We start from the raw sequence: 116,914 nt of genomic DNA on the forward strand, positions 1-116,914 counted from the left end.
GTTTTATTTTGAGTGTACATGTACCAGGATTTAGCTTTAGTTATTAAGAATTCCATGACAAGAACCCAAAATGCGAACTGTCCTGGTGAATCCCACGACATGTGGCCGAACTGCTGAAAGAAAGGAAATGACGATTCTAGTCTTGTCCCAAAAACTGTCAAAAATTACCAACCACGTGGTTGACATGTGCAAACACGCTTCCAATCCATTTCACGACAAAATCAAGAACCTAAGGACAATTACATTGTAAAATTTAGTTTATGGGACATTATCATTCTCATATTTTATCTTTAGATTTATTTCACTTTTGGATTTGGTGACGAATTAGGTTCAAAATGTTGATTAAGCTCAGCAGATTATTGAGAAACAAAAATTAAATCGTTTTATATAACGAAAATTTTTTATTCGCCTAATTTGTCCTTCCCTAGAACAACACCATGACAAATGTTATATTAGGCCAGACTTATGAGACCCAACAGAAAAACGATGCCTCAAAAAAAAAAAAAATTGTGACATGTCAGCTACTTGTTTTAGCTAAACTTTGTCCTGAATGGCATGCATCACATCTTAACAACTGTCGAAGTTCTTGACAGGCAGAGGTCTGAATGAGATCCATTCAGTTTACCTCTACTCTTTTTTCTTTGTCATTTACTACCTCTTTTCTGTGGCTTATATTAATTTGAGTGTTGCAGAGTGTTCAGCATCTTAATTTCGACTTGTTCTGATTTTTTTTTCTTTACTTTGAAAAATTTGACAAGCTCACCAACTCAACATACAATAAATTTTGCTGTCATCAAACCTAAAATTATATCAACAATCCTCTTCCCATTTAAAATATATCTCTTTCATTCTTTTTTTAGTTTTTATTTTTTAGTTTTATAGTATTGGATGTGTTGATTATATGATTGTAACTTCTTATAAGCAATACATAAAGTTTTGATCCTAATGTAACAAGGATTGCTTACCTTTTTTTAAGTCAAAAAATTTAAAAATAAAACTAAGAATGAGATTCATTTTGATATTACTTTTAAAAATATTCTAAACATTTGATCACATTCTGACTCATTGAATTTTTTTTGTGAACTTTTGTTTACAAATGGAATTTTTTTTAGTACAAGTGGAATTAATTTATGTAATGAATTACATATGGCATATATTTTATTTTACATGAAAAAGAACACTAAACTAACTTACTTGTCTAATTGTCTAAGGATCATAACTTTTCTCCAATTTTGAGCAATGAATTTCTCAAATTAATTGTTCATAAATAAATGTACGTGAAAGAACCAACAACTTTTTCTCCACATCATTTGTACTGCTACTTTTTAGTTTTTAATCTGTTCACAACGTAAATTTTACTGTTACATTTGCTTCGTAAGTAAAAAGTTTACAGTGCCCTTGGAGCATAAAGCATAAGTTTTGCTATCTTTATACTTTAAAAATAGATAAACAAATGATTAATTTGAGACAATTGCTAGTTGATTTAATTGAATATTTACCCTAATTCAAACTCAAAACATTGAAAATCTACTACTACTATACTTTTAATCGTTGTAAAAGGAAGCCTGCTTGCATGCTTCATAATTGTCAAACAAACATTGTACCTGTCATTGGATAGGAAACTGAAAGCTAAAATAAACCTATGAAATGCAGAGCATGAACCTGGTGGGCTGAGGATGAGGGTCGAGGGAGGCTCCCGCTTTCATGTTTTTCAGGTTTTACTCCGACAGGCCCGGTTGTCGTTCTCCCTTTTAAAAATATAAAAAGTATCCTGAACAATTCGAAGTCCATCGGATTTTAGAAACCGACAAAGCCACTAAGGCACTAAAGTACCCCCAAACCAAGGAACCTTGATTCCCATGTTGAACATTTAAAATATATACTCAACACCACCTGTCAGCCTCATCCACGAGGTCTCTTCCTCCTATAAATACTTCGCTGATTGTCCATAGTTTCATCCAGATTTTCACAGAATATTTTTTTCAGGATTTTCGATCAGAGAGTTAGAGATGGCGGATATTGCAATGCTTGTTGCTGAGGAGTATGAAAGGAGGGTCAGGATTTCAAGAAGTAAAGTTGGGGGTGAGAAACAAGAGATTAACTTGGTTTCTTGTGTAGCAGTTTTGGGTCAGAAGGTGAGGAGCAAAATTGGGCAGGAAAGAATTGAGGTTGTCAAGTTGGCTTTAGAACCAAAAAGCGAGATTGGTGTTGCAGCTTTCAATGGAGCCTCCTCTGCTTGAAACTTTTTCTCTTCTTTCTTTCTTTCTTTCCAAAATCCTTGCTCCAATGGAGTTGTAGATTAAAAAAAAAAAACAAAACCCATTTTATTGTGTCATTTTGATTTGTAAATTCTGGTCTTTGTTAAAAAGCAAATTTCTGCTTATGGTGATATGATCCTGGGTTCTAACTTGGATCCCAAATTCCCAATGTTCCTGCCTGTATTAAATGGCTTATCTACACTACCATTGACTAACAACTCTTAAAACCAACTTTTGCCTACAACTCCAACTTGAAAATCCCTGCTACAGCTCATCCGAACTGCCATTAACTAACTAACTAACTTCAAAATCTGGAAACTGGAAAAAAAACTAACACACATCACAGGCAGAAACTTTTCTTCTTCCACCTCCCTTTCCTAACCCTTTCTTTCTTTCACAACCTGAAAATTTCAGATTTTAATCTCTCCAGATTCTATCTTACCCTTTCTCCAATTCCAACCAACTGTACTTTTCTATCTTCTTCCTCTATCTATTTTATCACTCCCCACAAAGCCATCAACAGCGCATTTGGCTCTAAAATATCAGCAAAAAAACTCCAAGTCCCAACCACTTTGACCTGTCAATGTTGAATTTTTTTTTTTTCGGTCTATTATTGTTCTCTCTGTTCTTTCATTTCTTTGCTCTTTATCCCTCTCTCTCACTTTCTCATGACTCGTGTTCAATGGCCATAGCCAAAGTTGCGCTAGACCCACACCCCACGACTCAATAAATTTTGTTGGATTCAAAATGTTCCTTAAATTTTGGGTATGAAAGTTTAAATTTTAAATTGTTGAAATTTGGATTATGAAATTTTAAATTGTTGAAATTTGTGAAAGCTACAAAATTTTGGGCAGTTTGTATCAAAAGCCGAACATCGAAAAGCAGCTTCTAAAAATTTTATCAAACAACTGAAATTTGTTTTTTCTAAACTAATTTTTCATTTAAAATATATTTTTTCGGAAGATCATTCCGGGTTACCAAACGAATTTCATAGAAAAAAAAAAATGATGCTGTGCCATTATCATGAATAAATAGTGGCTAAGCTTGAAATTATGATTTTTGTGTGGCACTTTTTTTTTTAAATTTTACTATAAAAAATTTTTTTGAGTATGGTCAATAATAATAACATCTTTTAAAAAAATAGGAACCCCTTAGTAAAAGATTAAAAAAAACAACAATGAAAACAAAATAAGCATAAATAAGCAATCGAAAACACAAAAAAGCATCAAATGTTTTATCTTAAAAACGTATATCCAATCTAATACATAATAATTAATATAAATATATAAAAGATAAAAGTTTTATCTCTTTTGGAAATCTAAATTGTCTAAATTAGTGCTTTTTATATTTCTTTAACTATTATATTAGCTTTCTTTTTTTAATATTTTTTTGTTGATGATTAGTTTAAAGATAATTGGGAATATATGGGGAAAGTCTTTCACCAGTGGTGTCACTATAATAAAAGTTTATTTCACTTTTGGTTTGTACTATATGTCATGTAAGAAACTATAAGAAATTGATGGAAAATTTCATTATTATTCCTGCTAGGTTAATGCTCCTAATCCAACTCCAAGGTAATTTTTATTTATATTTTTTATATTTGATACATAAAAAATGTATTATTCCATGATGATAATAAAAGTATTTTAAATTATTATATTATATTATAATTGTATAATTTTGTATTTTTTTTAGGTACAAGTTGAATATTGAGTCATATGATAATTCTGAAAAGGACGATATTCGTACAGTTCAATACAAAAGCTAAGAATTTAAGTAATAGAGATATCGATGATCTTTATGAAATATTTGCTAAGATATTGAGTTAAAAATTATTTTAATATTAAAATTAATCGAATGATATATTTATACTTATGACTTAACAAAATGGAGATTATAAAATCCAAGAATGATTATGATTTTAAATTTAAATGTCAAAAGGGATAAGCATAAACTTATTATAATGATTATATTTGTAGCTAAAACGCAACAAAACTTATGGCAAATCTTATTGCATCACATTCAAAGCAGTTTCTTTTCATTTCTTTTTTTTTTTTAGAAATCCTAAATTCAACTTCTTTTTTTTTCTAGCTTTTTTCATTTTTTTTAATTTTCTTATTATTTTTTTATTAACAAATGTAGACCCCCAGATAAATTGGGGTGTCTACAATAATTTGTATTTAATTTCAAATTTTTTATTAATATTTTTATTTTTTTGGTTTTTAATTAAAATTTACCGTTTGTTTTTTTTTCCAAAACTATTTTAAATATTTCAAAATATTCCACTGAAAATTGAATCATATAATTGTTCAATCTATTTTTTTCTTAAATGAAAATGATTAAAATGGGTAACAATTATAAAAACAAATACACACATTAATTACATATGATTAAAGGAAAAAACTAATAATAATTGCTAAAGTTTTAGAAATATTATATAATGCTGACGTAAGCAAATAAAAATATATTAATATCAGGACTCAAATCAAAATATAAGAATTTATTTGGATACAATAAAATAATAAAAGCTTTTTAAGAAATTTATGATATTTCGAAGATAAGAACTAATTTATTCACAATGTTAATTTCCATATATGACTTAATTCACTTTGTAAAATATACTCTATCCAAAATATACTCTAATATGAGCTAATACTTGCATCAAGAATTAATTCTTCAACTATAAAATGAAGAAGTAACAAGAAACTCTAACATAAAAACAGCAAAGAAATCAAAGAAATGGGCCTTTCAAACAAATTCATGGCCATCCTACTTGTAGCAGCCATTGCCTTAAGCCAAATCAGTCTTGCTCATGCCGGAAAGAGATATTATGTTCACATCATCAATGGGTTGAGCAACAACGAATTGACTATACATTGCCAATCCAAAGATGACGATTTAGGTGTGCACCTATTCCAAAGGTCCAAAGAATGGTATTGGACATTTGAGGCTAACTTTGGGGGAACGACACTTTTTTGGTGCAACATGAGTTGGGCAAATCACCATGGACGTTTCGATGTATATTGGGTCAATCGCGAATTGCTTGATAAGTGTGATTTCAAGGAGTGTTTTTGGAAAGCAGAAGATGATGGGTTATATCTAAAGAACAACAAAGACAATTCATGGATTCTGATCTATAATTGGGATTCTTGATTCTGTTTTTCGTTATTTTGTATGATCTTTCTTAACATTCACTTTTATTAATAAAAAAAATGAATGAAGAGAATAAAGCTATTTATTTTATAGTACATGCTCTTTTATTTTCTCTTTAGGTTTCTAATAGGTTTTATTTTTTTTCTTTAAACAAAAAAAAAAGTTTGTGTTCTTCTAACAGCAAGCAAATTCATGAATATTGTATCGGTAATAATATTATCTTTTAAAAAAATAGGAATCCCTTAGTAAAAGATTAAACAAATACAACAATGAAAACAAAATAAGCATAAATAAGCAATCGAATACACAAAAAAGCATCAAATGTTTTATCTTAGAATCGTATATCTAATCTAATACCTAATAATTAATATAAATATATAAAAGATAAAAGTTTTATCTCTTTTTGAGATCTAAATTGTCTAAATTAGTGCTTTTTATCTTTCTTTAACTATTATATTAGCTTTCTTTTTTTAATATTTTTTTGTTGATGATTAGTTTGAAGATAATTGGGAATATATGGGGAAAGTATTTCACCAGTGGTGTCACTATAATAAAAGTTGATTTCACTTTTGGTTGGTACTATATGTCATGTAAGAAACTATATGAAATTGATGGAAAATTTCATTATTATTCCTGCTAGGTTAATGCTCCTAATCCAACTCTAAGGTAATTTGTATTTATATTTTTTATATTTGATACATAAAAAATTTATTATTCAATGATGATAATAAAAGTATTTTAAATTATTATATTATATTATAATTGTATAATTTTGTTTTTTTTTTTAGGTACAAGTTGAATACTGAGGCATATGATAATTCTGAAAAGGGCGATATTCGTACAGTTCAATACAAAAGCTAAGAATTTAAGTAATAGAGATATCATTAATCTTTATAAAATATTTGCTAAGATATTGAGTTAAAAATTATTTTAATATTATTTAATATTAAAATTAATCGAATGATATATTTATACTTATGATTTAGGAAAATAGAGATTATAAAATTCAAGAATGATTATGATTCTAAGTTTAAATGTCAAAAGAGATAAGCATAAACTTATTATAATGATTATATTTGTTATAAAGTTATATAATCTAGATTATAACTCAACTGTTGTCAAATCATAGATTGCTATTTTATCTATCTCTTCGCTTCTATATATGCAATCTATTGGCTAATAAAGTAAAATAACACCTACTTCAAAGATAACAAGAAATACTTGAGAAAGAATTTCACTTCTTTGTAAGTTTCATTATTATCATTTTTTTCAAGTAAATAGAAAAAAAGGCAACCCCTTTTTTTTCCTTTTTTTTTTTCTTAATTTTCCTTTCTTCTATAATTTGGACTGTGAAAATAGAATTTTGTTGGGACTTTGCCCATTTTAAGATGAACTAAGGTAGAAATTTTTTTTGGGTTTTTCAATTTTGTTCTTGATCATCGTTTGATATGTTCTTAACATATTCTTTATTTTCTGTTGAGTTGCCTAGCAAATCTGATAGAATTAAAGTAGGATATCCGCTTTGTATTGCAGCTGGCTTTACCAACATGTTTCCTGCTCGGAGGTGTGGGTCCCTTAACTCCCCATTTAACTCCCCATTACACCCAAAGAAACAATGGAACTAGAGAAGTCGCGGAGTTGCAGTCCTGAAGTCAGTGAACGAAAACAACGCCCTTTACTTCTTTCCATCCTATTCTCATATTGATTTCGCCAACTTCAAGAGGGACATGGAATCCAACTAGATTAAAATACCTTTATTTAAGTATAAAATTTAAATCAGAATAAAGATTTTACACTATTTTAGTTAAAGAATAAACTCCATTAGATTTGGGTTCAAAAATATGGGATTTTTTTCTAAATTAAAGTATTTTTAAATTTTTAATTCCTAAAATAGATTGATTCTAATCTTATTTCTCAAATTAAGGTATTTAAGCTAAGTCAAATTCATGATTGAAACAATCTTAAAAAATTATTTTAAAAATAATATCAAATTAAAAAATAGTTAAAATATCATTATTTTAATATGTTTAAATATATTTTGGATTAAAATTAAATTTAAAAATATTTTTCCTTCTACATATGTTAGAGTTTTTCCCTAAACTAAACTAAGGTACTTTGCAATCTTATTTCTTTAATTGGAATATTATTAAATTTTATTTTAAAAATTAGGTAATATTATCCGATTCTTCCATTTTTCAACTCATTAAAACTTTGATAAATCTATGATTATATATATATACATATATATATATATGTATGTATCTCTTTTTTTTCCAACTAAATGGAAATTACTTAAAAAAAAGAAATTTAATACAACATGATTTCTGAAATAACAATTCCCTCCACTTAAAATTATCTAATTTCTGAAATGATCAACTCACAAATATAGAATCAATGCCTCATGATGCTACCAGCTTTTGAAAATTGACGACCATGATACCAGCTTTTGAAAATTGCTACCATGCTACCAGCTTGTGAAATATTTTACATGATGCCAAAACCTAAGGAGATTCAGAAGTTTCTTCAATCATAAATTGCTAGTCAACGTATCCATCACTGCAGTTTTTTATAATGATTTCAGGGTTTCCAACTCCAAGCAAAATCCAGACTTGTAAAATATGCAATATCCAAGCAACTCTATAGAACAAACTTCAGTCATGAATAGGCTCAATCAACACAATTTAAATTAATAAAACCTGCTTATTCATGGGTAGTCCTTCAAAAAAATTAAAAAGAATCTTCTTGATATTTTGACAGAAATCCAATCTTAAAAAAAAAAGTTGTTCAGTTCTCTCATCTTTAACGAAGCAAGATCATTTACAATATACATGTTGTGATTAACATGTGAACACATGATTGTGAAATATATCAGTTGCGGATCCCTTTTTAGTGGGAGGATGTCCATAGACACTTCATAAAATTGAAAAATAATAAAATTTAAAGAAAAAATTTTCACTGAACACTTCGAAACTTTTCTTTGAATACTTCCAAAGATGGAAAAAAAAGATAGAAAAATTTTTTTTCCTAAAACACCATAAAATTGATAAATTTATTAATAATTATTTTATATATTATAAATAGACACTTTTAGAAAAATTATGGATCCGCCATTAAAACCTACATTCTCACTTTAGAAATTTGTGCCACATAAATTCACATGGCAACATCCTAAGTAGATCTATTTAAGGGTAAAGCTATACGCCCAAATCCAAAAACTCGTTCAATTTTTTAGAGGGTTTGAACAAAAAATAAAAACTCTTTAAACAAGTTTAAATATATGTTTTAAACCCATTGAAATTCTAAATCAAGCCTTAGACAAAAAAATTTTAAGCCCAAGCCCACTCGATCCAACCGTAATTTATATATATATAAATTTTTTATTTTTATATAAATGTGAATTATATATTAATTCACGTATTTATAAATTTTAAAAATAAAAATTATATAAATTTTTTATTAAACTTAATTTTTACTTTTAAATAATTTTTATTTTAATTTATATATAAGAATTAAATATAATCCCATTAAATTTAATTGAATTATATATTTTTAATATTTTATTATATAAATTAAGTTTAATGGGTGTGGTCAAAATTTTTTTTTTTAATTTGAATCAGGCTTGAAAAAATTTTAAAGCCTAAAATTTCAAATTGGGTTGGACTTAAACAAACATATAAGATATTAAAATCAAATATGAACTCAGCCTAAACCCAATCCGACCCAACTCATTAATACCTCTAATCGTAAAAACTAAACCAAAAAAAAAAAAAAAAACTAACTAATGCTGAATAACCCAATTCTACAAAGTTTCATGATTTTAAAGCGGTAAGAGTGAATTAGATTCAAGAATTCAATTTAACTAGCTTGTAACATGCACGATGCACAGTTAATTTTTTATTTTATAAACATACAAATATAAATAAATGATCATTATATAATAATATATAAAATTTTTTATAGGTGTAAAATCAATTGGTTTGATGTAGTTTTATAGCTTTAAGTATGATTAATATTTTAAGAACCCAACCATTGATACTTTTCAAACCAATGTACATGTACTTATCATGCACATAAAGTTTTAAGTCAATCAAATATCTTTATCATACAAATTGAGATATATATTTTTATTACAAAACAAATAGTTAAACATTTTTAATTAACTCAAAATTTCATAATGCATGATTTACATGAATACTTCAATAAAGCATGACATCCAACAATTTGATTAATCAAATATAAATGGTATAAGAAGTATGAAAAAGAGTAAAACTAAATTAATGTTGTGGATCTCTCCCACATATATATATAATAAACTTTTTATTTAAAAAAAACTTTAAATATTCAATTAAAAATGTTTTTAAATAAAATAACAAATTTGTCTAGATAAAATTTTGGATAGACTCAAATTTGTTTCATTTTTAATATGTCTTCATGTTTTGTAAAAATATCAATATAACTTTTCATGTTTATTTTGATCAATTAAAGACAAGTTCATTTTATTTAAATAATCTATAATTTTATATCTTAAAATAATAATTAAAAAAAAACTCCATCCTCATCTATATACTTTTTGGTGAAATTTAAAATATATCTTGTTACATATGATCTACATCAAATGTTAAAGTTTTTACATATGAAAATCTAATCTTATCTTTTGATCTTTTTTTATAAGAAAGAATTTATCAAATAAAATTTATATTTATCATTTTATATACATTTATAACTTGTAATCACATATTAATACGCATATATATATATATATATATATATTGAAGTAAAACAATAGTAAAACCCTATACCATGTGCAAGTTAATTTATATGCCATCTCCTTGTATCCCAATTTTTATTGCATCGTTGACTACTAAAGAATTAAAAGAAAAATCAAGCATATTCAATATAATGTGCTTGTTATTAGGCATGAGTTCATAATCAAATTTTAAAGTGATAACAATAATTAATAATTTAACTCTTTTTTTTTGTTATGATTAATAAATGTATAGTAATATATGTATTGTTATAATATATAAATCTATAGATCTATCATTAGATACAACTTAAGGAGTCACCACTAATCTTTTTCTATTTAAGTGTAATTGACTACCTAACTATATGCTTCAAATGTTCAATAGCTTTTCTAGAAGCCGAATGCTTCAAATGTTCATTATTTGTTGGCCTGAAATCAAACTCTTAGCTATAAGCTTCAAACGCTCAATAGCTATTCTAGAAGCCATTTCATAACCCTCTGCAATCTGGATGGGATGAATCCCACGTTCTAATAGCCACTCTACCTGCTTTAAAAGTATCCAGCCATGACAACAACACCAATCGTCCCATCACCAATTTCATAATCTGGACTTCTAGATAGTTCAACCATCAATTTGGCAATTTGATTGTCAACACCGATTTGCTCCAATATCGTCGCTCCATCATTTGCTGACAACATCCAAAAAACAAGTCAGGAAACTTTGAACACGATCTTCTTCACTTAACTGTATCTCAACGCGCTCAAGATCAGGATGATCTCTTCTTAATTGTGTCTCAACACTCTCGATATCAGGATCAACACTCTCGATATAAGGATTATCTCTCCTTGATTGTACCTGAACAGTCTGGATTGCAAGATCATCTCTTCTCGACTGTGTCTCAGCACTCTTCCCCCACAACATGGCATATGTTCCAATAATAATTAGTAATCCACCTATAACGCTGTTAATTTTGAACAAAAAAACACCCCAAAATTAGTGGAATATATGATAATGTTATTTGATCAAAAAAGTTGAAAGAAAGTTATTAGATACCTCCCTAGGTGAATCTCCTCGTGTAGTAAAGTAGGGCACATGAGTGTTGTAAAGATGAGGGCTAAATGAGAAGTCGCGGAGACAAAAATTGGTCCTTGTTTTCGTGCGCACCATGTTGCAAGCATTACTGACAATCCAGATGCAAGGATGCCCTATCCATTTTATTAAATGAAAGAATAAATTTAGCGGTAAAAAAATATCATTTACTTTTAACTTCTAAAACTTGTTTGTAAACTAAAGCTTAGTATTTCTATCTCTTTTTGTTTTCTCCTCCTAACCCTATCACTGTAGCTAAAAGTTTTTTCTTATTTCAAATATAAGATATAAAAGCATATTAAGAAATGTAATAGATAATTTTATATATCTACAAAATTAAGAAAAAAAAAACAAAATAAAATTAGTAAGTAATTACCGAGTAAGTTAGGGCGCTAGCATCCTGCGCCAAGTACCAAGCAGACCAATCCCTCTGTATAGAGATAGCATATATAGTGGAGACTACAGTGCTACTACTACACATAAACAATAAAGAAGAGAAAACTGGGTAGGAGTATGTCCTGCTCATCATCGTCTAGTTAAAACAAAGGAAAAAAACTAATTGTTAATAATTTATATTTTATTTTAATATAGTTTATATTAAAATTCAAATATATGCATACCAATATGGTAAGAAAGATCGCAAAACAAACACAACTGCTGAAAGCTAACATGATCCCATATACTGGCCTTTGCACTTGGGTTAAAGCTGCTATCCCATGATGCTGTAATAAATCCACAGAAGTGGACCATAGATGGATGTTTGGTCCACTGTAGAAGCTAATAATCATGGCACCTGTGATGCTAATGACGGTGCCAATCAACTTAAACTTACCAGGCCAAGTGGCTAAAGTGAAAGTCTCCATCCTAAGAAAACAAGTAAATATCCTTAGATCCAAACTTTGTTTTTTTTTTTTTTTTTTTCAAAATTTCCAATACCTGAAAACGATTGCCAGCATGTAAGTGACGGCAAGAGATAGATTTGAAATTGCTGCCAAGTATGTCACAGAAGCAAAAGCAAAGCTGGCTGCAAATATATTCTGCCCTAGTGCTCCCCTTGATTCCACGAAACAAAATTTAAATTAATCAATAGATAATTAGGTTTTAAATAGAAAATTAAATTTTAAAAAATAAAGTGCATACCCAAAAACTCCAGCTAAGATGCCTAAACCAGCTATCCTCCATGTCAATGCAGGCCTTGTACTCCTGCAAAAAAAAAACTTTTTTTAAATTTATACGCAAATTATGAATCAATATATTATTTATTTCACATTTAAAAAACATATAAATTTAGTTTTTAAAAACGTACCTGTCAACTATCAATGCAAAGGGGAGTATACATATTGTGGCGACGATGAATTGATATACCACCAAAATTCGTAAACTAAAACCGACGTTATAAGACACTTTGTATAAGATATTAACCCTAGCGCCAATGACTTGTATTAACATCATGCCAAGGATCCAGAAAAACAGCCTTGTGTTCATGGTGCTGGAACTAATCATAACAACGTTAGTCTTAAATTGCAAAAAATAATATATTATATTTTTTAGGATCATGCAGTAGACATTATGCCCGGAAAAGTTATTATATTTTTAGAAAAATATCATCACCTAAACATTATTACAGAATCACTATTTAGATTTCTCTAAAATATCATTATTAAATCCTTATTATATGCATGAACAATATATCTACCATGAATTTAAATATGAGATATTAAATTAAAATAAGAATGAGAATCCAAACAATAAAAGAATTAACAATACATAAAATTAAACTTATAATTGAATTTAAACAATCATAAATAAATTATAAAATATAATTAAAATCAAACACACATAAAAATAAATAAACTTTATTAAAAACATATTTTATATTTTATATTTTAAAAATTTACTTATCACAATATTCTAAATAAAGAAAGTTACTACTTTATTTTTATTATTATATTCATATCAAGATTAAAAGAAATATATGAGATCCATTACTATGGTCCCACTTCATCCCTTTTTACTGCCTAAATGGTGTTAGTATTCCATTTTAAACCAATCCATTAAAAATGCAAAGAAGAAATAAAGAAAGCCACAATGGTCCCCTCGCCATGGCCTTTGTTTCTTCTTCATATGTGGCTTTCTTTTTTTGACACTATTTCTTTATAATGAAAGAACACAAGCAACCTACATGCAGCAAGCAACGCCTCATACAATGACTACAAACCGAGAAGAGAAAACAGTGACACCATCAAGGTCTCCCAAGTACACCCATTACCACCCTACCTTCCTCGAGACACTACCTACATATGACATCTTTTCTATTTCATTTAAAAAAAAAAAACCAATCAATATGAAACAGTGAAGAGACACTCAGCTTTGATAACAAGGACAACAAGAACCGAAACTAGATGGCACAAACTAGTAAAACAAATCAAAATGGCGTAAGCTTTCCTACAAGTAGATGCATGGAAAATAAACCATAAGCAAGGGACATGTTGAAACTTTAAGTCTCTTTAAACACATAAGGCAGCAAACATATGAATGATGGAGCTTTAAGACATGCAGCTTGAAACTTCATGGCTTGTACCAGAACCCACACGTGAAACTAAGAGCTGGAAAAGAAAGAAAAATTCAAAGTTTTAGACATTTCTTCACCCTCTAACAACTTACCTCCTTACTTTAGAAACCATAAAAACATAAAAACATCCAAACCGTGACTGCTTATGGAGGCTAAGCAGCACGGTTTGGCAGCAGCTTTCCAGGTCTCTCTTTTTTCTTTTTTTCTTTTCAACTCATGCTAACTAAAGGATGACCATGAAAGATGGAAGAGAAAAGGATTTGGCAAGACTCTATGGGATGAAGACGATTGCTGCAGCTGCCATTGGAAGAGACAGGGAGCATTCGGCCAAACCAAAAAATCAGAACTTCATCTCTTTTGCAAGAACAAAATAAAACAGAAACATAAATCAAACACAGCTTGAAACTTTATCAACAAATAGCAAACACAAAACATACAAGGAACACATGAAAAAAACTTTGTAGAGCAGATTATGGGGAGTGCAAGATGGCATGAAAATAAAGAATAGAAGTAGCAAATAAGCGCCCTTAAATGGCTGCTCACCTTTGCAACCTTACTATTTTCTCTTGGTTTCTCTCCCTTCTTTTTTTCGCTCCTTTTTTTTTTTTTCAGAAGCTTCCTCCCCCCTTTTTTTTTTTTAGCTCTCTCCTCCTCTCTTGCCCTGCTCCAGCAACTGCCACCTCTCTTTTTGTTCGGCAGACCCAAGGTATGCCAAATTTTCATCTTACTCAATGAGGGCCCTTGGATGAGATTTCATCCAAGGGCCACAATTCCGCCTGTTCTTATTTCCAAGGGGCCACCTTTGGCCCTTGGATTAAAAGCATTAAAGAATCCAACGGCTCAGACTACCCACAGGAAAGGTTGAATCTTTACGCCCCTCCAACCCATAGAAAAGACTATTTTGCCCCTTAATGCAAAATTTTGAAATTTGTGGTTATTTTCTTAGAAATCAAGGTTCCCTGGCCATTGTTGAGATTTTAAAACATAAAAAATCAAAAAATATTACAAGATTATGATCTGAAAAGTTTCGTGAAATTTTGAGCTTGGAAATATGAAATTACGAAGATACCCTTGTAGGGGTATTTTGATAATTTCACACTTCTTTGGGTACTAATATGATTTTAAATACATAAAAAATCATGAAATATTGTAGAACTATGATCTGGAAAGTTTCATGAAATTTTGATCTCAGAAAGACCAAATAATGAAAATACTCTTATAAGGGTATTTTGTTAATTTCACACTTATTGAGGTATTGCTCTGATTTTAAATGCATAAAAAATCATGAAATATTATAGGATTAAGGTCTGGAATGTTTCACGAAAAGTCAAGCTCAGAAAGATCAAATTACGAAAATATCCCTTATAAGGGTATTTTGGTAATTTAACTTTTTCAGGGATACAATAAAAATTTTAATGTTTTGAAAAAAAATTTCAAATTCAATTTAATAACATCCTGATTTCATTGAGATTTTAAAATTTCATAATTAATCTGAACAAAATCCGATGTCTACAAGCGTTAAGCAACTGAGCTTTTAAGCTATTTTGTTGATTAAATTGGTTTTCAATGATCTATTTTCATGCTACAGATGTTAAATGGTTTTTATAGTTGAATCAGCATTTCTCTCAGCATTTTTTTAGTAAGAAGCCCTAGCCAGTTAGTATATAATAGGTTTTCTAAAACTTGATGCTAAGGCTGGCTATTGGTTGTCTCGTATTTTCTTGGCTAGTCAGCGTTATAATATCTCGCTTAGCTCATAAACTGCATGCAGTTATCAGTCTTATTCATGACAGAAACAATCTCTCTTTCTCTGTAGATCAATCGGTTGAAACCTAGTTGAATTACTACAATTATTAAATTATTTTAAGTAGCATTGAATTGGGGTCTTTCTTTTACATGTATATAAGTATTTGTAATAATTTGAAATAAAATGTGGAAGACTATTTTGGAGGTCACTACTGTCAGACAGATGAAAAAACAAAATGAGAACATGAGGGCTTACCATTAACGGGAAGCCGCGTGCGGAAGGAGTTATAGGTCCATTTCAGCCTTCCATGCAGCAAACACTCCATGCATTAATTGGAAACGTCAATTCCTTTACCATTTCTTCCTTAATAGAAATAAGTTCAAAGGACGAATAATTATTACTATTTGCATACCATATAAGATTAAATTGTTATCGTAAAAGAAATAAAATTTTTAAATTGTTAAAAATTAAGTTAAAAATATAATTTTAATCTTGATTTTAAGTTGAATTTTCAACTTTTATCTTTAACAAATGAGGTAGGCTCAAATGCCAATCTCATTTTTATCTTTCATCACAGGTCACAGCTGCTGATAGGATTTGACTCAGCATATATCTTACTTGCTCATCAGTAACTTAGTTTTTGGAGATGCTCTTTGTTTGGAAAAAAATTTTATAAGAAATTTTATAAGTAAAATTTATAAAACTTTTAGTTAAAAATAAGTAAACCAAAATTAAAATAATAAATAATAAATTAAAATATTTCGTCACATAAATCAATAATGTAAAATTTTAAAAAAATTAATAAATTATCTGTATGAACTCTTTAATCCCAATTGTTACCCAAATAATGAATGCATTTACGAAACTAAACAGCAATAACAAATTACAAAAATCATTGTATTATCATTAAACCTAAAGAATTAAACTATAACTGCAATTAATAAGAACAAGCATAGGAAAATTATAAGAATTTTCTTGCGGGAAAACATTCTAAAAATGAAGTTGATTGTTCAAGCACATGGGTATCCCAAAATAGAAAATTTCTTGCCAAATAGAAAGTGCAAGGTTTCAATAATTATAAAATATTCTGCCCATGAAGGATCTACGTTGTAAAGTCTTCATTATATTGTAAGGACATCAACAAAGTCACATCAAGTCCTACATCACAATTTATTTAAAAAAAAAAAACAAAGAAACTAATTGTAGAGAGTCAAATTAGGATGCAGTTCATTATTGGAAATTTCTTTAAAATTTCGAATTAGAGTTCACTTTAATTGGCAAGTATTTTTAGGTCTTTCTTAGGATTACGTTAGTAACAATTACGTTTTCTCTAATTTTGGATATAGTTTTTGACTTAGAATATGGTGCTGGCTGAGGGCACACGCAATGGTGCATTAAGCTAGCTCTTATGATTAAAAAGCCTGAATATCATTAACTGAGCTTAAGGGATGTGATATAAGATTAATTTGCAAATTACCCTTCTTGTCTTGAAAGTTTGAAAAACTAAGTGTAAATTAATAGGCAGTTAAACAAAAAAGACTCCAGCTTCAATCTTATTAATTACAAAAAATTCACCCTTAATTTTAAAAATTCAAGTGATGTTTATAGGTTTAATTAGTGCTTAAATTCAGAATTTAAGATGAAGTTTTTATCATAGGTCGATTAGGATAATTATTTTCTTTATCATTACTATTAATATGCATTAAAATAAAAGATATGCTCTTCTGTAACGTGCCATCAAAGATAGTAGCATTAATATGTATTAAAATATTCTTTTTAAGATTTTTGATCCCAATTAACAAAGATTTTGTAAAATGTAATCTACAAATATTCATAAATAGCAAACAATTAATTGACTACTATTAAAAATATAAATAAATAGCTCAGCTCAAACAGAAAGAAAATAGAGAAAATTAAAAACTAAAGAGGAAGTAGAAATTACTAAAATTACATGCACATTAAAGAAAACCCAATGCATTACCTTAAGTACCTGTGAATAAATGAACACATGAATTTCGCATCACATACTCAACAAAGTAAGTGGCAATGTGGCATGGTTAGGAATTTGTATAAGTGGCATTAATATTAAAATATTATTTTTTTGTTTATATTTTTTATTTGATATAACACTGACAAAATTAAATAGAGAAAAATATCACACAATATAATATAAATTTTAAATAAATATATATTTTCTTACAATTTATCTATAATAAAAATTTATTTCAATGATTTCTGATTCTACATAAAACTTTTTTCTCAACTTTTCTATCGTGCCGATTAAAATGTTAAAAAATAATAGAAGGAGAAGGATAATAAAATATATTTTTTAATTTTTTTATAGTGAGATTAAATTTGTACTATCAAATAATTAATTATCTATTAAATAATTATTATATCAAGTACATCAAACCAATAATCATTTATAAATTATATCAGACTCAGTCATGAGAAAAACCACACTTAATGAGTGTGATGACAACAAAGTGATGAAGAAAGAATTTTAATAAGAAATAAACAAAAAATTAAAATTAAAATAAAACTAAAAATGTTATTAATGAAAAGGTAAATCGAAATACATGTTAAAAATTTTTTCGATCTCAATTGTTAATGTTTTGAAAATTTCTTTCAAAAAATTACTAATTACTGCAACAAAGCAAAGCAACTTGAGTAATATTTCACAAACTCTATTATATTGGACATTGTTGCTTCCCTTAGAAAACTTTGGAATGCTTTTGTTACAGAATTAACCATCAAGTTCCCTCGGTTTGAGAAAAAAAATTATGTAGTTCCCTATGTGTAAATACTAAACTTAGCAATGATAAGGTAAGCTCTATCGATTGAGTTTTTCAACCATCGAAAGAAGTTATATAGGTTGGGTATCTCAACCAATATAGAAAGCTTTATAATTTTGAGTATCTCAATCAAGAAAGCTCTACAGGTTAAGTTTTTCATCAAGGAAAGAAGTTTTATAGGTTAAGTATCAACCAATAAAGAAAGCTTTATAGGTTGGACTAAGTTAAATGTTAAATGTGAAAGTCTAAGCATTTTGAATTAGCAAGATATTGAACTTGAAAATTTTAGCCTTTAAGAAATTTTCAGACTTCGATTAGGTTCTACAAGTTAGTAAGCTTAAAAGGCTTGAACCATATAAAAAGTTTAGCCTTTGGCGAAAGTTGAAAGTGAAAGCAAATAGACATTCTTCCATTTATTAGAAAGCATTTGTCAAGAAAGGCTAAGATATCTACTAGTTTATATAAGTCATGTTGAAAATGAATCTTAACACAATGTTAAAGCATCTGTAGATTGCATTGCTGAGGCACTAGAGTCCCCTTTGTGATGTATATTGCTGAAAACTTTGAGTTCACTGCAGAGAAAATGAAAAAAAAAATTGTAAAAGCATTTAGGAAGTTTATGCAATATCTTTTAGAATTTAGCTCAAAGTGGTGGAAAAGGCCACAGTTAGGTCTTTAGTGATAAAAAAGTAATTTCATATATATAAAAGACTAAAAATTTCATTTATGACCTTACTTTTTGGAAGCTACTATCAGTTATCGTGGTTTGAAGCTTTCTTCACTAAAATTTCTTTTCTGCTCTAAGTTGGTTAAAGAACCAAAGTGAACAAAATTTTATTGCCTGTTGTTTTCATGGTCTTTTACATGACACCTAGTCATTTTCCAAAACGTGTTGTGTATTTCTTTCTTTGAAATTTTTCAAACACTGCTGGGTCAATTTGACTAGATTGCTTGAAGAAAATTTGTATTTATCCGGTTTTCATGCTTTAATAATTTTTACTTGTATGAAATATTCACTATCCCAGCTTGGGTGCTGTCTCTATTGCTGTTAGTTAACAAAATGATTGTTGAATACAGGAGCATTACTTTGTTATGCTTTGCTGGGGCTATCAGGGTTCTTTGTTACATCCTGTGATTGAAGAGTGCGTAATGATTTGGCTCAGCCTTGTCGAGAATTATACCTCTGTTGCTGTCAGCGGGGTATAACTCTACTTGTAAACTTCGATGGATGTTGTTGAATTATACTGTCAGTTTGATATTTTAGCATTCATCATTAGTTTTGCTAAAACTTTGTCAACTTCATGTCGTTGATATACTAAAGGAGAATGCTTAAATCACTTAAACAGGGAAACTGCTGCGATTTATCACCGTCGACCTTATCTTCTCTTTCTCTTCCTTGGACCCCTCTTCTGCCAAATTTTGTCTCATGATTGGTATAGCAGAGTTCATTTCATGTTTATCTCTATGGTTACACCTTATATGTCTATATATGCTTATGTGCAAACCTGCAGCCAACACATGCACAAATACGTGGAAAGGAAGTGGCAATTTGCATCAAATTTTGTTCATGTAATGTTCAAAACCTTGCATGTCTTATACTATGTTTCATCTCTTTAGTCAATTACCCAATAATGTGCAATATGCAATTTACTAATTCAATGTGGAGGAAATGGTGGGTTTCCTTCAATCTGAAAGGAAAATCTACGCTCAAACTGTCAATTGTCATATATTTGGAGGCATCAAATAATTTTTTTAATCCTCCCCTCTTTCCCTCTTTTCTCTTTACTGATATGAAATGTGTCAATTATTTGTCCATTTATTCAACACAAAGAGTAACATTAGCAATCCTTCCTAAGGTAGCAAATTGTTGTTCTTTAACACAAAAAAGAACTCCACTTTAACCCTTTCACTGTTTTTTTTTTTTTTTTTACATTAACATCCTCTACCTATGCTCAAATCAATATTTTATTTATTTATCCTCCTAAGGTTTACTGTGCTGCTGTATACATGTTTTCAAATTGGAGCATTAAAGATAGCTCAAACCGATGATGTCTTTGGATGTTCTGTCACGTAGCTATTACTGTATCTCTGATTAATCGGCACTCACCTTTTCCTTCTTCTCTTTGAGACTTGTCACATTATGCATCTTTGTTTTGCTTTCCTTTTTCCTTTTGGTCTTGTTATTTATTTATCATGTGCCATCTGCACATTTTAGAAGAGTCTACCCTGAGTTGCACTTCAAGTTTGAAAATTATATTGGCTTCATTTTTGCTCATTGTATTATTGACCTAATTCTAAACCTTCCACTTCTCTTCCTCCTTCCCTTTCCAGTTCTCCTTTCATCGGTTAATCCTTGTGTTATTGGGGTGCCATTGTTATCGCTGCTGACACCGGACTGGGTTAATGGGGAAACAGAATATAACTTCAAATTGTCTGAAAAAAGTTTTACTAGGATCTGATTTACTTTAGAGCAGGTTGCATTTGCTTCTTTTTTATTTGAGATACTAGGCTATTGAAGTATGATTATATTTGTTAAATGTCAAAAGTATGATTATGTCATACTTGTGATTTTGATTATGATTATGATTATGATTCTAAGTTTAAATGTCAAAAGAGATAAGCATAAACTTATTATAATGATTATATTTGTTATAAAGTTATGTAGTCTAGATTATAACTCAACTATTATCAAATCATAGATTGCTGTTTTATCTATCTCTTAACCTCTATCTATGAAATCTATTGGCTAATAAAGTAAAATAATTAATAATAAAGTAATAAAGTAATAATTGTTAAAGTTTTAGAAATATTATATAATGCTGACGTAAGCAAATAAAAATATATTAATATAATGACTCAAATCAAAATATAAGAATTTATTTGGATACAATAAAATATTAAAAGTTTTTTAATAAATTTATGATATTTCGAAGATAAGAACTAATTTATTCACAATGTTAATTTCCATATATGACTTAATTCACTTTGCAAAATATACTCTATCCAAAATATACTCTAATATGAGCTAATACTTGCATCAAGAATTAATTCTTCAACTATAAAATGAAGAAGTAACAAGAAACTCTAACATAAAAACAGCAAAGAAATCAGAGAAATGGGCATTTCCAACAAATTCATGGCCATCCTACTTGTAGTAGCCATTGCCTTGAGCCAAATCAGTCTTGCTCATGCCGGAAAGAGATATTATGTTCACATCATCAATGGGTTGAGCGACAACGAATTGACTATACATTGCCAATCCAAAGATGACGATTTAGGTGTGCACCTAATCCAAATGTCCAAAGAATGGTATTGGACATTTGAGGCTAACTTTGGGGGAACGACACTTTTTTGGTGCAACATGAGTTGGGCAAATCACCATGGACGTTTCGATGTATATTGGGTCAATCGCGAATTGCTTGATAAGTGTGATTTCAAGGAGTGTTTTTGGAAAGCAGAAGATGATGGGTTATATCTAAAGAACAACAAAGACAATTCATGGATTCTGATCTATAATTGGGATTCTTGATTCTGTTTTTCGTTATTTTGTATGATCTTTCTTAACATTCACTTTTATTAATAAAAAAAATGAATGAAGAGAATAAAGCTATTTATTTTATAGTACATGCTCTTTTATTTTCTCTTTAGGTTTCTAATAGGTTTTATTTTTTTTCTTTAAACAAAAAAAAAAAGGTTGTGTTCTTCAAACAGCAAGCAAATTCATGCATATTGTATCGGTAATAATATTATCTTTTAAAAAAATAGGAATCCCTTAGTAAAAGATTAAAAAAAACAACAATGAAAACAAAATAGGTATAAATAAGCAATCGAATACACAAAAAAGCATCAAATGTTTTATCTTAAAATCGTATATCCAATCTAATACCTAATAATTAATATAAATATATAAAAGATAAAAGTTTTATCTCTTTTTGAAATCTAAATTGTCTAAATTAGTGCTTTTTATATTTCTTTAACTATTATATTAGCTTTCTTTTTTTAATATTTTTTTGTTGATAATTAGTTTAAAGATAATTGGGAATATATGGGAAAAGTCTTTCACCAGTGGTGTCACTATAATAAAAGTTGATTTCACTTTTGGTTGGTACTATATGTCATGTAAGAAACTATATGAAATTGATGGAAAATTTCATTATTATTCCTGCTAGGTTAATGCTCCTAATCCAACTCCAGGGTAATTTGTATTTATATTTTTTATATTTGATACATAAAAAATTTATTATTCCATAATGATAATAAAAGTATTTTGAATTATTATATTATATTATAATTGTATAATTTTGTATTTTTTTAGGTACAAGTTGAATATTAAGGCATATGATAATTATGAAAAAGGCGATATTCGTACAGTTCAATACAAAAGCTAAGAATTTAATTAATAGAGATATCGATGATCTTTATGAAATATTTGCTAAGATATTGAGTTAAAAAATATTTTAATATTATTTAATATTCAAATTAATCGAATGACATATTTATACTTATGATTTAGGAAAATGGAGATTATAAAATCCAAGAGATATTTGAAGATCTCTAAGATAAAATTTGAGTGTTCAAGACGAGAGCAGCCAAGTATAATCTTGAGACAAGTAGTATCAAACTTATAGTGAATAAGAAGTATGATTATGATTCTAAGTTTAAATGTCAAAAGAGATAAGCATAAACTTATTATACTGATTATATTTGTTATAAAGTTATATAGTCTAGATTATAACTCAACTGTTGTCAAATCATAGATTGCTGTTTTATCTATCTCTTCACCTCTATCTATGAAATCTATTGGCTAATAAAGTAAAATAACACCTACTTCAAATATAACAAGAAATACTTAGAGAAAGAATTTCTGTATCTTTGCTTCAACAATAACTTATGAAAAAATCTCCCATGAAAAAAGTTTGTATTTTAGATTGATTTTAAATATGAAATTTTTAATTTCTTGAAATCGAAAATATTATTGTTTTTGTTTAGAGATTTTTTTGATTTAATAAATTATAGTTTGAGTTTTCTTTAGAACTGATGATAATTGCATAAATATATTCAATATGTAATTAATTTTTTTATTATATTGAAATATATAAATTTGAATAAAAATAATTATAGAAGTTATGAGTTGTTCATAAACTCCATAGCTTATATTATCATTTTAAATAATTTATATTTACATAAGATTTACTGATATGTGAATATATTTTTATGCATCATACGAATTTAAAACTAGTTAAAAATAAGTTTAATGGACTAATAATTATTACAATTTGCATACTACAAAAGATTAAATTGTCATCGTAAAGGCAATAAAATTTTTAAATTGTAAAAAGGAAGTTAAAAGTAGAATTTTAACCTTGATTTTAAGTTGAATTGTCAACTTTTATATTTAACAAAGGAGGTAGGCCGAAATGCCAATCTCATTTCCATCTCTTAACATAGTTGTTGATAGGATTTGACCCAGCACGTATCTTGTCTATTTCAGTGTCAATTTAATTTTTGGAGATGTTCTTCCTTTTGAAAAAAAAATTTATAATAAATTTTATTAGTGAAATATATAAATTTTTTATTAAAAAGCCAAAGATTGCTAAAAAGTTTCATTATTAGCATTGAAAAAGGTCAAGAAAAGGTCAATAGTAAAGAAATTAAAAATCATGAAATTTGCATTTATTGTCTGTGTTTGTGTTGATATGGGCGAAAAGCCATCCCATTTCACTCGTTTTCTTTGCTAGCTTTGTAGTGTAGGTATAGTTTATGGCAAAGTCACCGCAAAGGTTGTTTTCAATGCACATGATTTTGTTTGTTCCGAATATGTTATCCATGTCTTTTTTTTCCATTGACTTCAAATATTTAGCCAGAAATGAATTAATAGACTATCTTCATATTACTTCCCATACACCAAAAAAAAAAAAAGAAAAAGCTTCTAAATTTATAAAAGCATGACAGCGCTTGAAAATGCTACCAAAAAAGTTACCAAATCTTTGTTTTTTTGTAGTGCAATGACCTATCATATTTTATTTTTTTTTATTACATTTATGTTCATATTTGCCCTTCATCAACAATACGAAGAGAAATTCGAGCATTAGGTTTCAGCTTTTATCTTTAATTAAGGTAATTTCGAATTCAATTCTCCAAATATAATATATTTAAATTTTATTTTTAAAAAAAATTACTTTGATCTAATTAAATTTTATATCAGCTTCATATTAATAATGCAAGGAGAAATTCAACCATTAGGTTTTAGTTTTTTTCTTTTATTATGGTAATTTCAAATTCAATTCTCCAAATAAAATATATTTAAAATTTATTTTTAAACAAAATTACTTTGATCTAATTAAATTTTATATCAGCTTCATATCAACATCTTTCGTTAAATGATGTAAAAGTAATTTCCATTCTTTTTCTTTCCTGTAGCTAAAACGCAACAAAACTTATGGCAAATCTTATTGCATCACATTCAAAACAATTTCTTTTGATTTCTTTTTTTTTTTAGCAAAATATATTTTTATTCTCAAAATGTTAAAACATATTTACTTAAATTCATATTCCTTCAAAAATCAAATTTTACACAATAATCAAATTCACTACAGCACATTCAAAGTCGCAGTTCACTTCTTTGTAAGTTTCATTATTATCATTTTTATCAAGTAAATAGAAAAAAAGGCAACCCCTTTTTTTTTCCTTTTTTTTTCTTAATTTTCCTTTCTTCTATAATTTGGACTATGAAAATAGAATTTTGTTGGGACTTTGCCCATTTTAAGATGAACTAAGTTAGAAATTTTTTTTGGGTTTTTCAATTTTGTTCTTGATCATCGTTTGATATGTTCTTAACATATTCTTTATTTTTGCTGTTGAGTTGCCTAGCAAATCTGATAGAATTAAAGTAGGATATCCGCTTTGTATTGCAGCTGGCTTTACCAACATGTTTCCTGCTCGGAGGTGTGGGTCCCTTAACTCCCCATTTAACTCCCCATTACACCCAAAGAAACAATGGAACTAGAGAAGTCGCGGAGTTGCAGTCCTGAAGTCAGTGAACGGAAACAACGCCCTTTTCTTCTTTCCATCCTATTCTCATATTGTTTTCGCCAACTTCGAGAGGGACATGGAATCCAACTAGATTAAAATACCTTTATTTAAGTATAAAATTTAAATCAGAATAAAGATTTTACACTATTTTAGGTAAAGAATAAACTCCAATAGATTTGGGTTCAAAAATATGGGATTTTTTTCTAAATTAAAGTATTTTTAAATTTTTAATTCCTAAAATAGATTGATTCTAATCTTATTTCTCAAATTAAGGTATTTAAGCTAAGTCAAATTCATGATTGAAACAATCTTAAAAAATTATTTTAAAAATAATATCAAATTAAAAAATAGTTAAAATATCATTATTTTAATATGTTTAAATATATTTTGGATTAAAATTAAATTTAAAAATATTTTTCCTTATGCATATGTTAGAGTTTTTCCCTAAACTAAACTAAAGTACTTTGCAATCTTATTTCTTTAATTGGAATATTATTAAATTTTATTTTAAAAATTAGGTAATATTATCCGATTCTTCCATTTTTCAACTCATTAAAACTTTGATAAATCTATGATTATATATATATATATATATATGTATCTCTTTTTTTTTTTTCCAACTAAATGGAAATTACTTAAAAAAAAGAAATTTAATACAACATGATTTCTGAAATAACAATTCCCTTCACTTAAAATTATCTAATTTCTGAAATGATCAACTCACAAATATAGAATCAATGCCTCGTGATGCTACCAGCTTTTGAAAATTGCTACCATGCTACCAGCTTGTGAAATATTTTTCATGATGCCAAAACCTAAGGAGATTCAGAAGTTTCTTCAATCATAAATTGCTAGTCAACGTATCCATCACTGCAGTTTTTTATAATGATTTCAGGGTTTCCAACTCCAAGCAAAATCCAGACTTGTAAAATATGCAATATCCAAGCAACTCTATAGAACAAACTTCAGTCATGAATAGGCTCAATCAACACAATTTAAATTAATAAAACCTAATTATTCATGGGTAGTCCTTCAAAAAAATTAAAAAGAATCTTCTTGATATTTTGACAGAAATCCAATCTTAAAAAAAAAAGTTGTTCAGTTCTCTCATCTTTAACGAAGCAAGATCATTTACAATATACATGTTGTGATTAACATGTGAACACATGATTGTGAAATATATCAGTTGCGGCTCCATTTTTAGTGGAGGATGTCCATAGACACTTCATAAAATTGAAAAATAATAAAATTTAAAGAAAAAATTTTCACTGAACACTTCGAAACTTTTCTTTGAATACTTCCAAAGATGGAAAAAAAAGATAGAAAAATTTTTTTTCCTAAAACACCATAAAATTGATAAATTTATTAATAATTATTTTATATATTATAAATAGACACTTTTAGAAAAATTATGGATCTGCCATTAAAACCTACATTCTCACTTTAGAAATTTGTGCCACATAAATTCACATGGCAACATCCTAAGTAAATCTATTTAAAGGTCAAGCTATACTCCCAAATCCAAAAACTCGTTCAATTTTTTAGAGGGTTTGAACAAAAAATAAAAACTCTTTAAACAAGTTTAAATATAATTTTTAAACCCATTTAAATTCTAAATCAGGTCTTGGACAAAAAAATTTTAAGCCCAAGCCCACTCGATCCAACCGTAATTTACATATATATAAGTTTTTTATTTTTATATAAATGTGAATTATATATTAATTCACGTATTTATAAAATTTAAAAATAAAAATTATATATATTTTTTATTAAACTTAATTTTTACTTTTATATAATATTTATTTTAATTTATATATATGAATTAAATATAATCCCATTAAATTTAATTGAATTATATATTTTTAATATTTTAGTATATAAATTAAGTTTAATGGGTGCGTTCAAAATTTTTTTTTTTAATTTGAATCAAGCTTGAAAAAATTTTAAAGCCTAAAATTTCAAATTGGGTCGAACTTAAACAAACATATAAGATATTAAAATCAGATATGAACTCAGCCTAAACCCAATCCGACCCAACTCATTAATACCTCTAATCGTAAAATTGAACAAAAAAAAAAAAAAAAAAACTAACTAATGCTGAAAAACCCAATTCTACAAAGTTTCATGATTTTGAAGCGGTAAGAGTGAATTAGATTCAAGAATTCAATTTAACTAGCTTTGTAACATGCACGATGCACAGTTAATTTTTTATTTTATAAACATACAAATATAAATAAATGATCATTATATAATAATATATAATATTTTATATGGGTGTAAAATCAATTGGTTTGATGTAGTTTTATAGCTTTAAGTATGATTAATATTTTAACAACCCAACCATTGAAACTTTTCAAACCAATGTACATGTACTTATCATGCACATAAAGTTTTAAGTCAATCAAATATCTTTATCATACAAATTGAGATATATATTTTTATTACAAAACAAATAGTTAAACATTTTTAATTAACTCAAAATTTCATAATGCATGATTTACATGAATACTTTAATAAAGCATGACATCCAACAATTTGATTAATCAAATATAAATGGTATAAGAAGTATGAAAAAGAGTAAAACTAAATTAATGTTGTGGATCTCTCCCACATATATATATATATAATAAACTTTTTATTTAAAAATAAACTTTAAATATTCAATTAAAAATGTTTTTAAATAAAAATAACAAATTTGTCTAGATAAAATTTTGGATAGACTCAAATTTGTTTCATTTTTATTATGTCTTCATGTTTTGTAAAAATATCAATATAACTTTTCATGTTTATTTTGATCAATTAAAGACAAGTTCATTTTATTTAAATAATCTATAATTTTATATCTTAAAATAATAATTAAAGAAAAAACTCCATCCCCATCTATATACCTTTTGGTGAAATTTAAAATATATCTTGTTACATATGATCTACATCAAATGTTAAAGTTTTTACATATGAAAATCTAATCTTATCTTTTGATCTTTTTCTATAAGAAAGAATTTATCAAATAAAATTTATATTTATCATTTTATATACATTTATAACTCGTAATCACATTTTAATACGCATATATATATATATATATTGAAGTAAAACAATAGTAAAACCCTATACCATGTGCAAGTTAATTTATATGCCGTCTCCTTGTATCCCAATTTTTATTGCATCGTTGACTACTAAAGAATTAAAAGAAAAATCAAGCATATTCAATATAATGTGCTTGTTATTAGGCATGAGTTCATAATCAAATTTTAAAGTGATAACAATAATTAATAATTTAACTCTTTTTCTTTGTTATGATTAATAAATGTATAGTAATATATGTATTCTTATAATATATAAATCTATAGATCTATCATTAAATACAACCTAAGGAGTCACCACTAATCTTTTTCTATTTAAGTGTAATTGACTACCTAACTATATGCTTCAAATGTTCAATAGCTATTCTAGAAGCCGAATGCTCCAAATGTTCATTATTTGTTGGCCTGAAATCAAACGTCTTAGCTATAAGCTTTAAATGCTCAATAGCTATTCTAGAAGCCATTTCATAACCCTCTGCAATCTGGATGGGATGAATCCCACGTTCTAATAGCCACTCTGCCTGCTCTAAAAGTATCCAGCCATGACAACAACACCAATCGTCCCATCACCAATTTCATAATCTGGACTTCTAGATAGTTCAACCATCAATTTGGCAATTTGATTGTCAACATCGATTTGCTCCAATATCGTCGCTCCATCATTTGTTGACAACATCCAAAAAACAAGTCAGGAAACTTTGAACACGATCTAGTGTATGATTTCACTAACAAATCGAAGTACAGAAATATAAATTTCAAGATGCTTTTTCCTCAAACATTAAGTCAGCAAAATTTTAACTAAACCAAAGTTTCCAATTGAAGACTATTAAGTTTAATAAAGAAACTATAAATCCTGAAATTACCAATAAAACCTACATTTACCTTCCCAAATAGCTTATTCTAACTAACTTCTTCTTTCGAAGCTCCAAGCCAAATAGAACATTAATCAAAAATAATTTTTTAAAACCTAATCGAGTAACCAAGAACTTAATGATCAAGCAAAAATTAGAAAAAAAAAAACACAAAACAAAAGAGTTGGAAATGAGTTAACTGATGGTGACATCGCCGTCGGAGCTTTGAAAAATTATCTACGCATAATCTTAAGTTGTTAAAAGAATGCAAACCAAAAAGATAATAGAAAATTAGTAGAATATAACCAATGTGTTGTTAAGCTTTGAAAGATTGATACTTCTAACCCTAGATTTTTTAAAATGAGAAAGAGAAAAAGGCATTTAAAGGCGAAATCAAGAATTTTTCTCATTAGAGTAATGGCAATGATGGAATTGATTTGAGTTGCTATGGTGAGTAGCTGATTTAGGCAAACAATCATCGAAACTTTAAAAATTAAAAGAAAAAAAAAAGCAAATAAGCTTCGACAGATTAACCAAACATACCTGAAAAGAAGATTTACGACAAGAAATAATTGAAATCGGAGAGGTCACTGGCACATGAAGCAGATGCAGGAGCTGAATAAAAAGCGATGGTGGCACAAATAGAAGAAACAAAGGCGAAAAATTCTTGGGTGGAGACACCAAATTTGCAAATTGAGTAGTGTTCATTGATTTTTCTTTTTTTTAAACAATTTGTTTTTTGGATTTTTTTTTTTTTTTTTTGCTTTTTAAAAGAATGGCTCCTAGTATTTTTATGGCTTTGCCTTTTTAGTGGAAAAAATAAAGATTATCAACAGTGAGGGTGACAACTATTATTAAATGTTTAGACGATACTTTTCGTTTTTTATTTTTTTTAAGTCAAGATTATTTTTTAATAATAAAATTATTTTTGTTTATTATTCTTATAAAAGGTAAAAAAAATTAATCAAATGAATATCATTTAAGTACAACTAATAAAAATTATTTACTAAATATTATTTTGATTCTTAACTTTTATTAAAATGAAAAATAATTTTTCACTATTTTTTTTTACAAAATAAAAATAAAAGAGTTATAAAATAAACTCTTTTCCTGAAGATGCTCTGCAGTCTAACCGTGGGTTTGAGGCTAATTTCATTTACTTTGCTTAGAAAGTTATGAAAATATTATGTAGATAAATTCACGTTTGTCCGTCATAAACAATACGAGAGTTCACTTAAAAAAAATATGACGAGAAGTTCTAACATTAGGTTTGGGTTCAAAAATAAAGAAAAGATTTTTTTCATGTTTCAAAATTATTGAATTTAAAGTTTATAAATGTATTAAACCTATTTAAGAGTTGGGCTATTCGTCTAAGTCCATAGGTTTATTTCAATTTTGAGAGAGTTTGAATAAAAAATTAAAACTTGTTAAATAGATTTAGGAACAATTTTAAGTCCGTTTAAATTTTAAGCTGAACTTTAGACAAAAAATTTAAAACTTGAACTTAGTTCGACCTAGTCCAAATTTATATATATACATTTTTTATTTTTATGTATATGTGAATTATATATAAATTAATTCATATATATATAAATTAAAATAAGATTTATATATATTTTATTAATTTTAACTTTTATATAATTTTTATTTTTAATTTATATAAATACGTGAATTGAATATAATTCTATTAAACTTAATTTAAGCATATTTTTTTAATTTTTTATTATATAAATTGAGTTTAATGGGATTTATTTTTTTAATTTAGATTAGGCTTGGAAAAATTTTAAAGCCCAAAATTTTGAGCAAAATTGAGCTTGACAAACATATAAACTATATGATTAATATTTGTTTAAATTATTTTTATTTTTAATTTATTTTTATTTATTTTTATAATTTAAAATTATTAAATTTCAATCGAATGTATTGTTTGCCTTTGGATAGAACAATGTCTAATTCAACTTCTACACACACTCATCACTTATTTATAGGCTTGACATCAAGATCTATCTACTTAGCACCCTCAAGATCAAGATCTTCTTCACTTAACTGTATCTCAACGCGCTCAAGATCAGGATGATCTCTTCTTAATTATGTCTCAACACTCTCGATATCAGGATCATCTCTTCTTGATTGTACTTGAACAGTCTGGATTGCAAGATCATCTCTTCTCGATTGTGTCTCAGCACTCTTCCCCCACAACATGGCATATGTTCCAATAATAATTAGTAATCCACCTATAACGCTGTTAATTTTGAACAAAAAAACACCCCAAAATTAGTGGAATATATGATAATGTTATTTGATCACAAAAGTTGAAAGAAAGTTATTAGATACCTCCCTAGGTGAATCTCCTCGTGTAGTAAAGTAGGGCCCATGAGTGCTGTAAAGATGAGGGCTAAAGGAGAAGTCGCGAAGACAAAAACTGGTCCTTGTTGTCGTGCGCACCATGTTGCAAGCATTACTGACAATCCAGATGCAAGGATGCCCTATCCATTTTATTAAATGAAAGAATAAATTTAGCGGTAAAAAAATATCATTTACTTTTAACTTCTAAAACTTGTTTGTAAACTAAAGCTTAGTATTTCTATCTCTTTTTGTTTTCTCCTCCTAACCCTATCACTGTAGTTAAAAGTTTTTTCTTATTTCAAATATAAGATATAAAAGCATATTAAAAAATGTAATAGATAATTTTATATATCTACAAAATTAAGAAAAAAAAAAAACAAAATAAAATTAGTAAGTAATTACCGAGTAAGTTATGGCGCTAGCATCCTGCGCCAAGTACCAAGAAGACCAATCCCTCTGTATAGAGATAGCATATATAGTGGAGAGTACAGTGCTACTACTACACATAAACAATAAAGAAGAGAAAACTGGGTAGGAGTATGTCCTGCTCATCATCGTCTAGTTAAAACAAAGGAAAAAAACTAATTGTTAATAATTTATATTTTATTTTAATATAGTTTATATTAAAATTCAAATATATGCATACCAATATGGTAAGAAAGATCGCAAAACAAACACAACTGCTGAAAGCTAACATGATCCCATATACTGGCCTTTGCACTTGGGTTAAAGCTGCTATCCCATGATGCTGTAATAAATCCACAGAAGTGGACCATAGATGGATGTTTGGTCCACTATAGAAGCTAATAATCATGGCACCTGTGATGCTAATGACGGTGCCAATCAACTTAAACTTACCAGGCCAAGTGGCTAAAGTGAAAGTCTCCATCCTAAGAAAACAAGTAAATATCCTTAGATCCAAACTTTGTTTTTTTTTTTTTTTTTTTCAAAATTTCCAATACCTGAAAACGATTGCCAGCATGTAAGTGACGGCAAGAGATAGATTTGAAATTGCTGCCAAGTATGTCACAGAAGCAAAAGCAAAGCTGGCTGCAAATATATTCTGCCCTAGTGCTCCCCTTGATTCCACGAAACAAAATTTAAATTAATCAATAGATAATTAGGTTTTAAATAGAAAATTAAATTTTAAAAAATAAAGTGCATACCCAAAAACTCCAGCTAAGATGCCTAAACCAGCTATCCTCCATGTCAATGCGGACCTTGTACTCCTGCAAAAAAATTTTTTTTTTTAAATTCATATGCAAATTATGAATCAATATATTATTTATTTCACATTTAAAAAACATATAAATTTAGTTTTTAAAAACGTACCTGTCAACTATCAATGCAAAGGGGAGTATACATATTGTGGCGACGATGAATTGATATACCACCAAAATTCGTAAACTAAAACCGACGTTATAAGACACCTTGTATAAGATATTAACCCCAACGCCAATGACTTGTGTTAACATCATGCCAAGAATCCAAAAAAACAACCTTGTGTAAATGGTGCTGGAACTAATCATAACAACGTTAGTCTTAAATTGCAAAAAATAATATATTATATTTTTTAGAATCATGCAGTAGACATCATGCCCGGGAAAGCTATTATATTTTTAGAAAAATATCATCACCTAAACATTATTACAGAATCACTACTCAGATTTCTCTAAAATATCATTATTAAATCCTTATTATATACATGAATAATATATCAACCATGAATTTAAACATGAGATATGAAATTAAAATAAGAATGAGAATCTAAACAATAAAAGAATTAACAATACATAAAATTAAACTTATAATTGAATTTAAACAATCATAAATAAATTATAAAATATAATTAAAATCAAACACACATAAAAATAAATAAACTTTATTAAAAACATATTTTATATTTTATATTTTAAAAATTTACTTATCACAATATTCTAAATAAAGAAAGTTACTACTTTATTTTTATTATTATATTCATATCAAGATTAAAAGAAATATATGAGATCCATTACTATGGTCCCACGTCATCCCTTTTTACTGCCTAAATGGTGTTAGTATTCCATTTTAATCCAATCCATTAAAAATGCAAAGAAGAAATAAAGAAAGCCACAATGGTCCCCTCGCCATGGCCTTTGTTTCTTCTTCATAGCATTGAATTGGGGTCTTTCTTTTACATGTATATATGTATTTGTAATAATTTGAAATAAAATGTGGAAGACTATTTTGGAGGTCACTACCATCAGACAGATGAAAAAACGAAATGAGAACATGAGGGCTCACCATTAACGGGAAGCCGCGTGCGGAAGGAGTTATAGGCCCATTTCAGCCTTCCATGCAGCATACATTCCATGCATTAATTGGAAACGTCAATTCCTTTACCATTTCTTCCTTAATAGAAATAAGTTCAATGGACAAATAATTATTACTATTTGCATACCATATAAGATTAAATTGTTATCGTAAAAGAAATAAAATTTTTAAATTGTTAAAAAGGAAGTTAAAAATACAATTTTAATCTTGATTTTAGGTTGAATTTTCAACTTTTATCTCTAACAAATGAGGTAGGCTCAAATGCCAATCTCATTTTTATCTTTCATCACAAGTCACAGCTGCTGATAGGATTTAACTTAGCACATATCTAACCTAGCTCATCAGTAACTTAATTTTTGGAGATGCTCTTCGTTTGGAAAAAAATTTTATAAGAAATTTTATAAGTAAAATTTATGAAACTTTTAGTTAAAAATAAGTAAATCAAAATTAAAATAATAAATAATAAATTAAAATATTTCGTCACATAAATCAATAATGTAAAATTTTAAAAAAAAATTAATAAATTATCTGCATGAACTCTTTAATCCCAATTATTACCCAAATAATAAATGCATTTACGAAACTAAACAGCAATAACAAATTACAAAAATCATTGTATTATCATTAAACCTAAAGAATTAAACTATAACTACAATTAATAAGAACAAGCATAGGAAAATTATAAGAATTTTCTTGCGGGAAAATATTCTAAAAATGAAGTTGATTGTTCAAGCACATAGGTATCCCAAAATAGAAAAATTTTGGGCAAATAGAAAGTGCAAGGTTTCAATAATTATAAAATATTCTGCCCATGAAGGATCTACGTCGTAAAGTCTTCATTATATTGTAAGGACATCAACAAAGTCACATCAAGTCCTACATCACAATTTATTTAAAAAAAAAAAATGAAGAAACTAATTGTAGAAAGTCAAATTAGGATGCAGTTCATTATTGGAAATTTCTTTAAAATTTCGAATTAGAGTTCACTTTAATTGGCAAGTATTTTTAGGTCTTTCTTAGGATTACGTTAGTAACAATTACGTTTTCTCTAATTTTGGATATAGCTTTTAACTTATAATATGGTGCTGGCTGAGGGCACACGCAATGGTGCATTAAGCTAGCTCTTATGATTAAAAAGTCTGAATATCATTAACTGAGCTTAAGGGATGTGATATAAGATTAATTTGCAAATTACCCTTCTTGTCTTGAAAGTTTGAAAAACTAAGTGTAAATTAATAGGCAGTTAAACAAAAAAGATTCCAGCTTCAATCTTATTAATTACAAAAAATTCACCCTTAATTTTAAAAATTCAAGTGATGTTTATAGCTTTAATTAGTGCTTAAATTCAGAATTTAAGATGAAGTTTTTATCATAGGTCGATTAGGATAATTATTTTCTTTATCATTACTATTAATATGCATTAAAATAAAAGATATGCTCTTCTGTAACGTGCCATCAAAGATAGTAGCATTAATATGTATTAAAATATTCTTTTGAAGATTTTTGATCCCAATTAACAAAGATTTTGTAAAACGTAATCTACAAATATTCATAAATAGCAAACAATTAATTGACTACTATTAAAAATATAAATAAATAGCTCAGCTCAAACAGAAAGAAAATAGAGAAAATTAAAAACTAAAGAGGAAGTAGAAATTACTAAAATTACATGCACATTAAAGAAAACCCAATGCATTACCTTAAGTACCTGTGAATAAATGAACACGTGAATTTCGCATCACATACTCAACAAAGTAAGTGGCAATGTGGCATGGTCCAGAATTTGTATAAGTGGCATTAATATTAAAATATTATTTTTTTTGTTTATATTTTTTTATTTGATATAACATTGACAAAATTAAATAGAGAAAAATATCACACAATATAATATAAATTTTAAATAAATATATATATTTTCTTACAATTTATCCATAATAAAAATTTATTTCAATGATTTCTTATTTTACATAAAACTTTTTTCTCAACTTTTCTATCGTGCCGATTAAAATGTTAAAAAATAATAGAAGGAGAAGGATAATAAAATATATTTTTTAATTTTTTTATAGTGAGATTAAATTTGTACTATCAAATAAGTAATTATCTATGAAATAATTATTATATCAAGTACATCAAACCAATAATCATTTATAAATTAGATCAGACTCGTCATGAGAAAAATCACACTTAATTAGTGTGATGACAACAAAGTGATGAAGAAAGAATTTTAATAAGAAATATACAAAAAGTTAAAATTAAAATAAAACTAAAAATGTTATTAATGAAAAGGTAAATCGAAATACATGTTAAAAATTTTTTCGAACTCAATTGTTAATGTTTTGAAAATTTCTTTTAAAAAATTATTAATTACTGCAACAAAGCAAAGCAACTTGAGTAATATTTCACAAACTCTATTATATTGGACATTGTTGCTTCCCTTAGAAAACTTTGGAATGCTTTTGTTACGGAATTAACCATCAAGTTCCCTCGGTTTGAGAAAAAAAATTATGTAGTTCCCTATGTGTAAATACTAAACTTAGCAATGATAAGGTAAGCTCTATCGATTGAGTTTTTCAACCATCGAAAGAAGTTATATAGGTTGGGTATCTCAACCAATATAGAAAGCTTTATAATTTTGAGTATCTCAATCAAGAAAGCTCTATAGGTTAAGTTTTTCATCAAGGAAAGAAGTTTTATAGGTTAAGTATCAACCAATAAAGAAAGCTTTATAGGTTGGACTAAGTTAAATGTTAAATGTGAAAGTCTAAGCATTTTGAATTAGCAAGATATTGAACTTGAAAATTTTAGCCTTTAAGAAATTTTCAGACTTCGATTAGGTTCTACAAGTTAGTAAGCTTAAAAGGCTTGAACCATATAAAAAGTTTAGCCTTTGGCGAAAGTTGAAAGTGAAAGCAAATAGACATTCTTCCATTTATTAGAAAGCATTTGTCAAGAAAGGCTAAGATATCTACTAGTTTATATAAGTCATGTTGAAAATGAATCTTAACACAATGTTAAAGCATCTGTAGATTGCATTGCTGAGGCACTAGAGTCCCCTTTGTGATGTATAATGCTGAAAACTTTGAGTTCACTGCAGAGAAAATGAAAAAAAGATTGTAAAAGCATTTAGGAAGTTTATGCAATATCTTTTAGAATTTAGCTCAAAGTGGTGGAAAAGGCCACAGTTAGGTCTTTAGTGATAAAAAAAGTAATTTCATATATATAAAAGACTAAAAATTTCATTTATGACCTTACTTTTTGGAAGCTACTATCAGTGATCGTGGTGTGAAGCTTTCTTCACTAAAATTTCTTTTCTGCTCTAAGTTGGTTAAAGAACCAAAGTGAACAAAATTTTATTGCCTGTTGTTTTCATGGTCTTTTACATGACACCTAGTCATTTTCCAAAACGTGTTGTGTATTTCTTTCTTTGAAATTTTCCAAACACTGCTGGGTCAATTTGACTAGATTGCTTGAAGAAAATTTGTATTTATCCGGTTTTCATGCTTTAATAATTTTTACTTGTATGAAATATTCACTATCCCAGCTTGGGTGCTGTCTCTATTGCTGTTAGTTAACAAAATGATTGTTGAATACAGAAGCATTACTTTGTTATGCTTTGCTGGGGCTATCAGGGTTCTTTGTTACATCCTGTGATTGAAGAGTGCGTAATGATTTGGCTCAGCCTTGTCGAGAATTATACCTCTGTTGCTGTCAGCGGGGTATAACTCTACTTGTAAACTTCGATGGACGTTGTTGAATTATACTGTCAGTTTGATATTTTAGCATTCATCATTAGTTTTGCTAAAACTTTGTCAACTTCATGTCGTTGATATACTAAAGGAGAATGCTTAAATCACTTAAACAGGGAAACTGCTGCGATTTATCACCGTCGACCTTATCTTCTCTTTCTCTTCCTTGGACCCCTCTTCTGCCAAATTTTGTCTCATGATTGGTATAGTAGAGTTCATTTCATGTTTATCTCTATGGTTACACCTTATATGTCTATATATGCTTATGTGCAAACCTGCAGCCAACACATGCACAAATACGTGGAAAGGAAGTGGCAATTTGCATCAAATTTTGTTCATGTAATGTTCAAAACCTTGCATGTCTTATACTATGTTTCATCTCTTTAGTCAATTACCCAATAATGTGCAATATGCAATTTACTAATTCAATGTGGAGGAAATGGTGGGTTTCCTTCAATCTGAAAGGAAAATCTACGCTCAAACTGTCAATTGTCATATATTTGGAGGCATCAAATAATTTTTTTAATCCTCCCCTCTTTCCCTCTTTTCTCTTTACTGATATGAAATGTGTCAATTATTTGTCCATTTATTCAACACAAAGAGTAACATTAGCAATCCTTCCTAAGGTAGCAAATTGTTGTTCTTTAACACAAAAAAGAACTCCACTTTAACCCTTTCACTGTTTTTTTTTTTTTTTTTTTTACATTAACATCCTCTACCTATGCTCAAATCAATATTTTATTTATTTATCCTCCTAAGGTTTACTGTGCTGCTGTATACATGTTTTCAAATTGGAGCATTAAAGATAGCTCAAACCGATGATGTCTTTGGATGTTCTGTCACGTAGCTATTACTGTATCTCTGATTAATCGGCACTCACCTTTTCCTTCTTCTCTTTGAGACTTGTCACATTATGCATCTTTGTTTTGCTTTCCTTTTTCCTTTTGGTCTTGTTATTTATTTATCATGTGCCATCTGCACATTTTAGAAGAGTCTACCCTGAGTTGCACTTCAAGTTTGAAAATTATATTGGCTTCATTTTTGCTCATTGTATTATTGACCTAATTCTAAACCTTCCACTTCTCTTCCTCCTTCCCTTTCCAGTTCTCCTTTCATCGGTTAATCCTTGTGTTATTGGGGTGCCATTGTTATCGCTGCTGACACCGGACTGGGTTAATGGGGAAACAGAATATAACTTCAAATGGTCTGAAAAAAGTTTTACTAGGATCTGATTTACTTTAGAGCAGGTTGCATTTGCTTCTTATTTATTTGAGATACTAGGCTATTGAAGTATGATTATATTTGTTAAATGTCAAAAGTATGATTATGTCATGCTTGTGATTTTGATTATGATTATGATTATGATTCTAAGTTTAAATGTCAAAAGAGATAAGCATAAACTTATTATAATGATTATATTTGTTATAAAGTTATGTAGTCTAGATTATAACTCAACTATTGTCAAATCATAGATTGCTGTTTTATCTATCTCTTAACCTCTATCTATGAAATCTATTGGCTAATAAAGTAAAATAATTAATAATAAAGTAATAAAGTAATAATTGTTAAAGTTTTAGAAATATTATATAATGCTGACGTAAGCAAATAAAAATATATTAATATAATGACTCAAATCAAAATATAAGAATTTATTTGGATACAATAAAATATTAAAAGTTTTTTAATAAATTTATGATATTTCGAAGATAAGAACTAATTTATTCACAATGTTAATTTCCATATATGACTTAATTCACTTTGCAAAATATACTCTATCCAAAATATACTCTAATATGAGCTAATACTTGCATCAAGAATTAATTCTTCAACTATAAAATGAAGAAGTAACAAGAAACTCTAACATAAAAACAGCAAAGAAATCAGAGAAATGGGCATTTCCAACAAATTCATGGCCATCCTACTTGTAGTAGCCATTGCCTTAAGCCAAATCAGTCTTGCTCATGCCGGAAAGAGATATTATGTTCACATCATCAATGGGTTGAGCGACAACGAATTGACTATACATTGCCAATCCAAAGATGACGATTTAGGTGTGCACCTAATCCAAATGTCCAAAGAATGGTATTGGACATTTGAGGCTAACTTTGGGGGAACGACACTTTTTTGGTGCAACATGAGTTGGGCAAATCACCATGGACATTTCGATGTATATTGGGTCAATCGCGAATTGCTTGATAAGTGTGATTTCAAGGAGTGTTTTTGGAAAGCAGAAGATGATGGGTTATATCTAAAGAACAACAAAGACAATTCATGGATTCTGATCTATAATTGGGATTCTTGATTCTGTTTTTCGTTATTTTGTATGATCTTTCTTAACATTCACTTTTATTAATAAAAAAAATGAATGAAGAGAATAAAGCTATTTATTTTATAGTACATGCTATTTTATTTTCTCTTTAGGTTTCTAATAGGTTTTATTTTTTTTCTTTAAACAAAAAAAAAAAAAGGTTGTGTTCTTCTAACAGCAAGCAAATTCATGCATATTGTGTCGGTAATAATATTATCTTTTAAAAAAATAGGAATCCCTTAGTAAAAGATTAAAAAAAACAACAATGAAAACAAAATAAGCATTAATAAGAATCGAATACACAAAAAAGCATCAAATGTTTTATCTTAAAATCGTATATCCAATCTAATACCTAATAATTAATATAAATATATAAAAGATAAAAGTTTTATCTCTTTTTGAAATCTAAATTGTCTAAATTAGTGCTTTTTATATTTCTTTAACTATTATATTAGCTTTCTTTTTTTAATATTTTTTTTGTTGATAATTAGTTTAAAGATAATTGGGAATATATGGGAAAAGTCTTTCACCAGTGGTGTCACTATAATAAAAGTTGATTTCACTTTTGGTTGGTACTATATGTCATGTAAGAAACTATATGAAATTGATGGAAAATTTCATTATTATTCCTGCTAGGTTAATGCTCCTAATCCAACTCCAAGGTAATTTGTATTTATATTTTTTATATTTGATACATAAAAAATTTATTATTCCATAATGATAATAAAAGTATTTTAAATTATTATATTATATTATAATTGTATGATTTTGTATTTTTTTAGGTACAAGTTGAATATTGAGGCATATGATAATTCTAAAAAAGGCGATATTCGTACAGTTCAATACAAAAGCTAAGAATTTAATTAATAGAGATATCGATGATCTTTATGAAATATTTGCTAAGATATTGAGTTAAAAAATATTTTAATATTATTTAATATTCAAATTAATCGAATGACATATTTATACTTATGATTTAGGAAACTGGAGATTATAAAATCCAAGAGATATTTGAAGATCTCTGAGATAAAATTTGAGTGTTCAAGACGAGAGCAACCAAATATAATCTTGAGACAAGTAGTATCAAACTTATAGTGAATAAGAAGTATGATTATGATTCTAAGTTTAAATGTCAAAAGAGATAAGCATAAACTTATTATACTGATTATATTTGTTATAAAGTTATATAGTCTAGATTATAACTCAACTGTTGTCAAATCATAGATTGCTGTTTTATCTATCTCTTCACCTCTATCTATGAAATCTATTGGCTAATAAAGTAAAATAACACCTACTTCAAATATAACAAGAAATACTTAGAGAAAGAATTTCTGTATCTTTGCTTCAACAATAACTTATGAAAAAATCTCCCATGAAAAAAGTTTGTATTTTAGATTGATTTTAAATATGAAATTTTTAATTTCTTGAAATCGAAAATATTATTGTTTTTGTTTAGAGATTTTTTGGATTTAATAAATTATAGTTTGAGTTTTCTTTAGAACTGATGATAATTGCATAAATATATTCAATATGTAATTAATTTTTTTATTATATTGAAATATATAAATTTGAATAAAAATAATTATAGAAGTTATGAGTTGTTCATAAACTCCATAGCTTATATTATCATTTTAAATAATTTATATTTACATAAGATTTACTGATATGTGAATATATTTTTATGCATCATACGAATTTAAAACTAGTTAAAAATAAGTTTAATGGACTAATAATTATTACAATTTGCATACTACAAAAGATTAAATTGTCATCGTAAAGGCAATAAAATTTTTAAATTGTAAAAAGGAAGTTAAAAGTAGAATTTTAACCTTGATTTTAAGTTGAATTGTCAACTTTTATATTTAACAAAGGAGGTAGGCTGAAATGCCAATCTCATTTTCATCTCTTAACATAGTTGTTGATAGGATTTGACCCAGCACGTATCTTGCCTATTTCAGTGTCAATTTAATTTTTGGAGATGTTCTTCCTTTTGAAAAAAAAAATTTATAATAAATTTTATTAGTGAAATATATAAATTTTTTATTAAAAAGCCAAAGATTGCTAAAAAGTTTCATTATTAGCATTGAAAAAGGTCAAGAAAAGGTCAATAGTAAAGAAATTAAAAATCATGAAATTTGCATTTATTGTCTGTGTTTGTGTTGATATGGGCGAAAAGCCATCCCATTTCACTCGTTTTCTTTGCTAGCTTTGTAGTGTAGGTATAGTTTATGGCAAAGTCACCGCAAAGGTTGTTTTCAATGCACATGATTTTGTTTGTTCCGAATATGTTATCCATGTCTTTTTTTTCCATTGACTTCAAATATTTAGCCAGAAATGAATTAATAGACTATCTTCATATTACTTCCCATACACCAAAAAAAAAAAAAGAAAAAGCTTCTAAATTTATAAAAGCATGACAGCGCTTGAAAATGCTACCAAAAAAGTTACCAAATCTTTGTTTTTTTGTAGTGCAATGACCTATCATATTTTATTTTTTTTTATTACATTTATGTTCATATTTGCCCTTCATCAACAATACGAAGAGAAATTCGAGCATTAGGTTTCAGCTTTTATCTTTAATTAAGGTAATTTCGAATTCAATTCTCCAAATATAATATATTTAAATTTTATTTTTAAAAAAAATTACTTTGATCTAATTAAATTTTATATCAGCTTCATATTAATAATGCAAGGAGAAATTCAACCATTAGGTTTTAGTTTTTTTCTTTTATTATGGTAATTTCAAATTCAATTCTCCAAATAAAATATATTTAAAATTTATTTTTAAACAAAATTACTTTGATCTAATTAAATTTTATATCAGCTTCATATCAACATCTTTCGTTAAATGATGTAAAAGTAATTTCCATTTTTTTTCTTTCCTGTAGCTAAAACGCAACAAAACTTATGGCAAATCTTATTGCATCACATTCAAAGCAATTTCTTTTGATTTCTTTTTTTTTTTAGCAAAATATATTTTTATTCTCAAAATGTTAAAACATATTTACTTAAATTCATATTCCTTCAAAAATCAAATTTTACACAATAATCAAATTCACTACAGCACATTCAAAGTCGCAGTTCACTTCTTTGTAAGTTTCATTATTATCATTTTTATCAAGTAAATAGAAAAAAAGGCAACCCCTTTTTTTTTCCTTTTTTTTTTCTTAATTTTCCTTTCTTCTATAATTTGGACTATGAAAATAGAATTTTGTTGGGACTTTGCCCATTTTAAGATGAACTAAGTTAGAAATTTTTTTTGGGTTTTTCAATTTTGTTCTTGATCATCGTTTGATATGTTCTTAACATATTCTTTATTTTTGCTGTTGAGTTGCCTAGCAAATCTGATAGAATTAAAGTAGGATATCCGCTTTGTATTGCAGCTGGCTTTACCAACATGTTTCCTGCTCGGAGGTGTGGGTCCCTTAACTCCCCATTTAACTCCCCATTACACCCAAAGAAACAATGGAACTAGAGAAGTCGCGGAGTTGCAGTCCTGAAGTCAGTGAACGGAAACAACGCCCTTTTCTTCTTTCCATCCTATTCTCATATTGTTTTCGCCAACTTCGAGAGGGACATGGAATCCAACTAGATTAAAATACCTTTATTTAAGTATAAAATTTAAATCAGAATAAAGATTTTACACTATTTTAGTTAAAGAATAAACTCCAATAGATTTGGGTTCAAAAATATGGGATTTTTTTCTAAATTAAAGTATTTTTAAATTTTTAATTCCTAAAATAGATTGATTCTAATCTTATTTCTCAAATTAAGGTATTTAAGCTAAGTCAAATTCATCATTGAAACAATCTTAAAAAATTATTTTAAAAATAATATCAAATTAAAAAATAGTTAAAATATCATTATTTTAATATGTTTAAATATATTTTGGATTAAAATTAAATTTAAAAATATTTTTCCTTCTGCATATGTTAGAGTTTTTCCCTAAACTAAACTAAAGTACTTTGCAATCTTATTTCTTTAATTGGAATATTATTAAATTTTATTTTAAAAATTAGGTAATATTATCCGATTCTTCCATTTTTCAACTCATTAAAACTTTGATAAATCTATGATTATATATATATATATATATGTATCTCTTTTTTTTTTTTTCCAACTAAATGGAAATTACTTAAAAAAAAGAAATTTAATACAACATGATTTCTGAAATAACAATTCCCTCCACTTAAAATTATCTAATTTCTGAAATGATCAACTCACAAATATAGAATCAATGCCTCGTGATGCTACCAGCTTTTGAAAATTGCTACCATGCTACCAGCTTGTGAAATATTTTTCATGATGCCAAAACCTAAGGAGATTCAGAAGTTTCTTCAATCATAAATTGCTAGTCAACGTATCCATCACTGCAGTTTTTTATAATGATTTCAGGGTTTCCAACTCCAAGCAAAATCCAGACTTGTAAAATATGCAATATCCAAGCAACTCTATAGAACAAACTTCAGTCATGAATTGGCTCAATCAACACAATTTAAATTAATAAAACCTGCTTATTCATGGGTAGTCCTTCAAAAAAATTAAAAAGAATCTTCTTGATATTTTGACAGAAATCCAATCTTAAAAAAAAAAGTTGTTCAATTCTGTCATCTTTAACGAAGCAAGATCATTTACAATATACATGTTGTGATTAACATGTGAACACATGATTGTGAAATATATCAGTTGCGGTTCCATTTTTAGTGGGAGGATGTCCATAGACACTTCATAAAATTGAAAAATAATAAAATTTAAAGAAAAAATTTTCACTGAACACTTCGAAACTTTTCTTTGAATACTTCCAAAGATGGAAAAAAAAGATAAAAAAACTTTTTTTTCCTAAAACACCATAAAATTGATAAATTTATTAATAATTATTTTATATATTATAAATAGACACCTTTAGAAAAATTATGGATCCGCCATTAAAACCTACATTCTCACTTTAGAAATTTGTGCCACATAAATTCACATGGCAACATCCTAAGTAAATCTATTTAAAGGTCAAGCTATACGCCTAAATCCAAAAACTCGTTCAATTTTTTAGAGGGTTTGAACAAAAAATAAAAACTCTTTAAACAAGTTTAAATATAATTTTTAAACCCATTTAAATTCTAAATCAGGTCTTGGACAAAAAAATTTTAAGCCCAAGCCCACTCGATCCAACCGTAATTTACATATATATAAGTTTTTTATTTTTATATAAATGTGAATTATATATTAATTCACGTATTTATAAAATTTAAAAATAAAAATTATATATATTTTTTATTAAACTTAATTTTTACTTTTATATAATATTTATTTTAATTTATATATATGAATTAAATATAATCCCATTAAATTTAATTGAATTATATATTTTTAATATTTTAGTATATAAATTAAGTTTAATGGGTGCATTCAAAATTTTTTTTTTTAATTTGAATCAGGCTTGAAAAAATTTTAAAGCCTAAAATTTCAAATTGGGTCGGACTTAAACAAACATATAAGATATTAAAATCAAATATGAACTCGGCCTAAACCCAATCCGACCCAATTCATTAATACCTCTAATCGTAAAATTGAACCAAAAAAAAAAAACTAACTAATGCTGAAAAACCCAATTCTACAAAGTTTCATGATTTTGAAGCGGTAAGAGTGAATTAGATTCAAGAATTCAATTTAACTAGCTTGTAACATGCACGATGCACAGTTAATTTTTTATTTTATAAACATACAAATATAAATAAATGATCATTATATAATAATATATAATATTTTATATAGGTGTAAAATCAATTGGTTTGATGTAGTTTTATAGCTTTAAGTATGATTAATATTTTAACAACCCAACCATTGAAATGCTCAATAGCTATTCTAGAAGCCATTTCATAACCCTCTGCAATCTGGATGGGATGAATCCCACATTCTAATAGCCACTCTGCCTGCTCTAAAAGTATCCAGCCATGACAACAACACCAATCGTCCCATCACCAATTTCATAATCTGGACTTCGGGATAGTTCAACCATCAATTGGGCAATTTGATTGTCAACATCGATTTGCTCCAATATCGTCGCTCCATCATTTGCTGACAACATCCAAAAAACAAGTCAGGAAACTTTGAACACGATCTAGTGTATGATTTCACTAAGAAATCAAAGTACAGAAATATAAATTTCAAGATGCGTTTTCCTCAAACATTAAGTCAGCAAAATTTTAACTAAACCAAAGTTTCCAATTGAAGACTATTAAGTTTAATAAAGAAACTATAAATCCTGAAATTACCAATAAAACCTACATTTATCTTCACAAATAGCTTATTCTAACTAACTTCTTCTTTCGAAGCTCCAAGCCAAATAGAACATTAATCAAAAATAATTTTTTAAAACCTAATCGAGTAACCAGGAACTTAATGATCAAGCAAAAATTAGAAAAAAAAAAAAACACAAAACAAAAGAGTTGGAAATGAGTTAACTGATGGTGACATCGCCGTCGGGGTTTTGGAAAATTATCTACGCATAATCTTAAGTTGTTAAAAGAATACAAACCAAAAAGATAACAGAAAATTAGTAGAATATAACCAATGTGTTGTTAAGTTTTGAAAGATTGATACTTCTAACCCTAGATTTTTTAAAATGAGAAAGAGAAAAAGGCATTTAAAGGCGAAATCAAGAATTTTTCTCATTAGAGTAATGGCAATGATGGAATTGATTTGAGTTGCTATGGTGAGTAGCTGATTTAGGCAAACAATCATCAAAACTTTAAAAATTAAAAGAAAAAAAAAAAGCAAATAAGCTTCGACAGATTAACCAAACATACCTGAAAAGAAGATTTACGACAAGAAATAATGGAAATCGGAGAGGTCGTTGGCACATGAAGCAGATGCAGGTGCTGAATAAAAAGCGATGGTGGCACAAATAGAAGAAACAAAGGCGAAAAATTCTTGGGTGGAGACACCGAATTTGCAAATTGAGTAGTGTTCATTGATTTTTCTTTTTTTTAAACAATTTGTTTTTTGGATTTTTTTTTTTTTTTTTGCTTTTTAAAAGAATGGCTCCTAGTATTTTTATGGCTTTGCCTTTTTAGTGGAAAAAATAAAGATTATCAACAGTGAGGGTGACAGTTATTATTAAATGTTTAGACGATACTTTTCGTTTTTTATTTTTTTTAAGTCAAGATTATTTTTTAATAATAAAATTATTTTTGTTTATTATTCTTATAAAAGGTAAAAAAAATTAATCAAATGAATATCATTTAAGTACAACTAATAAAAATTATTTACTAAATATTATTTTGATTCTTAACTTTTATTAAAATGAAAAATAATTTTTCACTATTTTTTTTTACAAAATAAAAATAAAAGAGTTATAAAATAAACTCTTTTTCTGAAGATGCTCTGCAGTCTAACCGTGGGTTTGAGGCTGATTTCATTTACTTTGCTTAGAAAGTTATGAAAATATTACGTAGATAAATTCACGTTTGTCCGTCATAAACAATACGAGAGTTCACTTAAAAATAATATGACGAGAAGTTCTAACATTAGGTTTGGGTTCAAAAATAAAGAAAAGATTTTTTTCATGTTTCAAAATTATTGAATTTAAAGTTTATAAATGTATTAAATCCATAGGTTTATTTCAATTTTGAGAGAGTTTGAATAAAAAATTAAAACTTGTTAAATAGATTTAGGAACAATTTTAAGTCCGTTTAAATTTTAAGCTGAACTTTAGACAAAAAATTTAAAACTTGAACTTAGTTCGACCTAGTCCAAATTTATATATATACATTTTTTATTTTTTTGTATATGTGAATTATATATAAATTAATTCATATATATATAAATTAAAATAAGATTTATATATATTTTATTAATTTTAACTTTTATATAATTTTTATTTTTAATTTATATAAATACATGAATTGAATATAATTCTATTAAACTTAATTTAAGCATATTTTTTTAATTTTTTATTATATAAATTGAGTTTAATGGGATTTATTTTTTTAATTTAGATTAGGCTTGAAAAAATTTTAAAGCCCAAAATTTTGAGTAAAATTGAGCTTGACAAACATATAAACTATATGATTAATATTTGTTTAAATTATTTTTATTTTTAATTTATTTTTATAATTTAAAATTATTAAATTTCAATCGAATGTATTGTTTGCCTTTGGATAGAACAATGTCTAATTCAACTTGTACACACACTCATCACTTATTTATAGGCTTGACATCAAGATCTATCTACTTAGCACCCTTAAGATCAAGATCTTCTTCACTTAACTGTATCTCAACGCGCTCAAGATCAGGATGATCTCTTCTTAATTGTGTCTCAACACTCTCGATATCAGGATCATCTCTTCTTGATTGTACTTGAACAGTCTGAATTGCAAGATCATCTCTTCTCGACTGTGTCTCAGCACTCTTCCCCCACAACGTGGCATATGTTCCAATAATAATTAGTAATCCACCTATAACGCTGTTAATTTTGAACAAAAAAACACCCCAAAATTAGTGGAATATATGATAATGTTATTTGATCAAAAAAGTTGAAAGAAAGTTATTAGATACCTCCCTAGGTGAATCTCCTCGTGTAGTAAAGTAGGGCCCATGAGTGCTGTAAAGATGAGGGCTAAAGGAGAAGTCGCGAAGACAAAAACTGGTCCTTGTTGTCGTGCGCAGCATGTTGCAAGCATTACTGACAATCCAGATGCAAGGATGCCCTATCCATTTTATTAAATGAAAGAATAAATTTAGCGGTAAAAAAAATCATTTACTTTTAACTTCTAAAACTTGTTTGTAAACTAAAGCTTAGTATTTCTATCTCTTTTTGTTTTCTCCTCCTAACCCTATCACTGTAGTTAAAAGTTTTTTCTTATTTCAAATATAAGATATAAAAGCATATTAAGAAATGTAATAGATAATTTTATATATCTACAAAATTAAGAAAAAAATAACAAAATAAAATTAGTAAGTAATTACCGAGTAAGTTATGGCGCTAGCATCCTGCGCCAAGTACCAAGCAGACCAATCCCTCTCTATAGAGATAGCATATATAGTGGAGAGTACAGTGCTACTACTACACATAAACAATAAAGAAGAGAAAACTGGGTAGGAGTATGTCCTGCTCATCATCGTCTAGTTAAAACAAAGGGAAAAAACTAATTGTTAATAATTTATATTTTATTTTAATATAGTTTATATTAAAATTCAAATATATGCATACCAATATGGTAAGAAAGATCGCAAAACAAACACAACTGCTGAAAGCTAACATGATCCCATATACTGGCCTTTGCACTTGGGTTAAAGCTGCTATCCCATGATGCTGTAATAAATCCACAGAAGTGGACCATAGATGGATGTTTGGTCCACTGTAGAAGCTAATAATCATGGCACCTGTGATGCTAATGACGGTGCCAATCAACTTAAACTTACCAGGCCAAGTGGCTAAAGTGAAAGTCTCCATCCTAAGAAAACAAGTAAATATCCTTAGATCCAAACTTTGCATTTTTTTTTTTTTTTTTTCAAAATTTCCAATACCTGAAAACGATTGCCAGCATGTAAGTGACGGCAAGAGATAGATTTGAAATTGCTGCCAAGTATGTCACAGAAGCAAAAGCAAAGCTGGCTGCAAATATATTCTGCCCTAGTGCTCCCCTTGATTCCACGAAACAAAATTTAAATTAATCAATAGATAATTAGGTTTTAAATAGAAAATTAAATTTTAAAAAATAAAGTGCATACCCAAAAACTCCAGCTAAGATGCCTAAACCAGCTATCCTCCATGTCAATGCGGGCCTTGTACTCCTGCAAAAAATTTTTTTTTTTTAAATTCATACGCAAATTATGAATCAATATATTATTTATTTCACATTTAAAAAACATATAAATTTAGTTTTTAAAAACGTACCTGTCAACTATCAATGCAAAGGGGAGTATACATATTGTGGCGACGATGAATTGATATACCACCAAAATTCGTAAACTAAAACCGACGTTATAAGACACCTTGTATAAGATATTAACCCCAACGCCAATGACTTGTGTTAACATCATGCCAAGAATCCAAAAAAACAACCTTGTGTTCATGGTGCTGGAACTAATCATAACGACGTTAGTCTTAAATTGTAAAAAATAATATATTATATTTTTTAGAATCATGCAGTAGACATCATGCCCGGGAAAGCTATTATATTTTTAGAAAAATATCATCACCTAAATATTATTACAGAATCACTACTCAGATTCTCTAAAATATCATTATTAAATCCTTATTATATACATGAATAATATATCAACCATGAATTTAAACATGAGATATTAAATTAAAATAAGAATGAGAATGTAAACAATAAAAGAATTAACAATACATAAAATTAAACTTGTAATTGAATTTAAACAATCATAAATAAATTATAAAATATAATTAAAATCAAACACACATAAAAATAAATAAACTTTATTAAAAACATATTTTATATTTTATATTTTAAAAATTTACTTATCACAATATTCTAAATAAAGAAAGTTACTACTTTATTTTTATTATTATATTCATATCAAGATTAAAAGAAATATATGAGATCCATTACTATGGTCCCACGTCATCCCTTTTTACTGCCTAAATGGTGTTAGTATTCCATTTTAAACCAATCCATTAAAAATGCAAAGAAGAAATAAAGAAAGCCACAATGGTCCCCTCGCCATGGCCTTTGTTTCTTCTTCATATGTGGCTTTCTTTTTTTGACACTATTTCTTTATAATGAAAGAACACAAGCAACCTACATGCAGCAAGCAACGCCTCATACAATGACTACAAACCAAGAAGAGAAAACAGTGACACCATCAAGGTCTCCCAAGTACACCCATTACCACCCTACCTTCCTTGAGACACTACCTACATATGACATCTTTTCTATTTCATTTAAAAAAAAAAAAAAAAACCAATCGATATGAAACAGTTAAGAGACACTCAGCTTTGATAACAAGGACAACAAGAACCGAAACTAGATGGCACAAACTAGTAAAACAAATCAACATGGCGTAAGCTTTCCTACAAGTAGATGCATGGAAAATAAACCATAAGCAAGGGACATGTTGAAACTTTAAGTCTCTTTAAACACATAAGGCAGCAAACATATGAATGATGGAGCTTTAAGACATGCAGCTTGAAACTTCATGGCTTGTACCAGAACCCACACGTGAAACTAAGAGCTGGAAAAGAAAGAAAAATTCAAAGTTTTAGACATTTCTTCACCCTCTAACAACTTACCTCCTTACTTTAGAAACCACCTTCGGTTAAAGCCTTCTTTCCACGTCAAAATGGGATGGACTGTATACATAAAAACATCCAAACCGTGACTGCTTATGGAAGCTAAGCAGCACGGTTTGGCGGCAGCTTTCCAGGTCTCTCTTTTTTCTTTTTTTCTTTTCAACTCATACTAACCAAAGGATGACCATGAAAGATGGAAGAGAAAAGGATTTGGCAAGACTTTATGGGATGAAGCCGATTGCTGCAGCTGCCATTGGAAGAGACAGGGAGCATTCGGCCAAACCAAAAAATCAGAACTTCATCTCTTTTGCAAGAACAAAATAAAACAGAAACATAAATCAAACACAGCTTGAAACTTTATCAACAAATAGCAAACACAAAACATACAAGGAACACATGAAAAAAACTTTGTAGAGCAGATTATGGGGAGTGCAAGATGGCATGAAAATAAAGAATAGAAGTAGGAAATAAGCGCCCTTAAATGGCTGCTCACCTTTGCAACCTTACTATTTTCTCTTGGTTTCTCTCCCTTCTTTTTTTCGCTCCTTTTTTTTTTTTTCAGAAGCTTCCTCCCCCCTTTTTTTTTTAGCTCTCTCCTCCTCTCTTGCCCTGCTCCAGCAACTTCCACCTCTCTTTTTGTTCGGCAGACCCAAGGAATGCCAAATTTTCATCTTACTCAATGAGGGCCCATTAACGGGAAGCCGCGTGCGGAAGGAGTTATAGGCCCATTTCAGCCTTCCATGCAGCATACACTCCATGCATTAATTGGAAACGTCAATTCCTTTACCATTTCTTCCTTAATAGAAATAAGTTCAATGGACGAATAATTATTACGATTTGCATACCATATAAGATTAAATTGTTATCGTAAAAGAAATAAAATTTTTAAATTGTTAAAAAGGAAGTTAAAAATACAATTTTAATCTTGATTTTAAGTTTATTTTTCAACTTTTATTTTTAACAAATGAGGTAGGCTCAAATGCCAATCTCATTTTTATCTTTCATCACAAGTCACAGCTGCCGATAGGATTTGACTCAGCACATATCTTACCTAGCTCATCAGTAACTTAATTTTTGGAGATGCTCTTGGTTTGGAAAAAAAATTTATAAGAAATTTTATAAGTAAACTTTATAAAACTTTTAGTTAAAAATAAGTAAATCAAAATTAAAATAATAAATAATAAATTAAAATATTTCGTCACATAAATCAATAATGTAAAATTTTAAAAAAAATTAATAAATTATCTGCATGAACTCTTTAATCCCAATTATTACCCAAATAATGAATGCATTTACGAAACTAAACAGCAATAACAAATTACAAAAATCATTGTATTATCATTAAACCTAAAGAATTAAACTATAACTACAATTAATAAGAACAAGCATAGGAAAATTATAAGAATTTTCTTGCGGGAAAACATTCTAAAAATGAAGTTGATTGTTCAAGCAAATGGGTATCCCAAAATAGAAAATTTCTGGCCAAATAGAAAGTGCAAGGTTTCAATAATTATAAAATATTCTGCCCATGAAGGATCTACGTTGTAAAGTCTTCATTATATTGTAAGGACATCAACAAAGTCACATCAAGTCCTACATCACAATTTATTTAAAAAAAAAAAAACAAAGAAACTAATTGTAGAAAGTCAAATTAGGATGGAGTTCATTATTGGAAATTTCTTTAAAATTTCGAATTAGAGTTCACTTTAATTGGCAAGTATTTTTAGGTCTTTCTTAGGATTACGTTAGTAACAATTACGTTTTCTCTAATTTTGGATATAGTTTTTAACTTAGAATATGGTGCTGGCTGAGGGCACACGCAATGGTGCATTAAGCTAGCTCTTATGATTAAAAAGCCTGAATATCATTAACTGAGCTTAAGGGATGTGATATAAAATTAATTTGCAAATTACCCTTCTTGTCTTGAAAGTTTGAAAAATTAAGTGTAAATTAATAGGCAGTTAAACAAAAAAGATTCCAGCTTCAATCTTATTAATTACAAAAAATTCACCCTTAATTTTAAAAATTCAAGTGATGTTTATAGGTTTAATTGGTGCTTAAATTCAGAATTTAAGATGAAGTTATCATAGGTCGATTAGGATAATTATTTTCTTTATCATTACTATTAATATGCATTAAAATAAAAAGATATGCTCTTCTGTAACGTGCCATCAAAGATAGTAGCATTAATATGTATTAAAATATTCTTTTGAAGATTTTTGATCCCAATTAACAAAGATTTTGTAAAACGTAATCTACAAATATTCATAAATAGTAAACAATTAATTGACTACTACTAAAAATATAAATAAATAGCTCAGCTCAAACAGAAAGAAAATAGAGAAAATTAAAAACTAAAGAGGAAGTAGAAATTACTAAAATTACATGCACATTAAAGAAAACCCAATGCATTACCTTAAGTACCTGTGAATAAATGAACACGTGAATTTCGCATCACATACTCAACAAAGTAAGTGGCAATGTGGCATGGTCAGGAATTTGTATAAGTGGCATTAATATTAAAATATTATTTTTTTTGTTTATATTTTTTTATTTGATATAACACTGACAAAATTAAATAGAGAAAAATATCACACAATATAATATAAATTTTAAATGAATATATATATTTTCTTACAATTTATCCATAATAAAAATTTATTTCAATGATTTCTTATTCTACATAAAACTTTTTTCTCAACTTTTCTATCGTGCCGATTAAAATGTTAAAAAATAATAGAAGAAGGATAATAAAATATATTTTTTAATTTTTTTATAGTGAGATTAAATTTGTACTATCAAATAATTAATTATCTATGAAATAATTATTATATCAAGTACATCAAACCAATAATAATTTATAAATTAGATCAGACTCGTCATGAGAAAAATCACACTTAATTAGTGTGATGACAACAAAGTGATGAAGAAAGAATTTTAATAAGAAATAAACAAAAAGTTAAAATTAAAATAAAACTAAAAATGTTATCAATGAAAAGGTAAATCGAAATACATGTTAAAAATTTTTTCGAACTCAATTGTTAATGTTTTGAAAATTTCTTTTAAAAAATTATTAATTACTGCAACAAAGCAAAGCAACTTGAGTAATATTTCACAAACTCTATTATATTGGACATTGTTGCTTCCCTTAGAAAACTTTGGAATGCTTTTGTTACGGAATTAACCATCAAGTTCCCTCGGTTTGAGAAAAAAAATTATGTAGTTCCCCATGTGTAAATACTAAACTTAGCAATGATAAGGTAAGCTCTATCGATTGAGTTTTTCAACCATCGAAAGAAGTTATATAGGTTGGGTATCTCAACCAATATAGAAAGCTTTATAATTTTGAGTATCTCAATCAAGAAAGCTCTGCAGGTTAAGTTTTTCGTCAAGGAAAGAAGTTTTATAGGTTAAGTATCAACCAATAAAGAAAGCTTTATAGGTTGGACTAAGTTAAATGTTAAATGTGAAAGTCTAAGCATTTTGAATTAGCAAGATATTGAACTTGAAAATTTTAGCCTTTAAGAAATTTTCAGACTTCGATTAGGTTCTACAAGTTAGTAAGCTTAAAAGGCTTGAACCATATAAAAAGTTTAGCCTTTGGCGAAAGTTGAAAGTGAAAGCAAATAGACATTCTTCCATTTATTAGAAAGCATTTGTCAAGAAAGGCTAAGATATCTACTAGTTTATATAAGTCATGTTGAAAATGAATCTTAACACAATGTTAAAGCATCTGTAGATTGCATTGCTGAGGCACTAGAGTCCCCTTTGTGATGTATAATGCTGAAAACTTTGAGTTCACTGCAGAGAAAATGAAAAAAAAAATTGTAAAAGCATTTAGGAAGTTTATGCAATATCTTTTAGAATTTAGCTCAAAGTGGTGGAAAAGGCCACAGTTAGGTCTTTAGTGATAAAAAAGTAATTTCATATATATAAAAGACTAAAAATTTCATTTATGACCTTACTTTTTGGAAGCTACTATCAGTGATCGTGGTGTGAAGCTTTCTTCACTAAAATTTCTTTTCTGCTCTAAGTTGGTTAAAGAACCAAAGTGAACAAAATTTTATTGCCTGTTGTTTTCATGGTCTTTTACATGACACCTAGTCATTTTCCAAAACGTGTTGTGTATTTCTTTCTTTGAAATTTTCCAAACACTGCTGGGTCAATTTGACTAGATTGCTTGAAGAAAATTTGTATTTATCCGGTTTTCATGCTTTAATAATTTTTACTTGTATGAAATATTCACTATCCCAGCTTGGGTGCTGTCTCTATTGCTGTTAGTTAACAAAATGATTGTTGAATACAGGAGCATTACTTTGTTATGCTTTGCTGGGGCTATCAGGGTTCTTTGTTACATCCTGTGATTGAAGAGTGCGTAATGATTTGGCTCAGCCTTGTCGAGAATTATACCTCTGTTGCTGTCAGCGGGGTATAACTCTACTTGTAAACTTCGATGGACGTTGTTGAATTATACTGTCAGTTTGATATTTTAGCATTCATCATTAGTTTTGCTAAAACTTTGTCAACTTCATGTCGTTGATATACTAAAGGAGAATGCTTAAATCACTTAAACAGGGAAACTGCTGCGATTTATCACCGTCGACCTTATCTTCTCTTTCTCTTCCTTGGACCCCTCTTCTGCCAAATTTTGTCTCATGATTGGTATAGTAGAGTTCATTTCATGTTTATCTCTATGGTTACACCTTATATGTCTATATATGCTTATGTGCAAACCTGCAGCCAACACATGCACAAATACGTGGAAAGGAAGTGGCAATTTGCATCAAATTTTGTTCATGTAATGTTCAAAACCTTGCATGTCTTATACTATGTTTCATCTCTTTAGTCAATTACCCAATAATGTGCAATATGCAATTTACTAATTCAATGTGGAGGAAATGGTGGGTTTCCTTCAATCTGAAAGGAAAATCTACGCTCAAACTGTCAATTGTCATATATTTGGAGGCATCAAATAATTTTTTTAATCCTCCCCTCTTTCCCTCTTTTCTCTTTACTGATATGAAATGTGTCAATTATTTGTCCATTTATTCAACACAAAGAGTAACATTAGCAATCCTTCCTAAGGTAGCAAATTGTTGTTCTTTAACACAAAAAAGAACTCCACTTTAACCCTTTCACTGTTTTTTTTTTTTTTTTTTTTACATTAACATCCTCTACCTATGCTCAAATCAATATTTTATTTATTTATCCTCCTAAGGTTTACTGTGCTGCTGTATACATGTTTTCAAATTGGAGCATTAAAGATAGCTCAAACCGATGATGTCTTTGGATGTTCTGTCACGTAGCTATTACTGTATCTCTGATTAATCGGCACTCACCTTTTCCTTCTTCTCTTTGAGACTTGTCACATTATGCATCTTTGTTTTGCTTTCCTTTTTCCTTTTGGTCTTGTTATTTATTTATCATGTGCCATCTGCACATTTTAGAAGAGTCTACCCTGAGTTGCACTTCAAGTTTGAAAATTATATTGGCTTCATTTTTGCTCATTGTATTATTGACCTAATTCTAAACCTTCCACTTCTCTTCCTCCTTCCCTTTCCAGTTCTCCTTTCATCGGTTAATCCTTGTGTTATTGGGGTGCCATTGTTATCGCTGCTGACACCGGACTGGGTTAATGGGGAAACAGAATATAACTTCAAATGGTCTGAAAAAAGTTTTACTAGGATCTGATTTACTTTAGAGCAGGTTGCATTTGCTTCTTATTTATTTGAGATACTAGGCTATTGAAGTATGATTATATTTGTTAAATGTCAAAAGTATGATTATGTCATGCTTGTGATTTTGATTATGATTATGATTATGATTCTAAGTTTAAATGTCAAAAGAGATAAGCATAAACTTATTATAATGATTATATTTGTTATAAAGTTATGTAGTCTAGATTATAACTCAACTATTGTCAAATCATAGATTGCTGTTTTATCTATCTCTTAACCTCTATCTATGAAATCTATTGGCTAATAAAGTAAAATAATTAATAATAAAGTAATAAAGTAATAATTGTTAAAGTTTTAGAAATATTATATAATGCTGACGTAAGCAAATAAAAATATATTAATATAATGACTCAAATCAAAATATAAGAATTTATTTGGATACAATAAAATATTAAAAGTTTTTTAATAAATTTATGATATTTCGAAGATAAGAACTAATTTATTCACAATGTTAATTTCCATATATGACTTAATTCACTTTGCAAAATATACTCTATCCAAAATATACTCTAATATGAGCTAATACTTGCATCAAGAATTAATTCTTCAACTATAAAATGAAGAAGTAACAAGAAACTCTAACATAAAAACAGCAAAGAAATCAGAGAAATGGGCATTTCCAACAAATTCATGGCCATCCTACTTGTAGTAGCCATTGCCTTAAGCCAAATCAGTCTTGCTCATGCCGGAAAGAGATATTATGTTCACATCATCAATGGGTTGAGCGACAACGAATTGACTATACATTGCCAATCCAAAGATGACGATTTAGGTGTGCACCTAATCCAAATGTCCAAAGAATGGTATTGGACATTTGAGGCTAACTTTGGGGGAACGACACTTTTTTGGTGCAACATGAGTTGGGCAAATCACCATGGACGTTTCGATGTATATTGGGTCAATCGCGAATTGCTTGATAAGTGTGATTTCAAGGAGTGTTTTTGGAAAGCAGAAGATGATGGGTTATATCTAAAGAACAACAAAGACAATTCATGGATTCTGATCTATAATTGGGATTCTTGATTCTGTTTTTCGTTATTTTGTATGATCTTTCTTAACATTCACTTTTATTAATAAAAAAAATGAATGAAGAGAATAAAGCTATTTATTTTATAGTACATGCTATTTTATTTTCTCTTTAGGTTTCTAATAGGTTTTATTTTTTTTCTTTAAACAAAAAAAAAAAAAGGTTGTGTTCTTCTAACAGCAAGCAAATTCATGCATATTGTGTCGGTAATAATATTATCTTTTAAAAAAATAGGAATCCCTTAGTAAAAGATTAAAAAAAACAACAATGAAAACAAAATAAGCATTAATAAGAATCGAATACACAAAAAAGCATCAAATGTTTTATCTTAAAATCGTATATCCAATCTAATACCTAATAATTAATATAAATATATAAAAGATAAAAGTTTTATCTCTTTTTGAAATCTAAATTGTCTAAATTAGTGCTTTTTATATTTCTTTAACTATTATATTAGCTTTCTTTTTTTAATATTTTTTTTGTTGATAATTAGTTTAAAGATAATTGGGAATATATGGGAAAAGTCTTTCACCAGTGGTGTCACTATAATAAAAGTTGATTTCACTTTTGGTTGGTACTATATGTCATGTAAGAAACTATATGAAATTGATGGAAAATTTCATTATTATTCCTGCTAGGTTAATGCTCCTAATCCAACTCCAAGGTAATTTGTATTTATATTTTTTATATTTGATACATAAAAAATTTATTATTCCATAATGATAATAAAAGTATTTTAAATTATTATATTATATTATAATTGTATGATTTTGTATTTTTTTAGGTACAAGTTGAATATTGAGGCATATGATAATTCTAAAAAAGGCGATATTCGTACAGTTCAATACAAAAGCTAAGAATTTAATTAATAGAGATATCGATGATCTTTATGAAATATTTGCTAAGATATTGAGTTAAAAAATATTTTAATATTATTTAATATTCAAATTAATCGAATGACATATTTATACTTATGATTTAGGAAACTGGAGATTATAAAATCCAAGAGATATTTGAAGATCTCTGAGATAAAATTTGAGTGTTCAAGACGAGAGCAACCAAATATAATCTTGAGACAAGTAGTATCAAACTTATAGTGAATAAGAAGTATGATTATGATTCTAAGTTTAAATGTCAAAAGAGATAAGCATAAACTTATTATACTGATTATATTTGTTATAAAGTTATATAGTCTAGATTATAACTCAACTGTTGTCAAATCATAGATTGCTGTTTTATCTATCTCTTCACCTCTATCTATGAAATCTATTGGCTAATAAAGTAAAATAACACCTACTTCAAATATAACAAGAAATACTTAGAGAAAGAATTTCTGTATCTTTGCTTCAACAATAACTTATGAAAAAATCTCCCATGAAAAAAGTTTGTATTTTAGATTGATTTTAAATATGAAATTTTTAATTTCTTGAAATCGAAAATATTATTGTTTTTGTTTAGAGATTTTTTGGATTTAATAAATTATAGTTTGAGTTTTCTTTAGAACTGATGATAATTGCATAAATATATTCAATATGTAATTAATTTTTTTATTATATTGAAATATATAAATTTGAATAAAAATAATTATAGAAGTTATGAGTTGTTCATAAACTCCATAGCTTATATTATCATTTTAAATAATTTATATTTACATAAGATTTACTGATATGTGAATATATTTTTATGCATCATACGAATTTAAAACTAGTTAAAAATAAGTTTAATGGACTAATAATTATTACAATTTGCATACTACAAAAGATTAAATTGTCATCGTAAAGGCAATAAAATTTTTAAATTGTAAAAAGGAAGTTAAAAGTAGAATTTTAACCTTGATTTTAAGTTGAATTGTCAACTTTTATATTTAACAAAGGAGGTAGGCTGAAATGCCAATCTCATTTTCATCTCTTAACATAGTTGTTGATAGGATTTGACCCAGCACGTATCTTGCCTATTTCAGTGTCAATTTAATTTTTGGAGATGTTCTTCCTTTTGAAAAAAAAAATTTATAATAAATTTTATTAGTGAAATATATAAATTTTTTATTAAAAAGCCAAAGATTGCTAAAAAGTTTCATTATTAGCATTGAAAAAGGTCAAGAAAAGGTCAATAGTAAAGAAATTAAAAATCATGAAATTTGCATTTATTGTCTGTGTTTGTGTTGATATGGGCGAAAAGCCATCCCATTTCACTCGTTTTCTTTGCTAGCTTTGTAGTGTAGGTATAGTTTATGGCAAAGTCACCGCAAAGGTTGTTTTCAATGCACATGATTTTGTTTGTTCCGAATATGTTATCCATGTCTTTTTTTTCCATTGACTTCAAATATTTAGCCAGAAATGAATTAATAGACTATCTTCATATTACTTCCCATACACCAAAAAAAAAAAAAGAAAAAGCTTCTAAATTTATAAAAGCATGACAGCGCTTGAAAATGCTACCAAAAAAGTTACCAAATCTTTGTTTTTTTGTAGTGCAATGACCTATCATATTTTATTTTTTTTTATTACATTTATGTTCATATTTGCCCTTCATCAACAATACGAAGAGAAATTCGAGCATTAGGTTTCAGCTTTTATCTTTAATTAAGGTAATTTCGAATTCAATTCTCCAAATATAATATATTTAAATTTTATTTTAAAAAAAAATTACTTTGATCTAATTAAATTTTATATCAGCTTCATATCAACATCTTTCGTTAAATGATGTAAAAGTAATTTCCATTTTTTTTCTTTCCTGTAGCTAAAACGCAACAAAACTTATGGCAAATCTTATTGCATCACATTCAAAGCAATTTCTTTTGATTTCTTTTTTTTTTTAGCAAAATATATTTTTATTCTCAAAATCTTAAAACATATTTACTTAAATTCATATTCCTTCAAAAATCAAATTTTACACAATAATCAAATTCACTACAGTACATTCAAAGTCGCAGTTCACTTCTTTGTAAGTTTCATTATTATCATTTTTATCAAGTAAATAGAAAAAAAGGCAACCCCTTTTTTTTTCCTTTTTTTTTTCTTAATTTTCCTTTCTTCTATAATTTGGACTATGAAAATAGAATTTTGTTGGGACTTTGCCCATTTTAAGATGAACTAAGTTAGAAATTTTTTTTGGGTTTTTCAATTTTGTTCTTGATCATCGTTTGATGTGTTCTTAACATATTCTTTATTTTCTGTTGAGTTGCCTAGCAAATCTGATAGAATTAAAGTAGGATATCCGCTTTGTATTGCAGCTGGCTTTACCAACATGTTTCCTGCTCGGAGGTGTGGGTCCCTTAACTCCCCATTTAACTCCCCATTACACCCAAAGAAACAATGGAACTAGAGAAGTCGCGGAGTTGCAGTCCTGAAGTCAGTGAACGGAAACAACGCCCTTTTCTTCTTTCCATCCTATTCTCATATTGTTTTCGCCAACTTCGAGAGGGACATGGAATCCAACTAGATTAAAATACCTTTATTTAAGTATAAAATTTAAATCAGAATAAAGATTTTACACTATTTTAGTTAAAGAATAAACTCCAATAGATTTGGGTTCAAAAATATGGGATTTTTTTCTAAATTAAAGTATTTTTAAATTTTTAATTCCTAAAATAGATTGATTCTAATCTTATTTCTCAAATTAAGGTATTTAAGCTAAGTCAAATTCATGATTGAAACAATCTTAAAAAATTATTTTAAAAATAATATCAAATTAAAAAATAGTTAAAATATCATTATTTTAATATGTTTAAATATATTTTGGATTAAAATTAAATTTAAAAATATTTTTCCTTCTGCATATGTTAGAGTTTTTCCCTAAACTAAACTAAAGTACTTTGCAATCTTATTTCTTTAATTGGAATATTATTAAATTTTATTTTAAAAATTAGGTAATATTATCCGATTCTTCCATTTTTCAACTCATTAAAACTTTGATAAATCTATGATTATATATATATATATATGTATCTCTTTTTTTTTTTTTCCAACTAAATGGAAATTACTTAAAAAAAAGAAATTTAATACAACATGATTTCTGAAATAACAATTCCCTCCACTTAAAATTATCTAATTTCTGAAATGATCAACTCACAAATATAGAATCAATGCCTCGTGATGCTACCAGCTTTTGAAAATTGCTACCATGCTACCAGCTTGTGAAATATTTTTCATGATGCCAAAACCTAAGGAGATTCAGAAGTTTCTTCAATCATAAATTGCTAGTCAACGTATCCATCACTGCAGTTTTTTATAATGATTTCAGGGTTTCCAACTCCAAGCAAAATCCAGACTTGTAAAATATGCAATATCCAAGCAACTCTATAGAACAAACTTCAGTCATGAATAGGCTCAATCAACACAATTTAAATTAATAAAACCTGCTTATTCATGGGTAGTCCTTCAAAAAAATTAAAAAGAATCTTCTTGATATTTTGACAGAAATCCAATCTTAAAAAAAAAAGTTGTTCAATTCTGTCATCTTTAACGAAGCAAGATCATTTACAATATACATGTTGTGATTAACATGTGAACACATGATTGTGAAATATATCAGTTGCGGTTCCATTTTTAGTGGGAGGATGTCCATAGACACTTCATAAAATTGAAAAATAATAAAATTTAAAGAAAAAATTTTCACTGAACACTTCGAAACTTTTCTTTGAATACTTCCAAAGATGGAAAAAAAAGATAAAAAAACTTTTTTTTCCTAAAACACCATAAAATTGATAAATTTATTAATAATTATTTTATATATTATAAATAGACACCTTTAGAAAAATTATGGATCCGCCATTAAAACCTACATTCTCACTTTAGAAATTTGTGCCACATAAATTCACATGGCAACATCCTAAGTAAATCTATTTAAAGGTCAAGCTATACGCCTAAATCCAAAAACTCGTTCAATTTTTTAGAGGGTTTGAACAAAAAATAAAAACTCTTTAAACAAGTTTAAATATAATTTTTAAACCCATTTAAATTCTAAATCAGGTCTTGGACAAAAAAATTTTAAGCCCAAGCCCACTCGATCCAACCGTAATTTACATATATATAAGTTTTTTATTTTTATATAAATGTGAATTATATATTAATTCACGTATTTATAAAATTTAAAAATAAAAATTATATATATTTTTTATTAAACTTAATTTTTACTTTTATATAATATTTATTTTAATTTATATATATGAATTAAATATAATCCCATTAAATTTAATTGAATTATATATTTTTAATATTTTAGTATATAAATTAAGTTTAATGGGTGCGTTCAAAATTTTTTTTTTTAATTTGAATCAGGCTTGAAAAAATTTTAAAGCCTAAAATTTCAAATTGGGTCGGACTTAAACAAACATATAAGATATTAAAATCAAATATGAACTCAGCCTAAACCCAATCCGACCCAACTCATTAATACCTCTAATCGTAAAATTCAACCAAAAAAAAAAAACTAACTAATGCTGAAAAACCCAATTCTACAAAGTTTCATGATTTTGAAACGGTAAGAGTGAATTAGATTCAAGAATTCAATTTAACTAGCTTGTAACATGCGCGATGCACAGTTACTTTTTTATTTTATAAACATACAAATATAAATAAATGATCATTATATAATAATATATAATATTTTATATAGGTGTAAAATCAATTGGTTTGATGTAGTTTTATAGCTTTAAGTATGATTAATATTTTAACAACCCAACCATTGAAATGCTCAATAGCTATTCTAGAAGCCATTTCATAACCCTCTGCAATCTGGATGGGATGAATCCCACGTTCTAATAGCCACTCTGCCTGCTCTAAAAGTATCCAGCCATGACAACAACACCAATCGTCCCATCACCAATTTCATAATCTGGACTTCGGGATAGTTCAACCATCAATTTGGCAATTTGATTGTCAACATCGATTTGCTCCAATATCGTCGCTCCATCATTTGCTGACAACATCCAAAAAACAAGTCAGGAAACTTTGAACACGATCTAGTGTATGATTTCACTAAGAAATCAAAGTACAGAAATATAAATTTCAAGATGCGTTTTCCTCAAACATTAAGTCAGCAAAATTTTAACTAAACCAAAGTTTCCAATTGAAGACTATTAAGTTTAATAAAGAAACTATAAATCCTGAAATTACCAATAAAACCTACATTTATCTTCACAAATAGCTTATTCTAACTAACTTCTTCTTTCGAAGCTCCAAGCCAAATAGAACATTAATCAAAAATAATTTTTTAAAACCTAATCGAGTAACCAGGAACTTAATGATCAAGCAAAAATTAGAAAAAAAAAAAAAAAACACAAAACAAAAGAGTTGGAAATGAGTTAACTGATGGTGACATCGCCGTCGGGGTTTTGGAAAATTATCTACGCATAATCTTAAGTTGTTAAAAGAATACAAACCAAAAAGATAACAGAAAATTAGTAGAATATAACCAATGTGTTGTTAAGCTTTGAAAGATTGATACTTCTAACCCTAGATTTTTTAAAATGAGAAAGAGAAAAAGGCATTTAAAGGCGAAATCAAGAATTTTTCTCATTAGAGTAATGGCAATGATGGAATTGATTTGAGTTGCTATGGTGAGTAGCTGATTTAGGCAAACAATCATCAAAACTTTAAAAATTAAAAGAAAAAAAAAGCAAATAAGCTTCGACAGATTAACCAAACATACCTGAAAAGAAGATTTACGACAAGAAATAATGGAAATCGGAGAGGTCACTGGCACATGAAGCAGATGCAGAAGCTGAATAAAAAGCGATGGTGGCACAAATAGAAGAAACAAAGGCGAAAAATTCTTGGGTGGAGACACCAAATTTGCAAATTGAGTAGTGTTCATTGATTTTTCTTTTTTTTAAACAATTTGTTTTTTGGATTTTTTTTTTTTTTTTTGCTTTTTAAAAGAATGGCTCCTAGTATTTTTATGGCTTTGCCTTTTTAGTGGAAAAAATAAAGATTATCAACAGTGAGGGTGACAGTTATTATTAAATGTTTAGACGATACTTTTCGTTTTTTATTTTTTTTAAGTCAAGATTATTTTTTAATAATAAAATTATTTTTGTTTATTATTCTTATAAAAGGTAAAAAAAATTAATCAAATGAATATCATTTAAGTACAACTAATAAAAATTATTTACTAAATATTATTTTGATTCTTAACTTTTATTAAAATGAAAAATAATTTTTCACTATTTTTTTTTACAAAATAAAAAGAAAAGAGTTATAAAATAAACTCTTTTCCTGAAGATGCTCTGCAGTCTAACCGTGGGTTTGAGGCTGATTTCATTTACTTTGCTTAGAAAGTTATGAAAATATTACGTAGATAAATTCACGTTTGTCCGTCATAAACAATACGAGAGTTCACTTAAAAATAATATGACGAGAAGTTCTAACATTAGGTTTGGGTTCAAAAATAAAGAAAAGATTTTTTTCATGTTTCAAAATTATTGAATTTAAAGTTTATAAATGTATTAAATCCATAGGTTTATTTCAATTTTGAGAGAGTTTGAATAAAAAATTAAAACTTGTTAAATAGATTTAGGAACAATTTTAAGTCCGTTTAAATTTTAAGCTGAACTTTAGACAAAAAATTTAAAACTTGAACTTAGTTCGACCTAGTCCAAATTTATATATATACATTTTTTATTTTTATGTATATGTGAATTATATATAAATTAATTCATATATATATAAATTAATATAAGATTTATATATATTTTATTAATTTTAACTTTTATATAATTTTTATTTTTAATTTATATAAATACATGAATTGAATATAATTCTATTAAACTTAATTTAAGCATATTTTTTTAATTTTTTATTATATAAATTGAGTTTAATGGGATTTATTTTTTTAATTTAGATTAGGCTTGAAAAAATTTTAAAGCCCAAAATTTTGAGTAAAATTGAGCTTGACAAACATATAAACTATATGATTAATATTAATTTAAATTATTTTTATTTTTAATTTATTTTTATAATTTAAAATTATTAAATTTCAATCGAATGTATTGTTTGCCTTTGGATAGAAAAATGTCTAATTCAACTTGTACACACACTCATCACTTATTTATAGGCTTGACATCAAGATCTATCTACTTAGCACCCTCAAGATCAAGATCTTCTTCACTTAACTGTATCTCAACGTGCTCAAGATCAGGATGATCTCTTCTTAATTGTGTCTCAACACTCTCGATATCAGGATCATCTCTTCTTGATTGTACTTGAACAGTCTGAATTGCAAGATCATCTCTTCTCGACTGTGTCTCAGCACTCTTCCCCCACAACGTGGCATATGTTCCAATAATAATTAGTAATCCACCTATAACGCTGTTAATTTTGAACAAAAAAACACCCCAAAATTAGTGGAATATATGATAATGTTATTTGATCAAAAAAGTTGAAAGAAAGTTATTAGATACCTCCCTAGGTGAATCTCCTCGTGTAGTAAAGTAGGGCCCATGAGTGCTGTAAAGATGAGGGCTAAAGGAGAAGTCGCGAAGACAAAAACTGGTCCTTGTTGTCGTGCGCAGCATGTTGCAAGCATTACTGACAATCCAGATGCAAGGATGCCCTATCCATTTTATTAAATGAAAGAATAAATTTAGCGGTACAAAAAAATCATTTACTTTTAACTTCTAAAACTTGTTTGTAAACTAAAGCTTAGTATTTCTATCTCTTTTTGTTTTCTCCTCCTAACCCTATCACTGTAGTTAAAAGTTTTTTCTTATTTCAAATATAAGATATAAAAGCATATTAAGAAATGTAATAGATAATTTTATATATCTACAAAATTAAGAAAAAAAAAACAAAATAAAATTAGTAAGTAATTACCGAGTAAGTTATGGCGCTAGCATCCTGCGCCAAGTACCAAGCAGACCAATCCCTCTCTATAGAGATAGCATATATAGTGGAGAGTACAGTGCTACTACTACACATAAACAATAAAGAAGAGAAAACTGGGTAGGAGTATGTCCTGCTCATCATCGTCTAGTTAAAACAAAGGGAAAAAACTAATTGTTAATAATTTATATTTTATTTTAATATAGTTTATATTAAAATTCAAATATATGCATACCAATATGGTAAGAAAGATCGCAAAACAAACACAACTGCTGAAAGCTAACATGATCCCATATACTGGCCTTTGCACTTGGGTTAAAGCTGCTATCCCATGATGCTGTAATAAATCCACAGAAGTGGACCATAGATGGATGTTTGGTCCACTGTAGAAGCTAATAATCATGGCACCTGTGATGCTAATGACGGTGCCAATCAACTTAAACTTACCAGGCCAAGTGGCTAAAGTGAAAGTCTCCATCCTAAGAAAACAAGTAAATATCCTTAGATCCAAACTTTGCTTTTTTTTTTTTTTTTTTTCAAAATTTCCAATACCTGAAAACGATTGCCAGCATGTAAGTGACGGCAAGAGATAGATTTGAAATTGCTGCCAAGTATGTCACAGAAGCAAAAGCAAAGCTGGCTGCAAATATATTCTGCCCTAGTGCTCCCCTTGATTCCACGAAACAAAATTTAAATTAATCAATAGATAATTAGGTTTTAAATAGAAAATTAAATTTTAAAAAATAAAGTGCATACCCAAAAACTCCAGCTAAGATGCCTAAACCAGCTATCCTCCATGTCAATGCGGGCCTTGTACTCCTGCAAAAAAATTTTTTTTTTTAAATTCATACGCAAATTATGAATCAATATATTATTTATTTCACATTTAAAAAACATATAAATTTAGTTTTTAAAAACGTACCTGTCAACTATCAATGCAAAGGGGAGTATACATATTGTGGCGACGATGAATTGATATACCACCAAAATTCGTAAACTAAAACCGACGTTATAAGACACCTTGTATAAGATATTAACCCCAACGCCAATGACTTGTGTTAACATCATGCCAAGAATCCAAAAAAACAACCTTGTGTTCATGGTGCTGGAACTAATCATAACGACGTTAGTCTTAAATTGTAAAAAATAATATATTATATTTTTTAGAATCATGCAGTAGACATCATGCCCGGGAAAGCTATTATATTTTTAGAAAAATATCATCACCTAAATATTATTACAGAATCACTACTCAGATTCTCTAAAATATCATTATTAAATCCTTATTATATACATGAATAATATATCAACCATGAATTTAAACATGAGATATTAAATTAAAATAAGAATGAGAATGTAAACAATAAAAGAATTAACAATACATAAAATTAAACTTGTAATTGAATTTAAACAATCATAAATAAATTATAAAATATAATTAAAATCAAACACACATAAAAATAAATAAACTTTATTAAAAACATATTTTATATTTTATATTTTAAAAATTTACTTATCACAATATTCTAAATAAAGAAAGTTACTACTTTATTTTTATTATTATATTCATATCAAGATTAAAAGAAATATATGAGATCCATTACTATGGTCCCACGTCATCCCTTTTTACTGCCTAAATGGTGTTAGTATTCCATTTTAAACCAATCCATTAAAAATGCAAAGAAGAAATAAAGAAAGCCACAATGGTCCCCTCGCCATGGCCTTTGTTTCTTCTTCATATGTGGCTTTCTTTTTTTGACACTATTTCTTTATAATGAAAGAACACAAGCAACCTACATGCAGCAAGCAACGCCTCATACAATGACTACAAACCAAGAAGAGAAAACAGTGACACCATCAAGGTCTCCCAAGTACACCCATTACCACCCTACCTTCCTTGAGACACTACCTACATATGACATCTTTTCTATTTCATTTAAAAAAAAAAAAAAAAAACCAATCGATATGAAACAGTTAAGAGACACTCAGCTTTGATAACAAGGACAACAAGAACCGAAACTAGATGGCACAAACTAGTAAAACAAATCAACATGGCGTAAGCTTTCCTACAAGTAGATGCATGGAAAATAAACCATAAGCAAGGGACATGTTGAAACTTTAAGTCTCTTTAAACACATAAGGCAGCAAACATATGAATGATGGAGCTTTAAGACATGCAGCTTGAAACTTCATGGCTTGTACCAGAACCCACACGTGAAACTAAGAGCTGGAAAAGAAAGAAAAATTCAAAGTTTTAGACATTTCTTCACCCTCTAACAACTTACCTCCTTACTTTAGAAACCACCTTCGGTTAAAGCCTTCTTTCCACGTCAAAATGGGATGGACTGTATACATAAAAACATCCAAACCGTGACTGCTTATGGAAGCTAAGCAGCACGGTTTGGCGGCAGCTTTCCAGGTCTCTCTTTTTTCTTTTTTTCTTTTCAACTCATACTAACCAAAGGATGACCATGAAAGATGGAAGAGAAAAGGATTTGGCAAGACTTTATGGGATGAAGCCGATTGCTGCAGCTGCCATTGGAAGAGACAGGGAGCATTCGGCCAAACCAAAAAATCAGAACTTCATCTCTTTTGCAAGAACAAAATAAAACAGAAACATAAATCAAACACAGCTTGAAACTTTATCAACAAATAGCAAACACAAAACATACAAGGAACACATGAAAAAAACTTTGTAGAGCAGATTATGGGGAGTGCAAGATGGCATGAAAATAAAGAATAGAAGTAGGAAATAAGCGCCCTTAAATGGCTGCTCACCTTTGCAACCTTACTATTTTCTCTTGGTTTCTCTCCCTTCTTTTTTTCGCTCCTTTTTTTTTTTTTCAGAAGCTTCCTCCCCCCTTTTTTTTTTAGCTCTCTCCTCCTCTCTTGCCCTGCTCCAGCAACTTCCACCTCTCTTTTTGTTCGGCAGACCCAAGGAATGCCAAATTTTCATCTTACTCAATGAGGGCCCATTAACGGGAAGCCGCGTGCGGAAGGAGTTATAGGCCCATTTCAGCCTTCCATGCAGCATACACTCCATGCATTAATTGGAAACGTCAATTCCTTTACCATTTCTTCCTTAATAGAAATAAGTTCAATGGACGAATAATTATTACGATTTGCATACCATATAAGATTAAATTGTTATCGTAAAAGAAATAAAATTTTTAAATTGTTAAAAAGGAAGTTAAAAATACAATTTTAATCTTGATTTTAAGTTTATTTTTCAACTTTTATTTTTAACAAATGAGGTAGGCTCAAATGCCAATCTCATTTTTATCTTTCATCACAAGTCACAGCTGCCGATAGGATTTGACTCAGCACATATCTTACCTAGCTCATCAGTAACTTAATTTTTGGAGATGCTCTTGGTTTGGAAAAAAAATTTATAAGAAATTTTATAAGTAAACTTTATAAAACTTTTAGTTAAAAATAAGTAAATCAAAATTAAAATAATAAATAATAAATTAAAATATTTCGTCACATAAATCAATAATGTAAAATTTTAAAAAAAATTAATAAATTATCTGCATGAACTCTTTAATCCCAATTATTACCCAAATAATGAATGCATTTACGAAACTAAACAGCAATAACAAATTACAAAAATCATTGTATTATCATTAAACCTAAAGAATTAAACTATAACTACAATTAATAAGAACAAGCATAGGAAAATTATAAGAATTTTCTTGCGGGAAAACATTCTAAAAATGAAGTTGATTGTTCAAGCAAATGGGTATCCCAAAATAGAAAATTTCTGGCCAAATAGAAAGTGCAAGGTTTCAATAATTATAAAATATTCTGCCCATGAAGGATCTACGTTGTAAAGTCTTCATTATATTGTAAGGACATCAACAAAGTCACATCAAGTCCTACATCACAATTTATTTAAAAAAAAAAAAACAAAGAAACTAATTGTAGAAAGTCAAATTAGGATGGAGTTCATTATTGGAAATTTCTTTAAAATTTCGAATTAGAGTTCACTTTAATTGGCAAGTATTTTTAGGTCTTTCTTAGGATTACGTTAGTAACAATTACGTTTTCTCTAATTTTGGATATAGTTTTTAACTTAGAATATGGTGCTGGCTGAGGGCACACGCAATGGTGCATTAAGCTAGCTCTTATGATTAAAAAGCCTGAATATCATTAACTGAGCTTAAGGGATGTGATATAAAATTAATTTGCAAATTACCCTTCTTGTCTTGAAAGTTTGAAAAATTAAGTGTAAATTAATAGGCAGTTAAACAAAAAAGATTCCAGCTTCAATCTTATTAATTACAAAAAATTCACCCTTAATTTTAAAAATTCAAGTGATGTTTATAGGTTTAATTGGTGCTTAAATTCAGAATTTAAGATGAAGTTATCATAGGTCGATTAGGATAATTATTTTCTTTATCATTACTATTAATATGCATTAAAATAAAAAGATATGCTCTTCTGTAACGTGCCATCAAAGATAGTAGCATTAATATGTATTAAAATATTCTTTTGAAGATTTTTGATCCCAATTAACAAAGATTTTGTAAAACGTAATCTACAAATATTCATAAATAGTAAACAATTAATTGACTACTACTAAAAATATAAATAAATAGCTCAGCTCAAACAGAAAGAAAATAGAGAAAATTAAAAACTAAAGAGGAAGTAGAAATTACTAAAATTACATGCACATTAAAGAAAACCCAATGCATTACCTTAAGTACCTGTGAATAAATGAACACGTGAATTTCGCATCACATACTCAACAAAGTAAGTGGCAATGTGGCATGGTCAGGAATTTGTATAAGTGGCATTAATATTAAAATATTATTTTTTTTGTTTATATTTTTTTATTTGATATAACACTGACAAAATTAAATAGAGAAAAATATCACACAATATAATATAAATTTTAAATGAATATATATATTTTCTTACAATTTATCCATAATAAAAATTTATTTCAATGATTTCTTATTCTACATAAAACTTTTTTCTCAACTTTTCTATCGTGCCGATTAAAATGTTAAAAAATAATAGAAGAAGGATAATAAAATATATTTTTTAATTTTTTTATAGTGAGATTAAATTTGTACTATCAAATAATTAATTATCTATGAAATAATTATTATATCAAGTACATCAAACCAATAATAATTTATAAATTAGATCAGACTCGTCATGAGAAAAATCACACTTAATTAGTGTGATGACAACAAAGTGATGAAGAAAGAATTTTAATAAGAAATAAACAAAAAGTTAAAATTAAAATAAAACTAAAAATGTTATCAATGAAAAGGTAAATCGAAATACATGTTAAAAATTTTTTCGAACTCAATTGTTAATGTTTTGAAAATTTCTTTTAAAAAATTATTAATTACTGCAACAAAGCAAAGCAACTTGAGTAATATTTCACAAACTCTATTATATTGGACATTGTTGCTTCCCTTAGAAAACTTTGGAATGCTTTTGTTACGGAATTAACCATCAAGTTCCCTCGGTTTGAGAAAAAAAATTATGTAGTTCCCCATGTGTAAATACTAAACTTAGCAATGATAAGGTAAGCTCTATCGATTGAGTTTTTCAACCATCGAAAGAAGTTATATAGGTTGGGTATCTCAACCAATATAGAAAGCTTTATAATTTTGAGTATCTCAATCAAGAAAGCTCTGCAGGTTAAGTTTTTCGTCAAGGAAAGAAGTTTTATAGGTTAAGTATCAACCAATAAAGAAAGCTTTATAGGTTGGACTAAGTTAAATGTTAAATGTGAAAGTCTAAGCATTTTGAATTAGCAAGATATTGAACTTGAAAATTTTAGCCTTTAAGAAATTTTCAGACTTCGATTAGGTTCTACAAGTTAGTAAGCTTAAAAGGCTTGAACCATATAAAAAGTTTAGCCTTTGGCGAAAGTTGAAAGTGAAAGCAAATAGACATTCTTCCATTTATTAGAAAGCATTTGTCAAGAAAGGCTAAGATATCTACTAGTTTATATAAGTCATGTTGAAAATGAATCTTAACACAATGTTAAAGCATCTGTAGATTGCATTGCTGAGGCACTAGAGTCCCCTTTGTGATGTATAATGCTGAAAACTTTGAGTTCACTGCAGAGAAAATGAAAAAAAAAATTGTAAAAGCATTTAGGAAGTTTATGCAATATCTTTTAGAATTTAGCTCAAAGTGGTGGAAAAGGCCACAGTTAGGTCTTTAGTGATAAAAAAGTAATTTCATATATATAAAAGACTAAAAATTTCATTTATGACCTTACTTTTTGGAAGCTACTATCAGTGATCGTGGTGTGAAGCTTTCTTCACTAAAATTTCTTTTCTGCTCTAAGTTGGTTAAAGAACCAAAGTGAACAAAATTTTATTGCCTGTTGTTTTCATGGTCTTTTACATGACACCTAGTCATTTTCCAAAACGTGTTGTGTATTTCTTTCTTTGAAATTTTCCAAACACTGCTGGGTCAATTTGACTAGATTGCTTGAAGAAAATTTGTATTTATCCGGTTTTCATGCTTTAATAATTTTTACTTGTATGAAATATTCACTATCCCAGCTTGGGTGCTGTCTCTATTGCTGTTAGTTAACAAAATGATTGTTGAATACAGGAGCATTACTTTGTTATGCTTTGCTGGGGCTATCAGGGTTCTTTGTTACATCCTGTGATTGAAGAGTGCGTAATGATTTGGCTCAGCCTTGTCGAGAATTATACCTCTGTTGCTGTCAGCGGGGTATAACTCTACTTGTAAACTTCGATGGACGTTGTTGAATTATACTGTCAGTTTGATATTTTAGCATTCATCATTAGTTTTGCTAAAACTTTGTCAACTTCATGTCGTTGATATACTAAAGGAGAATGCTTAAATCACTTAAACAGGGAAACTGCTGCGATTTATCACCGTCGACCTTATCTTCTCTTTCTCTTCCTTCGACCCCTCTTCTGCCAAATTTTGTCTCATGATTGGTATAGTAGAGTTCATTTCATGTTTATCTCTATGGTTACACCTTATATGTCTATATATGCTTATGTGCAAACCTGCAGCCAACACATGCACAAATACGTGGAAAGGAAGTGGCAATTTGCATCAAATTTTGTTCATGTAATGTTCAAAACCTTGCATGTCTTATACTATGTTTCATCTCTTTAGTCAATTACCCAATAATGTGCAATATGCAATTTACTAATTCAATGTGGAGGAAATGGTGGGTTTCCTTCAATCTGAAAGGAAAATCTACGCTCAAACTGTCAATTGTCATATATTTGGAGGCATCAAATAATTTTTTTAATCCTCCCCTCTTTCCCTCTTTTCTCTTTACTGATATGAAATGTGTCAATTATTTGTCCATTTATTCAACACAAAGAGTAACATTAGCAATCCTTCCTAAGGTAGCAAATTGTTGTTCTTTAACACAAAAAAGAACTCCACTTTAACCCTTTCACTGTTTTTTTTTTTTTTTTTTTTACATTAACATCCTCTACCTATGCTCAAATCAATATTTTATTTATTTATCCTCCTAAGGTTTACTGTGCTGCTGTATACATGTTTTCAAATTGGAGCATTAAAGATAGCTCAAACCGATGATGTCTTTGGATGTTCTGTCACGTAGCTATTACTGTATCTCTGATTAATCGGCACTCACCTTTTCCTTCTTCTCTTTGAGACTTGTCACATTATGCATCTTTGTTTTGCTTTCCTTTTTCCTTTTGGTCTTGTTATTTATTTATCATGTGCCATCTGCACATTTTAGAAGAGTCTACCCTGAGTTGCACTTCAAGTTTGAAAATTATATTGGCTTCATTTTTGCTCATTGTATTATTGACCTAATTCTAAACCTTCCACTTCTCTTCCTCCTTCCCTTTCCAGTTCTCCTTTCATCGGTTAATCCTTGTGTTATTGGGGTGCCATTGTTATCGCTGCTGACACCGGACTGGGTTAATGGGGAAACAGAATATAACTTCAAATGGTCTGAAAAAAGTTTTACTAGGATCTGATTTACTTTAGAGCAGGTTGCATTTGCTTCTTATTTATTTGAGATACTAGGCTATTGAAGTATGATTATATTTGTTAAATGTCAAAAGTATGATTATGTCATGCTTGTGATTTTGATTATGATTATGATTATGATTCTAAGTTTAAATGTCAAAAGAGATAAGCATAAACTTATTATAATGATTATATTTGTTATAAAGTTATGTAGTCTAGATTATAACTCAACTATTGTCAAATCATAGATTGCTGTTTTATCTATCTCTTAACCTCTATCTATGAAATCTATTGGCTAATAAAGTAAAATAATTAATAATAAAGTAATAAAGTAATAATTGTTAAAGTTTTAGAAATATTATATAATGCTGACGTAAGCAAATAAAAATATATTAATATAATGACTCAAATCAAAATATAAGAATTTATTTGGATACAATAAAATATTAAAAGTTTTTTAATAAATTTATGATATTTCGAAGATAAGAACTAATTTATTCACAATGTTAATTTCCATATATGACTTAATTCACTTTGCAAAATATACTCTATCCAAAATATACTCTAATATGAGCTAATACTTGCATCAAGAATTAATTCTTCAACTATAAAATGAAGAAGTAACAAGAAACTCTAACATAAAAACAGCAAAGAAATCAGAGAAATGGGCATTTCCAACAAATTCATGGCCATCCTACTTGTAGTAGCCATTGCCTTAAGCCAAATCAGTCTTGCTCATGCCGGAAAGAGATATTATGTTCACATCATCAATGGGTTGAGCGACAACGAATTGACTATACATTGCCAATCCAAAGATGACGATTTAGGTGTGCACCTAATCCAAATGTCCAAAGAATGGTATTGGACATTTGAGGCTAACTTTGGGGGAACGACACTTTTTTGGTGCAACATGAGTTGGGCAAATCACCATGGACGTTTCGATGTATATTGGGTCAATCGCGAATTGCTTGATAAGTGTGATTTCAAGGAGTGTTTTTGGAAAGCAGAAGATGATGGGTTATATCTAAAGAACAACAAAGACAATTCATGGATTCTGATCTATAATTGGGATTCTTGATTCTGTTTTTCGTTATTTTGTATGATCTTTCTTAACATTCACTTTTATTAATAAAAAAAATGAATGAAGAGAATAAAGCTATTTATTTTATAGTACATGCTATTTTATTTTCTCTTTAGGTTTCTAATAGGTTTTATTTTTTTTCTTTAAACAAAAAAAAAAAAAGGTTGTGTTCTTCTAACAGCAAGCAAATTCATGCATATTGTGTCGGTAATAATATTATCTTTTAAAAAAATAGGAATCCCTTAGTAAAAGATTAAAAAAAACAACAATGAAAACAAAATAAGCATTAATAAGAATCGAATACACAAAAAAGCATCAAATGTTTTATCTTAAAATCGTATATCCAATCTAATACCTAATAATTAATATAAATATATAAAAGATAAAAGTTTTATCTCTTTTTGAAATCTAAATTGTCTAAATTAGTGCTTTTTATATTTCTTTAACTATTATATTAGCTTTCTTTTTTTAATATTTTTTTTGTTGATAATTAGTTTAAAGATAATTGGGAATATATGGGAAAAGTCTTTCACCAGTGGTGTCACTATAATAAAAGTTGATTTCACTTTTGGTTGGTACTATATGTCATGTAAGAAACTATATGAAATTGATGAAAAATTTCATTATTATTCCTGCTAGGTTAATGCTCCTAATCCAACTCCAAGGTAATTTGTATTTATATTTTTTATATTTGATACATAAAAAATTTATTATTCCATAATGATAATAAAAGTATTTTAAATTATTATATTATATTATAATTGTATAATTTTGTATTTTTTTAGGTACAAGTTGAATATTGAGGCATATGATAATTCTAAAAAAGGCGATATTCGTACAGTTCAATACAAAAGCTAAGAATTTAATTAATAGAGATATCGATGATCTTTATGAAATATTTGCTAAGATATTGAGTTAAAAAATATTTTAATATTATTTAATATTCAAATTAATCGAATGACATATTTATACTTATGATTTAGGAAACTGGAGATTATAAAATCCAAGAGATATTTGAAGATCTCTGAGATAAAATTTGAGTGTTCAAGACGAGAGCAACCAAATATAATCTTGAGACAAGTAGTATCAAACTTATAGTGAATAAGAAGTATGATTATGATTCTAAGTTTAAATGTCAAAAGAGATAAGCATAAACTTATTATAATGATTATATTTGTTATAAAGTTATATAGTCTAGATTATAACTCAACTGTTGTCAAATCATAGATTGCTGTTTTATCTATCTCTTCACCTCTATCTATGAAATCTATTGGCTAATAAAGTAAAATAACACCTACTTCAAATATAACAAGAAATACTTAGAGAAAGAATTTCTGTATCTTTGCTTCAACAATAACTTATGAAAAAATCTCCCATGAAAAAAGTTTGTATTTTAGATTGATTTTAAATATGAAATTTTTAATTTCTTGAAATCGAAAATATTATTGTTTTTGTTTAGAGATTTTTTGGATTTAATAAATTATAGTTTGAGTTTTCTTTAGAACTGATGATAATTGCATAAATATATTCAATATGTAATTAATTTTTTTATTATATTGAAATATATAAATTTGAATAAAAATAATTATAGAAGTTATGAGTTGTTCATAAACTCCATAGCTTATATTATCATTTTAAATAATTTATATTTACATAAGATTTACTGATATGTGAATATATTTTTATGCATCATACGAATTTAAAACTAGTTAAAAATAAGTTTAATGGACTAATAATTATTACAATTTGCATACTACAAAAGATTAAATTGTCATCGTAAAGGCAATAAAATTTTTAAATTGTAAAAAGGAAGTTAAAAGTAGAATTTTAACCTTGATTTTAAGTTGAATTGTCAACTTTTATATTTAACAAAGGAGGTAGGCTGAAATGCCAATCTCATTTTCATCTCTTAACATAGTTGTTGATAGGATTTGACCCAGCACGTATCTTGCCTATTTCAGTGTCAATTTAATTTTTGGAGATGTTCTTCCTTTTGAAAAAAAAAATTTATAATAAATTTTATTAGTGAAATATATAAATTTTTTATTAAAAAGCCAAAGATTGCTAAAAAGTTTCATTATTAGCATTGAAAAAGGTCAAGAAAAGGTCAATAGTAAAGAAATTAAAAATCATGAAATTTGCATTTATTGTCTGTGTTTGTGTTGATATGGGCGAAAAGCCATCCCATTTCACTCGTTTTCTTTGCTAGCTTTGTAGTGTAGGTATAGTTTATGGCAAAGTCACCGCAAAGGTTGTTTTCAATGCACATGATTTTGTTTGTTCCGAATATGTTATCCATGTCTTTTTTTTCCATTGACTTCAAATATTTAGCCAGAAATGAATTAATAGACTATCTTCATATTACTTCCCATACACCAAAAAAAAAAAAAGAAAAAGCTTCTAAATTTATAAAAGCATGACAGCGCTTGAAAATGCTACCAAAAAAGTTACCAAATCTTTGTTTTTTTGTAGTGCAATGACCTATCATATTTTATTTTTTTTTATTACATTTATGTTCATATTTGCCCTTCATCAACAATACGAAGAGAAATTCGAGCATTAGGTTTCAGCTTTTATCTTTAATTAAGGTAATTTCGAATTCAATTCTCCAAATATAATATATTTAAATTTTATTTTTAAAAAAAATTACTTTGATCTAATTAAATTTTATATCAGCTTCATATTAATAATGCAAGGAGAAATTCAACCATTAGGTTTTAGTTTTTTTCTTTTATTATGGTAATTTCAAATTCAATTCTCCAAATAAAATATATTTAAAATTTATTTTTAAACAAAATTACTTTGATCTAATTAAATTTTATATCAGCTTCATATCAACATCTTTCGTTAAATGATGTAAAAGTAATTTCCATTTTTTTTCTTTCCTGTAGCTAAAACGCAACAAAACTTATGGCAAATCTTATTGCATCACATTCAAAGCAATTTCTTTTGATTTCTTTTTTTTTTTAGCAAAATATATTTTTATTCTCAAAATGTTAAAACATATTTACTTAAATTCATATTCCTTCAAAAATCAAATTTTACACAATAATCAAATTCACTACAGCACATTCAAAGTCGCAGTTCACTTCTTTGTAAGTTTCATTATTATCATTTTTATCAAGTAAATAGAAAAAAAGGCAACCCCTTTTTTTTTCTTAATTTTCCTTTCTTCTATAATTTGGACTATGAAAATAGAATTTTGTTGGGACTTTGCCCATTTTAAGATGAACTAAGTTAGAAATTTTTTTTGGGTTTTTCAATTTTGTTCTTGATCATCGTTTGATATGTTCTTAACATATTCTTTATTTTCTGTTGAGTTGCCTAGCAAATCTGATAGAATTAAAGTAGGATATCCGCTTTGTATTGCAGCTGGCTTTACCAACATGTTTCCTGCTCGGAGGTGTGGGTCCCTTAACTCCCCATTTAACTCCCCATTTAACTCCCCATTACACCCAAAGAAACAATGGAACTAGAGAAGTCGCGGAGTTGCAGTCCTGAAGTCAGTGAACGGAAACAACGCCCTTTTCTTCTTTCCATCCTATTCTCATATTGTTTTCGCCAACTTCGAGAGGGACATGGAATCCAACTAGATTAAAATACCTTTATTTAAGTATAAAATTTAAATCAGAATAAAGATTTTACACTATTTTAGTTAAAGAATAAACTCCAATAGATTTGGGTTCAAAAATATGGGATTTTTTTCTAAATTAAAGTATTTTTAAATTTTTAATTCCTAAAATAGATTGATTCTAATCTTATTTCTCAAATTAAGGTATTTAAGCTAAGTCAAATTCATCATTGAAACAATCTTAAAAAATTATTTTAAAAATAATATCAAATTAAAAAATAGTTAAAATATCATTATTTTAATATGTTTAAATATATTTTGGATTAAAATTAAATTTAAAAATATTTTTCCTTCTGCATATGTTAGAGTTTTTCCCTAAACTAAACTAAAGTACTTTGCAATCTTATTTCTTTAATTGGAATATTATTAAATTTTATTTTAAAAATTAGGTAATATTATCCGATTCTTCCATTTTTCAACTCATTAAAACTTTGATAAATCTATGATTATATATATATATATATGTATCTCTTTTTTTTTTTTTTCCAACTAAATGGAAATTACTTAAAAAAAAGAAATTTAATACAACATGATTTCTGAAATAACAATTCCCTCCACTTAAAATTATCTAATTTCTGAAATGATCAACTCACAAATATAGAATCAATGCCTCGTGATGCTACCAGCTTTTGAAAATTGCTACCATGCTACCAGCTTGTGAAATATTTTTCATGATGCCAAAACCTAAGGAGATTCAGAAGTTTCTTCAATCATAAATTGCTAGTCAACGTATCCATCACTGCAGTTTTTTATAATGATTTCAGGGTTTCCAACTCCAAGCAAAATCCAGACTTGTAAAATATGCAATATCCAAGCAACTCTATAGAACAAACTTCAGTCATGAATAGGCTCAATCAACACAATTTAAATTAATAAAACCTGCTTATTCATGGGTAGTCCTTCAAAAAAATAAAAAAGAATCTTCTTGATATTTTGACAGAAATCCAATCTTAAAAAAAAAAGTTGTTCAGTTCTCTCATCTTTAACGAAGCGAGATCATTTACAATATACATGTTGTGATTAACATGTGAACACATGATTGTGAAATATATCAGTTGCGGTTCCATTTTTAGTGGGAGGATGTCCATAGACACTTCATAAAATTGAAAAATAATAAAATTTAAAGAAAAAATTTTCACTGAACACTTCGAAACTTTTCTTTGAATACTTCCAAAGATGGAAAAAAAAGATAAAAAAACTTTTTTTTCCTAAAACACCATAAAATTGATAAATTTATTAATAATTATTTTATATATTATAAATAGACACCTTTAGAAAAATTATGGATCCGCCATTAAAACCTACATTCTCACTTTAGAAATTTGTGCCACATAAATTCACATGGCAACATCCTAAGTAAATCTATTTAAAGGTCAAGCTATACGCCTAAATCCAAAAACTCGTTCAATTTTTTAGAGGGTTTGAACAAAAAATAAAAACTCTTTAAACAAGTTTAAATATAATTTTTAAACCCATTTAAATTCTAAATCAGGTCTTGGACAAAAAAATTTTAAGCCCAAGCCCACTCGATCCAACCGTAATTTACATATATATAAGTTTTTTATTTTTATATAAATGTGAATTATATATTAATTCACGTATTTATAAAATTTAAAAATAAAAATTATATATATTTTTTATTAAACTTAATTTTTACTTTTATATAATATTTATTTTAATTTATATATATGAATTAAATATAATCCCATTAAATTTAATTGAATTATATATTTTTAATATTTTAGTATATAAATTAAGTTTAATGGGTGCGTTCAAAATTTTTTTTTTTAATTTGAATCAGGCTTGAAAAAATTTTAAAGCCTAAAATTTCAAATTGGGTCGGACTTAAACAAACATATAAGATATTAAAATCAAATATGAACTCAGCCTAAACCCAATCCGACCCAACTCATTAATACCTCTAATCGTAAAATTCAACCAAAAAAAAAAAACTAACTAATGCTGAAAAACCCAATTCTACAAAGTTTCATGATTTTGAAGCGGTAAGAGTGAATTAGATTCAAGAATTCAATTTAACTAGCTTGTAACATGCACGATGCACAGTTACTTTTTTATTTTATAAACATACAAATATAAATAAATGATCATTATATAATAATATATAATATTTTATATAGGTGTAAAATCAATTGGTTTGATGTAGTTTTATAGCTTTAAGTATGATTAATATTTTAACAACCCAACCATTGAAATGCTCAATAGCTATTCTAGAAGCCATTTCATAACCCTCTGCAATCTGGATGGGATGAATCCCACGTTCTAATAGCCACTCTGCCTGCTCTAAAAGTATCCAGCCATGACAACAACACCAATCGTCCCATCACCAATTTCATAATCTGGACTTCGGGATAGTTCAACCATCAATTTGGCAATTTGATTGTCAACATCGATTTGCTCCAATATCGTCGCTCCATCATTTGCTGACAACATCCAAAAAACAAGTCAGGAAACTTTGAATACGATCTAGTGTATGATTTCACTAAGAAATCAAAGTACAGAAATATAAATTTCAAGATGCGTTTTCCTCAAACATTAAGTCAGCAAAATTTTAACTAAACCAAAGTTTCCAATTGAAGACTATTAAGTTTAATAAAGAAACTATAAATCCTGAAATTACCAATAAAACCTACATTTATCTTCACAAATAGCTTATTCTAACTAACTTCTTCTTTCGAAGCTCCAAGCCAAATAGAACATTAATCAAAAATAATTTTTTAAAACCTAATCGAGTAACCAGGAACTTAATGATCAAGCAAAAATTAGAAAAAAAAAAAAAACACAAAACAAAAGAGTTGGAAATGAGTTAACTGATGGTGACATCGCCGTCGGGGTTTTGGAAAATTATCTACGCATAATCTTAAGTTGTTAAAAGAATACAAACCAAAAAGATAACAGAAAATTAGTAGAATATAACCAATGTGTTGTTAAGCTTTGAAAGATTGATACTTCTAACCCTAGATTTTTTAAAATGAGAAAGAGAAAAAGGCATTTAAAGGCGAAATCAAGAATTTTTCTCATTAGAGTAATGGCAATGATGGAATTGATTTGAGTTGCTATGGTGAGTAGCTGATTTAGGCAAACAATCATCAAAACTTTAAAAATTAAAAGAAAAAAAAAGCAAATAAGCTTCGACAGATTAACCAAACATACCTGAAAAGAAGATTTACGACAAGAAATAATGGAAATCGGAGAGGTCACTGGCACATGAAGCAGATGCAGAAGCTGAATAAAAAGCGATGGTGGCACAAATAGAAGAAACAAAGGCGAAAAATTCTTGGGTGGAGACACCAAATTTGCAAATTGAGTAGTGTTCATTGATTTTTCTTTTTTTTAAACAATTTGTTTTTTGGATTTTTTTTTTTTTTTTTTGCTTTTTAAAAGAATGGCTCCTAGTATTTTTATGGCTTTGCCTTTTTAGTGGAAAAAATAAAGATTATCAACAGTGAGGGTGACAGTTATTATTAAATGTTTAGACGATACTTTTCGTTTTTTATTTTTTTTAAGTCAAGATTATTTTTTAATAATAAAATTATTTTTGTTTATTATTCTTATAAAAGGTAAAAAAAATTAATCAAATGAATATCATTTAAGTACAACTAATAAAAATTATTTACTAAATATTATTTTGATTCTTAACTTTTATTAAAATGAAAAATAATTTTTCACTATTTTTTTTTACAAAATAAAAAGAAAAGAGTTATAAAATAAACTCTTTTCCTGAAGATGCTCTGCAGTCTAACCGTGGGTTTGAGGCTGATTTCATTTACTTTGCTTAGAAAGTTATGAAAATATTACGTAGATAAATTCACGTTTGTCCGTCATAAACAATACGAGAGTTCACTTAAAAATAATATGACGAGAAGTTCTAACATTAGGTTTGGGTTCAAAAATAAAGAAAAGATTTTTTTCATGTTTCAAAATTATTGAATTTAAAGTTTATAAATGTATTAAATCCATAGGTTTATTTCAATTTTGAGAGAGTTTGAATAAAAAATTAAAACTTGTTAAATAGATTTAGGAACAATTTTAAGTCCGTTTAAATTTTAAGCTGAACTTTAGACAAAAAATTTAAAACTTGAACTTAGTTCGACCTAGTCCAAATTTATATATATACATTTTTTATTTTTATGTATATGTGAATTATATATAAATTAATTCATATATATATAAATTAATATAAGATTTATATATATTTTATTAATTTTAACTTTTATATAATTTTTATTTTTAATTTATATAAATACATGAATTGAATATAATTCTATTAAACTTAATTTAAGCATATTTTTTTAATTTTTTATTATATAAATTGAGTTTAATGGGATTTATTTTTTTAATTTAGATTAGGCTTGAAAAAATTTTAAAGCCCAAAATTTTGAGTAAAATTGAGCTTGACAAACATATAAACTATATGATTAATATTTGTTTAAATTATTTTTATTTTTAATTTATTTTTATAATTTAAAATTATTAAATTTCAATCGAATGTATTGTTTGCCTTTGGATAGAACAATGTCTAATTCAACTTGTACACACACTCATCACTTATTTATAGGCTTGACATCAAGATCTATCTACTTAGCACCCTCAAGATCAAGATCTTCTTCACTTAACTGTATCTCAACGCGCTCAAGATCAGGATGATCTCTTCTTAATTGTGTCTCAACACTCTCGATATCAGGATCATCTCTTCTTGATTGTACTTGAACAGTCTGAATTGCAAGATCATCTCTTCTCGACTGTGTCTCAGCACTCTTCCCCCACAACGTGGCATATGTTCCAATAATAATTAGTAATCCACCTATAACGCTGTTAATTTTGAACAAAAAAACACCCCAAAATTAGTGGAATATATGATAATGTTATTTGATCAAAAAAGTTGAAAGAAAGTTATTAGATACCTCCCTAGGTGAATCTCCTCGTGTAGTAAAGTAGGGCCCATGAGTGCTGTAAAGATGAGGGCTAAAGGAGAAGTCGCGAAGACAAAAACTGGTCCTTGTTGTCGTGCGCAGCATGTTGCAAGCATTACTGACAATCCAGATGCAAGGATGCCCTATCCATTTTATTAAATGAAAGAATAAATTTAGCGGTAAAAAAAATCATTTACTTTTAACTTCTAAAACTTGTTTGTAAACTAAAGCTTAGTATTTCTATCTCTTTTTGTTTTCTCCTCCTAACCCTATCACTGTAGTTAAAAGTTTTTTCTTATTTCAAATATAAGATATAAAAGCATATTAAGAAATGTAATAGATAATTTTATATATCTACAAAATTAAGAAAAAAAAAACAAAATAAAATTAGTAAGTAATTACCGAGTAAGTTATGGCGCTAGCATCCTGCGCCAAGTACCAAGCAGACCAATCCCTCTCTATAGAGATAGCATATATAGTGGAGAGTACAGTGCTACTACTACACATAAACAATAAAGAAGAGAAAACTGGGTAGGAGTATGTCCTGCTCATCATCGTCTAGTTAAAACAAAGGGAAAAAACTAATTGTTAATAATTTATATTTTATTTTAATATAGTTTATATTAAAATTCAAATATATGCATACCAATATGGTAAGAAAGATCGCAAAACAAACACAACTGCTGAAAGCTAACATGATCCCATATACTGGCCTTTGCACTTGGGTTAAAGCTGCTATCCCATGATGCTGTAATAAATCCACAGAAGTGGACCATAGATGGATGTTTGGTCCACTGTAGAAGCTAATAATCATGGCACCTGTGATGCTAATGACGGTGCCAATCAACTTAAACTTACCAGGCCAAGTGGCTAAAGTGAAAGTCTCCATCCTAAGAAAACAAGTAAATATCCTTAGATCCAAACTTTGCTTTTTTTTTTTTTTTTTTTCAAAATTTCCAATACCTGAAAACGATTGCCAGCATGTAAGTGACGGCAAGAGATAGATTTGAAATTGCTGCCAAGTATGTCACAGAAGCAAAAGCAAAGCTGGCTGCAAATATATTCTGCCCTAGTGCTCCCCTTGATTCCACGAAACAAAATTTAAATTAATCAATAGATAATTAGGTTTTAAATAGAAAATTAAATTTTAAAAAATAAAGTGCATACCCAAAAACTCCAGCTAAGATGCCTAAACCAGCTATCCTCCATGTCAATGCGGGCCTTGTACTCCTGCAAAAAAAATTTTTTTTTTAAATTCATACGCAAATTATGAATCAATATATTATTTATTTCACATTTAAAAAACATATAAATTTAGTTTTTAAAAACGTACCTGTCAACTATCAATGCAAAGGGGAGTATACATATTGTGGCGACGATGAATTGATATACCACCAAAATTCGTAAACTAAAACCGACGTTATAAGACACCTTGTATAAGATATTAACCCCAACGCCAATGACTTGTGTTAACATCATGCCAAGAATCCAAAAAAACAACCTTGTGTTCATGGTGCTGGAACTAATCATAACGACGTTAGTCTTAAATTGTAAAAAATAATATATTATATTTTTTAGAATCATGCAGTAGACATCATGCCCGGGAAAGCTATTATATTTTTAGAAAAATATCATCACCTAAATATTATTACAGAATCACTACTCAGATTCTCTAAAATATCATTATTAAATCCTTATTATATACATGAATAATATATCAACCATGAATTTAAACATGAGATATTAAATTAAAATAAGAATGAGAATGTAAACAATAAAAGAATTAACAATACATAAAATTAAACTTGTAATTGAATTTAAACAATCATAAATAAATTATAAAATATAATTAAAATCAAACACACATAAAAATAAATAAACTTTATTAAAAACATATTTTATATTTTATATTTTAAAAATTTACTTATCACAATATTCTAAATAAAGAAAGTTACTACTTTATTTTTATTATTATATTCATATCAAGATTAAAAGAAATATATGAGATCCATTACTATGGTCCCACGTCATCCCTTTTTACTGCCTAAATGGTGTTAGTATTCCATTTTAAACCAATCCATTAAAAATGCAAAGAAGAAATAAAGAAAGCCACAATGGTCCCCTCGCCATGGCCTTTGTTTCTTCTTCATATGTGGCTTTCTTTTTTTGACACTATTTCTTTATAATGAAAGAACACAAGCAACCTACATGCAGCAAGCAACGCCTCATACAATGACTACAAACCAAGAAGAGAAAACAGTGACACCATCAAGGTCTCCCAAGTACACCCATTACCACCCTACCTTCCTTGAGACACTACCTACATATGACATCTTTTCTATTTCATTTAAAAAAAAAAAAAAAAACCAATCGATATGAAACAGTTAAGAGACACTCAGCTTTGATAACAAGGACAACAAGAACCGAAACTAGATGGCACAAACTAGTAAAACAAATCAACATGGCGTAAGCTTTCCTACAAGTAGATGCATGGAAAATAAACCATAAGCAAGGGACATGTTGAAACTTTAAGTCTCTTTAAACACATAAGGCAGCAAACATATGAATGATGGAGCTTTAAGACATGCAGCTTGAAACTTCATGGCTTGTACCAGAACCCACACGTGAAACTAAGAGCTGGAAAAGAAAGAAAAATTCAAAGTTTTAGACATTTCTTCACCCTCTAACAACTTACCTCCTTACTTTAGAAACCACCTTCGGTTAAAGCCTTCTTTCCACGTCAAAATGGGATGGACTGTATACATAAAAACATCCAAACCGTGACTGCTTATGGAAGCTAAGCAGCACGGTTTGGCGGCAGCTTTCCAGGTCTCTCTTTTTTCTTTTTTTCTTTTCAACTCATACTAACCAAAGGATGACCATGAAAGATGGAAGAGAAAAGGATTTGGCAAGACTTTATGGGATGAAGCCGATTGCTGCAGCTGCCATTGGAAGAGACAGGGAGCATTCGGCCAAACCAAAAAATCAGAACTTCATCTCTTTTGCAAGAACAAAATAAAACAGAAACATAAATCAAACACAGCTTGAAACTTTATCAACAAATAGCAAACACAAAACATACAAGGAACACATGAAAAAAACTTTGTAGAGCAGATTATGGGGAGTGCAAGATGGCATGAAAATAAAGAATAGAAGTAGGAAATAAGCGCCCTTAAATGGCTGCTCACCTTTGCAACCTTACTATTTTCTCTTGGTTTCTCTCCCTTCTTTTTTTCGCTCCTTTTTTTTTTTTTCAGAAGCTTCCTCCCCCCTTTTTTTTTTAGCTCTCTCCTCCTCTCTTGCCCTGCTCCAGCAACTTCCACCTCTCTTTTTGTTCGGCAGACCCAAGGAATGCCAAATTTTCATCTTACTCAATGAGGGCCCATTAACGGGAAGCCGCGTGCGGAAGGAGTTATAGGCCCATTTCAGCCTTCCATGCAGCATACACTCCATGCATTAATTGGAAACGTCAATTCCTTTACCATTTCTTCCTTAATAGAAATAAGTTCAATGGACGAATAATTATTACGATTTGCATACCATATAAGATTAAATTGTTATCGTAAAAGAAATAAAATTTTTAAATTGTTAAAAAGGAAGTTAAAAATACAATTTTAATCTTGATTTTAAGTTTATTTTTCAACTTTTATTTTTAACAAATGAGGTAGGCTCAAATGCCAATCTCATTTTTATCTTTCATCACAAGTCACAGCTGCCGATAGGATTTGACTCAGCACATATCTTACCTAGCTCATCAGTAACTTAATTTTTGGAGATGCTCTTGGTTTGGAAAAAAAATTTATAAGAAATTTTATAAGTAAACTTTATAAAACTTTTAGTTAAAAATAAGTAAATCAAAATTAAAATAATAAATAATAAATTAAAATATTTCGTCACATAAATCAATAATGTAAAATTTTAAAAAAAATTAATAAATTATCTGCATGAACTCTTTAATCCCAATTATTACCCAAATAATGAATGCATTTACGAAACTAAACAGCAATAACAAATTACAAAAATCATTGTATTATCATTAAACCTAAAGAATTAAACTATAACTACAATTAATAAGAACAAGCATGGGAAAATTATAAGAATTTTCTTGCGGGAAAACATTCTAAAAATGAAGTTGATTGTTCAAGCAAATGGGTATCCCAAAATAGAAAATTTCTGGCCAAATAGAAAGTGCAAGGTTTCAATAATTATAAAATATTCTGCCCATGAAGGATCTACGTTGTAAAGTCTTCATTATATTGTAAGGACATCAACAAAGTCACATCAAGTCCTACATCACAATTTATTTAAAAAAAAAAAAACAAAGAAACTAATTGTAGAAAGTCAAATTAGGATGGAGTTCATTATTGGAAATTTCTTTAAAATTTCGAATTAGAGTTCACTTTAATTGGCAAGTATTTTTAGGTCTTTCTTAGGATTACGTTAGTAACAATTACGTTTTCTCTAATTTTGGATATAGTTTTTAACTTAGAATATGGTGCTGGCTGAGGGCACACGCAATGGTGCATTAAGCTAGCTCTTATGATTAAAAAGCCTGAATATCATTAACTGAGCTTAAGGGATGTGATATAAGATTAATTTGCAAATTACCCTTCTTGTCTTGAAAGTTTGAAAAATTAAGTGTAAATTAATAGGCAGTTAAACAAAAAAGATTCCAGCTTCAATCTTATTAATTACAAAAAATTCACCCTTAATTTTAAAAATTCAAGTGATGTTTATAGGTTTAATTGGTGCTTAAATTCAGAATTTAAGATGAAGTTATCATAGGTCGATTAGGATAATTATTTTCTTTATCATTACTATTAATATGCATTAAAATAAAAGATATGCTCTTCCGTAACGTGCCATCAAAGATAGTAGCATTAATATGTATTAAAATATTCTTTTGAAGATTTTTGATCCCAATTAACAAAGATTTTGTAAAACGTAATCTACAAATATTCATAAATAGTAAACAATTAATTGACTACTACTAAAAATATAAATAAATAGCTCAGCTCAAACAGAAAGAAAATAGAGAAAATTAAAAACTAAAGAGGAAGTAGAAATTACTAAAATTACATGCACATTAAAGAAAACCCAATGCATTACCTTAAGTACCTGTGAATAAATGAACACGTGAATTTCGCATCACATACTCAACAAAGTAAGTGGCAATGTGGCATGGTCAGGAATTTGTATAAGTGGCATTAATATTAAAATATTATTTTTTTTTGTTTATATTTTTTTATTTGATATAACACTGACAAAATTAAATAGAGAAAAATATCACACAATATAATATAAATTTTAAATGAATATATATATTTTCTTACAATTTATCCATAATAAAAATTTATTTCAATGATTTCTTATTCTACATAAAACTTTTTTCTCAACTTTTCTATCGTGCCGATTAAAATGTTAAAAAATAATAGAAGAAGGATAATAAAATATATTTTTTAATTTTTTTATAGTGAGATTAAATTTGTACTATCAAATAATTAATTATCTATGAAATAATTATTATATCAAGTACATCAAACCAATAATAATTTATAAATTAGATCAGACTCGTCATGAGAAAAATCACACTTAATTAGTGTGATGACAACAAAGTGATGAAGAAAGAATTTTAATAAGAAATAAACAAAAAGTTAAAATTAAAATAAAACTAAAAATGTTATCAATGAAAAGGTAAATCGAAATACATGTTAAAAATTTTTTCGAACTCAATTGTTAATGTTTTGAAAATTTCTTTTAAAAAATTATTAATTACTGCAACAAAGCAAAGCAACTTGAGTAATATTTCACAAACTCTATTATATTGGACATTGTTGCTTCCCTTAGAAAACTTTGGAATGCTTTTGTTACGGAATTAACCATCAAGTTCCCTCGGTTTGAGAAAAAAAATTATGTAGTTCCCCATGTGTAAATACTAAACTTAGCAATGATAAGGTAAGCTCTATCGACTGAGTTTTTCAACCATCGAAAGAAGTTATATAGGTTGGGTATCTCAACCAATATAGAAAGCTTTATAATTTTGAGTATCTCAATCAAGAAAGCTCTGCAGGTTAAGTTTTTCGTCAAGGAAAGAAGTTTTATAGGTTAAGTATCAGCCAATAAAGAAAGCTTTATAGGTTGGACTAAGTTAAATGTTAAATGTGAAAGTCTAAGCATTTTGAATTAGCAAGATATTGAACTTGAAAATTTTAGCCTTTAAGAAATTTTCAGACTTCGATTAGGTTCTACAAGTTAGTAAGCTTAAAAGGCTTGAACCATATAAAAAGTTTAGCCTTTGGCGAAAGTTGAAAGTGAAAGCAAATAGACATTCTTCCATTTATTAGAAAGCATTTGTCAAGAAAGGCTAAGATATCTACTAGTTTATATAAGTCATGTTGAAAATGAATCTTAACACAATGTTAAAGCATCTGTAGATTGCATTGCTGAGGCACTAGAGTCCCCTTTGTGATGTATAATGCTGAAAACTTTGAGTTCACTGCAGAGAAAATGAAAAAAAAAATTGTAAAAGCATTTAGGAAGTTTATGCAATATCTTTTAGAATTTAGCTCAAAGTGGTGGAAAAGGCCACAGTTAGGTCTTTAGTGATAAAAAAGTAATTTCATATATATAAAAGACTAAAAATTTCATTTATGACCTTACTTTTTGGAAGCTACTATCAGTGATCGTGGTGTGAAGCTTTCTTCACTAAAATTTCTTTTCTGCTCTAAGTTGGTTAAAGAACCAAAGTGAACAAAATTTTATTGCCTGTTGTTTTCATGGTCTTTTACATGACACCTAGTCATTTTCCAAAACGTGTTGTGTATTTCTTTCTTTGAAATTTTCCAAACACTGCTGGGTCAATTTGACTAGATTGCTTGAAGAAAATTTGTATTTATCCGGTTTTCATGCTTTAATAATTTTTACTTGTATGAAATATTCACTATCCCAGCTTGGGTGCTGTCTCTATTGCTGTTAGTTAACAAAATGATTGTTGAATACAGGAGCATTACTTTGTTATGCTTTGCTGGGGCTATCAGGGTTCTTTGTTACATCCTGTGATTGAAGAGTGCGTAATGATTTGGCTCAGCCTTGTCGAGAATTATACCTCTGTTGCTGTCAGCGGGGTATAACTCTACTTGTAAACTTCGATGGACGTTGTTGAATTATACTGTCAGTTTGATATTTTAGCATTCATCATTAGTTTTGCTAAAACTTTGTCAACTTCATGTCGTTGATATACTAAAGGAGAATGCTTAAATCACTTAAACAGGGAAACTGCTGCGATTTATCACCGTCGACCTTATCTTCTCTTTCTCTTCCTTCGACCCCTCTTCTGCCAAATTTTGTCTCATGATTGGTATAGTAGAGTTCATTTCATGTTTATCTCTATGGTTACACCTTATATGTCTATATATGCTTATGTGCAAACCTGCAGCCAACACATGCACAAATACGTGGAAAGGAAGTGGCAATTTGCATCAAATTTTGTTCATGTAATGTTCAAAACCTTGCATGTCTTATACTATGTTTCATCTCTTTAGTCAATTACCCAATAATGTGCAATATGCAATTTACTAATTCAATGTGGAGGAAATGGTGGGTTTCCTTCAATCTGAAAGGAAAATCTACGCTCAAACTGTCAATTGTCATATATTTGGAGGCATCAAATAATTTTTTTAATCCTCCCCTCTTTCCCTCTTTTCTCTTTACTGATATGAAATGTGTCAATTATTTGTCCATTTATTCAACACAAAGAGTAACATTAGCAATCCTTCCTAAGGTAGCAAATTGTTGTTCTTTAACACAAAAAAGAACTCCACTTTAACCCTTTCACTGTTTTTTTTTACATTAACATCCTCTACCTATGCTCAAATCAATATTTTATTTATTTATCCTCCTAAGGTTTACTGTGCTGCTGTATACATGTTTTCAAATTGGAGCATTAAAGATAGCTCAAACCGATGATGTCTTTGGATGTTCTGTCACGTAGCTATTACTGTATCTCTGATTAATCGGCACTCACCTTTTCCTTCTTCTCTTTGAGACTTGTCACATTATGCATCTTTGTTTTGCTTTCCTTTTTCCTTTTGGTCTTGTTATTTATTTATCATGTGCCATCTGCACATTTTAGAAGAGTCTACCCTGAGTTGCACTTCAAGTTTGAAAATTATATTGGCTTCATTTTTGCTCATCGTATTATTGACCTAATTCTAAACCTTCCACTTCTCTTCCTCCTTCCCTTTCCAGTTCTCCTTTCATCGGTTAATCCTTGTGTTATTGGGGTGCCATTGTTATCGCTGCTGACACCGGACTGGGTTAATGGGGAAACAGAATATAACTTCAAATGGTCTGAAAAAAGTTTTACTAGGATCTGATTTACTTTAGAGCAGGTTGCATTTGCTTCTTATTTATTTGAGATACTAGGCTATTGAAGTATGATTATATTTGTTAAATGTCAAAAGTATGATTATGTCATACTTGTGATTTTGATTATGATTATGATTATGATTCTAAGTTTAAATGTCAAAAGAGATAAGCATAAACTTATTATAATGATTATATTTGTTATAAAGTTATGTAGTCTAGATTATAACTCAACTATTGTCAAATCATAGATTGCTGTTTTATCTATCTCTTAACCTCTATCTATGAAATCTATTGGCTAATAAAGTAAAATAATTAATAATAAAGTAATAAAGTAATAATTGTTAAAGTTTTAGAAATATTATATAATGCTGACGTAAGCAAATAAAAATATATTAATATAATGACTCAAATCAAAATATAAGAATTTATTTGGATACAATAAAATATTAAAAGTTTTTTAATAAATTTATGATATTTCGAAGATAAGAACTAATTTATTCACAATGTTAATTTCCATATATGACTTAATTCACTTTGCAAAATATACTCTATCCAAAATATACTCTAATATGAGCTAATACTTGCATCAAGAATTAATTCTTCAACTATAAAATGAAGAAGTAACAAGAAACTCTAACATAAAAACAGCAAAGAAATCAGAGAAATGGGCATTTCCAACAAATTCATGGCCATCCTACTTGTAGTAGCCATTGCCTTAAGCCAAATCAGTCTTGCTCATGCCGGAAAGAGATATTATGTTCACATCATCAATGGGTTGAGCGACAACGAATTGACTATACATTGCCAATCCAAAGATGACGATTTAGGTGTGCACCTAATCCAAATGTCCAAAGAATGGTATTGGACATTTGAGGCTAACTTTGGGGGAACGACACTTTTTTGGTGCAACATGAGTTGGGCAAATCACCATGGACGTTTCGATGTATATTGGGTCAATCGCGAATTGCTTAATAAGTGTGATTTCAAGGAGTGTTTTTGGAAAGCAGAAGATGATGGGTTATATCTAAAGAACAACAAAGACAATTCATGGATTCTGATCTATAATTGGGATTCTTGATTCTGTTTTTCGTTATTTTGTATGATCTTTCTTAACATTCACTTTTATTAATAAAAAAAATGAATGAAGAGAATAAAGCTATTTATTTTATAGTACATGCTATTTTATTTTCTCTTTAGGTTTCTAATAGGTTTTATTTTTTTTCTTTAAACAAAAAAAAAAAAAGGTTGTGTTCTTCTAACAGCAAGCAAATTCATGCATATTGTATCGGTAATAATATTATCTTTTAAAAAAAATAGGAATCCCTTAGTAAAAGATTAAAAAAAACAACAATGAAAACAAAATAAGCATGAATAAGCAATCGAATACACAAAAAAGCATGAAATGTTTTATCTTAAAATCGTATATCCAATCTAATACCTAATAATTAATATAAATTTATAAAAGATAAAAGTTTTATCTCTTTTTGAAATCTAAATTGTCTAAATTAGTGCTTTTTATATTTCTTTAACTATTATATTAGCTTTCTTTTTTTAATATTTTTTTTGTTGATAATTAGTTTAAAGATAATTGGGAATATATGGGAAAAGTCTTTCACCAGTGGTGTCACTATAATAAAAGTTGATTTCACTTTTGGTTGGTACTATATGTCATGTAAGAAACTATATGAAATTGATGGAAAATTTCATTATTATTCCTGCTAGGTTAATGCTCCTAATCCAACTCCAAGGTAATTTGTATTTATATTTTTTATATTTGATACATAAAAAATTTATTATTCCATAATGATAATAAAAGTATTTTAAATTATTATATTATATTATAATTGTATAATTTTGTATTTTTTTAGGTACAAGTTGAATATTGAGGCATATGATAATTCTAAAAAAGGCGATATTCGTACAGTTCAATACAAAAGCTAAGAATTTAATTAATAGAGATATCGATCATCTTTATGAAATATTTGCTAAGATATTGAGTTAAAAAATATTTTAATATTATTTAATATTCAAATTAATCGAATGACATATTTATACTTATGATTTAGGAAACTGGAGATTATAAAATCCAAGAGATATTTGAAGATCTCTGAGATAAAATTTGAGTGTTCAAGACGAGAGCAACCAAATATAATCTTGAGACAAGTAGTATCAAACTTATAGTGAATAAGAAGTATGATTATGATTCTAAGTTTAAATGTCAAAAGAGATAAGCATAAACTTATTATAATGATTATATTTGTTATAAAGTTATATAGTCTAGATTATAACTCAACTGTTGTCAAATCATAGATTGCTGTTTTATCTATCTCTTCACCTCTATCTATGAAATCTATTGGCTAATAAAGTAAAATAACACCTACTTCAAATATAACAAGAAATACTTAGAGAAAGAATTTCTGTATCTTTGCTTCAACAATAACTTATGAAAAAATCTCCCATGAAAAAAGTTTGTATTTTAGATTGATTTTAAATATGAAATTTTTAATTTCTTGAAATCGAAAATATTATTGTTTTTGTTTAGAGATTTTTTGGATTTAATAAATTATAGTTTGAGTTTTCTTTAGAACTGATGATAATTGCATAAATATATTCAATATGTAATTAATTTTTTTATTATATTGAAATATATAAATTTGAATAAAAATAATTATAGAAGTTATGAGTTGTTCATAAACTCCATAGCTTATATTATCATTTTAAATAATTTATATTTACATAAGATTTACTGATATGTGAATATATTTTTATGCATCATACGAATTTAAAACTAGTTAAAAATAAGTTTAATGGACTAATAATTATTACAATTTGCATACTACAAAAGATTAAATTGTCATCGTAAAGGCAATAAAATTTTTAAATTGTAAAAAGGAAGTTAAAAGTAGAATTTTAACCTTGATTTTAAGTTGAATTGTCAACTTTTATATTTAACAAAGGAGGTAGGCTGAAATGCCAATCTCATTTTCATCTCTTAACATAGTTGTTGATAGGATTTGACCCAGCACGTATCTTGCCTATTTCAGTGTCAATTTAATTTTTGGAGATGTTCTTCCTTTTGAAAAAAAAAATTTATAATAAATTTTATTAGTGAAATATATAAATTTTTTATTAAAAAGCCAAAGATTGCTAAAAAGTTTCATTATTAGCATTGAAAAAGGTCAAGAAAAGGTCAATAGTAAAGAAATTAAAAATCATGAAATTTGCATTTATTGTCTGTGTTTGTGTTGATATGGGCGAAAAGCCATCCCATTTCACTCGTTTTCTTTGCTAGCTTTGTAGTGTAGGTATAGTTTATGGCAAAGTCACCGCAAAGGTTGTTTTCAATGCACATGATTTTGTTTGTTCCGAATATGTTATCCATGTCTTTTTTTTCCATTGACTTCAAATATTTAGCCAGAAATGAATTAATAGACTATCTTCATATTACTTCCCATACACCAAAAAAAAAAAAAGAAAAAGCTTCTAAATTTATAAAAGCATGACAGCGCTTGAAAATGCTACCAAAAAAGTTACCAAATCTTTGTTTTTTTGTAGTGCAATGACCTATCATATTTTATTTTTTTTTATTACATTTATGTTCATATTTGCCCTTCATCAACAATACGAAGAGAAATTCGAGCATTAGGTTTCAGCTTTTATCTTTAATTAAGGTAATTTCGAATTCAATTCTCCAAATATAATATATTTAAATTTTATTTTTAAAAAAAATTACTTTGATCTAATTAAATTTTATATCAGCTTCATATTAATAATGCAAGGAGAAATTCAACCATTAGGTTTTAGTTTTTTTCTTTTATTATGGTAATTTCAAATTCAATTCTCCAAATAAAATATATTTAAAATTTATTTTTAAACAAAATTACTTTGATCTAATTAAATTTTATATCAGCTTCATATCAACATCTTTCGTTAAATGATGTAAAAGTAATTTCCATTTTTTTTCTTTCCTGTAGCTAAAACGCAACAAAACTTATGGCAAATCTTATTGCATCACATTCAAAGCAATTTCTTTTGATTTCTTTTTTTTTTTAGCAAAATATATTTTTATTCTCAAAATCTTAAAACATATTTACTTAAATTCATATTCCTTCAAAAATCAAATTTTACACAATAATCAAATTCACTACAGCACATTCAAAGTCGCAGTTCACTTCTTTGTAAGTTTCATTATTATCATTTTTATCAAGTAAATAGAAAAAAAGGCAACCCCTTTTTTTTTCCTTTTTTTTTTCTTAATTTTCCTTTCTTCTATAATTTGGACTATGAAAATAGAATTTTGTTGGGACTTTGCCCATTTTAAGATGAACTAAGTTAGAAATTTTTTTTGGGTTTTTCAATTTTGTTCTTGATCATCGTTTGATGTGTTCTTAACATATTCTTTATTTTCTGTTGAGTTGCCTAGCAAATCTGATAGAATTAAAGTAGGATATCCGCTTTGTATTGCAGCTGGCTTTACCAACATGTTTCCTGCTCGGAGGTGTGGGTCCCTTAACTCCCCATTTAACTCCCCATTACACCCAAAGAAACAATGGAACTAGAGAAGTCGCGGAGTTGCAGTCCTGAAGTCAGTGAACGGAAACAACGCCCTTTTCTTCTTTCCATCCTATTCTCATATTGTTTTCGCCAACTTCGAGAGGGACATGGAATCCAACTAGATTAAAATACCTTTATTTAAGTATAAAATTTAAATCAGAATAAAGATTTTACACTATTTTAGTTAAAGAATAAACTCCAATAGATTTGGGTTCAAAAATATGGGATTTTTTTCTAAATTAAAGTATTTTTAAATTTTTAATTCCTAAAATAGATTGATTCTAATCTTATTTCTCAAATTAAGGTATTTAAGCTAAGTCAAATTCATGATTGAAACAATCTTAAAAAATTATTTTAAAAATAATATCAAATTAAAAAATAGTTAAAATATCATTATTTTAATATGTTTAAATATATTTTGGATTAAAATTAAATTTAAAAATATTTTTCCTTCTGCATATGTTAGAGTTTTTCCCTAAACTAAACTAAAGTACTTTGCAATCTTATTTCTTTAATTGGAATATTATTAAATTTTATTTTAAAAATTAGGTAATATTATCCGATTCTTCCATTTTTCAACTCATTAAAACTTTGATAAATCTATGATTATATATATATATATATATGTATCTCTTTTTTTTTTTTTCCAACTAAATGGAAATTACTTAAAAAAAAGAAATTTAATACAACATGATTTCTGAAATAACAATTCCCTCCACTTAAAATTATCTAATTTCTGAAATGATCAACTCACAAATATAGAATCAATGCCTCGTGATGCTACCAGCTTTTGAAAATTGCTACCATGCTACCAGCTTGTGAAATATTTTTCATGATGCCAAAACCTAAGGAGATTCAGAAGTTTCTTCAATCATAAATTGCTAGTCAACGTATCCATCACTGCAGTTTTTTATAATGATTTCAGGGTTTCCAACTCCAAGCAAAATCCAGACTTGTAAAATATGCAATATCCAAGCAACTCTATAGAACAAACTTCAGTCATGAATAGGCTCAATCAACACAATTTAAATTAATAAAACCTGCTTATTCATGGGTAGTCCTTCAAAAAAATAAAAAAGAATCTTCTTGATATTTTGACAGAAATCCAATCTTAAAAAAAAAAGTTGTTCAGTTCTCTCATCTTTAACGAAGCGAGATCATTTACAATATACATGTTGTGATTAACATGTGAACACATGATTGTGAAATATATCAGTTGCGGTTCCATTTTTAGTGGGAGGATGTCCATAGACACTTCATAAAATTGAAAAATAATAAAATTTAAAGAAAAAATTTTCACTGAACACTTCGAAACTTTTCTTTGAATACTTCCAAAGATGGAAAAAAAAGATAAAAAAACTTTTTTTTCCTAAAACACCATAAAATTGATAAATTTATTAATAATTATTTTATATATTATAAATAGACACCTTTAGAAAAATTATGGATCCGCCATTAAAACCTACATTCTCACTTTAGAAATTTGTGCCACATAAATTCACATGGCAACATCCTAAGTAAATCTATTTAAAGGTCAAGCTATACGCCTAAATCCAAAAACTCGTTCAATTTTTTAGAGGGTTTGAACAAAAAATAAAAACTCTTTAAACAAGTTTAAATATAATTTTTAAACCCATTTAAATTCTAAATCAGGTCTTGGACAAAAAAATTTTAAGCCCAAGCCCACTCGATCCAACCGTAATTTACATATATATAAGTTTTTTATTTTTATATAAATGTGAATTATATATTAATTCACGTATTTATAAAATTTAAAAATAAAAATTATATATATTTTTTATTAAACTTAATTTTTACTTTTATATAATATTTATTTTAATTTATATATATGAATTAAATATAATCCCATTAAATTTAATTGAATTATATATTTTTAATATTTTAGTATATAAATTAAGTTTAATGGGTGCGTTCAAAATTTTTTTTTTTAATTTGAATCAGGCTTGAAAAAATTTTAAAGCCTAAAATTTCAAATTGGGTCGGACTTAAACAAACATATAAGATATTAAAATCAAATATGAACTCAGCCTAAACCCAATCCGACCCAACTCATTAATACCTCTAATCGTAAAATTCAACCAAAAAAAAAAAACTAACTAATGCTGAAAAACCCAATTCTACAAAGTTTCATGATTTTGAAGCGGTAAGAGTGAATTAGATTCAAGAATTCAATTTAACTAGCTTGTAACATGCACGATGCACAGTTACTTTTTTATTTTATAAACATACAAATATAAATAAATGATCATTATATAATAATATATAATATTTTATATAGGTGTAAAATCAATTGGTTTGATGTAGTTTTATAGCTTTAAGTATGATTAATATTTTAACAACCCAACCATTGAAATGCTCAATAGCTATTCTAGAAGCCATTTCATAACCCTCTGCAATCTGGATGGGATGAATCCCACGTTCTAATAGCCACTCTGCCTGCTCTAAAAGTATCCAGCCATGACAACAACACCAATCGTCCCATCACCAATTTCATAATCTGGACTTCGGGATAGTTCAACCATCAATTTGGCAATTTGATTGTCAACATCGATTTGCTCCAATATCGTCGCTCCATCATTTGCTGACAACATCCAAAAAACAAGTCAGGAAACTTTGAACACGATCTAGTGTATGATTTCACTAAGAAATCAAAGTACAGAAATATAAATTTCAAGATGCGTTTTCCTCAAACATTAAGTCAGCAAAATTTTAACTAAACCAAAGTTTCCAATTGAAGACTATTAAGTTTAATAAAGAAACTATAAATCCTGAAATTACCAATAAAACCTACATTTATCTTCACAAATAGCTTATTCTAACTAACTTCTTCTTTCGAAGCTCCAAGCCAAATAGAACATTAATCAAAAATAATTTTTTAAAACCTAATCGAGTAACCAGGAACTTAATGATCAAGCAAAAATTAGAAAAAAAAAAAAAACACAAAACAAAAGAGTTGGAAATGAGTTAACTGATGGTGACATCGCCGTCGGGGTTTTGGAAAATTATCTACGCATAATCTTAAGTTGTTAAAAGAATACAAACCAAAAAGATAACAGAAAATTAGTAGAATATAACCAATGTGTTGTTAAGCTTTGAAAGATTGATACTTCTAACCCTAGATTTTTTAAAATGAGAAAGAGAAAAAGGCATTTAAAGGCGAAATCAAGAATTTTTCTCATTAGAGTAATGGCAATGATGGAATTGATTTGAGTTGCTATGGTGAGTAGCTGATTTAGGCAAACAATCATCAAAACTTTAAAAATTAAAAGAAAAAAAAAGCAAATAAGCTTCGACAGATTAACCAAACATACCTGAAAAGAAGATTTACGACAAGAAATAATGGAAATCGGAGAGGTCACTGGCACATGAAGCAGATGCAGAAGCTGAATAAAAAGCGATGGTGGCACAAATAGAAGAAACAAAGGCGAAAAATTCTTGGGTGGAGACACCAAATTTGCAAATTGAGTAGTGTTCATTGATTTTTCTTTTTTTTAAACAATTTGTTTTTTGGATTTTTTTTTTTTTTTTTTGCTTTTTAAAAGAATGGCTCCTAGTATTTTTATGGCTTTGCCTTTTTAGTGGAAAAAATAAAGATTATCAACAGTGAGGGTGACAGTTATTATTAAATGTTTAGACGATACTTTTCGTTTTTTATTTTTTTTAAGTCAAGATTATTTTTTAATAATAAAATTATTTTTGTTTATTATTCTTATAAAAGGTAAAAAAAATTAATCAAATGAATATCATTTAAGTACAACTAATAAAAATTATTTACTAAATATTATTTTGATTCTTAACTTTTATTAAAATGAAAAATAATTTTTCACTATTTTTTTTTACAAAATAAAAAGAAAAGAGTTATAAAATAAACTCTTTTCCTGAAGATGCTCTGCAGTCTAACCGTGGGTTTGAGGCTGATTTCATTTACTTTGCTTAGAAAGTTATGAAAATATTACGTAGATAAATTCACGTTTGTCCGTCATAAACAATACGAGAGTTCACTTAAAAATAATATGACGAGAAGTTCTAACATTAGGTTTGGGTTCAAAAATAAAGAAAAGATTTTTTTCATGTTTCAAAATTATTGAATTTAAAGTTTATAAATGTATTAAATCCATAGGTTTATTTCAATTTTGAGAGAGTTTGAATAAAAAATTAAAACTTGTTAAATAGATTTAGGAACAATTTTAAGTCCGTTTAAATTTTAAGCTGAACTTTAGACAAAAAATTTAAAACTTGAACTTAGTTCGACCTAGTCCAAATTTATATATATACATTTTTTATTTTTATGTATATGTGAATTATATATAAATTAATTCATATATATATAAATTAATATAAGATTTATATATATTTTATTAATTTTAACTTTTATATAATTTTTATTTTTAATTTATATAAATACATGAATTGAATATAATTCTATTAAACTTAATTTAAGCATATTTTTTTAATTTTTTATTATATAAATTGAGTTTAATGGGATTTATTTTTTTAATTTAGATTAGGCTTGAAAAAATTTTAAAGCCCAAAATTTTGAGTAAAATTGAGCTTGACAAACATATAAACTATATGATTAATATTTGTTTAAATTATTTTTATTTTTAATTTATTTTTATAATTTAAAATTATTAAATTTCAATCGAATGTATTGTTTGCCTTTGGATAGAACAATGTCTAATTCAACTTGTACACACACTCATCACTTATTTATAGGCTTGACATCAAGATCTATCTACTTAGCACCCTCAAGATCAAGATCTTCTTCACTTAACTGTATCTCAACGCGCTCAAGATCAGGATGATCTCTTCTTAATTGTGTCTCAACACTCTCGATATCAGGATCATCTCTTCTTGATTGTACTTGAACAGTCTGAATTGCAAGATCATCTCTTCTCGACTGTGTCTCAGCACTCTTCCCCCACAACGTGGCATATGTTCCAATAATAATTAGTAATCCACCTATAACGCTGTTAATTTTGAACAAAAAAACACCCCAAAATTAGTGGAATATATGATAATGTTATTTGATCAAAAAAGTTGAAAGAAAGTTATTAGATACCTCCCTAGGTGAATCTCCTCGTGTAGTAAAGTAGGGCCCATGAGTGCTGTAAAGATGAGGGCTAAAGGAGAAGTCGCGAAGACAAAAACTGGTCCTTGTTGTCGTGCGCAGCATGTTGCAAGCATTACTGACAATCCAGATGCAAGGATGCCCTATCCATTTTATTAAATGAAAGAATAAATTTAGCGGTAAAAAAAATCATTTACTTTTAACTTCTAAAACTTGTTTGTAAACTAAAGCTTAGTATTTCTATCTCTTTTTGTTTTCTCCTCCTAACCCTATCACTGTAGTTAAAAGTTTTTTCTTATTTCAAATATAAGATATAAAAGCATATTAAGAAATGTAATAGATAATTTTATATATCTACAAAATTAAGAAAAAAAAAACAAAATAAAATTAGTAAGTAATTACCGAGTAAGTTATGGCGCTAGCATCCTGCGCCAAGTACCAAGCAGACCAATCCCTCTCTATAGAGATAGCATATATAGTGGAGAGTACAGTGCTACTACTACACATAAACAATAAAGAAGAGAAAACTGGGTAGGAGTATGTCCTGCTCATCATCGTCTAGTTAAAACAAAGGGAAAAAACTAATTGTTAATAATTTATATTTTATTTTAATATAGTTTATATTAAAATTCAAATATATGCATACCAATATGGTAAGAAAGATCGCAAAACAAACACAACTGCTGAAAGCTAACATGATCCCATATACTGGCCTTTGCACTTGGGTTAAAGCTGCTATCCCATGATGCTGTAATAAATCCACAGAAGTGGACCATAGATGGATGTTTGGTCCACTGTAGAAGCTAATAATCATGGCACCTGTGATGCTAATGACGGTGCCAATCAACTTAAACTTACCAGGCCAAGTGGCTAAAGTGAAAGTCTCCATCCTAAGAAAACAAGTAAATATCCTTAGATCCAAACTTTGCTTTTTTTTTTTTTTTTTTTCAAAATTTCCAATACCTGAAAACGATTGCCAGCATGTAAGTGACGGCAAGAGATAGATTTGAAATTGCTGCCAAGTATGTCACAGAAGCAAAAGCAAAGCTGGCTGCAAATATATTCTGCCCTAGTGCTCCCCTTGATTCCACGAAACAAAATTTAAATTAATCAATAGATAATTAGGTTTTAAATAGAAAATTAAATTTTAAAAAATAAAGTGCATACCCAAAAACTCCAGCTAAGATGCCTAAACCAGCTATCCTCCATGTCAATGCGGGCCTTGTACTCCTGCAAAAAAATTTTTTTTTTTAAATTCATACGCAAATTATGAATCAATATATTATTTATTTCACATTTAAAAAACATATAAATTTAGTTTTTAAAAACGTACCTGTCAACTATCAATGCAAAGGGGAGTATACATATTGTGGCGACGATGAATTGATATACCACCAAAATTCGTAAACTAAAACCGACGTTATAAGACACCTTGTATAAGATATTAACCCCAACGCCAATGACTTGTGTTAACATCATGCCAAGAATCCAAAAAAACAACCTTGTGTTCATGGTGCTGGAACTAATCATAACGACGTTAGTCTTAAATTGTAAAAAATAATATATTATATTTTTTAGAATCATGCAGTAGACATCATGCCCGGGAAAGCTATTATATTTTTAGAAAAATATCATCACCTAAATATTATTACAGAATCACTACTCAGATTCTCTAAAATATCATTATTAAATCCTTATTATATACATGAATAATATATCAACCATGAATTTAAACATGAGATATTAAATTAAAATAAGAATGAGAATGTAAACAATAAAAGAATTAACAATACATAAAATTAAACTTGTAATTGAATTTAAACAATCATAAATAAATTATAAAATATAATTAAAATCAAACACACATAAAAATAAATAAACTTTATTAAAAACATATTTTATATTTTATATTTTAAAAATTTACTTATCACAATATTCTAAATAAAGAAAGTTACTACTTTATTTTTATTATTATATTCATATCAAGATTAAAAGAAATATATGAGATCCATTACTATGGTCCCACGTCATCCCTTTTTACTGCCTAAATGGTGTTAGTATTCCATTTTAAACCAATCCATTAAAAATGCAAAGAAGAAATAAAGAAAGCCACAATGGTCCCCTCGCCATGGCCTTTGTTTCTTCTTCATATGTGGCTTTCTTTTTTTGACACTATTTCTTTATAATGAAAGAACACAAGCAACCTACATGCAGCAAGCAACGCCTCATACAATGACTACAAACCAAGAAGAGAAAACAGTGACACCATCAAGGTCTCCCAAGTACACCCATTACCACCCTACCTTCCTTGAGACACTACCTACATATGACATCTTTTCTATTTCATTTAAAAAAAAAAAAAAAAACCAATCGATATGAAACAGTTAAGAGACACTCAGCTTTGATAACAAGGACAACAAGAACCGAAACTAGATGGCACAAACTAGTAAAACAAATCAACATGGCGTAAGCTTTCCTACAAGTAGATGCATGGAAAATAAACCATAAGCAAGGGACATGTTGAAACTTTAAGTCTCTTTAAACACATAAGGCAGCAAACATATGAATGATGGAGCTTTAAGACATGCAGCTTGAAACTTCATGGCTTGTACCAGAACCCACACGTGAAACTAAGAGCTGGAAAAGAAAGAAAAATTCAAAGTTTTAGACATTTCTTCACCCTCTAACAACTTACCTCCTTACTTTAGAAACCACCTTCGGTTAAAGCCTTCTTTCCACGTCAAAATGGGATGGACTGTATACATAAAAACATCCAAACCGTGACTGCTTATGGAAGCTAAGCAGCACGGTTTGGCGGCAGCTTTCCAGGTCTCTCTTTTTTCTTTTTTTCTTTTCAACTCATACTAACCAAAGGATGACCATGAAAGATGGAAGAGAAAAGGATTTGGCAAGACTTTATGGGATGAAGCCGATTGCTGCAGCTGCCATTGGAAGAGACAGGGAGCATTCGGCCAAACCAAAAAATCAGAACTTCATCTCTTTTGCAAGAACAAAATAAAACAGAAACATAAATCAAACACAGCTTGAAACTTTATCAACAAATAGCAAACACAAAACATACAAGGAACACATGAAAAAAACTTTGTAGAGCAGATTATGGGGAGTGCAAGATGGCATGAAAATAAAGAATAGAAGTAGGAAATAAGCGCCCTTAAATGGCTGCTCACCTTTGCAACCTTACTATTTTCTCTTGGTTTCTCTCCCTTCTTTTTTTCGCTCCTTTTTTTTTTTTTCAGAAGCTTCCTCCCCCCTTTTTTTTTTAGCTCTCTCCTCCTCTCTTGCCCTGCTCCAGCAACTTCCACCTCTCTTTTTGTTCGGCAGACCCAAGGAATGCCAAATTTTCATCTTACTCAATGAGGGCCCATTAACGGGAAGCCGCGTGCGGAAGGAGTTATAGGCCCATTTCAGCCTTCCATGCAGCATACACTCCATGCATTAATTGGAAACGTCAATTCCTTTACCATTTCTTCCTTAATAGAAATAAGTTCAATGGACGAATAATTATTACGATTTGCATACCATATAAGATTAAATTGTTATCGTAAAAGAAATAAAATTTTTAAATTGTTAAAAAGGAAGTTAAAAATACAATTTTAATCTTGATTTTAAGTTTATTTTTCAACTTTTATTTTTAACAAATGAGGTAGGCTCAAATGCCAATCTCATTTTTATCTTTCATCACAAGTCACAGCTGCCGATAGGATTTGACTCAGCACATATCTTACCTAGCTCATCAGTAACTTAATTTTTGGAGATGCTCTTGGTTTGGAAAAAAAATTTATAAGAAATTTTATAAGTAAACTTTATAAAACTTTTAGTTAAAAATAAGTAAATCAAAATTAAAATAATAAATAATAAATTAAAATATTTCGTCACATAAATCAATAATGTAAAATTTTAAAAAAAATTAATAAATTATCTGCATGAACTCTTTAATCCCAATTATTACCCAAATAATGAATGCATTTACGAAACTAAACAGCAATAACAAATTACAAAAATCATTGTATTAGCATTAAACCTAAAGAATTAAACTATAACTACAATTAATAAGAACAAGCATGGGAAAATTATAAGAATTTTCTTGCGGGAAAACATTCTAAAAATGAAGTTGATTGTTCAAGCAAATGGGTATCCCAAAATAGAAAATTTCTGGCCAAATAGAAAGTGCAAGGTTTCAATAATTATAAAATATTCTGCCCATGAAGGATCTACGTTGTAAAGTCTTCATTATATTGTAAGGACATCAACAAAGTCACATCAAGTCCTACATCACAATTTATTTAAAAAAAAAAAAACAAAGAAACTAATTGTAGAAAGTCAAATTAGGATGGAGTTCATTATTGGAAATTTCTTTAAAATTTCGAATTAGAGTTCACTTTAATTGGCAAGTATTTTTAGGTCTTTCTTAGGATTACGTTAGTAACAATTACGTTTTCTCTAATTTTGGATATAGTTTTTAACTTAGAATATGGTGCTGGCTGAGGGCACACGCAATGGTGCATTAAGCTAGCTCTTATGATTAAAAAGCCTGAATATCATTAACTGAGCTTAAGGGATGTGATATAAGATTAATTTGCAAATTACCCTTCTTGTCTTGAAAGTTTGAAAAATTAAGTGTAAATTAATAGGCAGTTAAACAAAAAAGATTCCAGCTTCAATCTTATTAATTACAAAAAATTCACCCTTAATTTTAAAAATTCAAGTGATGTTTATAGGTTTAATTGGTGCTTAAATTCAGAATTTAAGATGAAGTTATCATAGGTCGATTAGGATAATTATTTTCTTTATCATTACTATTAATATGCATTAAAATAAAAGATATGCTCTTCTGTAACGTGCCATCAAAGATAGTAGCATTAATATGTATTAAAATATTCTTTTGAAGATTTTTGATCCCAATTAACAAAGATTTTGTAAAACGTAATCTACAAATATTCATAAATAGTAAACAATTAATTGACTACTACTAAAAATATAAATAAATAGCTCAGCTCAAACAGAAAGAAAATAGAGAAAATTAAAAACTAAAGAGGAAGTAGAAATTACTAAAATTACATGCACATTAAAGAAAACCCAATGCATTACCTTAAGTACCTGTGAATAAATGAACACGTGAATTTCGCATCACATACTCAACAAAGTAAGTGGCAATGTGGCATGGTCAGGAATTTGTATAAGTGGCATTAATATTAAAATATTATTTTTTTTGTTTATATTTTTTTATTTGATATAACACTGACAAAATTAAATAGAGAAAAATATCACACAATATAATATAAATTTTAAATGAATATATATATTTTCTTACAATTTATCCATAATAAAAATTTATTTCAATGATTTCTTATTCTACATAAAACTTTTTTCTCAACTTTTCTATCGTGCCGATTAAAATGTTAAAAAATAATAGAAGAAGGATAATAAAATATATTTTTTAATTTTTTTATAGTGAGATTAAATTTGTACTATCAAATAATTAATTATCTATGAAATAATTATTATATCAAGTACATCAAACCAATAATAATTTATAAATTAGATCAGACTCGTCATGAGAAAAATCACACTTAATTAGTGTGATGACAACAAAGTGATGAAGAAAGAATTTTAATAAGAAATAAACAAAAAGTTAAAATTAAAATAAAACTAAAAATGTTATCAATGAAAAGGTAAATCGAAATACATGTTAAAAATTTTTTCGAACTCAATTGTTAATGTTTTGAAAATTTCTTTTAAAAAATTATTAATTACTGCAACAAAGCAAAGCAACTTGAGTAATATTTCACAAACTCTATTATATTGGACATTGTTGCTTCCCTTAGAAAACTTTGGAATGCTTTTGTTACGGAATTAACCATCAAGTTCCCTCGGTTTGAGAAAAAAAATTATGTAGTTCCCCATGTGTAAATACTAAACTTAGCAATGATAAGGTAAGCTCTATCGACTGAGTTTTTCAACCATCGAAAGAAGTTATATAGGTTGGGTATCTCAACCAATATAGAAAGCTTTATAATTTTGAGTATCTCAATCAAGAAAGCTCTGCAGGTTAAGTTTTTCGTCAAGGAAAGAAGTTTTATAGGTTAAGTATCAGCCAATAAAGAAAGCTTTATAGGTTGGACTAAGTTAAATGTTAAATGTGAAAGTCTAAGCATTTTGAATTAGCAAGATATTGAACTTGAAAATTTTAGCCTTTAAGAAATTTTCAGACTTCGATTAGGTTCTACAAGTTAGTAAGCTTAAAAGGCTTGAACCATATAAAAAGTTTAGCCTTTGGCGAAAGTTGAAAGTGAAAGCAAATAGACATTCTTCCATTTATTAGAAAGCATTTGTCAAGAAAGGCTAAGATATCTACTAGTTTATATAAGTCATGTTGAAAATGAATCTTAACACAATGTTAAAGCATCTGTAGATTGCATTGCTGAGGCACTAGAGTCCCCTTTGTGATGTATAATGCTGAAAACTTTGAGTTCACTGCAGAGAAAATGAAAAAAAAAATTGTAAAAGCATTTAGGAAGTTTATGCAATATCTTTTAGAATTTAGCTCAAAGTGGTGGAAAAGGCCACAGTTAGGTCTTTAGTGATAAAAAAGTAATTTCATATATATAAAAGACTAAAAATTTCATTTATGACCTTACTTTTTGGAAGCTACTATCAGTGATCGTGGTGTGAAGCTTTCTTCACTAAAATTTCTTTTCTGCTCTAAGTTGGTTAAAGAACCAAAGTGAACAAAATTTTATTGCCTGTTGTTTTCATGGTCTTTTACATGACACCTAGTCATTTTCCAAAACGTGTTGTGTATTTCTTTCTTTGAAATTTTCCAAACACTGCTGGGTCAATTTGACTAGATTGCTTGAAGAAAATTTGTATTTATCCGGTTTTCATGCTTTAATAATTTTTACTTGTATGAAATATTCACTATCCCAGCTTGGGTGCTGTCTCTATTGCTGTTAGTTAACAAAATGATTGTTGAATACAGGAGCATTACTTTGTTATGCTTTGCTGGGGCTATCAGGGTTCTTTGTTACATCCTGTGATTGAAGAGTGCGTAATGATTTGGCTCAGCCTTGTCGAGAATTATACCTCTGTTGCTGTCAGCGGGGTATAACTCTACTTGTAAACTTCGATGGACGTTGTTGAATTATACTGTCAGTTTGATATTTTAGCATTCATCATTAGTTTTGCTAAAACTTTGTCAACTTCATGTCGTTGATATACTAAAGGAGAATGCTTAAATCACTTAAACAGGGAAACTGCTGCGATTTATCACCGTCGACCTTATCTTCTCTTTCTCTTCCTTCGACCCCTCTTCTGCCAAATTTTGTCTCATGATTGGTATAGTAGAGTTCATTTCATGTTTATCTCTATGGTTACACCTTATATGTCTATATATGCTTATGTGCAAACCTGCAGCCAACACATGCACAAATACGTGGAAAGGAAGTGGCAATTTGCATCAAATTTTGTTCATGTAATGTTCAAAACCTTGCATGTCTTATACTATGTTTCATCTCTTTAGTCAATTACCCAATAATGTGCAATATGCAATTTACTAATTCAATGTGGAGGAAATGGTGGGTTTCCTTCAATCTGAAAGGAAAATCTACGCTCAAACTGTCAATTGTCATATATTTGGAGGCATCAAATAATTTTTTTAATCCTCCCCTCTTTCCCTCTTTTCTCTTTACTGATATGAAATGTGTCAATTATTTGTCCATTTATTCAACACAAAGAGTAACATTAGCAATCCTTCCTAAGGTAGCAAATTGTTGTTCTTTAACACAAAGAAGAACTCCACTTTAACCCTTTCACTGTTTTTTTTTACATTAACATCCTCTACCTATGCTCAAATCAATATTTTATTTATTTATCCTCCTAAGGTTTACTGTGCTGCTGTATACATGTTTTCAAATTGGAGCATTAAAGATAGCTCAAACCGATGATGTCTTTGGATGTTCTGTCACGTAGCTATTACTGTATCTCTGATTAATCGGCACTCACCTTTTCCTTCTTCTCTTTGAGACTTGTCACATTATGCATCTTTGTTTTGCTGTCCTTTTTCCTTTTGGTCTTGTTATTTATTTATCATGTGCCATCTGCACATTTTAGAAGAGTCTACCCTGAGTTGCACTTCAAGTTTGAAAATTATATTGGCTTCATTTTTGCTCATCGTATTATTGACCTAATTCTAAACCTTCCACTTCTCTTCCTCCTTCCCTTTCCAGTTCTCCTTTCATCGGTTAATCCTTGTGTTATTGGGGTGCCATTGTTATCGCTGCTGACACCGGACTGGGTTAATGGGGAAACAGAATATAACTTCAAATGGTCTGAAAAAAGTTTTACTAGGATCTGATTTACTTTAGAGCAGGTTGCATTTGCTTCTTATTTATTTGAGATACTAGGCTATTGAAGTATGATTATATTTGTTAAATGTCAAAAGTATGATTATGTCATACTTGTGATTTTGATTATGATTATGATTATGATTCTAAGTTTAAATGTCAAAAGAGATAAGCATAAACTTATTATAATGATTATATTTGTTATAAAGTTATGTAGTCTAGATTATAACTCAACTATTGTCAAATCATAGATTGCTGTTTTATCTATCATTTAACCTCTATCTATGAAATCTATTGGCTAATAAAGTAAAATAATTAATAATAAAGTAATAAAGTAATAATTGTTAAAGTTTTAGAAATATTATATAATGCTGACGTAAGCAAATAAAAATATATTAATATAATGACTCAAATCAAAATATAAGAATTTATTTGGATACAATAAAATATTAAAAGTTTTTTAATAAATTTATGATATTTCGAAGATAAGAACTAATTTATTCACAATGTTAATTTCCATATATGACTTAATTCACTTTGCAAAATATACTCTATCCAAAATATACTCTAATATGAGCTAATACTTGCATCAAGAATTAATTCTTCAACTATAAAATGAAGAAGTAACAAGAAACTCTAACATAAAAACAGCAAAGAAATCAGAGAAATGGGCATTTCCAACAAATTCATGGCCATCCTACTTGTAGTAGCCATTGCCTTAAGCCAAATCAGTCTTGCTCATGCCGGAAAGAGATGTTATGTTCACATCATCAATGGGTTGAGCGACAACGAATTGACTATACATTGCCAATCCAAAGATGACGATTTAGGTGTGCACCTAATCCAAATGTCCAAAGAATGGTATTGGACATTTGAGGCTAACTTTGGGGGAACGAAACTTTTTTGGTGCAACATGAGTTGGGCAAATCACCATGGACGTTTCGATGTATATTGGGTCAATCGCGAATTGCTTGATAAGTGTGATTTCAAGGAGTGTTTTTGGAAAGCAGAAGATGATGGGTTATATCTAAAGAACAACAAAGACAATTCATGGATTCTGATCTATAATTGGGATTCTTGATTCTGTTTTTCGTTATTTTGTATGATCTTTCTTAACATTCACTTTTATTAATAAAAAAAATGAATGAAGAGAATAAAGCTATTTATTTTATAGTACATGCTCTTTTATTTTCTCTTTAGGTTTCTAATAGGTTTTATTTTTTTTCTTTAAACAAAAAAAAAAAAAGGTTGTGTTCTTCTAACAGCAAGCAAATTCATGCATATTGTATCGGTAATAATATTATCTTTTAAAAAAATAGGAATCCCTTAGTAAAAGATTAAAAAAAACAACAATGAAAACAAAATAAGCATGAATAAGCAATCGAATACACAAAAAAGCATGAAATGTTTTATCTTAAAATCGTATATCCAATCTAATACCTAATAATTAATATAAATATATAAAAGATAAAAGTTTTATCTCTTTTTGAAATCTAAATTGTCTAAATTAGTGCTTTTTATATTTCTTTAACTATTATATTAGCTTTCTTTTTTTAATATTTTTTTTGTTGATAATTAGTTTAAAGATAATTGGGAATATATGGGAAAAGTCTTTCACCAGTGGTGTCACTATAATAAAAGTTGATTTCACTTTTGGTTGGTACTATATGTCATGTAAGAAACTATATGAAATTGATGGAAAATTTCATTATTATTCCTGCTAGGTTAATGCTCCTAATCCAACTCCAAGGTAATTTGTATTTATATTTTTTATATTTGATACATAAAAAATTTATTATTCCATAATGATAATAAAAGTATTTTAAATTATTATATTATATTATAATTGTATAATTTTGTATTTTTTTAGGTACAAGTTGAATATTGAGGCATATGATAATTCTAAAAAAGGCGATATTCGTACAGTTCAATACAAAAGCTAAGAATTTAATTAATAGAGATATCGATGATCTTTATGAAATATTTGCTAAGATATTGAGTTAAAAAATATTTTAATATTATTTAATATTCAAATTAATCGAATGACATATTTATACTTATGATTTAGGAAAATGGAGATTATAAAATCCAAGAGATATTTGAAGATCTCTGAGATAAAATTTGAGTGTTCAAGACGAGAGCAACCAAATATAATCTTGAGACAAGTAGTATCAAACTTATAGTGAATAAGAAGTATGATTATGATTCTAAGTTTAAATGTCAAAAGAGATAAACATAAACTTATTATAATGATTATATTTGTTATAAAGTTATATAGTCTAGATTATAACTCAACTGTTGTCAAATCATAGATTGCTGTTTTATCTATCTCTTCACCTCTATCTATGAAATCTATTGGCTAATAAAGTAAAATAACACCTACTTCAAAGATAACAAGAAATACTTAGAGAAAGAATTTCTGTATCTTTGCTTCAACAATAACTTATGAAAAAATCTCCCATGAAAAAAGTTTGTATTTTAGATTGATTTTAAATATGAAATTTTTAATTTCTTGAAATCGAAAATATTATTGTTTTTGTTTAGAGATTTTTTGGATTTAATAAATTATAGTTTGAGTTTTCTTTAGAACTGATGATAATTGCATAAATATATTCAATATGTAATTAATTTTTTTATTATATTGAAATATATAAATTTGAATAAAAATAATTATAGAAGTTATGAGTTGTTCATAAACTCCATAGCTTATATTATCATTTTAAATAATTTATATTTACATAAGATTTACTGATATGTGAATATATTTTTATGCATCATACGAATTTAAAACTAGTTAAAAATAAGTTTAATGGACTAATAATTATTACAATTTGCATACTACAAAAGATTAAATTGTCATCGTAAAGGCAATAAAATTTTTAAATTGTAAAAAGGAAGTTAAAAGTAGAATTTTAACCTTGATTTTAAGTTGAATTGTCAACTTTTATATTTAACAAAGGAGGTAGGCTGAAATGCCAATCTCATTTCCATCTCTTAACATAGTTGTTGATAGGATTTGACCCAGCACGTATCTTGCTAATTTCAGTGTCAATTTAATTTTTGGAGATGTTCTTCTTTTTGAAAAAAAAAATTTTATAATAAATTTTATTAGTGAAATATATAAATTTTTTATTAAAAAGCCAAAGATTGCTAAAAAGTTTCATTATTAGCATTGAAAAAGGTCAAGAAAAGGTCAATAGTAAAGAAATTAAAAATCATGAAATTTGCATTTATTGTCTGTGTTTGTGTTGATATGGGCGAAAAGCCATCCCATTTCACTCGTTTTCTTTGCTAGCTTTGTAGTGTAGGTATAGTTTATGGCAAAGTCACCGCAAAGGTTGTTTTCAATGCACATGATTTTGTTTGTTCCGAATATGTTATCCATGTCTTTTTTTTCCATTGACTTCAAATATTTAGCCAGAAATGAATTAATAGACTATCTTCATATTACTTCCCATACACCAAAAAAAAAAAAAAGAAAAAGCTTCTAAATTTATAAAAGCATGACAGCGCTTGAAAATGCTACCAAAAAAGTTACCAAATCTTTGTTTTTTTGTAGTGCAATGACCTATCATATTTTATTTTTTTTATTACATTTATGTTCATATTTGCCCTTCATCAACAATACGAAGAGAAATTCAAGGATTAGGTTTCAGCTTTTATCTTTAATTAAGGTAATTTCGAATTTAATTCTCCAAATATAATATATTTAAATTTTATTTTTAAAAAAAATTACTTTGATCTAATTAAATTTTATATCAGTTTCATATTAATAATGCAAGGAGAAATTCAACCATTAGGTTTTAGTTTTTTTCTTTTATTATGGTAATTTCAAATTCAATTCTCCAAATAAAATATATTTAAAATTTATTTTTAAACAAAATTACTTTGATCTAATTAAATTTTATATCAGCTTCATATCAACATCTTTCGTTAAATGATGTAAAAGTAATTTCCATTCTTTTTCTTTCCTGTAGCTAAAACGCAACAAAACTTACGGCAAATCTTATTGCATCACATTCAAAGCAATTTCTTTTGATTTCTTTTTTTTTTTAGCAAAATATATTTTTATTCTCAAAATCTTAAAACATATTTACTTAAATTCATATTCCTTCAAAATCAAATTTTACATAATAATCAAATTCACTACAGCGCATTCAAAGTTGCAGTTCACTTCTTTGTAAGTTTCATTATTATCATTTTTATCAAGTAAATAGAAAAAAAGGCAACCCCTTTTTTTTTCTTAATTTTCCTTTCTTCTATAATTTGGACTATGAAAATAGAATTTTGTTGGGACTTTGCCCATTTTAAGATGAACTAAGTTAGAAATTTTTTTTGGGTTTTTCAATTTTGTTCTTGATCATCGTTTGATATGTTCTTAACATATTCTTTATTTTCTGTTGAGTTGCCTAGCAAATCTGATAGAATTAAAGTAGGATATCCGCTTTGTATTGCAGCTGGCTTTACCAACATGTTTCCTGCTCGGAGGTGTGGGTCCCTTAACTCCCCATTTAACTCCCCATTACACCCAAAGAAACAATGGAACTAGAGAAGTCGCGGAGTTGCAGTCCTGAAGTCAGTGAACGGAAACAACGCCCTTTTCTTCTTTCCATCCTATTCTCATATTGTTTTCGCCAACTTCGAGAGGGACATGGAATCCAACTAGATTAAAATACCTTTATTTAAGTATAAAATTTAAATCAGAATAAAGATTTTACACTATTTTAGTTAAAGAATAAACTCCAATAGATTTGGGTTCAAAAATATGGGATTTTTTTCTAAATTAAAGTATTTTTAAATTTTTAATTCCTAAAATAGATTGATTCTAATCTTATTTCTCAAATTAAGGTATTTAAGCTAAGTCAAATTCATGATTGAAACAATCTTAAAAAATTATTTTAAAAATAATATCAAATTAAAAAATAGTTAAAATATCATTATTTTAATATGTTTAAATATATTTTGGATTAAAATTAAATTTAAAAATATTTTTCCTTCTGCATATGTTAGAGTTTTTCCCTAAACTAAACTAAAGTACTTTGCAATCTTATTTCTTTAATTGGAATATTATTAAATTTTATTTTAAAAATTAGGTAATATTATCCGATTCTTCCATTTTTCAACTCATTAAAACTTTGATAAATCTATGATTATATATATATATGTGTGTATCTCTTTTTTTTTTTTCCAACTAAATGGAAATTACTTAAAAAAAAGAAATTTAATACAACATGATTTCTGAAATAACAATTCCCTCCACTTAAAATTATCTAATTTCTGAAATGATCAACTCACAAATATAGAATCAATGCCTCGTGATGCTACCAGCTTTTGAAAATTGCTACCATGCTACCAGCTTGTGAAATATTTTTCATGATGCCAAAACCTAAGGAGATTCAGAAGTTTCTTCAATCATAAATTGCTAGTCAACGTATCCATCACTGCAGTTTTTTATAATGATTTCAGGGTTTCCAACTCCAAGCAAAATCCAGACTTGTAAAATATGCAATATCCAAGCAACTCTATAGAACAAACTTCAGTCATGAATAGGCTCAATCAACACAATTTAAATTAATAAAACCTGCTTATTCATGGGTAGTCCTTCAAAAAAATTAAAAAGAATCTTCTTGATATTTTGACAGAAATCCAATCTTAAAAAAAAAAGTTGTTCAATTCTCTCATCTTTAACGAAGCAAGATCATTTACAATATACATGTTGTGATTAACATGTGAACACATGATTGTGAAATATATCAGTTGCGGTTCCATTTTTAGTGGGAGGATGTCCATAGACACTTCATAAAATTGAAAAATAATAAAATTTAAAGAAAAAATTTTCACTGAACACTTCGAAACTTTTCTTTGAATACTTCCAAAGATGGAAAAAAAAGATAAAAATTTTTTTTTCCTAAAACACCATAAAATTGATAAATTTATTAATAATTATTTTATATATTATAAATAGACACCTTTAGAAAAATTATGGATCCGCCATTAAAACCTACATTCTCACTTTAGAAATTTGTGCCACATAAATTCACATGG

At 27.9% G+C, this 116,914-nt stretch overlaps 13 protein-coding genes across 13 annotated transcripts; 7 read left to right on the top strand and 6 right to left on the bottom strand.

Annotated features, from left to right (window-relative positions):
• Positions 1 to 4,997: 4,997 nt before the first annotated feature.
• Positions 4,998 to 5,411, top strand: LOC149513817 (S-protein homolog 1-like). Its single transcript, XM_089748121.1, has one exon. It carries the CDS (start codon positions 4,998 to 5,000, stop codon positions 5,409 to 5,411), a length of 414 nt encoding a protein of 137 aa, XP_089604247.1.
• A 5,293-nt stretch (positions 5,412 to 10,704) lies between these two features.
• Positions 10,705 to 12,730, bottom strand: LOC149513818 (WAT1-related protein At1g25270-like). The gene is made up of 8 exons (XM_089748122.1): positions 12,552 to 12,730; positions 12,386 to 12,448; positions 12,182 to 12,298; positions 11,866 to 12,109; positions 11,622 to 11,777; positions 11,210 to 11,361; positions 10,897 to 11,117; positions 10,705 to 10,844 (listed from the first exon to the last, which is right to left on the bottom strand). The coding sequence occupies exons 1-8, from the start codon at positions 12,728 to 12,730 to the stop codon at positions 10,705 to 10,707; spliced, it is 1,272 nt and encodes a 423-aa protein (XP_089604248.1).
• An 8,744-nt stretch (positions 12,731 to 21,474) lies between these two features.
• LOC149513819 (S-protein homolog 1-like) lies at positions 21,475 to 21,888 on the top strand. Its single transcript, XM_089748123.1, has one exon. It carries the CDS (start codon positions 21,475 to 21,477, stop codon positions 21,886 to 21,888), a length of 414 nt encoding a protein of 137 aa, XP_089604249.1.
• Positions 21,889 to 31,413: 9,525 nt separating this feature from the next.
• LOC149513820 (WAT1-related protein At1g25270-like) lies at positions 31,414 to 33,146 on the bottom strand. Its single transcript, XM_089748124.1, has 7 exons — positions 33,004 to 33,146; positions 32,838 to 32,900; positions 32,634 to 32,750; positions 32,318 to 32,561; positions 32,074 to 32,229; positions 31,660 to 31,811; positions 31,414 to 31,567 (listed from the first exon to the last, which is right to left on the bottom strand). The coding sequence occupies exons 1-7, from the start codon at positions 33,144 to 33,146 to the stop codon at positions 31,414 to 31,416; spliced, it is 1,029 nt and encodes a 342-aa protein (XP_089604250.1).
• A 6,472-nt stretch (positions 33,147 to 39,618) lies between these two features.
• LOC149513821 (S-protein homolog 1-like) lies at positions 39,619 to 40,032 on the top strand. Its single transcript, XM_089748125.1, has one exon. It carries the CDS (start codon positions 39,619 to 39,621, stop codon positions 40,030 to 40,032), a length of 414 nt encoding a protein of 137 aa, XP_089604251.1.
• A 5,938-nt stretch (positions 40,033 to 45,970) lies between these two features.
• LOC149513822 (WAT1-related protein At1g25270-like) lies at positions 45,971 to 50,076 on the bottom strand. The gene is made up of 8 exons (XM_089748126.1): positions 49,934 to 50,076; positions 49,768 to 49,830; positions 49,564 to 49,680; positions 49,247 to 49,490; positions 49,003 to 49,158; positions 48,592 to 48,743; positions 48,276 to 48,499; positions 45,971 to 46,110 (listed from the first exon to the last, which is right to left on the bottom strand). Exons 1-8 carry the CDS (start codon positions 50,074 to 50,076, stop codon positions 45,971 to 45,973), a joined length of 1,239 nt encoding a protein of 412 aa, XP_089604252.1.
• A 7,566-nt stretch (positions 50,077 to 57,642) lies between these two features.
• On the top strand, positions 57,643 to 58,056 carry LOC149513823 (S-protein homolog 1-like). The gene has a single exon (XM_089748127.1). It carries the CDS (start codon positions 57,643 to 57,645, stop codon positions 58,054 to 58,056), a length of 414 nt encoding a protein of 137 aa, XP_089604253.1.
• A 5,783-nt stretch (positions 58,057 to 63,839) lies between these two features.
• Positions 63,840 to 67,947, bottom strand: LOC111301011 (WAT1-related protein At1g25270-like). The gene is made up of 8 exons (XM_022896537.2): positions 67,805 to 67,947; positions 67,639 to 67,701; positions 67,435 to 67,551; positions 67,118 to 67,361; positions 66,874 to 67,029; positions 66,462 to 66,613; positions 66,146 to 66,369; positions 63,840 to 63,979 (listed from the first exon to the last, which is right to left on the bottom strand). The coding sequence occupies exons 1-8, from the start codon at positions 67,945 to 67,947 to the stop codon at positions 63,840 to 63,842; spliced, it is 1,239 nt and encodes a 412-aa protein (XP_022752272.2).
• Positions 67,948 to 75,514: 7,567 nt separating this feature from the next.
• LOC149513824 (S-protein homolog 1-like) lies at positions 75,515 to 75,928 on the top strand. The gene has a single exon (XM_089748128.1). It carries the CDS (start codon positions 75,515 to 75,517, stop codon positions 75,926 to 75,928), a length of 414 nt encoding a protein of 137 aa, XP_089604254.1.
• A 5,935-nt stretch (positions 75,929 to 81,863) lies between these two features.
• Positions 81,864 to 85,969, bottom strand: LOC149513825 (WAT1-related protein At1g25270-like). Its single transcript, XM_089748129.1, has 8 exons — positions 85,827 to 85,969; positions 85,661 to 85,723; positions 85,457 to 85,573; positions 85,140 to 85,383; positions 84,896 to 85,051; positions 84,485 to 84,636; positions 84,169 to 84,392; positions 81,864 to 82,003 (listed from the first exon to the last, which is right to left on the bottom strand). The coding sequence occupies exons 1-8, from the start codon at positions 85,967 to 85,969 to the stop codon at positions 81,864 to 81,866; spliced, it is 1,239 nt and encodes a 412-aa protein (XP_089604255.1).
• Positions 85,970 to 93,524: 7,555 nt separating this feature from the next.
• On the top strand, positions 93,525 to 93,938 carry LOC149513826 (S-protein homolog 1-like). Its single transcript, XM_089748130.1, has one exon. It carries the CDS (start codon positions 93,525 to 93,527, stop codon positions 93,936 to 93,938), a length of 414 nt encoding a protein of 137 aa, XP_089604256.1.
• A 5,938-nt stretch (positions 93,939 to 99,876) lies between these two features.
• Positions 99,877 to 103,982, bottom strand: LOC149513827 (WAT1-related protein At1g25270-like). Its single transcript, XM_089748131.1, has 8 exons — positions 103,840 to 103,982; positions 103,674 to 103,736; positions 103,470 to 103,586; positions 103,153 to 103,396; positions 102,909 to 103,064; positions 102,498 to 102,649; positions 102,182 to 102,405; positions 99,877 to 100,016 (listed from the first exon to the last, which is right to left on the bottom strand). The coding sequence occupies exons 1-8, from the start codon at positions 103,980 to 103,982 to the stop codon at positions 99,877 to 99,879; spliced, it is 1,239 nt and encodes a 412-aa protein (XP_089604257.1).
• A 7,554-nt stretch (positions 103,983 to 111,536) lies between these two features.
• LOC149513828 (S-protein homolog 1-like) lies at positions 111,537 to 111,950 on the top strand. Its single transcript, XM_089748132.1, has one exon. The coding sequence runs from the start codon at positions 111,537 to 111,539 to the stop codon at positions 111,948 to 111,950; it is 414 nt and encodes a 137-aa protein (XP_089604258.1).
• Positions 111,951 to 116,914: the final 4,964 nt, after the last annotated feature.

The sequence above is a fragment of the Durio zibethinus genome, chromosome 18, assembly GCF_047325235.1.
Source record: "Durio zibethinus cultivar Kanyao isolate XHJ-2024 chromosome 18, ASM4732523v1, whole genome shotgun sequence".
Classification (NCBI taxonomy): domain Eukaryota; kingdom Viridiplantae; phylum Streptophyta; class Magnoliopsida; order Malvales; family Malvaceae; genus Durio; species Durio zibethinus.

What these genes read in the sequence shown, in the direction of transcription:
- LOC149513817 (XM_089748121.1), top strand. Translation starts at nt 4,998, where the DNA reads ATGGGCCTTTCAAACAAATTCATGGCCATCCTACTTGTAGCAGCCATT.
- LOC149513818 (XM_089748122.1), bottom strand. Translation starts at nt 12,730, where the DNA reads ATGAACACAAGGCTGTTTTTCTGGATCCTTGGCATGATGTTAATACAA. An exon ending in CGATCTTTCTTACCATATTG is followed by an intron (nt 11,778 to 11,865) that starts GTATGCATATAT and finishes TGTTTTAACTAG; the next exon opens with ACGATGATGAGCAGGACATA. An exon ending in GAGGAGATTCACCTAGGGAG is followed by an intron (nt 11,118 to 11,209) that starts GTATCTAATAAC and finishes CAAAATTAACAG; the next exon opens with CGTTATAGGTGGATTACTAA.
- LOC149513819 (XM_089748123.1), top strand. Translation starts at nt 21,475, where the DNA reads ATGGGCATTTCCAACAAATTCATGGCCATCCTACTTGTAGTAGCCATT.
- LOC149513820 (XM_089748124.1), bottom strand. Translation starts at nt 33,146, where the DNA reads ATGTTAACACAAGTCATTGGCGTTGGGGTTAATATCTTATACAAGGTG. An exon ending in TTTGCATTGATAGTTGACAG is followed by an intron (nt 32,901 to 33,003) that starts GTACGTTTTTAA and finishes ATTTTTTTGCAG; the next exon opens with GAGTACAAGGTCCGCATTGA. An exon ending in CTAGCGCCATAACTTACTCG is followed by an intron (nt 31,812 to 32,073) that starts GTAATTACTTAC and finishes TAAAATGGATAG; the next exon opens with GGCATCCTTGCATCTGGATT.
- LOC149513821 (XM_089748125.1), top strand. Translation starts at nt 39,619, where the DNA reads ATGGGCATTTCCAACAAATTCATGGCCATCCTACTTGTAGTAGCCATT.
- LOC149513822 (XM_089748126.1), bottom strand. Translation starts at nt 50,076, where the DNA reads ATGTTAACACAAGTCATTGGCGTTGGGGTTAATATCTTATACAAGGTG. An exon ending in CTAGCGCCATAACTTACTCG is followed by an intron (nt 48,744 to 49,002) that starts GTAATTACTTAC and finishes TAAAATGGATAG; the next exon opens with GGCATCCTTGCATCTGGATT. An exon ending in GAGGAGATTCACCTAGGGAG is followed by an intron (nt 48,500 to 48,591) that starts GTATCTAATAAC and finishes CAAAATTAACAG; the next exon opens with CGTTATAGGTGGATTACTAA.
- LOC149513823 (XM_089748127.1), top strand. Translation starts at nt 57,643, where the DNA reads ATGGGCATTTCCAACAAATTCATGGCCATCCTACTTGTAGTAGCCATT.
- LOC111301011 (XM_022896537.2), bottom strand. Translation starts at nt 67,947, where the DNA reads ATGTTAACACAAGTCATTGGCGTTGGGGTTAATATCTTATACAAGGTG. An exon ending in ATGCTGGCAATCGTTTTCAG is followed by an intron (nt 67,362 to 67,434) that starts GTATTGGAAATT and finishes TTGTTTTCTTAG; the next exon opens with GATGGAGACTTTCACTTTAG. An exon ending in CGATCTTTCTTACCATATTG is followed by an intron (nt 67,030 to 67,117) that starts GTATGCATATAT and finishes TGTTTTAACTAG; the next exon opens with ACGATGATGAGCAGGACATA.
- LOC149513824 (XM_089748128.1), top strand. Translation starts at nt 75,515, where the DNA reads ATGGGCATTTCCAACAAATTCATGGCCATCCTACTTGTAGTAGCCATT.
- LOC149513825 (XM_089748129.1), bottom strand. Translation starts at nt 85,969, where the DNA reads ATGTTAACACAAGTCATTGGCGTTGGGGTTAATATCTTATACAAGGTG. An exon ending in TTTGCATTGATAGTTGACAG is followed by an intron (nt 85,724 to 85,826) that starts GTACGTTTTTAA and finishes TTTTTTTTGCAG; the next exon opens with GAGTACAAGGCCCGCATTGA. An exon ending in ATCTTAGCTGGAGTTTTTGG is followed by an intron (nt 85,574 to 85,660) that starts GTATGCACTTTA and finishes CGTGGAATCAAG; the next exon opens with GGGAGCACTAGGGCAGAATA.
- LOC149513826 (XM_089748130.1), top strand. Translation starts at nt 93,525, where the DNA reads ATGGGCATTTCCAACAAATTCATGGCCATCCTACTTGTAGTAGCCATT.
- LOC149513827 (XM_089748131.1), bottom strand. Translation starts at nt 103,982, where the DNA reads ATGTTAACACAAGTCATTGGCGTTGGGGTTAATATCTTATACAAGGTG. An exon ending in TTTGCATTGATAGTTGACAG is followed by an intron (nt 103,737 to 103,839) that starts GTACGTTTTTAA and finishes ATTTTTTTGCAG; the next exon opens with GAGTACAAGGCCCGCATTGA. An exon ending in CGATCTTTCTTACCATATTG is followed by an intron (nt 103,065 to 103,152) that starts GTATGCATATAT and finishes TGTTTTAACTAG; the next exon opens with ACGATGATGAGCAGGACATA.
- LOC149513828 (XM_089748132.1), top strand. Translation starts at nt 111,537, where the DNA reads ATGGGCATTTCCAACAAATTCATGGCCATCCTACTTGTAGTAGCCATT.